The 144179-nt window shown below is 38.6% G+C and overlaps 4 protein-coding genes across 6 annotated transcripts; 1 reads left to right on the forward strand and 3 right to left on the reverse strand.

The window, feature by feature from the left end:
• Positions 1–5329: 5329 nt before the first annotated feature.
• Positions 5330–12778, reverse strand: MSMO1 (methylsterol monooxygenase 1). Of its 2 annotated transcripts, none has more exons than XM_032186724.1 (6): positions 12741–12778; positions 12008–12317; positions 10800–10948; positions 9751–9877; positions 7813–7967; positions 5330–6286 (listed from the first exon to the last, which is right to left on the reverse strand). In XM_032186724.1, the coding sequence occupies exons 2-6, from the start codon at positions 12260–12262 to the stop codon at positions 6082–6084; spliced, it is 891 nt and encodes a 296-aa protein (XP_032042615.1). In that variant the 5' UTR covers positions 12263–12317; positions 12741–12778; the 3' UTR covers positions 5330–6081. The 2 variants fall into 2 exon arrangements, with proteins under 2 accessions (XP_032042615.1, XP_032042614.1); XM_032186723.1 differs by having other exon boundaries at positions 12686–12749.
• Positions 12779–13482: 704 nt separating this feature from the next.
• KLHL2 (kelch like family member 2) lies at positions 13483–69722 on the reverse strand. Of its 2 annotated transcripts, XM_032186864.1 has the most exons (15): positions 69623–69722; positions 67290–67415; positions 62729–62835; positions 58152–58273; positions 36004–36166; positions 26009–26118; positions 24490–24606; positions 23377–23526; positions 22435–22552; positions 21624–21821; positions 20743–20844; positions 19693–19821; positions 15594–15734; positions 15277–15420; positions 13483–14602 (listed from the first exon to the last, which is right to left on the reverse strand). In XM_032186864.1, exons 1-15 carry the CDS (start codon positions 69643–69645, stop codon positions 14574–14576), a joined length of 1779 nt encoding a protein of 592 aa, XP_032042755.1. In that variant the 5' UTR covers positions 69646–69722; the 3' UTR covers positions 13483–14573. The 2 variants fall into 2 exon arrangements, with proteins under 2 accessions (XP_032042755.1, XP_032042756.1); XM_032186865.1 differs by lacking the exons at positions 62729–62835; positions 69623–69722 and having other exon boundaries at positions 67290–67344.
• Positions 69723–79954: 10232 nt separating this feature from the next.
• Positions 79955–96671, forward strand: TMEM192 (transmembrane protein 192). The gene is made up of 6 exons (XM_032187173.1): positions 79955–80009; positions 83311–83457; positions 87294–87558; positions 89414–89548; positions 93796–93898; positions 95602–96671. Exons 1-6 carry the CDS (start codon positions 79977–79979, stop codon positions 95723–95725), a joined length of 807 nt encoding a protein of 268 aa, XP_032043064.1. The 5' UTR covers positions 79955–79976; the 3' UTR covers positions 95726–96671.
• A 4124-nt stretch (positions 96672–100795) lies between these two features.
• Positions 100796–106008, reverse strand: APELA (apelin receptor early endogenous ligand). Its single transcript, XM_032187232.1, has 3 exons — positions 105595–106008; positions 105242–105354; positions 100796–102940 (listed from the first exon to the last, which is right to left on the reverse strand). Exons 1-2 carry the CDS (start codon positions 105668–105670, stop codon positions 105266–105268), a joined length of 165 nt encoding a protein of 54 aa, XP_032043123.1. The 5' UTR covers positions 105671–106008; the 3' UTR covers positions 100796–102940; positions 105242–105265.
• Between the last annotated feature and the right edge of the window lie 38171 nt (positions 106009–144179).

The raw sequence follows: 144179 nt of genomic DNA on the forward strand, positions 1-144179 counted from the left end.
TTTTATGAAATGTCATTTTGAGTTCACATGCAGAATTGAGTAGGAGGAATAAATTGATGTCTTCCACTCTATCCAACGTGTCCCCCCCACACACACATATTTTCCAGTTCAGAGACAATAAGCATCTTCACAGCCAATAGCCAAATTTATTTGTAGCGTGGAAAAAGGTTTTGCGCTTGCTTTAGTCTTAGAGGAATACTCTAACCACAAAGGCATTCCCAGGCTGTACTCATAACCAGGCTCCTGGGGCTGGCCTTGGTAAGTTACTAATACTCTTTAGAGCAGGGAACAGATCTCAAGGGCTCCCTGTCCAGAAAATCAGCAGATTTCAAATCAGTTTTACTTCTCCTTTATGTCTGTATATGACACTGAATAGTAGATTATATTTCATTAACAGATGCAGCCTAAATAATTTGGTAATGGTGAAAAAACTTCATTGCTATATATACATATATCTGTATATAGACATATCCATCCTTTCTTTTGGCTAAAACAAATTGGTGAATGTGATTCAGATTTTCAGGTATTTTTGACTTGCCTGAATAAGTTCTCTTCAGCAAATCATGACTCACCAGCAAGTATATAAATAAATGGTGTTAAAAATCTCCTCATGCTCACAGAGTTCTACTTACAAGACTTCAGCAACTGTGCTTTATTTCTGTGGCAATGTGCGAAGTCTGAGGCAATGATTTTATTTTCTAAACCCAAAATAGAACCCGAAAGCTGTGTACAGATTTTAAAATACACTAGGAATAGCAGAAATCCTAAAAACACCCTAAGATGGAGATCAGATGCTTACATTCTTAATAACAATGCTGTTAATAATGATTTTGTGGAAATACTCAGTATCTGGTTTATATTTGGACAGAAGTAAGAAGGTGCGTGAGGAAGACTCTTTTCTAGCATACAACAAAGTGAGTAGGATGCACATAACATGTAAGGGAGAAGCATGTTTGGAGTGAGACCGAATCACTAGCTGGTCTTTGATGAGTTCTTTCTTAGACGAGTTGCCTAATACTCAGTTATATCACATTCTGGATTCTTGGAAAAAGAAAGACTCATTAGAGTATTAACACTGAACAGCTATTCAGAAAGAACAGCTATAGGACATGTATGTCCTAAAAGATCAAGACAAATAACGAAAAGCTGCCAAGAGTTTCAATGGATCAAGACAATAATGATAGGAATAGAACAGTTCCAATCAATTTAAAAAAGGTTTCAGTCTTGATTACCAGGCAAATAGGTAGGGATAACTGAAGATGTAGAAGCTTTTATAAAACCTGTTTGGCAGCTGGCTGTACATACATATAGCTGACAGTGCTGGTCACTTGAAGGTATGCCTTCAAGGCAGCAGCTTTTATTACCAACCTCCAAATGTCTTCTACAACTCAGCTCTTCTATCTGCAAAACAGGGCTGAGAAATGGGACGTCATGGCTTCTGCAGTACTTTAAGAACAGGCTTAATACAAGGCAGGTCAACACAGATGTAAACACACATAAAAAGAATTTTTAAAAATCCAAATGTAGGAGCTACAGAGAAGGAATAAAATCACCTCCAAGTTATGTATTCCAAGACTGATGACTGACTCATTAACTGTCTCCACCTGTTAGGTGACTCACCCATTCTACTGAAACTCAGCCCTATCAGTTATTTAAGAGCTTACCATGCTTGCTGGGGCATGGAGTTGAACGCGCTATACGTGTAACAATTCTGGGCTGAGCCTTTTTATAAGCCACGACTTGAATTTCATACAAAACGGATCTGACACATACGTAGGGATACCTACACTACTGTCCAATTACTGCCCCATTTCGAATCACAGCAACAGCCTGCTTCTGGGATAATGCTAGGTTTTGACCACTGAAGTCCCGAGCTGTCTCTGATAGATCAGAGCTGTGCTGCCAAACACTCATACAGAGAACCTACCATGCAGCATCGTTTCAAGGGTACTCAGAACTGGCTGACAGCTTTGATTAAAAAAAAAAAAAAAAAAGTGGTGAGTCATTATCTAATGGAGTGTTCTTCCACAGGGACCAGAATTTCAAGTCTGGGGTCTAATTTATTCAGTGGTTACATAAATATGAATCAGAAATGGTGAAATTTACAGATGGCCAAGGTCAGCAGAACAGTGACTAAGGATACAGCAGTGCTGGAAAGTGATTTAAATTACCTGGTAAGTCAAGCCTATTTAAATGAGCAATATTTCAGCACAGCAATTAGCAAATTACACTTCAGAACAAGAGATACAAAACACAGTTAGAGCACCCTGGCAAATGGTATTGGTAGGAGCACACAGAGATCACAACAGATGGGTAACTCACCTGCATTTTCCAGCACAGCACTGTGGAATAGCTAATTTTATCTCTGAATGTTTCGACAGAAGCCCAGTGGTTGAGAGGAAGGATGCAATTATACCATCACGGTGGTATTAGTGAGAATTGAACCACCACCAGAACTGAGAGTCAAATTGGAAACAAGGTGTGGAAAACTCAGAGACAAAGCCACAGAAGAGAGGTGAGCAATAAGGGAAATGTCTTGCTGAGGACATGATGTAACTTGGTTAGTTAATGAGAATACAATTGAAAAGCAATTTGATAATTGTGTTCATCACCCTCGAGGACAGAAAATCAAGAGCCAATGGCAAGAAGTTGTCTCTTTCCTGGGCCTGCCAGTTACAGGCTTCAGTGGCTAAGGTTTACCAGTAGGCTAAAACTGACAGGGAGAGAGGCAGCACAAATGGGACACATATTTGGAGACAGTTATAATAGTAACTAATAACTATATTATATCTAATAACTATAATCTAATATCTAATAACTATAATAGTAACTAATAACTATAATAACAACTAATAACTATAGTTAGCAATAAATAGCTGTAGCCAACCTGGAGATTTCACTGATACCATTTTTCAATATAAATTAGTGTTGAAAATCTATAAATATATCACTATTTTCTTTTAAATCATCTTGATTTAAAAGTCAGTGGTCGTTAATTATAAACCAGGTGAGGAAAATAAAGTCTAACATTTACAAATATCGTACCTTATGGCAAGCTGTGCTGTAGCATAATGCAAGCTACCTTACTCCCATCAGCAGCAAACAGAGTTACTTCATTGTTGTGCAGTCCTAATCTTAACAGATCCTTCTCTCCAAGTATCCAAAAACCAAGCATTTACTTCTCATCACTCTCACAGAATTCAATTATTTATCACAGCTCGGAGGACGGTATGAGCTGTTACTTCTCACGGATAAGCCTTACTTAAACCAAGCTGGACTTCCAGGAAAAGATCAGGTTTTGAAAAATGTTGCTACCCTGCTTATTCTCCTTTGCTATCACTTTTAAGAGTTAAATCTGTCTCCTTGCTAAAGAGGATAAAGGAGACAACAGATTGTGTAAGGCTTTGTCAAGCCTTGTGAAGAGCCAAAAACTGTTCCCTGTATGTTGCTTCATTTTTTTTTTTTCCTACTGCACAAACTGTTAGTTTTCAGAACTGCACATACTAGTCTCCCACACTACATATGCAGGGGGAAAAAAAAAAATCAGCAAATTCTTATTAAATAAAGGCCTACACCCTCAAATATTTAATTACCTAACACCATTCTTGATAATGCACAGAAGATAAATAAGTTCATTTACTGGTGAGCATCATGTTCAGTACTAAATACAAGAAAGGTTCTGCATATGAAAAGGTGTGGTGCTAAAGGGAGAATGCAAGCCTATTTGAGTCCTGCAGCAAAACACACCCGTGGTTTTTGAGTGCAAATTCCTGTGTTGAGAGAGGTCCAGTAAGCACATTTTTTCCAAGTTGTTTTTTTTTTTTTAAACACAAGTTGCATAGTTCTCTAGGAATTCGTTAAAGAGAACCCAAGTAATCATATGCTTAAAATAATCCAAAACATAACCTATCTATGGGTATCAGAGAAAAATAGGAATCCCACTCACAAAAAAACAAAACAAACAAAACCAAGACATACACTGGCCAAACCTAAAGAGACTGTGTAAGTACTGTTACTGATGCTTTCATTACACTTGGAACTTTTTGAGGAATGTAATTTACAACTTCAGTTATCACAAAATTTTTACTGCTGTGATTGAGCTGTCCAACAGCTGATGAGACAAGCTTTTACAAGCAACTTTACCAGAGTATTTAAGCAACTGGCTAATAGTCATACATGGTGTGACAGCGTATGTACAGGCACAGACCAATGGGCTAAGAATCAATGAATAGATTCACGTACACAAGGAAAATCTGAAGCACTGAGAGCTCCTTGTATTTTTAGGGTAAGAGTTCAATACAGTAAGGCTAAGCATAGCTGCAGCTGCAGGATGAGAGTGGGAGTCGACAAAGGGGATAAAGGCAGTCTTTGAAACCAGATTAAAGAGGTTGCTTCCACCAAGGAGAGTTCAGGCTGGTAGTGCATATGGATTCAGGAAGTCTTAGGTCTGTGCTAAAAACTGAACAATACTGGGTTTTCAACTTTCACTCACCTGCCATGGCCAAGTATTTTTGCTTCCTTTCAGAAGAAAGGGGAGAAAGGGAGAACACCGTATCTCAGCAGGGACAAAGACAGAAGTAAAAGGTTGCATGTTTTTTAGTAAAAGGTTCCACAGAACAACACCCAGAAGAATAATCTGAACTACTCCTATACCTCAAGTATTATTTCAATCACTGTTTGAATGTCATTAATTTTTCTATTTTTTTGTTAGAAGCCTGATCTGATCTGCATTTCTATAGTTTTAACAAACTTCACAGGATTACAGAGGACTGTATGTGAAGCAGCATCAAGATTCAGGTGGTCTCGAGCATGGAAAAAAGCCTGCAAGCATCTCTGAAGAAATTATAGAGTAAATTAAATGACATTTGAAGTCTGAAAAGCATCTGACATTAAAATACAAAGTGCAAGATGTTTATAAGGCTTTAAACTCTTCTTAAATGCTTCCATGGTTGTTTCCTGTGCAACAGACATGTTTAGAGATTAGATTCAACAATATTAGAATACTGTTTCTATTACAACTTGAGTAGTAGATGTTAAGATATTGCTTTGTGAAAGCTATAGCTTAAGTTGAAAATGCACTTGTCCCAGAAGTTGTGGCTACACTGAATAGGTCCAAGTATTCAAGTCCCTCAAAACACAAACCAGCAGAACTTACAAGATGTTCTGTTTCCATTTCTTATTGCTGTCTCTGTGCAAGTTCCACCTGTAAACTACCTGTAGACTACGATAGAAATAATGCTTCCTTATTAGAGAGATCAACAAAGTAAAACACTATATCCTACATGTTCTTTGCCACAGTTTTGTATTAACATGAAAAGTATAATACACGTATCAAACCAAACCACATTTATTTCATCAGTCACAAGTGCAAATATAGCAACAAGTCAGTTCAGCAAATTACAACACAGAAAAGAATGTAATGTAAATGCTAAGTACACTGACAGAGCAACTTCCGAGAGCAGCAAAAACAGTTTGTTCAAATAAAAACTTCTATTCTCTTTATTTGTAATCTGAAAAAAACAGTAAGTCTACATCAGAAATGTCCGCTAACTCACGTTTTTATAGGTATTCTCGTATATACAGTTCGCATTATCCAGTGTGCAAACGGCCTGTCCAAGCTTCTTATTAACAGATGTTTTGGTTTAAAGCAAATTGGACCCAATATTTAAATAATATAGTGCTGATACCAGTAAATGTTCTATTTGATATTACAAATTTAAGTATCTATATTTTAAAAAATTAAGTTCAATTTTAGAGTACATGTACAGTTCTACCTGGAACCAAAGTGGCCAACGTTAAAGATAAAACTGAATAATTTTTGCAGAAAAAAAATGGACAGACATGAGTCATTTCAGTTTTTTTTGCATCTTCTTTAAATCTGTAGTTAAAATATATGCAGTACTTACATATAAAATAGAAAGCATTCCCATTAGGAAGATACTGCAGTTTAATTAGCTTTTTTTCCCTACCACTTAGTAGCCAAGGAACATGATTTCTGCTTAATACCCGATCACTATTTTGCTTTAAAGAAAAGCAAAAGTTGACTACCAGTATTAGCATCAGGATTTTTACACTGGATTTTTAGTTGGCCTTCTTCCTCATGAGCTGCTGCTTCTTCTCTTTTTCTTTATAGGCAATGTATTGAGAGTCTGTGCCAAAGAGTCTGTCCCACCACGTGAAGGTTGAAGCATAATTGCCAATAAAGTTCATGTGATGGAAATCATGAAAACGGGCCCCAGCATAGAAAGGCACCAAATGAAGAGGGTTCAGTGGAACATCATAGCCACTATGGAGGGGAGAAGGAAAAAAAAAAAAAAAAGCAATTATAGTAAGGATTTTTTCCAGATCTAAACTACATAATATAGACACCAGCTTGTCCTTTCTCTAATATCAAAGAACTTTCATTTTATAAAGTCCTAAAGCAATCACGTGAACACTAGCTCAACAGGAAAACAAAATCCCCTCTTCTCTTAGGCAAATGCTTCTGTTAACTATCCCACAACAGCTTTGGCACTCAGTGACCTTTTTAGCTCATCTTTCTAAGCAACACAAAAAATTTAACCAAGACACCTAGGAGATCAGAGTGACTGAATTCCTGCTGGCTTAGTGAATTTAACTGGCTCAAGAGTGATGTTAGGAAGGCAGAACAAGAATCAAAATCTTAGCGACAGCAAGCTATAAACACCAATCAGCTCATCTGCTCAACAGCAGCTCAAATCATGTACAGTTGTAGTATTCCTGCTCTTAATCATTTTCTGCTTACTGCAAGTTGTTCAAGTGTTTAAAAACTCAAAATACAGAATTAAAAGATTATTAAAACCAGAAGAGTTTAATTTACAGGGATTTCAGGTCTTGCTTAGGAGTAATGGAAAGCATCTTACTACCACCTAGTGGGGAGAGCACGAGGCAATCTGTTATAAACACCTCATACGGACAACAAACCTAATTGTCAAAGACTCATACTTTGCACAAATTACTTCAGTATGTCACAACATACACTTCTCACTCTATGAGTGAGAAAATCCTAAAATGGCAATGATTTGTACAGTGAGCCAGTTATTAGCTCATGTTCCACAAAAACACTTGACACAGCTTACAATACGACGCTATAAGCTTCATAATGTATTTACAAGGTCAAGTGTGATGCTAACATTTCAAAAGTGAACTCTTTCCTCTGGGACACAAAAAAGAAAAGGTCATTCATTTGCGGATTAACCCAACTAAGCCTTCTTGTGTTTGCATTACCATTTTGGAGCCAAATTTGAAATAAGTCAGTTTTACTACAGAAATAAGCAGTCTTACCCTTCACATCTACCATAAAGAAATAAATAAAAGGAGTTTTTTTGTTTTGCTTTGTTTTGTTGTTTTTTGTTTGTTTGTTTGTTTTGTGGTTTTATTTATTTATTTATTTATTTATTTTTACTTGTAAGATGGTCAGTTGTATAGCCTAAAGTTTCTCTCATCCAGAGACAAAGCACTAAAAATCTTTTGGCTGGAGCATCATGTTCTGTAATTGATTTCTGACATTCTAATATGCCTAAGATCAACCATACACCAAACATCTAGAACTAGACAGCCTGAGACACCTAGCTCCTGAAACCCTCCTCAGGATGATCTAACTAATGGTCTATAGTACTCTTTTAATCAACAAGATTTGCAGACAATGCTACCTCAAAAACAGTAGACCGTATAACTGTTCAGACTGTTATTCTGTGTACAATGCATAAAAGCATTTCAGTACAAAACAAACAGTAAAGCTTAAAAGAGACATGGGGAAAAGTAAAACTATTAAAAAAGCAATGAGGATTTCACCTGTGTACATCAATGGTTTCCATCAAGCGGCATATTACCCATGCCCAGAGAAGAATCACATGGTTGCAGAAAACAACAATTCCAATGAAGAAGCCAGTTCCGAGGATAAGCGTTTCCAGAGGATGTGCATATTCTGCTTGCATTCCAAAAGGAGACTACAAAACAATAACAGACAGTAAAACTGTCATCATCTTCCATTTTCCACACCCCCAAATCAGGATCACCACTCTGTGGTACTCTCCCCTCCCCATTACCCATCCCGCAGGACTCCAGAAGGAACAGCAGAATTATACTGTGGGAAAAGGAAATGGTCTGATTGAGCATGGGCCTTAACCCAAGTGTTCAGCTCCTTCCTTGTTGGCAAACCAGGAGAGCAGTATTCCAATGTAATGACTGTGATTCCAATGGTAGCAATTCCAACCACTTCACTATTACAGTCAAAAGCTTTTGTTTAGGCTTATCATGACCCCAGGCCGAAGAAAGAGTTATTTCAGGAATATTGAAGTGTTTGGCAAGCTCCCATCAGCTATGCTATGCATCCAGTCTTGGAAGCAGAACAAAGCAGAAGGAAGCCAAAATACTCTCAGCATCAGGATTCACTTGGAAAGGTATTTAAAATATAAAAATTATATTATATATATATATATATATATATATATATATATATATATATATATATAAAAATCTCTTTTAAATAAATTCCTATCATAGAAAATGTTATGAAATCTAAAAAACTTTTCTTATATATACAAACCAGTCATTCCTATATTTGGTTTACCAGGAAAGAAATTCCACAGAGAGTTTTCAGCAGCGGAACAGATATAGAAATATAATAATTAAAAAACAAAAAAAAAGTCAAACTTACACCTTCAACATTAGGTTATTGGAAGAAAAAAATAATAAAGTCCACAATGTGGCTTAAGGATGGTTTAGAAGTAATCAGCTTTTATTTATCAGGGAAAGTTTTTTAGTGAAACAGCCATTAGCCTACAGATCACTTCTGTGGGAACTGCTGGACACACAAGAACACCAGCCAGAAACTGCTCCTGCTAGAAACCTGAGGGGCTGCCAAGAGAGAGAGAACAGTAGCTGCTGCTGCAGACATACATACACGGATGTGTCTGCTTGCACAAATCCATACCGAGCTTCTTTATTATGAGCAACCCATACAAAGCGTCCCAGACACAGCAGCCTGCAATTTACCTCAGGCACAGTATAGCTGATATGCTGAAACACAGCTCTGGGCAAACAGCAGCACTGAGCCCAGTGGTCCAGAAACAGTGCCACCGAAACAGAGAGGTATTAACTACACCGTGTAAGCTCAGCACAGTGCCACCTCCAGTCAAGCACGGCTCATTACCTTGTGCTCACTGTCAGCTTCAATGCCGGTAAATGCAGAACCACCCAAATACCTCTGTGCTGGGAGCACTGTGTTCTCAATGCATCATCACACAACTAACCATACTGCTTCCAGAGCTACGATCCTCACCCAGATCAAGTGCGCTGCCCAGGTGATGCGGGAACCCAAACAGTGCAGGAGCAGTGTGTGTGGACAGCATTCTGAGGGTTGCTGCACCCTGGATGATGCCCAAGGGGTGGAGAACTGACAAACAAAGCCAGAAACCTACCATCTCCTCCTCCCCTAACAAACAGGCTTATAATAGGTTTTTAAAAGCTTGCTTTCCCCCAGCTCAACAGATAGGATTCAACTTCAGTAAGAACTGAGTGCACCCTATCGTTCTCATAAATGAAATAAAATCACAGGAGGTGATTTCAGAAACAAAATGGATGACTGTTTTGACAAAGAGCTCAGGAAAAGACATCAATCTCCCTGTCAGAAGGATGTAAAACCCTTAAGTCTGCAACATAAACCCTTTAAACAAACTGTATAAATCTGCATATACTAAAAACAATTTAAAAAAATCAAGGAATACGTACTACAAACTCATGATGAACCTTATGGATGTACTTGTATATTCTCTTGTGATGCAACAATCTGTGCAGGAAGTAGTGCCAGGCGTCCTCAATCACTGCACATCCGAAACACTGGGCAAGCAGAACGTACCTTCAAAAAATAGAGAGGTATTAGCTGATACATACTAGCAGAGAGGTATTAGCTGATACATACTAGCAGAGAGGTATTAGCTGATACATACTAGCAGAGAGGTATTAGCTGATACATACTAGCAGATGCACAGTCTTGAAACATGAAACAGTTTAAACACTAATAGGGGTAAGAAACATTTACGCATGTTACTGACTAACAGTGCATTGATGCTACCTTTTTATATAAAAATACACGTTAGTCCTCTCACCTATCAGCTCATCTGTTGGCATGCTGGAGCTAACATGCAGCATAGCAAGCTGCCATTTCACTATTACACACATGGTCGGTAACAAAACTCCATGGTGTGTAGGTAAGACCTAGATATAGAAACCATATTTTCTGTCTGGTGTAGACAGCTGATAACTCTAAAATGATTATAAAGAACTACTACAGGGGGGAAGGAGGGTATAACTTTTTTTTTCTTTTCTTAAGTATCGAAACAGTATAGGACAAAAAAAGAGGAATGTGGAACAGGTTCCCCGCCCTGGAAGATTACACTGCTGCTATGAAATAAAACAGCATGGGGGGAAAGAAACACTGAGGAGGAATCACTGAGAATCAAAAAATAAAAAAAAAAAAAAAAAAAGCTAGATTAAGAAGTCGAACATTTACACCAAGCCATTATAAACCTTTCTTTGCTTCCATAAACTCCCCCCTAATTTCCTTTCCTCTCCAAACACCAGAACAATTTGGGGCCACTTAAAAAAAAAAAAAAAAAATCTACTAAGCTGTACAGCAGATAAGCTTGTGGAGTGATTAGCAAACACAGTTTGTTAGCCAAAAAAGTTGTGTTATCATCATGAACTTTATCACATAGTATTTGTTAAATATATAACTGTACTCCCCACTCAGCATGAATATAAGTGAAATATCCACCTACCATCTAGGCATTTGTTCCCATTCATATGGAATGTTAAAATACTCTGTGAAGTAATAGGTGCCACAAATTAGGGGAAGTTGAATGAAGAAGTGATTGAAGAGGAGCGTTTTGAAACACTTCCACTGTTTTTCCCATGTTTCTGGTTTATCCTAAAACAGAAAACAATCGTTTGTGTTAGGCACCTTTAATGTGTATAGCTGAACTGCTGCAAAAATTACTTCAGAGGCAGTTTCATTTCACCTTAACAGGTGAGTAGCAGGTCCTTCATAACACAGATAATACAAATTACATGGGATTACATTCAGATTCAAAGGCTCTCATTTTTCTAAGCAAACTTTTTGTAAAAAGTGTCTATTACCAGAAGCTGTCTTTGCCAGTCACCTCAAATTATTTTTGTTAGTTCAATATTTGTAATTAGCTAGAACATTTCAGATTCAAAAATTTAACACAAATATACATTAACTTTTCTTCTTCACGCCACAGAACTTATTTCCATAGCTTAAAGAATACAAAGATGAGTTGAAGACAAAAGCTTGTGAAGAAATACCCTGACATGAAAAAAGAGTTTTTGCAGGGAGACCTTTTACCAAGTATCACAGTAATTTCAGGAACGGATATTATTTCCTCTCCAATTAATATTAAAAAGAACCTGGGGAAGACAATCACCTTTAGATGCCAGATGCGCCTTTGCTTCTCATTAATAAGCAAAACCCAATTAAGAGCGTGCAGTCTGTTCTAGACTTTCTCCATCATTAAAACATTTCCAAGTCACAAACATGCGCTCTGACATATTTCAAAAGGCACACTTGTTAGCAAATAAGCACAACACACAACTCCTTTAAAATTCTAAGTCTCATCTCTACCAACAGATATTACAATCCCACTGTACCTTCCCCTGTTGAATTTGCTTGGGGAAAATTTGACTGGGTTACCACACAGACTGACATACCCTGTTCTCTCTACACCACCACAATGGACAGGTCACCCTCCCTAAAAAATATAAAAATAAAAAAAAAAACTTTGCTTCTCCGAATCTCCTTATGTTCATCTCCTCACAAACAGTGCAATTTTTTGTCTCTCACTTCCAGGTTGCCCATAGTGATAGAGACAAACGTGTTCATACAAACTGGAAGCTAACTGCAGCCTATGCCCTACTTCACACACTCCACGAGAAATCAGGCAACGCGAAAACCACGGCCCTGCCTCACCTGTTGGATTTTATACTTCTGCATGTACGGTATAAACTGAAAGACAAATCCGGGCACGCAGAGCAAGAAGTACGAAGCCTCGTGAACTATGAGCGACCCCCAGGTGGCGATCTGGAACTTGGTGTAGTTGTCCAGCATGTAGTTCCACGCATTCTTGAAGGGCTGCTGCAGGGGGTTGTCGGGCAGGAAGGAGTCGATGTACTCCACCGCCAGGTAGGCAGAGTTGAGGATGTTCACGCTGTCGTTCGCTGCCATTGCTCAGGCACAGACCATCACCGTCGCCCTGCCCCCGCAGCTCTCGGCGAGCAACCTGCCAGTTTGGAGGGGAGAGGCGCAGAGAGCGGTGAACCCCAGGGCAAAGCATTACCCGTTGATTACGGGTTAATCAACCGGGGGTGAGCGCGGGGAGGGGAGGGCAGGTTTGGGAGGCGACTGCCCCTCAGATTTCGGGATCTGAGCAAGGATGAGGGACGATCGGCGTTGTCGTCGCCCACGATTAACCAAGCGCTGTACCACAGCGGCGAGGAGAGCTCCAGACCGGGCTCACAAATGCCGCTATTCCCGGTCACCCCAGGCCGCAGGCAGGGGGCTCCCTGACACCCACCCACCCCAGCCGGGTCCCCTCATGCGATGCCCGGCGCCCGGCCCCCTCCGCCGCCCGCCCGCGGCCCCGCTCACCCGCAGCGGGACTCGAACCCGCGTGCCTCGGCCCCGCAGCCCCCCGGCCCCTCACCTGGGCGCCGCCGGCAGCAATAACAAGCGCCGCGCCCGCCGGCTCCTCAAGCGCGCCCGCCCATTGGCCGCGGCGTAACCGCCGGCGCGGCGCCCATTGGCTGGCCGGCGGCAGCGGCGGAGAGTCAGGCGTGAGGAGGGCCGGGACGCGGCCGCCGAACGCGGGCAGCGATTGGCTGGAGGCGTGGAGTGAGGATAGTGAGACCGCGGCGCGCGGCCAATGAGGCGGGGGGGACGACGGGTGACGTCAACGACGTGATGGGGAGGAGACGGGGCCCGCTGCTGCGCAGAGGCGGGAGGGGCGGGGCGGGAGAGGCCACGCCCCCTTTTGGACAAGGCCACGCCCCCTGTGTAATGGCGCCTGGGGAGGCAGCGCCGGGGGAGGCTGAGGGGAGGCTGCGGGCACGGGCGGGGCTGGGAGCCGGCCCCGCGCCCCGCGGAGCAATGCAGGGGCGGAGGCTGCGCCACAGCCCCCGGGCGTAGGCGAGCAGCCGCTGGGCTCGTGCCTCAGCTGGCTCAGCCATCAGCCGGGTGGCACTGCGCACGTAGCGCCTCTTCCACAGGAGCTGACACGGGCCCGAAAGGGGCAAAACGTGGCAAAAACACAGCGTGCAGCACCAAGCAGCACCACACGCTAATGCCCCGCGATCCGCTCCGGTCACAGTGGTCTCCCCAGACCTCTCGTGGGGGAGAGCCGAGTGGTTGTGAGGCTCGTGGGGACAAAGAAAGCTTGAAGCAAAGTGTTGGCATTAGGAAACAAAATACAAATTTTTATTCGAAGAAAATATCTCGGATGTGACAATAACTTTGGTCATGGTAGAAGGAGGCCATCCAGGAACGAATCAAAGTCAGCTGCTCTGAAGAGCGTGGCCACATAACAGTATATGCAGATAGTAGGTAACAGAAGCTAAGGTTACACGCATAAATAGACCTTAGTACCATGCAAGTTTCAACTTAATTTCATACATTATAAATTTTCAGTTATTTTCATGCCAAATTGCCTTTTGCATAAAAAGTTAAGAAAAGTTACATTTAAAATGTGACCAAAATTGAACAGAAAAAAAAAATCATAAGTACGACAACATTTTATTAAAAAGATCTTGAAATTACACCTGTTCAAGAATCAATAAGCCATCTCTGATCTCCTTCAGTGGGAATTAGTAGTGTTAAGCATTGTTAAATATCAAAAAATACAACTCTGTTTTACAACATAGTACCGGCATATTCAAAGTACTCTGCCAAATTTTAAATAATAAAATCAGGTTTTGAAGAACTTCAATAGAAAGCAACTTATGCTCACACATACATATGCACGTATTATAATTATGTAACAAAAGGTTTATAAAAGGAAACAAGTTTACCCCATGCCAGCTTGAATTACTGAGGTGGGATTTGATACCTAGTATGAAGACTGACGGTTCATTTCTTTAAATACATTTATTAGTCTCTGGAAAAAATAAGACAAAAATTTACTTTCACCAGAATACACACCATTCTTCACCGACGATCTGTTTCTCAGTCATGACTGACACAAGTCAGTCCTTATGAAAGTGGCTTTTGTGTTTGAAGACCTTGCAATAAAAAAAAAAAAAAATGGTCCACTAGACTTCAGAAAATTCAATCAGCTCCTGTTCAACCGCAGAATAATCCTACGCATTGCTTCTACCTAGAGTAATCTTCATCATCCGTCATCTGTAATTGTAGACAGTCACGTCTTCCACTGTGACTCAAGGTGCAGCTACAAGTAGAGAAGTGCTTAGATACTCAGTCACTTCAAATACACTTGTTGAAGACTGCTTCTAGTGCATAATCAAGTTGAAAATCCCTTTACTGATCATAATGGTTTGTCAATAACTGTAACACCTAGAGTGAAGAAAAAATAAGACATAAATCTTTAGGTAGTATTTTCATTGGAAAAAAAAAAAAAAGTCAATTATATGCTGCAACTAGCATAGCATTGAAAAACAGCACATTGGCATCAAGTTTTCATATTTTCCATAATTTATCTGACAGCAAGTTGTCTGAATCAGTGCAGCATTTTTGAAAGTTTCTATGATTTGAAAAAAAAAAAAAAAAAAAAAAATCAGCCATTGCTCAACTCTACTTACACTTACAGTTAATATATCTTTTACATGAATAACTCATGTGAGAGACTGCAGTTATTAAAGATTCCTGAAACAACCCTCATTTTTCTAAATAGCAAATCCCCACACAGAACTTCAGAATTGGACTCCCACAGAGTAAGACACAGTTGCAAAGCTCTTGTTTTAAGAAAAAAACTGGTCACACTACATTCTTCTTTCTGACTCATCACTTACGTGCTAAATCCCTCTTGAATACAGTTTAATACCTTTTTCATTTTAGTGAATAGTTATTTGAATTCAAAATTCAAAGTGAACCAGCAGATTCTTCATACCCATTCTAGTATCTTAGATTTTATTTTAGACAGTAGTTGGTTTGAAGATTTTGCCAAATATCGCAGCTACTCTTCAACATATTGTAAAAAGCCCATTTAAAGAACAAAGATTGTACATTACCTGCATAGCTCCTTCCCGTGCTCATACAAGATGATACAACTGTCCATTTATCAGTTGTTGGATTATAATATTCCACTGTTGATAAATTACAGGAACCATCATCTCCTCCAACTACATACAAGAGACCATTTACAGCACAAACACCTAAAGAAGACAAGAAACCAATTGTGAAAATTAATATTTGGTTTGTTCCCTTCATTGAATCATATTTCTATGCTGTGACATCATCAAAGCAGCAGAAATCCATTTAAAGGAAAAGGAACGTGCCATTCACACCAAATTATACCACTGGTATTTGAAGTAGTTGTTGTGTATACCTGCATTCCTTCTGCACATGTTCATATCTGCAACCTGCTTCCATGTACTGGTGACAGGATCAAACACTTCCACGCTTTTTCTTACCAAAGGACCATCATGACCACCTACTGCATACAATAAGTTGTTTAACACACCAACACCTGTAAATAAACAGTAGGACTCAAAATTAACTGGAGTATGGTTTGACTGATACAAAGAAGAAACAACAAATACATCCTCTAACATAAATCCCTCATCCAACATCAGGAACTATTTCAGAAGACATTTGAGAGAGGAAACATTAAAGCAAAGGACAGCAACTAAAGCAAGACACTGATAAAAATGTCCTGCATGCCCAATACAGTTGTAGCATACAATGACCAGAGCTGTTCTGCAACACAACATTTAGAAAACTTTGGACAAATAAATAAATAAATAAACAAATGTGCAGGAAAATTAGGACTGTTGAAATTTAGGACTAATTAGAAGTGACAGTAAATGACACAGTATGCTCGGGCAGCATATGGCAATTTGACAATATGATAAAGCATAAGTGAATTTTTAGAAAATAAGAGCTATACACTATGGAGGATAAAAACTGAATGCATAGACATTAAACAATAGGATTGTTTCCACTGAACTGCTGGAATACCTTATAAACACATATGAAACATATGTCAGTATTTTGGCATTAGAACTTGTGAGGAATGGACCACAAAGAGAATTAAATATTGCTATTATGAAAGCACACTGAAAAGTACATGTCCATATTTAAGATTATGAAACTCAAAGCATGAGACACAGATTTGTTAATTAGTTCTTAGAGGGCTCCATGGAAAGGGCACAAGTTACAATGTCTATTAAAAAGGAAAGGAAACAGCAAATATGAATAAAAAAAGATCAGTTAAGACTTTCTGAGAAAAAAAAAAATACTGGGTTTAAAAAAAGTGTTCTGAGATCTTAAAGGCCAGGTGAAACATCTCTGAAAATATAACACTTAGACTGTGTTTACGGGCCATTCCTATATGGAAAGAGAAATGATTCCTGATGAAGTAAGAAAATTACGTTTTCTTACTAAAAGGAATGGTTTCAATAATTAGAAGAAAAGGGGAAGTGAACATGGAAGAATTAATTGGTACTACAAATCTGAAAAATAGCTTCTTAATATGACACTGATTTATAAATCACGCTATCTAAAGCTTCATCAGTGACATTCACTAGTGATATTTCCCTGTATCCATCCCAGTTAATTTAATTCCTCTGTGATTGCTATTATTTCTAGCTATCATGTCACAGAACAGTTTGACAGCTTTTCTTTCTCCCACTCTGATCTCACTTTATTCGACAGGATAATACAACATTCATCTTTTGTAGCATTAAACATTACAGAGATAGAAAGATAGCTTCGATTTTTAGTTTAAATGTGTGATGCGATATAGATCAAGTAGCTAAGTAAAAGAATGTGCTTCATTGTTATTTTTCCTCCCCATCTGTTTTTTGGGTTTTTGTATGTGTGTGTTTTTTTTTTTTTTCTTTTTTCCCTGTATAATTACTGGCCTTCCTATTTAGTGTATATAGTTTTCCTTCTGCTACATTGCCATTTTTTATTTAGCAGTTCCTTATTTTTAGTAACATTCTTCATTTCTTGGTTTCTTCATTCTCTCTTAATCCTACACCTGGGTTCCAAGTCCTACCTTATTTATTGCTCCTTCTGTCCGTACCTTCTTGTTGCTGTCTGAGTTCTGCTCTGTTCCTTTTCTTTCCTGTCCATTTTTTAGCCTTAGCTGTCTAATTCCTCCCAAATGGCCTATATCTGGATCTGAGGTTCCTCATCCCAGTGTGTTCCTATAAACAGACCTGTCCCCACACTGATCAACTGAGATGCAATTGGTACTAAAGAGTAACTTGGGGTTAACCTTTGAAGTTGCTTTTGAAAGAAGATGAAGCAGGAGGAACAGAAGAGATGGGTGTAAGTTCCTGGAGATGACCAGAGATCCATAGATTTAATGCAGGAAACAAAATTATCTTTAGCTGGTCCAACAGCAGGACTGCTGCCAGGTGAAACAGTCCTAGTGTTTTGAGATATCTGGTTGCTACAGCCAAGCTCCATCAACAGTCATGATTTTCACATTACCACCCCCTCCTCCCCCAAGTACAAATAAAATGTTCCATGTATTTAGCAGAGTGGCACTCTGAACATTGATTCTTTTCCTCAGTTATATGAATATGAAATAACTGACTAGATTTACCTTTTTCCTCTCTGTCTCTTTTTTAAACAGCAACAGAGCTGAGTAAACAACCAAGGTCCTGAACTGTAGGGCAAGTAAATGGGGGAGAGCAGCAGAAAGATCCCTGTAGTTATTGCATCTAAGGCACTACATTTTAGGCTTGTAGAATTAACATCAAAAAAAAACAAAGTCAAATATCTAGACCTTTTTTTTTCTTTTTTTTAAAGAGAGAGAAAACAGGGTTGCTGGCAAATTGCAAAATGAACCTTTGTCAGAACCAACCAACACTATTTGTCTTTACAATCATTCAAGTAATTTGCCCGTTTTATGTAAACATTTTCCTCAAAACTTGCCAATATTAGACAACTGCCTTACTGAAACCCTGGCTGTTTTTTAATCCAGCATTTATTAACAAGATAAACAAACTGAACTAGAAGTTTCAAAAGACAACCATGTTTTATTAAGATGCACTATATTGTGCTTCCTTTATTAATGGGATGTTTTGCATTTAAAAACAATCAAAATGTTAATTTTTAGCAATGAGACCTATCAGCTTGCTGATTTTGCAAGGATGTTAACTGAAATATCACCACCTAAGTATTTTCATTTTAGTAATGATGTTAATACTGTCATGTAAAACCTACTGAAATAATTTGGACTGACTTTAAACATTACTGCACAGATTAAAAACTATTCAGAGTTGATAAATAAAGAATAATGGGAGGCATTATTATAATGTAAAGCTGGGACAGCTATCAATCATGTACAGAGTGTACTGGAAGTTCCTCCAGTTTTATTTGTAGCAACATCTCTTTCAATTTTGAAGTACATTAACACAATCTGGTGATATTTGAAAGGTGTTGCTAAAAAGCACCACTGAGTACTTGGCAAAAAAAGCGATCTAAACAATTGAAAAAAATAAGTGTAGAAAAATATTACAATGCAACATGACTTGAAAAAGTTCATGTGAATGCATCTAGAGAAATAAATTCAGCAAGCTGAAAAAACCTGAAATACGAAAAGACAAATAGAGGACAGTGAACAGTAAATGCGACTTGAATCCCTAATAGATAATGAAAATGCTAACGTTGATTTGGAGCTCTGGAAACAACATTTCATTAAACAAGAGCAGAACATCACAGGCACTTTTGATGTCTCTGAAGAGAAATATGCATACTCATAATCCCAAGAGGGAAAAATATATAAAAATAAAGAAGGGATTTTTAAGATTATAAAGAAATAAATGGATATACCTTGGCTAAACGATAAGGAAGGATAACATGTAGTAGCCTATACATATCCAAAGGATGTAAACATCAGGTGATGAGAAGAATTACTGAAGATGAAACAAAGGGTACATAAGTGGAAGTAATAAGATGAAACCAGTAATACAAACTTAAGAATGAACAAGGACAAAATTTCCTGCAGTGAATCAGAATGCAAAACAAGTCCTCCAAGGAGATGGAAATCTAGTCACAATTCACATGTAAAGTCCACTACTAGAAAAATCAGACCTATACTGGCAAAGAGACATCTTTGAAGACATGATATTTTCTCATCCTGAACATCCAGATTTTGATAGTTCAGTATTTAGCAGATACTACATTGTTACAATCCATGCATGTTCATTTATAAGTTAACAACATCAGAAGGTATGGGAAGAAAAGGAATATTGAAAGAATGGGAAAGCAAGAAAAGATATCTACTATCAGCAAACTGAATCTTACTCTGTAGGAAGTTTTGTATTTATAACCTACAGTATATCAGCCATTTAAGGCTAGCACATTCCATTAAGCATCAGACTTTAGCTTACCTTTTACATTTTTAGATAAATTTTAAAACCACAAATCTGTTTCACTTTTACTATGATCACCGAGTCTTGTTCACCCACCTGCTCCACTCCGTCTAGTGCTCATTTCTGCAACATAGTTCCACTCATTTGTATTGGCATCATAGCATTCGACTGAACTAAGGCACTGACGTGATGCCCCATCGTAGCCCCCAACAGCATACAGTTTACCTAGAAGGGGAACCAACAGAAATCTGCAAATTTCTAACGCACACAGACTACTGTCACACATGCAGAGGGGAAATCATTGTTCTCTGAATTAGCTACTACTCAGTATTTGTCATCAATCAGTTATAGTGAGATTGTATTTTTGTTAGTTGTTTAGGATAGCACTCTATGGTTCTTGTCATTTTTAGGAGGCAAGAGGCAGCCTGTACCTTGCAAAAGCCAAGTGAGTCAAAAGATTTTGAATTGCCTAGCTGAAATGCAAAGGTACTTCTTTCTGTTTATAATTTAGTTGTTGTCCGAAGTCAAACTAATTCAAGTATGTCCAACATTGGAAGTTCACTGATAGGCTTCCTAGAAACGTCAAAAAATTTCCCATGAAAATTATCTGTACAGTTTGCATTTTCAGATGAGAAACAGCAGTGGTTCCTATGCAGTTAAAAAATACAACAGACCTAAAAATATTTCAGGACCTATTAGCCAGCCCATGCCTGCATTGTGCAAGTGATATCCAAGCTATTCACAACTAAGTTGCCCTTGAAAGTCAGCAGTTTTCGTGGCACTGTCCTTGACGTTGTTCTAGCATGTAACCAGCAAAGTCAGCCACAGATAACATAACTGACAACAGCACAGTGCTACATCACTATCAGGCTCTCTAGCTCTGCTGACATGCATACGTGGTTAGCACACTTTTTGTCAGTTGGCCTCTGACACACCTGACGCACAGTTCAAGCTCTGGAAAAAGATAAAGCACCTGTGCTAAAAGCTTGACAAAACAAAATAGAATGTTATGTATTTCTCCTACCATTTGAATGTCGAGGTTGAGTAGAAACCTAAATCTGAAGTACATTTTCTAAAATGGGGAAAGACAATAAGGTAAAGGATTGCATTTCTCTTCCTCCTTTTTAATGTAATTTGTCAACTTACCTCCAACAACACCTACTCCAACACTACTTCTTCTTGTGTTCATTGGAGCTACATGAAACCACTCATTAGTCTTTAAGTTGTAAACTTCGACTGACGATAAACCTATGAAAACAATATAACATTACTTGCTCCACAAATCTAGATGCAATGTACTGTCTACCTTCCAAAAAATTCATCATATCTGTAAATTCAAATTTTTTAGTTTTAAGAACTGTTAATTACTATGCAGAAGGCATAACATCTATCCTTTAGATAGTCAAATACAATCATACAGTCATCATAGTCCTGGTGTCTGAAAATGGGCAAATTAGTAAAAGCTTTTATGGTACTCTGAAAATATTCTCTCTTCTTTTTTTTTTCCTTTTTTTTTTTTTTTTTTTTAATTTTTTTTAACTAAGTCACAACGCTCTCTCATACATGCATATGCTCATCAGTAATAGTTATTAAGGAAAAGGGTCATCTCTGCACAAAGGTTTAGTGCATCTGTGTATGTACATCTTCCCACAGTTTAAAGAACACTGTTCATAATCCTGTTTACACCATGTGAAAACAGAGAATCATACTTCATATGCAAACAGGACAAAAAAGACCAGAAAATTTTTCTGCTCACATGTTGCTTGAGGTAGGAACTTGGACTACTGAAAGGGAACTTGCCGAAGATTCACCAGTCATGATGCCTGATGCCTGAAGTCTTAGATTGGAGAAAACAGCCCACTGTTCAGTACTGGGTGGAAGGATATGACAACTAAGGCATGTTCCACACCACAAGGTGCTAGGCTACCCTCATGCTTGGTTTTCTCACTGCTAAGAGTCATTCAAATTTGATACAATTATTTTAACAGTAATGAAAAGTAATAGGCAGCGTATGAAGGCCGAAATACCTGTACTCCCATCAAATCCTCCCACAGCATAAAGAAGTCCATTTAATACAGCTGCTCCCAGTGTGCTTCTCCTGTCTTGCATATTAGCAACACTTGTCCACTGGTCCTTCACCGGATCATAGGAATCTACTGTGCGAACTCTCAAAGAACCATTGAAACCACCAACAGCATAAACCATGCCTCCCATGTACACCATTCCTAGAGAAGGAGAATGGTGAGGACAGTTGAGCATTTTTTTCTTTTTGTCAATTATTTTATTCCATACTATCTTAATCTTGCAGGTACCTGACACGATTTACAGTACTCACTACACAGGCTTTTGACAGTGTCATAAAGCCACACTCCCTTCAGATTAAGTACTACAAGTTCAGGTGGTTTTTTTGTTACTAATGTCTCATACTCCTGAAAACCATGCTTGCAGAATTTCTTCTTGATTAGGTATCTCAGCTATTTTAAGATTTTCACATTTTTAATATCAGGTGGTCACTTCTTCACATTCTTCATCTAATTTAATAATAAGGTATTTTAATAATAAAATTGCTCATTATTATAACACATTGATATTTTAGTACTTTTATCCCCTGTATCTATGGCAGGTAAAGAAGCAGTTTACTATAGATTACAGACTGAAACACAAATTAAGATCAAGTTTACAAACCTGTATAGATCCAGACTAGCAAATCTGTAATTTTAATTTGCAGGATGATCACTGAAGTCAAAACTTAGCCCTTGTCAAATAAATATCTTAATTAATGTTCTAAAGAACATGGGATGCTTTATATTGACGCCTTAATTCTGAAGCATTATGTACCTGCTCTACATCTTCTGGAAGGCAACTCGGCCACCTGATGCCAGCGTTCTTCTTTAAAATCATAGCATTCGACACTGCGAATCGCCTTTGGTGCCTGTCCTCCAACTACCATCATCAACTGAAAGGGAGATGATATTTGTTAATTATTTCCATATGTATGAGAGCACCTGAAAGATCAGAAGTTTTAAAAAGGAAAGGATGGTTCTTCTAAATAAGCAAGTTGAGTCTTGCAAAGTAGGCAACTCATTTTCTATTTTTTATTTTTATACAAGCCATTTGAAATTATTGTGTCTAGAGGAAATATTTGAGGTAGGAAAGCAGGAAGCAAGTAGAGGCTAGACAGACCTCCCATGAATGACGCAGATTATGCTATATCTTCGCATCCTAGTATGACTGCAGATATGAGAATTCACTATCTATGATATTCAATGTGAATATGCATCACAATATGTGAAAATCCATCACAATGGATTTGTGAATCCATTGTATGAATGTGAAAATCCATCACAGAACAGCCTTCTTTGGTTCCGTTGAGGTAAATGTGTTAAATCTGCTGAATGAAGTCTCTTAGTCCATTATTATAGTTGCCATAATACTACAACAAAACTTCTTGATCACTAGAAAGAAGACATTTGTTTTCTTCTAAAACGAAGAAAAGATCATACTTGGCTAATGAAATGAAATGAAATGAAATAAAATAAAATAAAAAAATAAAATAATAAAATAAAATAAAATAAAATAAAATAAAATAAAATAAAATAAAATAAAATAAAATAAAATAAAATAAAATGCCACAACTCAGAAGCATCCATGATTTATTTTTTTTTTTAATGTTTTTGTGACAAATAATTCTGATATGGGAATTTTTACTGAAATAAGTGATGGTAATGCTGTCATCAAATCTGTTGAAGTAGAGTTTAAAGAAATAAGTAAGTGTCTTACTTTTGGAAGGCTAGCAGGCGTTCTCAATTTTGTTCGAGTGCTTTTCATCAATGCTCGTTGCTCAGTTGGCAGCAAGTGATACTTCATAGCTTCAATGAGGTAATCTTTACAAGCGCTGCTGTTCTTAACCAGTATTTCCTCTTCAACTCTCTGTTTGTTAATAGAAGTTTAACAAGGTCTGAGCATGTTAAGAAGTAAAACACAAATCACAATCTGAAGTGTAATAAAGCCTTTATCACAGGAACAAATACATATCACTGAATTTTTAGAATGTAGTTTAACCACATTTAAACATGATTTTATGTGATGACAATATGCAGTCAAGAAATCAGGAGATGTAGACTCTCTTAATTAGTATGTGGAAGAAACAGTGTTAGACAACAATGAGACTGCTCACAATCAGACATGTTTCATGACTTTTCAAATACAAGACTGTACGGAACACTTGCAGGTAGGAGTGGAGGAGAGATTTTAACAAACCACTCCACAACAAAAAAGTGGAAGAAATTCATATCACAAAGATAGATTTCTAAAACTAAACACCTACCAACCATTCGATGTTAATGGTGAGCTGATTTTTTTATCTTAAATATTTGATCTAACACCAAAATAGTCAAAATGATGTCACAGAACTTTAAAAATAAAAATAAGTAACAACCATTATATCTGAACCAGGTAAAGAAATGTTTACGCTGTCATTTAAGTCCTAACCAACTTAATAGATACAATTCTGAAATTTAAGTGTTGGATCAAACATCATGGTTGGACCAGATGATCCTGAATGTCTTTTCCAACCTTAATGATTCAATCCAATGATCATATTACAAATGAAATGTAACTTGACCTCAGCAAATTAGATCATCCAAATTACTAGTGTGCCATGACAAGGAGTCACCCGAACAAATTACATACATATGGCCTCCCCTGTTTGGCAATTCCCCGTTTGACTGTAAGAGTGCATGTGCACGCACATGTAGTGGTGGTTTCTTGTTTATTTTTACCATCAGTAACACAATACATTACACTGTTTAAATTTAAGAATATTCACCTGGCATTAAAAAAAATAAACAGAAATGTTCACATGCTCAAGAATCACTATTCCTTTTTGCTTACCTGAACTAAATATTCCCGGGAAAGCAAAGGCAGCCGAACGTGCTCCATCAGGCGTGCCATTAGCTCCTGCCTTACATCTTTGTCATGGTTTACCCATGCTATCACCGCTTCAAATACCTTCCAGAAAACAAACAAATGCGAGTCCCTTGACTTACAGATTCATGACTATGAAAATATCACCATGTCTTCAAAAATAGCTTTTACTTTACTACAATTCCTGATGTAATAAAAACAGCAGTTACAACTCCCGTTATTTGCATACTTATCCAATAAAAAGTTCTTAAGATGCATTAGGCAGTCTTTTTCTACACCACATCTCTAGTAGTGTTTCAAGGGTACTTGACAAAATGCACAAAACAAGTAACATATTAATACTGTAAATCCAATAAAAACTATGTAAATAAACGATAAAGCAGCAGAGATATTGTAACTCTCTTATTTTTCTTCCTGTCTTGGAGAATTGACATGCCACATCATCACCCAGATGACTGATCATCAAATCTTACCAGAAGAAGAGGTACCAAGCCTAGTTTCTCCTATATTGCACAACAGCTTATCATATGCTTGAGCATTAAAACTTTAATTATACTCCACAGAAGTAGCATTGCTTGTATCAGTCAGGCCCTTCAGAGTATTATGGGGACAGCAGTGTGACTTCACTAATTACAGGTTAAGCAGATCATTCTTAGATTCAGAGTTTCTCCAATGTATAAAGAAAAGAGTTCAGCATGAAACACCACCTAGCCATCAAATCAGTATTCAAACGTGCTTTTGAATACAGTTTAGGCTCATTTGAGCAGAGTCGGTACAGCTACATACTCCTTGGACAAAGGAAGACAGTGTATTTTTAATTTTAATATCTGGATTCAAAAGCTCAGAACAAATGCATCTACACAGAAAAATCATTAGAGGTTCAAGGATATCTGCTGGCCTCACTGAAGATGAGTTTCACAAATGAAATGATGAGATCTAGCTAAAGGCGAGCCAAGCCATATTCAAACTTAAGTTTGGCTATACCAAGCTACCTAGCCATCTCCTTCGCAACACATATTGTTCTGTTAATCTAAACAGCCCCATATATACAAGTGCCCATTTTTAATTCCTTTGTGGGACTGCTTACATGGAAGTTAGTAGAGTGCATATACTTGCTCTTCATACTACTAAGTTATTTATCCCTTGGTTTACCAAGGGATAAGTTGGTTAAACCTGTGACTTATATCATGTGTTCTCTGTTCTGCTGAAGCTGAGAGAGAACTTCCATTCAACTGAGCATCATTTTTTTTTTCACAGAACAGAGGATTATGTGATATAATACAGTTTTAGGATTTTTAATAGTGGAGATTAGTTTTCAGCATCAAACTGACAACACTTTGGGGAAATAAATCCTTTAAATAAGCACAATACATGCTTAATTTCACCAAGGAAACAAAGAATGCATCCAGTCTACAGAACCAGTAGGAACAAGCTCACTCTCTTATACAAAAGGATAAAAAGAATACTGTGGAACAGGTGCTCTTACCTTCTCTTCTGAGGCAATTGTAAGCTTGTCGCTAGATATCAAACTGCACACCTGCTCCACACCCAGATTGAGGTATTCTTCACTGAGTACAACATCAGAAAAGTGCTGTTCTGTTTGGAGGAAAAAGAAAAGTACTCTTAACATACAGCACTATGTGTATACAAGAATGAACATTACAGCAGTAGAGGAAAAAGAGGAAAACAATTCAATATGCATGCTGTCTTGTCACATTAAGATGCAATACCTTAATACATTTTATATAGGTTAAAGCTTGGTCTTGAACACAGCATTTATATTTAAATATAAACTCAGAAGTCCCTGCCAACCTCAGCCATTCTTGGATTCTGTGAAGGTACTTTAAGAATGCAGGATGCTTCCAGATCATGAAGTCGAATTTTTCAGGGTACAACAGCTTTTTTGAACTTTAGTAAAGTTTATGAGCATAAAAAGATAAATCTAATGCAGCATGGCAACTCCTGTCCTCTATCTAGTTCCGCATCCTGTTCCTTCAAACAAGCAACATAAATTGCTTCAGACAAAAGTCCAAGAACACATATGAGAAGTATATATGGTAAGACCTCCTCTCATAATAGTCTCCCTATAATCATGACAAATTAGAGATTGGTAGTCAGAATGATGGTATTTTACCTCACCTGCACTTCACTAAACAATGAGTTTCAGTGAGATGCAATCCAGCCCCCCTGAACCTTGTTAAATGCTTGACTTTAATACCTTTCTGCAGCAATAATCTCAGTTTCCTTCAACAAAAACCCACATGTAAACTTAATGCACAGTTTACCATTCATTAATCAGTCTTCAGTGAATATCACCGTGTTCTACTGCTGAACACAATGACAGGAAAAGCCACAACCTGTCTACTCAAAATCATTCATTATTCCTTTTATCCTTCACCTCTATTTTAATTAGATAGTCCTCGCCTTTTCTCTTTTCCATCAGCTTTTCCATTCATGAAGACATAATCCCCACAAGTCCCTCCAGTTCTGCAACATTCTCTTATCATGAGACAGGTAGTACTTTCTGCAGCATTTCAAGCAACGGGAGAGAAAGGATGAGGAGAAATACTATCGAGTTTTGTAACACTACCCTTACTTTTCTACCCCTTACCAATCTTTATGTCCAACTCTCTGTTTTTCAGATGACAAATTTGCAGTTCATTGAGCTGAAGTAGAATTTTCTGAGATACACTTACTGAAAGAAATATCTGCTGAATTTTACTATTTGCACATTGCAAATAGAAATTGAAAACTAATTTGCATAAATTAAGCTTTATCATAAACTCCAAATTTTACGTGATGGTCCCAAAAAACAGCATATCTGACTGAACTCGGAAGCTGAGTTAAGAGGCAAGCAAAAAAGGGAAGCAAAACACATCCAAATCTCAGAAGCTTTATTCATCTTCCCTTGAGAAAGGGAACACTGCATCATATCCAACAAGATATGGTTCATAAACTAGAAATGCGTGGATAACTTCATATATACAAAAGCCTTCTATTTTAAAAGAGGATTTAGATTTATGACATGCTCTAACAAACAGGAAGAGATCCACTCCCTAACAAAAAGAGGGAAAGTTGAGAATCTACATTTGTGGTATTACTTTTGTAAAGCTGAATTCTGTCTTCATGCTAGGAAGAGAACTGTAGGAGAAAATAAATAAATAAATAAATAAATAAGTACTTGAACAAAAACTAAGGGACTGTTTCAATGGATGCCAGTCTCTGTGCTTAAAGCATGAAATAAGGCATATGGCCAAGAGCTAAGAGATGAGAGGAGTGAAAAAAGGAGAAGCTAAAACAAACTACTCAGTCAATAGCTATAAGCTCAGGTTTTCAAGCAATACCTGGAAACAAATTCTCAGCTGAATGAAATTTAAAAAAAAAAAAAGGCGGGGGGGGTGAACAGGAGGGCAGACTGCAATATAAATTTTAGGCATCCAAAAAAAAAAAAAAAAAAAGAAGTGGGAGTGCAAATTGAAATCATTTGCCTCTTAAGAACCAGATTTCTTGTTGCCAAGGAGACCATCTTAACTGACTGATAGATAACCTTTTGGCAGAAGCCAATTGAAATTACAGCTAAATGGATTATTCAAAATAATAAGAAATGAAACAAGAACAAGGAAACTCAGAAACACCAATTAAATCTGCCAACAGCAATTTATCTAACACTGTTCAAGCACTGAAGAGGCTTTTTTTTATTTATTTATACATACATAAAAATAATGCTTATGAAATTCAAACCTTTCTACTTCCCTTTAACAAGAAGGATATCAACATCTTATTTTGACATAATATGATTTGGTACTAGGAGTCATAAAAAAACCTTTATTTATATTTTTTTCCTATAAATTCTGAGAGAAAAACAGTATTAGGGGTATGTTTTTGCCTTCTGGATTAGGATTTGTCTTATCTCATCTTATTGCTAAAATTCTGAAAGATTAGATAATCTGAGATAATAACATCAAACATAATGAAACTTATGACATGACTGAACATTTCATGTATCTAACCCCTGCAAAATCTCAAACTATGTATGTTTTTTATTTGTCACAATGTACTACTTCATGAACATCCCTTAGATAAGCAGACAGAACTATCTGGCTGGAACTTTTCATAAGAGAAAAATATCTTCCCCCCCCCAAAGAATTTTCCACATAGCGTGCAGCTTTGACAAATTCATGCTGGAATCCTGCCTGACTTCTTGCCACTTTACCCAGATATTGAAGCCAGCTGGCTTGCGAATCAGGCAGCCTGGTAACAAGCTGTCTTAGGAGCTGCAGGGTCTTGGCTTCCAAATTCCCACTTTCTGAGCAAGTACAATTCTAATTTTTTATCCTCAAAACTTAAATCTGCCTTAAAAAAAAAAATATCCCTTCCATTTTAGGAAGCTTCTAAAATATCTGTTCCAATAACATATGAAAACCAGATTTTCACATTTTCGCAACTGGTAGAAACAGTTTGTATCTGGATAGCTGACGATCTGTCCTCGTCTGACCTGTACCAGTAGGATGGGACTTCAGCTTCAGGGACATACTAAAAGGACAAAAAGGAAGTTCTTAAAAACACGAAAGGAGCTAGTAACAAAACGTTTGGAAATGCAATAAATGAAGGTATCTTGCAGAGCAAAGGAAGATAAAAGGAGCTATAAAAATACCACTTTTTGTTATTTTCCATCAGGGGTCTGGAGATGTGTATTCTACATACACACATCAGCAGTAAATGCTTGACCTACCTCTTCTGTCCAAAACATACATGGTCTGGTCTTGGTAGTACTACAGATATTGTCTGTCTTTGTATTTCTCAATCCCATAGGAAAGAATGCTGTATCTGAAGTTTGCACAGGACATTTCATACTACAAACGTTTGTGGATTAAATCACAAACACTACTTCTCTCATTTATATACCTACACTCAAACCTTACCTGGCTTAACTGCCTTTACTAAATGGAATAAACAGAGATACACAAGTCTCTATTAGGTTCCCTCAGATGAAAAACCTTTCAGAGAATCTTGGTGGTAAAAAATAAAAGCCTGTAACCTATCTTCTACTTTGTTTTATGACAATGGCCTTTCTCAATGTTTGTCTCTCTGTGTTGAAAACTGCTCCATTTATTTTCCATCAGCAATGGGCTTCAGCCATTTACTAATATCTTTTTGATGTGTTCCAGCAGTTGATGACACTCCAGAAAACTTTTTAATATTTTGTTCACTTCCAGAAATCTTCTCCCAAAGATCTTCCCAAAGAAGATGTGTTAGCACTACAAAAACACCTGTAATGTCCCAGAAACATAGAGAAAAAATTATCAGTTCAAAAAGAAGCTTTTTTTTTAAAAAACAGAGATGCAAAGTGTGGAACTCGGAACTGAGCCCTATGCTCACTTACAAGGACAATGATAATTTCTCAAGGAAATGAAACAAATAGTTTTTAAACTTGTTTTTTTTTGGGGGGGGGGAATTGAAACAATGACTAAAATGTCGTATTTTTGGCTTGGGACAAAAGGTCTTTGCTAACGGCATAACATAAGGCAGTGGTCAAGAGTGCCTTATAACCAGCCTTATAGCAGAGGGGTAGACACAAGCTCTGCCAACTTAACTGGCAGAAGCTAAATGCTGCAGAAGCCAATTTTAAAAAATCTGATTTCCTTGTCAATTTTATGCTTAAATAACTGCCTTTTAGAAGGCCATGAAATTCATAGCAGCCAAGGTAACCGAAGCATAGCAACAGACGTTGCTACTCAGAATAGAATTGTAAGAAAGATTCTGCTAAACATGTCCTTTAAATCTCATGAGTACAAATGTACACTAAAATAGTCTGCAGAAGGCGCACGTACTTCCCAAATCCAGTCAGGGCTCAAAGTTTTAGCCAGAGCACCAGAACACCAAATGCAGCATCCCACAGTTAAGTACAATATAGCAATCCGTGCTGGTGCTAAGGTTCCCTACCAAAGGTTTCTGTGACCTCTCAGCATGATGCTAAAAGCCAAGCAGCGCTGGTCACCAAGAGACACTTCTTCCACAGAGAATCCAACCTTTCCAAACCCAGTGCGTCTATGCAATTAATGAAATTACATTTATCAACTTCGCCTGCAACGAAAATGCATTTCAAGAGCTAAGTTCTGTGTGAGAGCTCTAGTGCTGTGGTGCTACAGACCACATTTGTAGAGCTTCACAGAGTTAAGTGAAATATATTCATAGGATTACTGGAAATCCACTTTATCTTTTCACAAGATTACAGAAGACCTCTTCTAGCTAAAAGCATAATGAAACATTACAAAAAATTGAATAGAACAGAAATATTTTTAGCATATACGATGACAATAAGCATTTCTTCTGCTTCAGAGTACCAGCTGGCTTGTGGGGCTGTCCCATTAGCCTTTCCAGTTTTATCCCTAAGTCTGGCATGACCTAGAGAGGTGTGGAGCTACATTTCCTCTCTCTCTTGTTAAAAATCATTTGAAAAGACATTGAGATTGACTCCAGTCCAAGATGGCATAGCCCTTTTAATTCTATTCTCTTGTAGCTCTCTTCCATTTTAACTGTGGATTAATCATGTTCTTCCCTTAAGATTTTCTATTTAGCATTTCTACTGCTTATGTTACTTATGAAATTCCTGGAATCAAACCACTTTCCCTGATTAAAAAGCTTTACCAATCTATCTTGAGGTTATAATTAACATTTTGACAACTGTAAAACACACCACAGACAATTCTTAATTTGTGAGCATGCCCTAAGACTACCTAAGATATATCACAGGCTAAAACTGAGAACAGATGCTTACTAACAGCATTCGTGCCACATTCTCTTAGTAGAAATCTTCGCAAAAGAAAGATCTCAGCTTGATCTATTGCCCACCTGTGGAAAAGGTGCAAGACCCAGAGTAGGACTGCACTAGGGAACGTCACCAGAAGAGCTGGCATCTCAGAAAGTTTAATTGTAACAGAAGTCAACTCGAAGAAATTGGCATGAAGTTCATACTATTTTCAGCTCTCTCAAGAGGCATCAGATACATATAAACGGCTCCCCTAAATTATGCAAATCCAGTAGTCTGCTACAGGAGGACCAACCCCACCACAGGACTATGAAGCTCCAATTTTAATGGAATTTGGGTTTCACTCCCACTGGAAGGAAGCTCCAGAGCATCTATAACTTATCTACGTTTGCATCAATTTGTTTTTATGCCATCATTGTCTATTAGCCGTGTCTAACTGCCTCTTTTTCCTAAATATAAAATAGCAAGTAAAACAAAGAGTGGAAGAAGTCAAAGAGCCAGGTGCTTTTCGTTTTCTATTTTCACTCTTCTTTCAATCGATCAGTCCCCTCTTCTGTATTTATTCTAGCTTCTGTAACCTGTAATCCTACAGTGTAGGCTCACAGGAGTTCAGCTGTCTATGACACAAGGTCTGATTCTGAAATGGCACAGCCACTTATCTTTGGCTTAGACTTCCAAGAAGAAAAGTCTTTAAGTTGTGAGAAAGAGCCTTGACAAAGTACACAGAGTTGCTCAAGAACAGAGGGAAAAAAAAGATGCTACATGTATGATGGCTATGATGGCATTTAGATGCTTGAGAATTCAAGAGGGAAAACATTAGCCTAAAAAGGGATACAACTGTTTGTTGATAATTGAGGGTTACAAGTTGTACGTAATTCCCGTACTCTCAAACATGTATAACAAGTATTGCACTCATGGTCTCGCCAATGTCTTAGGTTTTATATTTTTATACAGTGATCTACGTAAATATTAACTTCAACTACTAAATTGAACAAAGGTAATTTAAAAGAGAAGCAGTTTAGCAGTTGTTAAGGCATAGTCGGAGTAGAAGTTGGAACAAAAAAATAAAATAAAATTAAGCCACTGTTATATGAAACTGCATTCCCTGAAACATTAGCTATCTAAACTTTAGCTAATAAATGTAAGCCTGGATTCCTATTGCATAAAAGATCAAAAATATGACAGCCTTTTGCAGTTGATACGGTGTTACTCAAAGGCAGAAAAGATTTAATTAAAACCTTTTGCATAATAGTCTAAAACACAGTTATCACAGAAAGTACTGAGTTGCATCTACACTAGAACTTCTCTCCTAAGACATGCATCGCAAAATTTAGTCCTTTCAAAAGCAACCTGAATAGCTCTTGAATTGAGTTTTAAGGTTCTTTTGTATTTTTAATTGATATATAAATAATTTGAATACAATTTCACTGAGTTAAAATAATGAAATATTACCGAGCATGGCTGATTTGCATTCCTCAGTTTCACATTTAAGACAGCAACCAAGAATTCTCTCAATGGACACCTAATCATACTGCATTTATTTTTTCCTTAAATATCAATTCTTGATAGAGAAACTATAATCTTCTGAAAGTGAGGGCAAAAAAATCTATACTGGAAAACAGATTTTCTTGAAATTAAGGCAATTGTAAACATTCATCAAAATCATTCTTTTTATGAGGTCTAAAATTACTCATGACAATAAAAAGGCTATTATTTGGATCTGGACATCTGAATTAAGCACTTAGTACTCTATTCAAGGAAAATTGTCATTTTAAACTCTGTACTAAGTTGTTAATTTTGTTAATTTCTCATTGTATATTTCAGAAAAGCTATGAAAAGCAATATAGTCTTTTTTTTTTTTTTTTTTCTTCTCTGCAGCATTACCAGGATGATTTGTTGTTTTTTTTTTCCTTCTCCTTTCTGTACTGCTCTCATACTAAGTCTGACAGACTGCTAGGGATTAACGAAGGCAGGGCAGAAAGTGCCAGGCAATGAGGTATCTCACACCCTAACCATGCACAGTATATTATCTTAAGAGTAAGAACAGAAAGTGCATTGCTTTAAAATTCACCACACGGATACTGCAAAAACACAGTAGGAGTGGAGCTGGCAGCTCATGGTATGGACCAGCAGGACTCCAGGAATATGACTATAAAAAAGGAAACATATATGAGGAAAGTACTTTCTGGAGGAATCCAACAGAAATAGAAGATGGTTTTATTACAGAGGAAAGAGAAAGAAAGGTTAGTTCCAACCATAAAAGAAGTAGGAGAGAAATACAAGAGATACAAGTGGAGGTAGTGCTACTGAATTGGAAAAGGCAAGGGTGAGAGGTTGGAATTTTATCCGGAGGGGTGGGGAGAAGGAATACTGCAAAAGTAATACAATTATCTTAGCAGACAGAGAGGAAGTTGAGGCAGAGGTAGATTTGCATTGCAACAAATGAGAAATTTGACATAGTACAAATTTGGTGAGGAGGGAAGAAACAAAAAAAGGGAGTAAGTAACAGAGTAGTTGAGAGAAAATGGCAGGGGAGAGTTAAAGTTGTTAAGTTCACAAACCTGAATGACTAGGAGAACACTGAAGTCATCAGTGAGTGGAAGACAGGGGGAAGGGAAAGATATTTAGATGAAAAGCAATTCAATTTTGCTGAACCTGAAGTAGGAATGAAATATCCAAGAGACACTGAAAAGACAGGAAAAGATCTGTGACTGGACAGATAGAGGCATACCTGAGAACAACTCTCAACCTCTGACAATCCATGATTTCTGAGTTAGCAGCATATTCTAAAACAAATTTGTCCTATTCTTCGAATATTCACTCCTGTTGCTCTAATGAAAATATACTGCTTTGCTAGCTACTAAATTTTATCCCTATAAAAGGGTGTGTTTTTTTCACCATAAAAAGCTTCCATTAAAAATTAATTCTCCTGTGTAATGTCTTCAGTCTTTACTTAAACACCAAGACCCCAAGGCATTCTACAGTGCTACTTAAATTAAAAAAAAAAAAAAAAAAAAAAAAAAAAAAAAAAAAAAAAAAAAAACACTTAAAAAAATGTTAAAACTGTTATGCTAAAAATTCACTGCTTTGTGCAAAGCTTATACAATGGCTTTAAGGATTTGTTTGTGGGTTTTTTTTAGTAATCTACATTATGCAACCTTTACTGGTGTCATAAGCAGTTAAACAAGGGAATCCAGGTGGATTAGATTATGTTAACAATTACTGATTTGGTAATACTTTCTCTGTATTATCACTTTCCAACAGCAGAAGATGTATTTGGAAAGTAAAGGAAAAAAAATGATTTTAGTCTTCACAGAGTCATAGAAATGCAAGCTACAAAGCACTTCAAATCATCTAGATTTGCACACAGGTGTGATCTAGATCAAACTAAATCTGATGTTGGTCTAACCAGTTCTTTATAGCTTTCCAACAGCAGAGAGCTCATAACTTCCATAGACAGCTTGCCTGATCAATGTTACTTTTACAATAAGATTTTTCTTAATGTATGAAACTACTTTAAGAATACCTCACAAATGAAGCTTACTCATTCTCATCTCTTTACGTACTGGAAGATTTGTGTTCCTTCTCATACTCCTAGCCTTTTAGTTTCTTGACTGAATGGACCCTTTTCTCTCACAGTCTTTGTCATAGGTCAGTCTGTTTTCTTAATATGTTCTTGTTAGACTTCTTTGGATTCACTTCAGCTTGTTTGCATCTGTCTTAAAGGTTGGTTCAGCATTTTTCCACCTGAGGCCTCACCAGCATCAAGAAAAAGGGAATAATTATTCTCCCTTGTCCCTGCAACAACACTTCTGTTAGTTCACCAAAGAATCAGAATTGCTTTTTTATTAACAACGGCAAGCAAAATGAGAACTTAATTTTGAAAATGTGAAGACTTGACATGAGCTAGTCCTCTCACAGATATGACAAACAGCCTTTAAGATGACAATAGCAATGTACTTTTAGTAATAAAATTAAGAATCTAAGAACATTTTTCAGCAAAGAATGAGAATCAATGACAAGTGTTCTTCAAAAGCAAGTAGAAATTAGACTAATAAAACATTTTGTTGGTTGAGCTATATTATTACTTCAAAGACATACCTCTATCCACGTTGTGTCAAGACAGAAGAATAAGATTACAGGTACCCTTTATAGTAGGAAATTTGAAGTTTTGGGCTAAGTAAATAGGATTCTCAAAAGACAAATTACTCAGGACATAATATTGGTATGATATGTTTCTTGACAGCGTCTACTTAGCCAGTAGAGTACAGGGGCTACGGATAGCTTTCCCCCATGCCCTCATCTTCTTTCTTCCCCCATGTTCTTCCAACAGTCCTGAAAATCATAGATGGAACTTTGGTTCTTGGCAATTGTTTCTCTAGTGCCAGAATTTTAGTTCTTCTTTCCTGCTTTCTCCCCTAAACTATGGTGCAAAATTTTAAGCAGGCTGGATTATTTCTGGGTTACAAATTGCATGGTCCTAATAGGCCATGAAAATACTGCCCCTATGTGCAGTTACTATAACCATGTTTCAGCCAGCAGACTTTCCTTCTCTGACAGACATTCATATCAAATGCACTCTTCAGAAGATGCATACCTGGATGAAATTCAATTTCCTTTGGGCAAGTGTGGGTGGATTGGTATGGAATCCGCATGTGTGTGTAACCCCCCACACAGATATCGATCTAACTTCTATGACAATGATAACTTGCCTGCATATGTGTTGGCCTTGTTCAAGAGATCTGTGCACGCATGCATGTCAGCAAAAGCACGAATTCCCAAGCAGTTGACAGGATGAAGCTGGGATTCCAAAAATTCACAGCAAGTCCTTTTCACATCTTGCAGTTGCAAGAGACCAGCTGCTGGGAGCAGTACCTGAAAGAAGCGACAGGTGTTTAATATCTCAGTTCAGTTCTGACTTGATACAAGAGTATTGGTCAACATTAATAAAAATAAAATAAATAAATAAAACAAAGAGAGGAAAATTTCAGAATCACAAGACTCAAGAACTTAAAATCCAACACCAAAATTATTCACGTCTCTGCAAATGCCATTTAAGATTTAAAATCATAAACATCTCTGTCACCATGTTCACTGGAAAATCATTCTATAGATTACAATTCTCACACATCATGTAAACCCTCCACAGTATTTACTCACAAGTTCCCTAGTTACTCTTCCCAACACTCCTCATTTGCACCTCACCTTCAACCCTTCAACACTGGGAGGGTTCACTTTCTTAAAACCAAAGTTTTCTAGACCATGATAGTATACTTGTTTGCATGCAAGCACGGGACATTGTCCACATTATTTATTTATTTAGCATCAATAATAAGCATATTTATGCAACTGATTCTAACAGGGACTCAATTCAGTTTTCAAGGAAGTCCAAAGAATGACAATTCTGGGATTTAAAAGTCTGAATATATAAAACATTTCACAGCTCACTGAAAGTCCATACCAGCAAATAACTAGTGTAAATGGTATATTTGTCCTTTCAACTTTCAGAAAGAAAGTGAAAAAGGAAGGAAGAATTTCAAGAACAGTACAGCATGCATTTTATTTGACCAGTAAAATTTAAACATCAGGTTTATATGAAATATAAGTAAAATTTCCCAGTGCTAACTACATCTTTTTCTTCATAATGCTTTTATTTTTGGTGCCTTTGACAGTTACTTTAACGTTATTTCTATGTTAGAACATTCAAATATGAAATTAATGTTAGTTTGCATCTTCAGTGGATGACAACAGGAGAGATTTGAACCCAAGTCTTGCAATTTTTTCTTACACACAGAGAAAACATATACTATAGGGTTGCATCAATAATAAGCCAGCAAAATATACACCAAAGACAATGGCTGCACTACTCTTGTTAAGTATTACTTTTTTTAAACAATTACCTGGATAGAATTAAAAAGAGTCAGGCAAGAACAAAACTGGATGATCAGGAAGAGAGCTGGAAGAGCAGGGTAAAGTAAAAAAGACCTGTGTAACTCATACTAAATGCAAGTGGCAGAATATACATATAAATTATTGCTCTTGGGAACAAGTTTTAATTTTAGTAACTGTCTGCAGAATCAACTATTTGCCATCATCAAGGACTATATGATAATCTTGCAAAACTGAAATCTGTTTTAATATTTTTTGCCGTTCCTCTCCCTTCAGCCTGCCATACATGAAGCTTGCTTGAAAACCATCTTTCTGTTCCACAAAGTATTAACCCCTAACTTGAAGCAATAACCTGCTATAGCCAAATGTGTAAAACAGGGGAGATCAATGTAGACTGCAAAAAGGAAGAATATCTTTAATGAAGTTTGCTTCAGGTATCAACTATTAACAAAAGAAATTAAGGCAAAAAAATGTGACTGCACTGATACACCACCAGAGGGTGGTGAGGCCTTGCAGAGAGATCTGGACAAATCAAGAGAGCTCGGACAATACCGACAGTATGAAGTTTAAAAAGAGCAAGTGCTGGATTCTGTACCCAGGAAGGGACAGCCCTGGCTATAAGTACAGACTGGGGGATGAGAGGATGGAAAGCAGCCCTGAAGAGAGGGATCTGGGGATTTTGGTTGATAGCAAGTTGAATACGAGCCAGCAGTGTGCCCTGACAGGCAGGAGGGCCAGCTGTACCCTGGGGTACATCAGGCATGGCGCTGCTAGTGGGTCAAGGGAAGGAATTGTCCCACTCTGCTCCATGCTGGTGTGGCCTCATGCACTGTGTGCGGTTTTGAGTGCCACAACATCACATATAAAACTGTTAGAGAGTGCCAAAAGGAGGGCTACAAAGATAGTGAAAGGTCTTGGAGGGGAAGATGTATGAGGAGCAGCTGAGGTCCCTTTGTTTTTTCAGTCCAGAGCAGAGCAGGCTGAGGGGAGGCCTCATGGCAGCCTGCAGCTCCCTCACGAGGGGAGCGGAGGGGCAGGCGCTGAGCTCTGCTCTCTGGGGACAGTGACAAGACCCGAGGGAATGGCATGGAGCTGGGACAGGGAAGTGGTGGAGTCACCATCCCTGGAAGTCTTCAAAAGACGCTTAGATGTAGAGCTTAGGGATATGGTTTAGTGGAGGGCTGTTAGCGTTAGGTTGGAGGTTGGACTCGATGACCTTGAGGTCTCTTCCAACCTAGAAATTCTGTGAATCTGTGATTCTGTGAAATAACTCTGACATCAATTCCTGGCTGTGTAAGTGGATTTAGTAGAAAAATATATAGAATAATCAAATCAGTAAAAGAAATAGAAAGATGAAATTTGAGAATGTTATGCAGAAAATAATTTAGTATCTCTATGCATAGTCACACTGAAAAGCTTGCTTACTAATAAAAACAGGAAACAAATGCTACAAGAAAGTCTGTCTTAATTATGTGAAACTTAAGTCAGCCCTTAAATCATGGTAATTGAGTTTGTAAAGTTATAGATTTAAATACATTTTAGCTATCAGATGATGACATATTTTAGTCTATAAATACATGTATGTACATTCCACTAGTAAGAAGGGAAAGACAGACAAGGTGCATCAAATTCAGCCCCATTGAAATTATACATTGAGCTTTAGTTACTAGGCAACAAGAGCTGTGATAACATCCAGCTATTTCCTTTGGTACTACTGAACCCCTCAGCCTGTACAACCACCTGCATTTAAAACAGCTGCACTGCAGGTAGATTCACTCTGCTGAAGGCTACCAAGCTACCGGGGGGCAGGGGGGGAAACACTCCTCTACTCCTCTAAAACATACTAAAAATATATTAAAATTGCAGTATGGATTAAACTCAGCTGTTGCTCACTCTGAAGTAGTAGGTTATAGCTCAGCTTTATTTCCAAAAATAGCCAGTAGGGGGTACCCTAACTTTCCTGTAAAAGTCAAAAATACTTCAATATGCATACTGCTTCGTACTGCAAGAAACACAAGGGGAAAAAAATCCTTTCCAATGGCTTGTTCTATGAAAAAAAAAAATCTTGTCACAGTGGTTGCTTTTATAATCAGAATAACTGAATAGATTATTATTACAGATGGCAAATAAGAAATCATGTATTCTCTTCTTTGCATCAAAGTAGTAGTGATGAATCTTGGAATGACTGCTAGATTTTCTAGAGCATATCATTTAACCCTTATAAGCCTCTGATGACTTTCCTGATCATCTCCTGATTCTCCTTTCTGCAGAAAGGCTCCTGTTCCCAAGGCTATGTGTACGTGGCACTACAACCACTTTTCCAATTCCACTGAGATAACAAGGACTTTGACCAGGTAGTGTGTGGTATCCTGTGTATTCAAGAGAGATCCACGTAAGGCCCAAAACTTTGGTCCCTATTTTCACTGGAGTATTCAAGTACTTCAAAGTAACTCATCTATGTTATCAACCTGTTTTTGAGGCTGCTGCCCTCTCTTGTGGCCCTTCAGATACCTGCCAGGATTCTGATGAGGGCTGGAGTACACTGATGTTGCCTGCAGCAATTCTCCCTCATCTTTTTCCAGTTCACCCTCATGTGGCTGGATGTACTTACCTCATGTGACCAAAATACAAATCTATTGAGTTCTGAGATGAGGAGCAGCTCTTACAGGCAGGCATCCATCTAGTTATTTGTGACCTATCGATTCAAAAGGAACATATCTACAACAGTCTGGGAGATACAGCAGGGCTTGTGTGACTAGCCAACAAACCTCTACCATGGAAGAAGGCTCAGAGGAGATGGATAAGAGCAATGAGTTCAGCAAAGAATGCAAGGAATGACCGCCCAGTGCTGTTAAGCAAACTGAACTTATCTCAGCACAAGGTGGGGGTAACCTCTGTTTTCAGAGTACAGCTGTACCAGTAGGTCATCAAGTCATGTAAACAGCCTTCCTTGAGATAATTAGTAGAGAGCAATCCCTTTCCCAGCTAGACAGCCCGGCAAAGCAGAGGAAGTATACATGTAACTCATTCCAACTGTAATTATAAAAACTGCATAACCAAAAAAATAAAAGACCTCTGAAGAAAGCAATAGGCTCGAGCTGGCTTTAACCCCCGTATTCCTTCCTAGTGACTGGGGCAACCCGTCATGCTGTGCATGCGCATTAGGGAGACCAGTAATGGGAGTCACATTTGTACAGGGATCTAACTGTATACTGCAGTTGCTATATTGTACTTTTGTTCTGATTTCAGTATGCTGCTGTCTGTCTGCTAAATCAGTAGCACGATTAACCCCTCTCACATGGACTACCTTAAAGAACCTGGTCAGAGTACTGAGCTGTGACAGCCTTCCACACAGCTTTGGCGTGCCTCCACACCAGACAAGGGGGTTTCTCCTGCCTGAAAGCTGCTGGATGACTTATTACAGGCATCTCTTCACAGCATTTCCACTTCACGACATTCAGTGCTACGCTCCACTTCATGCAGCCCCCAGCTCCCAAAGTAACAAGCACAAGTTGGCACTGCTTTACGCAACAGGTGCCTTTAGTATCTGTCCTGCTAGGTGACAATGGAGGAACACTAGCTTACAGGAACAAGTCCAGAGGAAGGGGCCACCAAGACAACCAGGGGACTGGAGCATGTGGTATTACAAAGAGAGGCCACCAAGACGACCAGGGGACTGGAGCATGTGGTATTACAAAGAGAGGTTCTGAATTTGTTTAGCCATAAAGGAGAAGGTGGAGGGGGAGAGCTTATTACTGTCCAGAGCTGTTTAATGGAAGGGCAGAGAAAACAGAGCCAGGCTGTTCTTGAAGTTGCACAGCAATTGCACAAGAAGCAATACACGAGTGAGAAGTTATGGAAGTCTGATTAGAGAAAAGGAGTTAGGCTTTTTGTTTGTTAAGCCACAAGAGTGATTAAGCTCCAGGACAGGTCACCCCAACAAGCTGCAGAATTTCCATCCTTAGAGATACTCAAAATACAGTGGAAAGGTCCCTCTGCAATCTGCTTCAGCTGGACCAGCTTTATAAATAACAAAGTTCAATGCAAAGTGAAATTTAAATTGAATAAAGTTTTTGTTGTTGGTGGTTTTCCTCTCTCTGCTGGTTTAAATCAATTTGATACAATAATTGAGTAATTGGGCTTTTTTTTTTTTTTTTACCCAACCCATGCTCTTATCTTTGCATTCATCTTTCCAATAACAGATTATCCTGGCGTGCTGTGCTACCTGCAATAGAAAGATGCTTAAGACAAGATTTTTATCTTACTATTTTGAGATTTCCTGGAATTTCCTGGAGGTGTATTTCATGAATCCTTGCCTAAATTAAAACTGATACCTGACAATGATGCATTTAAAGAATATAATGCAGGTTTTGGGAACAAGATCGTATTCTTTTCACGGCATAAACAAAAAATTTCTCAGAACACTGTTTTGCACACAAATAAGCCAAAAAAAATCAAACCAGCTTATGACTAGAGAAATGAACAGTGTGCTGTTTAAAAAAGAAAGAAAATATTTTTATAACATGCAGAGGAAAAAACACATCAGTAACATTAGGAAAGAGAATAACCTAGGAAAGCAAATTTTGTGGGGGGTTGGACCCGATGATCTTTCAAGGTCCCTTCCAACCCCTACAGTTCTGTGTGATTCTGTGTGTGAAATGCCTGAGAATCCAATCACAATACAATGCAACATACAAACACTCAAGACAGAGAGTTATATCCTTGTTAATTATAGATATTCCGTATTTCCAGTTCTGACATTAAAATGAAATCAAAGGGCAGCAGTTATGTTAATACAAGTCATAAAACAAATCTTGAGGAGATACAGTAAAATGTAACATGTATTTCTAGGGGTTAAATACCTATTTCAGCTAACTAAATTCCTGAACTTCCTGTTTGTGCCATGGCACAAGGAAGAATGAAATTAAGAGATTGGTCAGAGATCATCAAAATTAGCTGATTATTATTATTATTCCTATCTCAATGCATCTGTAATATAATTTAAACTGTGGTTTGTAACAAATTAGTTAAATTTCTAGTGAAATAACTCTGTGCTGCATTGAAATTATGCTGCTTATGAGTATGTATATAAAACCACTAAAAGATACAAATATTTTAACACTTGCATCCGTGGGATAAAATGTAGAAGTTCCAATTTTAGGAAATTCAGCTCTGCTAGCATTTTTACAAGGACAAGATGTGCAAGTTAAATGTACTGTTCCAGTGTTAAAATACACACAAATCAGATGCTATACTGGATTTTAAAATGTCCATGAGCTGCAAGTTTAGAACATAATGCCATGCATCTTATAAAATATATCTTTAGAGTCTTTGAGTTTATAGGCTATTGTGCAGTGAAGACTTGGATGTGCAAATTTATCCTTTATCTTAATGAGCCCAATCCAATTAAAAATACAGGTGTGGGTGGCAGTTTTATAGCATCAGAGGAAGGAATCAGACTCTTAATTGAGATACAGTCCTGTTCCTTCACATTCCCTTAGTACTAGCTACATTATTGGCAGAGCACTTTCAGTTGAAAACAAGCAAACAATCAAGATAATGGCGTATTTTGAATGAACGAAATGATCTCTAAAAATACTAAGCAGCTCCTGACTTGGAAAGTAGTGTTAGAGATTAAAATGGAATGTAAAATAAAAGTAACTGCTTTACATACCTGCTATTTAACTAGCATCACTGTCTGTACTTAAGCATCCAAGACAGTTACAACCACATGCAGTTTACAGGAAGTATCTGATTTGCTCCAAAACTGACTTTAGAAGAGAAACCACTTGAGAAGATTAGTCTGAATTAAATACTAATTATTATTTAAAACATTTGTGGGGGGAGGCATTTTGTTTTGTTTTGTGGGGTTTTTTTGGTTTTTTTTTTTTTTTTTTTTTTTTTTTTTGAGGGGTGTGGAAGTTTGGGGATGGATCTGGGAGGATGTTCTGGGTTGCAAAGTGCAGACACGATTCACAAAGCAAACAAGGTGATGGAAGGGTCACTTTGATCAAGTAATGTACTATAATTAGTGGTGCCTATCTGATCTACAAGGGAGAATCATGCTGTCATGTTTGCCTTGAGGATTTTCCTGCATCACCTTTATCAGAACTGTGCCCAAACCACCACATAAAAACATATTTTGGCTTAAGTCTCAATGCAAGAGATAGTTATGATGGTTATTTTTGTTAACAGTGATGAGCTTAGTCTTTCATATCATCTTCTGTTAAAAGTTTCTCAAAATAGGGTAGCAATATTGTTCCACTTCAAGGGAAAAATTCTTGAACCTAAAATATTTTTAGTTAGAATTTCAGATTTTTCTTTCCCTCAGCCTCAGACCCCACTGACAGATACACTGCGCTTGGTTATAAAGAAAAGATCACTATGACAAACACTAAAAAAAATTCCCTAATTACATACATTTTCTTTTTACATTACAGGCAGACTGATTTGTAACACACAAGGCTTGTTCTCCTATCATAACTGAATATTTGCCAGCAACCTTGAAAGAGGAATCAAAACACCATTTCCAAACGCTAAAAAGCCTGGAAATAAACAGCAATGTAACTGGGATAGTAGATTATGAGCCTTTGCTTTCTCTATCTTCTCATTTTCTGGTACAGAAGATGTATCCATACCACTGATTTTTGTATTAATAGAAAACTAGGAAACTAAGACCAACAGAAATAGCACCAAGTAAAAATACTGTGCATGCATGGTGCTTATCTTTAGTACAAAAACTGAGACAAGAATAACATCTAATGTGCAATAAATGGCCCTTTCAGTAGATTCAAAAGATATTTGATTGCACTGAACTTTAAGCATTAGTTATATTTTTATATTTCGAGAACATCTTTTACTCATCATTTAGTTTCTTACAGCAGACTGTATTTATAATCTTCTAGAAATGTCACAAGGGAATACCTTCTCAAAAAGGAGTGTTTCAGTGACAAAATTCATAATCACTAATCTGGATGTTGTGCTTCTAAGATTCATGTATTTAGGGGACAGAATTCTCCAAGCAAATGACATCTCTAGCCTCCCATGCAAACTTTTTTTTTTTCTATATGAAGTTTTAATGCATGATTTTCATGATTTAAAGCATAATTAATTTCCAAAAACCCAAACATTTTCAAGAAAGTCTTTATTCCTGCCTCCACAGATTTCATCTTACATGTAGTAAGGCACTGTTGAACACACGTGCAAGTGAGAGAGGTCAAACATGCACTCTCTTCTGTAACTGGTTTCATTTACTCATAATAAGCACCTTGCATTTTGCATGGAGGTAAATGGGAACACATGCTTTCATTTGCATAGAACGCATTAAAGAATGAGCAATTGCCCTCTACTCTTCAAGTTGTCCAGGGCTGTCTTTCAAGTTTTGCAGCAGGTAGCTTTATTGTCATCATTGGAAATAGATACACAGGTGCCTATAGCAAAGGTCAGAGCTGAGATGAAAGAAGCTGCTTTCATTCAATGCAGCATAGAAGAACCTAACACAGCCTAGGAACATGATGATTTTGAAGATCATAGACACAGAGAAGTTGCACAAGCTGTTCTAAGAAAACAGTTTACATACAGAAGTTCTTATTCATTAATACCTAGTTAAAGGGCAACCACATTAGAGAGGCAGAATGAAGGCACCAAGTTCAAGAATCAGAAAACTTGTGATCTTGGTCCTGACTACTTCTGACCTACCTGGTTATCACATCTGTTTCCCTTCCACTCTGCAACACCCCTCACCTTTCTTCTTTTGGGCTACAGCAAACTTACAGATTGTTGCTATAATACTTGTTATAACAGAATCCCGATTCTAGCTGTCCATAAAACAAAGCTAAAATGTTTTTCAGGCTAACCTAAAACTTCACAATTTTGCAGCTAAATGGATGTTCAAATGATGGATAAAATTCCTGTCTTAAAAAGAAAAAGCAAGGTATCCCTCCCAAGTCTACTGCTTGAAAACATTATATATATATATATATTTATATATATATATATAAACTCTCTAAGTTTCCTTCTGCATGCTCTTCCATTTGCATGTTCTTCCCACCCTACTTAAGACATTTTTAGAACACTAACATCTTTCTGGTGCAGAAGCTGAGCACTTTCATTCAGTTCCAAGCCCAATCTTACATCATGTTAACACAGAAAATACAGGGATAACTATATATTAGACCAAACAATAGTCCATTCATCCCAGATAAACTACGAACATCCATCTTCATCCACCATCAGAGCAAGGTGCATGAAACCCCACAGGCTGAAGTAAATCAGCAACAACAAAGAACATTTCCTTGAAACATAAGGAATAGCTTGTTCTTGAAGCACAAGGATACATCTCATCTTTTAGAACATTTTAAAGCCAGTATTTCTTGTTAAAGCCAAACTTCACTTGAGAAAAAACGGCAGCATTCAGTGCTTCCAGGAAAATAAACATAAGTGCTTCAATGGGACAAGAGCCTGGTTTTCCAAATTTGTAAGAACACAGTAAGAGATTGTGGTGGTGACTACAGTTCTTGGTGGTGTGTCAGGCACACAGGCTTCTTTTAAGATGAGGGGAGGAAGAGAAGATAAAGAGGAACAAATCGCAAAAATTTGTCCTTGTAACAATTTTTGTCTACCCCTGCCAAAGCAGTCAGGGATCTCACCCAGTCTCAGCTGCACAGGAAGCGAGTTTGGCAGCTGCCTCAAGACAGAACCTGTTATGTACTCCCTGCCTTCCCTGATACGTGGCTAAACCCAATATTAACGGGGCTGGAAAGCAGCACCATGCTGCTTTCCATCATCACTTCCCATCCCTTCCTCCCTCTCCTCTTTTTCCTTCCGAGGAAAAATGGAAGAGGAAACCTAGGAGGAAGGAGCGTAGAGCAGGTGAACCCAATGCAGAAGCAGACCTGCTATGCTCTCACCTAATTACACAAGGAAACTTCACCAATGAAAACACCAGCTTTGAAATACTATCAAATGGTAACCCAAGGTCCACAGGTAAGGTACATTATTTCCAAACCGACCAGTAGAGCCAGAAAACCACACCGCTCACATTCTGCATCTTAAGCAGCTCCTCTCGTATGCATTTTGCAGCAACAGGCTCCATCCATTAACCACCCGTTGTTTAAGCATGCCAAGTAATAATACGTTAAGCACGTTAAATAACAACAACACGTATACACACAAATGCTTTTGTGCATTCCTTGCTAGGTATGCTAAAGAAAAACTTGTTGCCTTTCAGCATAAGTAAGTAACTCATCCTTTTACCATTAAAAAGGATGAAGTGGAATCTTTGAAACAGATTTTGGAGGAAAAATACTGAGTCGTCCTTTAGTCATCTCACAGTCACACTAAAAAAGGCCCGAATTCTCTTCCTCTCCTAAATGATAGCTTTTCCGTGCCTTTAACAGCTTTTTAAGCCTAATGTGTTATTTCTGTCATATGTCAGACCATCCAGCAAAACATTACAGGTGAGAACACTGATTTATACGATGCACACAAGCTGCTACACCACTTTGTAAGCTTCTTTTTAAAGCCACTATTTCACAACGAGCAGAAGCTTTTCTGAAGTGGCTAGAGTATGCTGGTCTATTCCGGGAAAAGTTGTCAATGTAGAACACAGCAACATGTAGAAGTAATTCAAACTTCTCTTTCCATGCATTACCTTACACCTTCCAACATTTAATTTGGTCTGCCATCATGCTAGTCCAACATCTAGCTGAGCTAGAAAGAAGTGAAATCTGTTTTTGTCTGGTCTTGGAATATCTTTAAACCAGTTTATCATCTGCATCTTTTGCCTCTCTTAAAAAACAATTAAAAATCTATCCTTCTGTGGACACAATACAACCATTTTGATACAGTAAAAACCTAGTATTTATTCCTATCTCCTCCTGTGCTCCCTAGGGATTTTTGATCTATTTATTGCTCATCACATGACAATTTAGGAGGGACTACAACTAACCTGACTTTCAGATGCCTTTGAAGCAGTTATTTCAGGACCAGTCAAAGAACTCAAACCTCACAGGAGGTTTATAGGAGCTATGCACAACTCGGAATTTGAAAACACACATAGTTTGAAATTCCTTCATGTTACCTGACATTAAGCAAAAAAACACCTTGTAGTCCCTCTAATACTCGGGATCACTAGTGGCATTGTACTGATTTACTAAGACATGAACTGAAACTGTAATGAATAGCCAGCTAGAAAATAAAACATTTCTATGCAATCTCAGCCACCTCACTTTAGAGATTTTTCCTTATGGGTATGGCAAGAATTTTTTTAGGTGTCTGTAAAATTATTTTTGTCCTAGTGACCTGATGTTCTTACTCATTTGCTTCATTCCCCACCTTCTGACCCATTCTCTCAACCTATCCTTGATCTGTAAGAGCATGCACCTTGCACAGTCCACTGGCATAACTGGGACTTTCTACCTTAATTAGTTCTTGGCACCTTGCTCATGCATGGCCCTGGCAGCCTACACACTTTCTAAATCACTCATTAAAGAAACAATATGCAGGAAATGAACAGCTGTTCTATTTAGAGCTGCAGTGCTGAGTAAAAGTGTTTTATTATTTTTATAATTTAAATAAAACATTCCTGTTTAAATCCCTCAGTAACTTCCCCTTCACCTCCCACAGGAATCAGAATCACATGCTTCTCAAAAACAGGATTACAGATCAGTATCTGCTCTATCATGTACTCCCTGTCTCAACCCCACTTCTGTCTCACCTCATCACCTCCTCCATGAGTTTCTGATTCATTCCTTGAATCCTACTTAGACCTTTCTGACAAAGCCAAGCTACAAGCCTCCTCATCTTCTCTGCCCAAAAATCTCTTTTCCAAATAAGCAGAAACAGGTGTTTTTTTTTCCCTGACCCTCAAAACACCTTCTGAAGAGAACAAAGATTTCAAGATAGGGAAACTCTGTGATTCAGCCAGTAAAATTGAAATAAGATTAAGATTTAAGATTCACCTTTATCTCTTGTGCTACATCTCAGTTCTGTTTGTCCCTTATGCGTTTCTTTTTCACAGCTACAAACTGTGATAAGACAGCTCTGATTTCCATCCAGGTTTCTCTTCATTCTTCTAAGGCTCATTCCCTTCTACCCACCCAATCTTCTTTATGAACAAAGTTCTGGGATCTCCCATTCAGCCAGATAATAGGAAAAAGAAAATGTTATAAAAAGATTCATTGGCTGGAGAATGCCAGCAAGATGTGAATAAAGCATTACTTAGAGAACAGAGAAATAGCAGAGGTATCTAGAGGAAATAAAGGTCAGAGATGTAAAAACATGAATATCTGAGGGAACAGCAGATGTCATACCAGTATAACACCTGCTTTTCCTGGTTCTCATGCTCCTGTCATCATTTATTTCTGTCTTAACCAAAGTTAAATCTGTACAGAAACAGCAGTTGCCTTCTCTACAAATTCCCTTTGCTCCTTCCCTCCTGGAACTTCAGCCTGTCATCCATAACTAATGAAACAAGGAGAGGGAACAGCAAAGAATGTTATCAATAAACGAAGAAGCAGGAATTATGAGCTGGGGGTGGGGGGGAGCACTTGTTGCACAAACTGGAATGTGGGAAGGTCTTCTCTAGGTCCAGCACCACAGTGCAGGAAGTGTTTGTTGCACAGTCGTGTACAGGAGACTTTGAGGGAATACAGTCCAACTGACGACAGAAGTGAGGAAAAGAAAGGGATCGAGGTGGTTTTGGAAAGAACAAATGAGACCCCCACTCATATGGGGCACGTAGGGAAAGCAAGGATCCTGGGCCAGGTACTAGATAGACCAAGTACCTTAGCACAGTTACTGGAGGGATGCACACACCTGTGAAGTTGTGTCCAAGGCTAGGGCTGCAGGCCTTGAGGCTCATGTGCCCAGGTGCCAGCACTTGGAAAGAGCCAGGATCCACCAGGGACAGCTACACTGAGTGTGTAAGCCAGCTGAGGGGTAAGGGTGCGTTTGTGTACACGTATATATGTGCCACTAACAGACCTTCACCCTTCATCAGCCAAAGTTCTCCGTGGGTGAAGCTTTTGGTGCTGCCCGTGCTCGTGTGAATGCAAAATATTTCTGCCTGCATTCATTTCTGCAGTTGGCCACGCAGTATAGAAGTATGTCTGTATCAAAAAGACATGCTCAGCCTCCCTGCTGAGGGAGGCTTGACCCTGGGGACATGGAGGTGCAGCAGCCTTACTACCAGATTCAGCAGGCCCCAATACCTTCCTATTGCGAAGTACACAGTGTGCTATCCATCCTCCCATCACGTCACCAAGGGGAAAAAAAAGGAAATGTTTTAGCGGGACATCAAACATTTATCAGCATGGTGTGTGGCTCTGGGGCATACCTTCAGCCAAACCAAACACACCAGTTTTGCACTCTTAGAAAATAAAAAAAAAAAAAAAAAAAAAAAAAAAAACATAGGAAGGAGAGTGACAATATGTATACTGCAGAATAGATAGGGTTTATATAATAAATGAATACTGTGCACGAGAAACCAGGCAGCTTCTACTCTACACATACATAATAGTTAAAACCACAAAAGATATGCTATGGGAAAAAAAAAATGTAGTCAAAACATACTATTCAGTACACATTTAAAAACTGACATAGAACAAAATATTAAGGTTCCCCACAAAGCTGTTTGCTCAGTATTTTACTCAGCACAAGACCACAGCTCTTTTATGCAGAGCTTACTCACTTAGAGCACAAATTAATGAAGCTTTTATTGGTAATAAGATACACCTGTAGAAAGATCACCATTCTCCTTTCCCTTCCCTCCTACACGCACTTTCTTGAAACATAGCCACATATGAGCAAGTGAAGAATGCATGGTAGGATTTTTTCACTGCAAAAATTAGCTCTTTTACTGCTGCCTAACTTGTGTTACAATACGTACAAACTCCAGAAATGTGCCTGTCCCTCCTCCAGCTAAGCCACATACTAGTTTTGCCTCCATATTATTAAAATCCTCAAAGCTTTTGTCACAAATACAAACAAAATGGGTCAAAAGAGGTAACCAGACAACTGCTTGAGGCATAACATCTAAAGTATGTATAAAAGCAAAATACAATGGTGCTGGTACACTTCCGAGACGGCCAAGACATTTAAAGAGGCATACTGTCAAGTCCAACATTAAATTCTTGCCCACTAAAATTTAAGGTTTCTATTAATAGATTTTGTAATGAAACTCATCACGTGGTTGGATCTAAATGCCTCTGTGCAGTGTAAGCTATCCCCTAATGTTATTAGAACTCTGCAGGCATAAAATAATAAAAATGAAAGTCTAGATTGTTACATAAAGAGAGGTTTCAATCCACTTCAAGATTAAGTGATTTTATAATTCAGTTTTAATCATGAAGTCATTAATTTTATAAAATATTTTAACTTGAACCACTTTGGTTACAACATTTTCTAAATTGCAAGAATTTCCAGAATTTAGTAGCAATACCATCACAGCCATGATAGTCAGAAAGACCAAAAGCCTGTTTATTTTTAAAGCTCTGTAAAATGATCCTATAAAGAATTCTATCTCTTCCTAAAGCTTCAATACTACTTGTGTCAAGTTCACCAACAAATAATATCTTTTGATACTCAATAGCTCTATTACATAAAACTCCATTTAAAAGAAAAATACTTTCAAGAATCAGTGGAGTTGCCTGCAACCACAAGAAAAAAAAAAAGGGGGGGAGCTTATTTATGGACAGAAAGCTCTAAGTCACCATTGAGGGAGTGTAAAAATGATGGTAAACTGAAATATCATGAGGAACAGCATAAAAAAGGTTTCAAGATCAAGTCAAGCCCAGCAAACACCCACTGGTGCAAGCTACGGAACCTGAGGGAGCTGAGGATCACAACTAGCTTTGCAATCCACTCAGAACCAAGCAGGATTGCAACCCATCACATCAAGGTTCAGTAGTTAGCACCTAGCCATTCATATTGCGTTGGTGGGATACAGGGGGAGGAGGGCTGGTTTCAAACATTTTACACAAATTATCACCTAAAAGATTGTTAAAGGAACACTAAAGATGTCTCATCATTCAAGAAGTTGAAAGAACCAGTCTAGATACCTTCTCCCTCTGTCCTTAAGATCTCAATATGTGCTGCTGTCCTTCAGCCTTCCCTTTTTCTTTCTTCCCAAAATGTTCTCCCAAGGGCAAAGCCCAAGAACTTGATGAAAGGAACAAGCAGTAAAGCTGGGTGACTCTGCACTCTAGGACACAACAGTCTTCAAATACCTGGGTGCTATTAAGAGAAATGTTTGGTATTGGCATTTCTGAAGTTTAGCCCTGATTCTAAGTTGATGGTCCAGTAGCTGAAGCAGTAGTTACAGACAACGGTGTTAATCGCACATATCTGACAGAGATATTTCATCTAAAAACAAAAATAACGCAACTCACAATTTAGTCAGAGCATTAACGCTTATGCTTGATGAGACGTGGTGTGCCTGCACCTCATTTATAAAAGCTGTATCTTGGAAAAAAATATCTCCTACCTACAGGAACTAACAGAAGAAGGGCCCAGGTATATGATTTAACACTTGGCCCTTCACGTTAGCTAAAATTTTCCACATGTACTTGCTGCAGGGGTGGGTTGCAACATTCAGGATGATTATCACATCTTTAACAGGTTAAAATATTAGAACAATATTTCATTTGTGCCAATTTGGGGCACCAGAGCACAGTACAAAAGACCACTTTTGTTTGGGTGGTGATGACAAGCCACACAGTGTGACAATTCCACATTTCATGTTATTTAACCATACATGGACGTAAAAAAACATTTTAGAGCAACTCTATCAATTGTCATCAGCCAAATCTGTCCAAAATGTTATGTTTACAGCACATTCAATATCACTTCAGAAAAATAAACCTATATGAACAGCTTGAAAAATGGCTGTATAGTCTTAATGAACATTTGGCCTAACAGTCTGTCTAAAAAACTGTGTGCTGAGAGTTACTGTCAAGTCAAATCCCCAGCATAGGAAACACCAATTGACAGATTTCAGCTCAAAAGATGTTGCCAATGATACTTTACATTACAGTCAGAGATATTTCTATAAAAAAAAAAAAAAAAATCTAATGTAACTACTGACAAAGAAATCAGTGTGATACTGCTTCACCTTTTCTGTTGCTATTTCAGGAGGGCATGAGAAACAGATTACTGTAAATGCACTCACTACATAAAATGTGTTCTTTACAAGGAAAAAAATCACTGTTTTATTCAATAGCAATAGTATTTTCTGACCAGTAACTTCATTCTCATTTACAAGCACGCCAAACTTAGCAACAAGCCTCTTCAGAAAAGCCCTGCTGGCTCAGAAAGATGCTCGTGTGGCCCAGGATGCTGCTTCCAACAGCAGCAGCTAAACAAGAGGAATACACAGCCACAGGTTTGGCTGTGCTCTGTTCTCATCACAAAACATTCAAGTGGCATTGCTAGAAATGCTTTGGAAGCTAAACCAAGATCAAAAAGTTGATCAAAAAGGTACTGTGGAGAGAGACGTGATGGCACTGTCTTAAAAGATACATCTACTTGTATTCAATTGATAAATAATATAGCCAAGACTTCGAGGGGAAGTCCAAGTATTGCCTGAAGAATAATTTCGAAATGCTGTCACCAAGTAATTGTGGTCACCAAACAGAGGCAAATTGAGGTAAACAGAAAGCCTTTATCAACAGCCAGCCTGCAAACCTAGGTGATACCAAATTTAACCTGTGGTACAACAGTTTTATTAAGTTACACGCATCTGTTAGAAGACTGACTGTTTCGAGCCAGGAAATTTGCTATCATTACCCACACTGTCATCACCAAGCCGCACTATCTAGTGTATAACACTCTATTTGAAAACCATTCAGAGATTGCTGTTAATTCAGGATAAGCTTATCTTCAGCAGTACCACATTTCAGTGGTGTGCCTGACTGGGGAGGTGTTGGACCTATATAAATTGTTGGTCTTGGTGACATTCAGAGTGTTAATCACGACCTGTAGGGATTCACTTACAGCATGATCATCAAGATCACAATAATTCCCCTCCTTGCCTTTCTTAGGCTCCTAAACCAACTGCAGCATTTTTTTCCAGGCAACTCTTTCATAGGCTCTCTAAAGGAGAACAGCCAAGTTCCTGTGGAAGCAGTTTCAGCATTCCCTTGGCTCAAAGCAGTTACCATCACACGCATTTATATATATATAACTATATGTATGGCAATATATTTAAAACAGAACCTACCTTATGATAAGATTGAATGAAAGCTTCACAGCATTCAGTTCGGTAGAATGAATATTTCTTTTATCTCTCCCACCCACTTACACAGCAGCAGGCACACTTCCAGGACACAGAATGCATGTCTCTGTTCAAGCACCTAAATGAACTCTCTCCTCTTACGATGCCCAGTCATGAGTTTGTAAAGGACAGGCAGCCTTCAGTTCTAGAAAGGAAAAGTTTACCTCACCTAAACTGGAAAATCTGCTACTTTCAAAAGAAAACTGAATATAACCCTTTGGAAGGTAATGGGCATCCATTCATCTAATATGGGAAATGAGATGCTCCTCAGTATTCAAAGGGTATAATTTAATGGCAGGCTTTAGAAACTCTTCAAAAACATTCAAAGTTGGGTATCTAAAACAACTCTAATTTCAAGAAACATGCAGCATGTGTTTTATGCTCTAACATCACAATGCTGCTAACTTACAAAAAGACTGCTAGTTTAATCACCAGTTTGTATACACGGTATCTCGTTTGAGGATAAAGCTTGGTAAGCATCAAAATATACCCAGAAGTATTTTGACTCTGAGCTCAAATACAGAGACAGTCCTGCTCTGAAGCCCACTGGAATTTCAACTATACTAATTTGATCGGTAAGCACCCAAAGACTAGCAAATACAAAGTAGAGTAACACGAGTCTTACAAACTCTCTTATATTAAATCATTTTATATTTTGTTGAAGGTAGAACCACAAACAGCTGCTGTTGTGTAACTGATGTGCCATAATTTGTTGAACTGGTAATCCCATTGTGATTACATTGCCCAGAGAAGCTGTGGATGCCCCATCCCTGGAGGTGCTCAAGGCTAGGCTAGATGGGGCTTTGTGCAGCCTGGTCTGGTGGGAGGGGTCCCTGCCCATAGCTGGGGATTGGAACTGGATGGGCTTCAAGGTCCCTTCCAACCCAAGCCATTCTACGATCCTGAGCCCCCTTTTGAATTAAAATCCAAAAAACTGGTGTATCTGTCCCTTAGTGGAAAGGGTACTGAAGGAGGGAATCCAAAACCATCAAAAAAAAACAGGTTTAAGGAAAAACACAATTTTGTGGGCCATTTGGATATTCTGGTAATACAGCAGTTTCAGAAGAAATGGTTAGTCCTGAAACAGAGATCATTTTTGCATGTCCAACCCACATAAAACTGTAGGTGATGCATCACAAACAGATCACTTCTAAATATAAAAATTTATTCTCAGTATTTTGACCCTGAGTTATCCTAATGTTCAGACGAACAAACAAGGAATGTAACACACTGCACAAAATTTTATTTTTGCCTTTCAGTCAGTACCCAGTAAAGATTAGGCACGGTAAAAGTAGTACTGTCCTTAGAGCACCTCAAGTGAAGTATGCTGGAAATTCTCATCACCATGCCCTAGGACACAATATGAAGGGACGCATGCCTTATGCTTCAGATGGCAATCTGTGCACAAGCAGTTGAGAGTTATAAAGGAAACATACATCTATACTGTGTGTTCATGTATTGGCAATATATATTATTCAGGAAGATGTAATATGCAGGAATTTCTTCTTATGTTCCTGCCCTGATATATTTGTGCTCGGCTTACCCTAGGTGTAAGGCTGACTAAAGACATGCTGAAATGCATAGTGTGGGAGAGTTACTCATGCATGAGCTTCTTATAGTAACTAACTCCCCCACGTTGTGCACTGCATGTAGTTAGTACCTATATGGGAATTGAAAAAATTTCATGTGCAAGAAAGTAGATTTGCCTTCTGAAAACATTAAGTTTTATGATCCCTTCTTAAAACATGAGTATGTGCTACAGCATCAGGTCTGACAGTTAATGCCATTTCTGGGAAAAAAAGGAGAACAGAGTTGAGTATGTAAGAAAATGTGACATAATAAGTAAAAATGACAGAAACACTGGTATAGCATTATGCTAAGTGAGTGCCATTACTGAGGAACGATAAAATAAGTAACTTTAAATGAAGGACAAATCCTAGAATAAAATGGAGAACATACATCTTCTTCATATACCAGCTGTCTAACTGTTGGGGGTGTGGGGAAAACTGATTGACACTGAACTAAGAACTGCAGAAAAGAACAACTGTTTTCTTCTACATTTAACTTATGTCGGAAATAATAACCAGTGCTGAGGGCCTCCTCCAGTTTGATGCAGTAAGTGAATGCATTTTTCTCCTCAGTCACTGATTACACCTGACTTTTCTAGGTCCTTCTTGCTCAAAAACATACAAGTGAGAACAAAACAGTGGGGAACAAAAAGAAGGGTTCTTACTTCGAACTTTGAAAGAAGCGTTAAGGGACAACTCTCCTGTTCATATCTAAATCAAGTAAGGTATTAATGAAAGAAGCTTCTCATTACTCGGCTGTTGACAAAGACCAGTGAGATTGGCTACCACTAAATATTCATAAATACACAGTGTAACTGTTTTAGTGCCAAATTCTGCTTAGCAATTCTGCATCACTTAGATGTGAAGTGTTCACACCCTTTTCAAACATCACCTATTAGAAATGAATTCAACACTAATTCTTACTACGTGTAACCCGAAAAGGCAGAGTAACACACTTGAAATCCCATGAAGGATATCAGAATGAGAATCATAAGCTGCTACCTCTAAGCTGAAGCCCCAGTCAAGCACATTAGCAAAAATACAAAGTGAGGCATGGCATCTTAGGCTATCATGGAACTATATTTTCAACAAAATAAATTCTGAACCAATACCTTCAAGCAATACATTTAGAAACAAAATTGAGCACTAAAGCATGTAACATGTTTATGGAGAGAATACAACTTCAAGTGAAGCCTGCGAGTCTGTGCTAGGATTCAAAGTTTTCAGAAATTCACAGTTTTCCCACCTTGACTTTCAAACTTGAGGAAAAAGACTTGCTTCAGTGTATTGGTGTTTTGCCATTGTGTTTGTTCCTGCCATAATGCAAATAAACAGTACATGCTAGCACTAATAAAACAAAGATGATGAAGGTGACACAGGAAGGAAAGTTTTACATTCATTACAATATTACAAGTATATTTGATACCAACATTAAAACGCAACTATATTGCCATAAATCCAAATTCACTTAAAAGCTTGACTGTCTTCCCAGTACTTAAGTAACCACAAACTTGTAATATCCCTCACCGCACCATATTATTTATTTTACCAACCTCAAAATCATTATTTATCTTCAAGGAGCAGATAATCTGGAGCTATGAAAATAAAAGCCATATCAGACTTATGAGTTTTAAACCAGGAGGTTTCTGGTCTTGAATGGGTCTTGTATGAGAAAGAAAGAGAATGCTGGCTTTTATTCCCCATGAACAAAGAAGAGCTATCATTGACAGTATCAGGTTAAACTGCCTCCTCCTAAGCAATACCTACAGCCAGAACACAGTAGGTTGCCTCTGAAATGCAGTGTGATGTTACACACCAGAAGTACCAGATTACGGCCATTAAGATGTGCCAGCAAGACAGAATATTCTGCTTTAAGGATAAAAAGCCAGCAAGATCAAGCCCAGAAGATCTACTCAGCAACCTCTGACACCTTTGGATCTCGCTCAGGGTAAAATAGGTTTGTACAAACACTGGATGGGCAAGACACAGCATAATTTCAGAAAGATTTTTCACTACATATAGCCATCATCAGATCAAAAGTAAACAGTTCTTTAAGAAGGTAACAAGTTAACCTTATGGTATGATCGAATACTTAGAAGGCTTAGGAGTAGGATATTTTGAGTTAGTAGTATGAAATCCCATTTCTATGTCTTCAGTCAAGCACAGGTATAACTAGCAGTGACTCCATCTGCTTCGGCAGCCAAGAAGCTATTTATTTCAGCCTAATGCCCACTAAAAAACAGTAATTTCAGAATGCACAATCACAACAGAAGTTTTCAATGGCAAATATAGCAACATTATTCATGCCCTGCAAGAGCAACAAAATGACTGCTAGCATTGAACAGAAGCAGAAACACGGGCATAGAAGCAACAAGAAAAACAGAAAAATTAAGTATGTCACCTGTTATGTAACTACTTTTAAACTTACCAAAAAATCTAAGCTGAATCTCAGAAGGTAGTGGAAGTAAAATCTACCTTGTCTTCAGGATCTGTGGTTAGAAAACATAAGCTCTGTTTTTCTAAGCTTATGTTTGTTCAATTCTAATTGAAGTTTTAGCTTTTGGCACAGCTGAATAGAAAAACTGATTAGCTCTACTTGTGTGGGATGGGCAAAAGCCTTCATGCTAGATATTGGTTGATTTAAAAAAATAATCAGAACAAGCTAAAAATTCCTGCATGACAGGCCATTGGCAAGGTACAGGATTGAGCAGGAAAGAATAATTTATTCTGAAGGCTAGCCAAAAAAAAATCTGACAAACGGAACACTAATTGGACTACATGTTTTACATTTAAGAACAAATCTACCTCTGTTTATGTAAATCACACTAAAGTATCAGAGAGAGGCTGGTACAGAGGTGGCTGACAGCATTAATTTTTAGGCTGAGTAGACCATCTATATTACTGTATTACATGAGGTTTGGTTGTTAAGCCCATTAAAGTCAACAGACTTCATTTATTTCAACGGTCTTTCAATGTGAACCAGAATTTAAACAGTACGACTTTACAGGCACAGGGTCTGAAAAACTTCTGGTTTGCAGAAGAGATTTCCCTCAGAGTTGAACCACACTGGCAAACTAAATGATTCTGTGGATTACACCTCTGTGGTTGTAGAAAATATACTCACTCTTACCTGCACGTTTTCTTCTGTAACTTGGATTTCAGCAGTGTAAATATAATCAATAAGCATCCTGAGGGTCCAACCATCAACTTCCTTTATTCGAACTCTCTTTGCTCGGCTTTCACTCATCTCACCTACAAATACAGTTTGGTAGTCAAACAAATTAGGTAGAAACACAGGTCAAATTTAATAGCTTAATAGTAATTACTCCTGCCTACAACAGAAATGCTTGTGTATCATCAGTTGTAACAATAAAGCAACTTTAAGAATTCAATTTTCCCTCCCTTCCTCTCTCCAAAGAGAAACGAAGTCTGCTGTTACCATCACGTGAATGCTACCTGGGTTAAGGCTTTTACTACTGCTAACCTATTTTTACCAGTATACAATATCAGTAAAATGTTGTTTTCAAACCTAAGTAAGACCCTTCGATTCAAACACATACAAAAACATTTTGCTGGCAAAGCAATCCATTATATACACTTGCTTTATTAACTTCTTAATTGAAGGAGCATACCAAATGCAGTCTGGGGTCATTTTACTTAAAAAAGAAAAATTCTATCCCCACAGAAAAATTAACATACGTACTTGGGTTGCCTACTTATTATTCCTTCTGCTATAGATCTGATTTAAGAATTAAAACTCAAACTAAGATAAAATGGAAAGCAAGGGAAAACTTGTTAGATCTTGTTTTGTGGAGGCTGACATGCTGGCTGTATGCCATTGCTGATCTTCATAGAAAGTCCTGCAAATAGCTTCCACCTTCTAAAATATGATGTTTCTCAAAATGCAACATTTTGTTTGCATCCAAAGTAATTGCCTAAGGATACATTTTGAAGAAAGGACTATACCTTCTCTGTGGGTACCAACCACACATCTGGGCATCTCAGACCTTTAACCCTTTATTGCACCAAATTGCACTGAGAAGTGAAATATGAACTATGCTGGTGACGTTGATAGATATACATAAACTCTCACTTTGGAAAAGTATATCCCTAACTCTGGATATATCCATTTGTTCTTCTACATTGGATAAGTTTTTATTTTTCTCCCCATAACATCTAGATAGAAGGGAATTGATGAGTGATTTAACCTACACAACCACAGAGCAGACAGTGGGGAAAAGAACCATAAGATGCTCATCACTGCTGATACTTCTTGAGGAAGTACACTCGTTTTCATTGTTTCTTACCCTATGTCCTCTAGGATCGATGACAGGCAGTGCACTTTACCCAGAGTATCACTAAGAAATCTGTTACTGTTATTCATGATGTTTTTTAAGCTCAAGGCTAAGGAATTTATTTTAAACCAACTAAAGTTGGTAGGCAGTGCAGAAGACCACCTACAGCAATGTACTACTATTTAATGTCAGCACCAGTTTCTAGCATTCTGGAAAGCCCTGATAATGAACCACAAGAAAAAGAGCAAAATCCAGCTCCTATAGACTTCTTCCACCCCCCTCTTCTGAAACATTTCCCTACACCTGTGAAAGATGATAGTAGCGTGTTCTTTGCAGGACCCTGAGTTCCAAGTTTAAACTTCTTTGACAAAGATTAAGCCTATTGATCTTCAGAGCATGCATGCAGCAAGTTATTTGTTATGCAAGCTGCTGTGGAGGTGGTCCCTTGGGAAAATCATGTATGTGGGAGAGCAGAGTTGGATATTCTGCAAGCACATTGGTTTTGTTTTCAGATTTTGTGTAAAGGTTTCTGAAACGATGGATAGGCATCTTCTCAGTTTAACAATACTACCCAGTACCTACAAGAAAAAAGGAGGCTTCTACTTTGCATGCTAAAAGGAGATGCAGTCTTACTACGATGCTGAGAATGAGTCCTCATGATCCAGACTTGGTTTGACAGACCATATGCAGAAAACCATCAACTCACTTCCTAGGCATTCTCAGTCTAGAATTCAGCCTTCTGAAGCACTTGTGTCACAGACAGCTGCTCCACAATACCCTCACAGAGTTGTTAGTGACATGGAAAGGACAGTGCTGGGCTGCTCCAACCTCCCAAACAGGAGCAGCAGAGCAATTGGGGAGCTCGAGTTACTAAAGGCTAACTAAAATCTAATATGGTTAGCTCACAACAGTAATGTAAGGAAGGTGTGGGGTTTTGTTTTGGTTTTGTTTGTTTGTTTTAGTTAAAAAAACAACAATTGTACATTTGGAGAACACAAACAAAAAGAGCAGGTAAGCGCCTAAGAATAGATAATTCTCTCTACACATAGGCTGTGGCAAAAACAGAAAATAAACTCAGGTCACCCACTGAAGTGCCCCTTCACTGATGTTTCATAATTCTTTCCTCTAATCATTTAGGCATATTTGATTCAGGATCACGATAAATATTTCTGAAGAATTTCACTGAAGAATTCACAAATAACTATTCCTGATAACATACACCTGGATGGTTAATTTTTCTTCCCCATTTGCCCTTACTTACAAGATAAGTGTTACTAACTTACTAAATTTTGTAACTTTAAAAGGCAGTAACTTTTTCTTCTGGATATTTAATTGGGTTAGTTCTATTAGAAGTGCAAACAGGGAAAAAAGAAGTCAGAGGTTTTGAGCGCAGTTAATGCTAAACCCTACGCTGAACAGCCATGAGTACCTAATGACTCAGAGAAAGATGGAAGTAACCTGCAAATATGTGCCTAAATATAAACTTCTAATTCCTAGTCAAGAACAAGTAACCCTGTAGCTGGTTAAGGGATCAAATGTACTTATTTGAACTTCCAGGTTACTGGATCAGAATACCTGAGAAGCGTGAATCGCAGAATTCACAGAGATAATTATCAGGATTATTTTTGTGAAGAACAGCTGAAATATACTGACAAGACACTTGGTCCTTGCTGAGAACAGCATGTAACGGTAGTATAAAATCTGTGGATAAGTTCTGAAGCCACACATGAACTCTATTTAAACTCCCACTGATGTGGTTCACCAACTATACAAACACTGCCCCAGATGCGTGGGTTAGAACGTCCCTACCCTTTCCTCAAGTGAGCATTCCCACCTCCCACTCCACAGGGGGTCAATGAAGACCTATGTCTGAAAACATAAAACAAGCAAAACTTCAAGAGGGAGTGAAGTAAGGGAAGAAACCATGATTTCAGTGATTCCGCTTGGAGAGAGGCCATGGACACTGCTGCGCTGGCAGCAGAAATGCACTCAGAAACAAGCAGAAATGTCTTAACCAGGCCGCTGTATGCCATGGAAAGCAGGAAACAAACCTGTACTATGAGTAAAGAATATTTTCAATGTGACAGTCAACAATAATTAATCTTTAATGCAGAACTAATTTAAGAGGCTTGTGTTTCTCCATTACTTGGGTGATGAACTGTAAATCTGTTTTCATTTTAAATTTAAAGAAATCAGTGAAGTTAAGAAGGAATGTGTTAGTCACCTGGAATATCTGTCACAACTATATACAAAAACTTGAAGAATGATTAGAAGAACAGCTACTTAAGTGGAAGCTTTGTGATGTTTTATACACAACTTGAAAGCGTTTCTTTCTGCTCGTAGTGACTCCTCTCCCAGCTTTGGTTGTTTCATAACATTTGTGTACAGAATCAAAACTATCCTGAACTCTATACTTATTCAGTTTCAGTAAAGTGCTTGCTAATAATCAGCTGTTTCCCCAGGACACAACAGTATTTCAAATTATATCAGTCTTCCAGTTACATACAATTAGGGTTATTAAAACTCCATTTTGCTTGCATACTAGCATGCCAAGAGTCACGTTTTTTTACTCCATTTGACCTGGTGCTCTGAAGTAATACATTGCAGAGAACTCTTTTAATTTCAAACAGGCAACATTAAGGACCAAACCAGCACAAGATTTGAGAAGGAATAGAGAAAACTTTCAAAATTAAATTTAACAAGCATTTAGTAGCATTCTGTCTTTGACTTCAAGTTTTACATGATCTCAATGTGATTTATAACCGTCACGGAATTAAACCCACAGTACAGGAATTCAGCTGTAGGGTACTATGAATCCAACTCTATTTTAGCTTAGCAAGCCTTCTGGCATTCCTATTGTAGCAACAACTCAATCAGCACGGAGCAAGCAGAGGCAGAATCAAGCCTGCACAGAAAAGTTGTGGCAATGATGCAGAGTACATCTGTCACAGAGAATTATCCTAAGTGGACTGAAACATGCACTCCAGCTACAGGCAGCCAAAGCCACAGAAAGCTTTCTTATCTACTAACAGCCTAGAATACTCATGAACTGAAGAACGCAGCAATGGTAGTTGTTAAAGGACATAATTTACTTCAGAATTCACATGAAAGTTGTTTTAATCTTCTTTTGTACAGGTAAAATGATTAGTCTTCAAGAGTATAACAACTCTACTATTTCCAGCTTACTTAAGTTACTCAAATTAGTTTAAATAAAGGACGCTTTAAAAATTATTTGCCATGCTACCAGAGGTTTAATTGCCACTATGTCCTCAGATTGCAAATAAATTCATAGAAAGTTTCTATTATCTTAACTAAAAATAAAATGAGATCCTAAAAGGCAAAAGTTATTTAATTTTGTGCATTATACAATTGGATTGGATTAAAACATAGTAAATATTGAAACATTTGGTACCTGTAAACATGGCATGGAAGTAGGGACTGCAGGCGGCTAGCACAACTCTATGCGCTGCAATTTCCATGTCTTCAGCTACTATCGTCACATCACACAGCAAGTTTTGACTATTTAGAAATATCAGAGAAAGTAATTTCACATATGCGAACCATAGTAGGAAAGCACAAAATAACACGATTTCTCCCTCCATGCCCTCAAAAAGAGGCAGGCAGACAATGTTGATGAAGCATTGTTTTTAGATGTGCTATAAAACCTCATGGCGATTACTCAATAGGATTACAGATGGTGCTTGGGTACACAGAACTTTACAAAAGCAAACAACTGAATTGTGATTTCTTCCAAAGATATTATGTTTTCTGCACTGAATAACAGAAATTCATATCAGCCCGATTTATAAGCCTTCTCCCTTGAAATCTGGGCTTCTTTGGATACCTGTAAACAATTTGACATACAAAAACTAAAAAATTGAGGTAAAAAATAAGACTTTACAGATAACACATACTCCAAACTTTAGTTTTGATGCCTATGTCACATTATACTGGAAGCTCATGCCTACTTAATTGTTCAAAATCAGTACCCAATCATCTCTATATTTACCGCTTTCCATGCATTTTTCAGACATAGTTCTTGTATACAATAGCAATTATTTTTTTACTCAACCTAGTTTAGAATGTATTGTGTTTAATTTCTTGTCTTGCCTGACTCTACCTCCATTACATCCATTTGCTTTCTTGTCCTTTACAATCACAATCTGCATCTCCTCTCTCTTCTGTTGCAATAAAGTAGTATCTCATTGAGAGCCGTTCCCAGCACAGATATTTCCAACACAGTTTACAACTATCGGATATACCTCTTCCAGTTAAATCCACCACCAAGTGTACTCTTCTTTATCTGATTTTCTTGATGGAATGACAAAAAACACCAAAAGCCTGAAACTCCCCAGCATCTAAACAGTCTAAGTCAAAGACACCTTTTCTTCCCTTCCTATTCCAGCAGTCTCTCACTACAAGTAGCATATAACTGACAAAACTCAGAGCTAGAGCAACAAGTAATCAAGGATGGGGGAGACAAGTACATTTTAACAGCTCATATTATTAGGGACAGGGTTAGAGCTGTGTGTCAGTCCAGCAGTCCTTATTCTCAGTACTTTTGAAAACAAAACTTTTTACCTTTCCTGAACATAAATCGCAACCAGAAGGCAGACTTTCTCGTGGTCTGCAATTACCACACAGAGTAGCAGCACAGATGGGGTGAGGAGTTGCATTTTTCCTCTTACAGAGAATTAGAGCTGTCAGCCAAACTGCTCAGATATTGACCTTGGTCCCAAGAAAACACCATAGCTACCCAGCCACTGCAACCATCCAATTTCTTTAAGCACAGCCTCAAGAAAGAAGGCCTAGTGCAGGTTACACACCAAAAATTCTGGCAGCCACAACTAGCCTTTGGGGTCATACAGTAAACCAAGCACCAGCTAAATATATATATTTTTTTTTTTCCTCTTTCAGCTCACAATGCCTACAGCAATCATCTAAGCCTCCTAAGTTTAGTGTGCAGTATGGTTATTATAAAAAAAAAAAAAAAAAAGTCATATAATGTAAGGTAATGGCCATATCCAGATGAACCAGAGGAGCTTGAGAGAAATCATTACATTTATTATACAAAAATTGACACTGAAAGCTACAAATAAGAGGTCATTAGTTACCAAAGCCAAATTACCAATTTTTTGAGATTCTTGCACTTATCCTGACAACAACAAGAAAAGGTTTTATCCTTAGCTGCACAGAAATACCCAAGCTATCTGTGAAGCCAGAAGCAACAGAATTACAACAGTGCAAAACTGCAGCCAGTTAACAACATTGTACAATATAGACAAAGCAACTTAGGGGTAGTCCAGATTCATCCCTAGCTTGGAACTGCATTAGATGAACATGCAATTAGGTGAACATGAACATTGCGTGAACGCTACTACAAGCTGGCAAGCAACATAAACCACTAAACAAAGAAACAAGCTATGAACTTAGTTCACGTGCTCCAGTGCAAGCATCCTGTGGCTCCAACACCAACTCAGCACATCCATTTCACCAGGACACACTAACTTATTTTAGAAAAGCTTTCCTTTTGAAGCAATATTATAACAAGTTTCTTGTATAGACTAACGAAACAATCATAGCTATGGTGCTACACCATAGATGAAAAGAGAAAATGATAAATGGAAAAAAATAAGAATAGATTTTAAAATAACTACTGTTTACTAACTTGCTGGTTATTCTGGTTTATATGGAGGAAGGTCGTTACAAACATCTTCAAAAGATTTTGTTCAAGTCTTGTTTGTAAGAATGAGAATTTAAATAAACATAGGCAAGGTCAGATACTATTGTCATAAAAGCAAGTTATAATGAAGAGCGAAGATAGACATTAGAGGTTAATTTCTTCGTGTGTCAAGAACTAATTAGCTATCCTAATGATCCCTCTGACTCAGTGCTGAGGTGATGGTGAGTAATGAAATGACAAAAATTACCAAGGACAAAATTATTCAAGTTTGTCAAAATTTGAAGGCACAGAAAAATCCTCTTAGGGGCAAATAGAACTGGGTAACTTGGCAGCAGCCAAAAAAAAAATAATAGGAACTCATCGACTTGAACATTCCAAACACAACACATTTCAGACACTTGAGCAGATGATTTGTTCACTAGTTATCTACTTTCTGGAGAGTACACCTCCAGCAAATACCTTCTTGTGCTACACTAATGAAAAGAACTGAGATAGAATCCACTATAAGTAGTCAACAAAATCAAAAATATCATTTACTTGATTAATGCAAGGTCTTCATTTAGAGCAACAAAGTCTGAAACATACCTAAAATATTTCAGCTGATTATTTCAAATTGAAATACATGCAAAAATTAATGTTTATAATCTCATCTAATTAGCACTTACCATTTTAAAAGCCATGCTAAGCTTAAACAGTAAACATCGCTGCATCAACTACCTTATTTAATAAGAACTACAGTTAAGGTTTGCATGGCACTGCTCCTGTTCAAACTTCAACTATTTATATATGTAGGAAAATTGCTCAAATTGCTTCTACTGCAATCCCAATTGAAGTAACCATGGAAATGAAAGTATATTCTGAAAATAATCCATGCCCTTCAACAATGCACTCTGCTGGAAGACCATGCATATTTTACTTGCAAGGCGACAAAATGCAGGTAACATTTCTCCCTGCTCAAATTGCCGTATGCTAAGATTCATTCTCAGAAATTGGTCTTCGTTTAAACTCTTACTCATCGTTAGGAAGTCAGGGGCCAGTGACTCTAGCTAGGCTCTATTGCGCTCCTCAGGACAGTGAATGTGGTTTCTGGGATCCTTGGAAAAGCCAAGAATGCCTAAGTAAGGTGAAGCAACAAACAACGGTGTTTCCAGCATAATTAGGCTGTAACATACTAGAAAAACAGCCTCTGCTTTTATCCCATTATCCTCAACTATGGAAGTCTTGGAGGTGGCTTCAAATCATTTATAGCCAATGTGTGATTTTCTCCAATCTTCCAGTACTGTCACAGATAGATAAATACATTGATCGTATCCCAGTATCTACCACAGTATTAAAGACTTACCCATACAGATCAAAGATCTGAAGATCAAAGGCAGTGGCACACTTTAATACGGTATCAGTTACTGCCGTTGTCTAAGGTGAAGCCTCTCCAACTGTTAATGTCATATGGGAAATAACAATCGGCTACAGGATTTTAACACCCTCTGCTATTGTCTATGCTGCAGAAACATTTTATTTATTTAATTTCTCTATTGTTGCTGTTAGCTATAAAGCTGAACTGTCGGTGATAGTTGTGAGTCCTAATTACCAGAGCTCAGTTGTGAGCTCTAATTACCAGCTGTCACAGTTTTCAACACCACCTCACCTACTCATATGTAGAAAATAAATCAATATGGGTGCTAAGAACAGCGTTAGCACCAGTCCTCCGGTTTTGCTGAAATTGATGGTGGTATCACTCATGGTCTTATAAAACTTATCAAGTGACTTCCAACATTTGACTTGGGAGTTCATAAATTGTTCCTATGGAAGCATGCAAAAGAAAGATACTTAAGCAAAGAAAGCCTACTGTCAGTTAGCTTTACATTGGTTAGACTGTGACCTACGTCTCTGGATTAGAAAATTTTAACATTTTTCTAGCTCGTAGACCTTTACAAAAGTCAACAACAGACATGAAGAGCCTTGGCCTCAATTCATAAAGTCACTTCAAATCTACCTGGGATCAGCTACTTAAAAGACAGGATCAGTAGGTGTAACTCCTTAAATACATCCTCTATGCATTTTTCAAGCCTCAGAAACCCAGTTCGATTAACCTACGAAAAGCAGAAACATACTGTACCCATTACAGCTATTATCATGTGACTATCATTTATCTGTCACTTCATTGTATATCTAATCTTCCCCATCAGCTACTCTTCTGAAATTGCTCATTCCATTTTTAGAACTTAATAAATGTAATTGAAACTAAAGCTGTATTACAGACTCCAGGCAGGTGTATACAGTGAAGTAATACCTTCTTAATTCATTCATAACTTTAAAAGCTTTCTTCATGTGCCACGGATTCACTGTAACAGGACAGTGAATTTCAGTGTTATCATCTTTCAGATCCAAGGGCTTCTGATGGCAAAGTTTGGTGCATCTGAAAGAAAAAAATAAAAAGTAAAAAGGTTAATACTTCTTTCTACACCCCCATATCATCACTCTGGTTTTGCCACCTTTATTTTTGGAAGGGAGTGAATGGGACTTGCAGCTCAGCTTATTCTTTACTCCAGGTAATTTTAGTTTCCCTTTTACCAGCAGCATATGGTAGGAGGAGAAGTAGGTAGAATTCCCTAGGAGCAACGAGTTGGTGACCAACACTAGCAAGTTTGACAGAGGCAGTCAGAGCTAACAATAAGCTGCATTACAGAAAACACAAACAATGCCCTAGAATAAAATATACTCTGAAACAAGGGGAGAAGCAGTAGCAGCTCTGCAACTACTAGCCTAGTGCCAGTACAGACGGATGGCAGAACACATCACCCATCACCTCAGTCTCTCAACACCTTCACCGCCTGCCAAAACAGAGCACAGCTCTGCCCTTCCACCAGGACCTCGCTTACAGGTTCATGCAGCTTCCAGGTCATCTCCTCTGACAGGAAGGCCACATGACGACTCCTTTAATTCTTTGGGCTTTCCCTAGCAGCAGCATGAAACATAAATGAAAGTGACAAAAATTGGTTGGTTTTGCTTATCCACTCAATCTACTGAAAAGCAAAAGTGACCAATCTTAGATTTTCTCACTCTCAAAAACCCACACAAAATAGCGAGAGAAAAACTGAGCAGTGTGAAGAATCATTAGCTCCATCCACAATGAACTCTTTATATGAGAAACGCCTCAGTTCTACAGGCAGTTCGTTCTGTAGCAAAATGGTTACGTATACCTCTCAGTCACTACCACTGTCTAAGCAGCAAGTGGATTCTTCAAGCCAAGCCAATGAGTTCTGCATTCACAACCACAACGCTACCTTTACCAGATAAATTTGATCATTGTTCTACTTGGAAAATCCTTAGCATCAGTGATGCATTCACCTATACTGACAGAACTCCATTCCTGAACCTCCAAACTAGAAATAAGCAAAATATACTGGGCGCTGAAGTCCCTTGGTAGGGCAACTGACCCTGGAACATCAGAGATCTGATGTGAAATAAAAACCCAACTTGTTCGCTTGCTTGGAGTAAGAATAGTCAAACTGAGCATACAGATAGGCTCCCAGAAACCCAACCTCCCTTCCACCATACCTAAAACTTTTTACTTGGGCACGTCTAAGGAAGCTTTACAGAAAACTTCACGGATAATTGATTTAAGATTTTCACTTGTACCCCTGTATGCGGTGCTCTGCAACAGCTTGTAAAGCAAAGTCGCGGGCTCTAATTCTCATCATCCCAAACCTAGCTACTAATTTTGGAGCAAAAGAGCACGAAAGCGCATCAGGCAGTAACAGACAGCTACCAAGTGAGGCCCATCTGCGGGGCTCCAGCTGGCAGTGGCTGCACTGCACCACGAGGCCGGTAAGAATTAAGTCTGAAGCTCATGGACGCGACAGGACTCGGGACTGCGAGGAGCCCAGCAGCAGGGAGCAGCTCTGCATCGCTCGGGAAAAAGAAATCAGGGGAGACGCTACAGCACGCACACACATGTTGCTGTGCGGAGCATCCATCCCATCTAACGCACTTCTTCAGGCAGAGCATTGACGGAATTCACCCCAAAACCGACAGGGAGGACGGGTGACATCAGGAGGCATCCACACCCCGCCGGCTGCCCGCGACCTGCTTTAATTAACGCAGCCAGACACCAAGCCCCCCGCGGCGGCGCCGAGCGAGCCGGGAGGGCCGGGGCCGTCCCCGCAGAGCCCTGCGACAGCCCCGGAGCCCTCCGCCCAGCCGGGGACGGGGCTTTAGGGGCGGCGGGGCCGGGGGCAGCGCCTCCACACCGGCACCCGGGGCCGGCGGCTGGCCCGGGGCAATGCGGCGGGGAGCGGGCAGGGGCGGGATGCGGTGCGCCGCTGCCTCCGAAGGGGAAAAAAGGGGGAAAAAAGGAAAACAAAAAAAAAAAAGAGAAAAAAAAAAAGAGAGAGAGAGAGAGAGAGAGAGAAATAAATGAAAGAAAAAAGAAAAAGGGGAGGGGAGGAAAAAAGGAAAAAAAAATAAAAAGGGGGGTAGGGGAGGGGTGAGGAAAGGGTGGAAGAAGGGGGGAAAAGGGAAAAAATAAAATCCGGCCGCTGCACGCCGTGAAGCTCCCGGGGCGCCGCGATGCCCGCAGCCTCCAGCCCCCTCCCCGCGCCCCCCGCCCCGTCCCGCACTCACACGGGCGGCAGCAGCATCTCCATGGCGGCTCGTCCCGGGCTGGCTGCGGCTGCGGCGGGCGGCCGCCAGCACCATGCCAGCCGCTGCCCGGCCCGGCCCCTGTCCCCGTTCCTGCTCCTGCCCCTGCCCCTGCCCCTGCCCCTGTCCCGGCACCGGGTGCGGCCGGCGGAGCCCCGCTGCCTGCGGCCCGCCGGGAGCCGCCGGCGCTGCCGCTTCCGGGGCCGCCACACGGCGCCTGCGTGCTACAGGGGGAGGAGGAGGAGGAGGAGGAAGGGCAGGAGGAGGGGCTGGTGGTGCCGGTCACTTGCCCTCAGTCCTGTGGAGGAGGTCGCTGCGCTTCAGCTTCTGTGAGGTGCTTCTCAGCCCTCAGGGGAAAGCTGCGTGCTGCCCCAGTGCTCCATTTCTGGCAGCGAGAGGAGCTTGAGGGCAGCGCGTTTCAAGCAAAGCAGAAAATGGCAGGTGCTTTCTGGGCGAAGGATGTTGCATGTGAATACCTGAAGTCTTCGCCAACGTGTCTAATGAAATCACGCTACTAAAACTAAACGCATTTTAATTTTTTTGCTTAATGTTTGCAAATCTCCAGTAATATTCCCCTCTAGGAAAAGGCAGCTTTAGTTTCCTCCTCAAGTTCTCTCAGTTGATGTTCAATTTGGGAACACTTCAGAAAATTTTGAATGGGGTTCCACTGGAGACTTTTCTAAATGAAATTATCACAGCGCCTGTTTTTTTTTATGAAGTCTGTGCTTCGCATCCGCTGAATTAGTCTGTTCTCAATAAACAATCAGGTTTCACTCTGGGTTGTACTGGAGAAGATGAGCTACTGGTTAAAGATTTCAAAGAAACACCAAAACCTGCTTGCGTGGCAGTCTGCCCCACAGGGACTGGCCTGCAAAAAAGCATTCTCAAATGAGGCTTTAAAAGTATTCCTCTCAGACTGCTCCACGGCGCATGGTATAGATGGTTGAGGTCTGAGTGCATCAGCAGGTCTGGCCGTGGTGGGTTGGGTAGTGCTGATCACTGTCACGTCATCTCTTCAGGATTCTTCATCGCAGGGTAAACTTGTGCACTGTTATTTCACGAGGCAAGTGTCCTGTGACCTATCTTACCAGTAATAGACTGCACTGTGGTGAAGGATCCCCATTAGACTATGAAGTCATTGTGAACTTCTCTGGAACCTAACGAGGAAACATTTCTGTACATTACTTGCACAAGCACATAGGCAACTACAGATTCTGCCACTTGTTAACACAGCAGAACTATTCAGTAGTATTCATTCTTAAGCGAACATAAAGCATTTCCAAACTGATTTTTGTCATCTTCTTGCAGAGTTCTTTGGCTTTTGAGCCAAATGTTTTATGTGAGCTGAAGTTACCTTTGATGCAGAACATCAAAAAGAAACAAAAATAGGACAGGGATCTATTTTTTCCTAAACTTTGTCTTTGTACTTCAGTAATCTTGAAAGGAATCATACACAGCTGTAACAGAAATGATAGTATCCAAAATACATTATGTGGTTATGGCAAAACAACTGAGATACCTAACCATGAGAAAAGACATTTGAATACAATATTTGGATTTTTATGGGATTACACCTGATCCAATCCCCCTTCTGCTCTGAAAAGAACTTTTAGAGAAAAAAAAATATATTAATAAAAAAATATATTTAAATATAAGCAGGAGTGTATGTGTAGTTTAGAAAGGAAATAATCTAAGTTTCTTGACTATCATAAAAACAGCTGCCATTTTTGTTTATGCAGCAGCAATTCAAATCACTGCATTTACTGAGAAAATTCACTGCTGTGGCTATGTCTGCCCCTGTAACAACAGTTGCACCCTTCCCACTTGTTTTACAGTACAATGCTAAGGAATGCTGCCAATGCTTAGTAATAACTGCACACTTCTTCAAATACATTGACACTGGAAGTGCTTTACTGATAAAGAAATACAGATGCTACACATCAGCAAAGTACATCCACTGAAAATGAAGCTATACTTACAAAGCTCTGCTTTCTAGCAAGATAGTTCCACAAGTTACAGACACCTACAAATGACAAGCAGTCTTGGTAAAAGTCGAAATATCTGCACATACATATGCCATCCTATCAGCATTTTTAAGGGATCACATGCCATGCTGGCATGGTCATGCTAGAAGAAATCTCTGTTAGGTTTAGTCACAGAGAACACTGAAATAAGCCCTTAGTAGTATTTTTAATTGACAAACCCAGGTTAAGAAGACCTTTTCCAAAAAGGGACTGTATATGTATGTAAGAACATTTTTAAGATATTAGAAGTCACAACTCCTAACAGTTTTGGCAGAATACTTGTGAGAAGATACATGATGGAAAATGCTACTAAGGCTGGGATTCATTTAGTGAAAAAGGAAGAGAAAAGAAAAGGGCTAGAACTGGCTTAAATACCTGTCTGAATTGCTTCTGTTGCAAACAGGGGAAAAAAAAAAAAAAAAAAAAAAAACACCACAGGCCCATCCTCACTTCCTTATCTGCTGGGTTGTTCACTACATTTGTATCTTACTGAATTTAGTTGTAGGTAATTTCTATATAAAAATTAAAATAAATTGTTTTTAATCCAAAAATCTTTCAGGGTACATATCTTTTTTCTTTTTTTTTTTCTTTTTTTTTCTTTTTTCCGTGTGCTTTTCACCTGCAGTAAGATTACCATCCTGCAGCAGAATTCTCTATAAGCAAGAGCCCTGAATCTATATAGATCCACCAGGATTTATGTGCAATTCGTGACAGGACTTGAGGTCAACACAGACATCACCCATTACCGCATTCTTTTGTCTAAGATCCTAGCACTAACATCGCCATTAAATAATCTTACTCTTACTCTAGTATAAGAGATGATTTTCCAGAAGAATGCAATATTTAACATTTCAGAGGAACACTGAAATAAAGACATGAATGCACTTGAGAAGTTTTACGCTGGAAAGTAATGTGAAAATGAAAAGCAAGAAAGTGCATGCAGCAGACAGAGCAAGGCACCAGATTGCAGAAGAATATGTATCGGAGAGTAGGCAGAGAGAGAAAAAGTAAAATGTGTCAGCTGGAAATGTGAAATAAGGAATAGCAAAGCAGCTGCTATCAAAAATAAACTGTACTGTGACCAGTCAGTTAAATATGATTAAATGTGGATAAAAATATTTAGTCTTTTCTCACATTATTCTTTCATGTAAGCAATTGCAGGAGCACCAAAAATGATGCATACTGAATGAAAACAGGTGAAGAATAATATTTATTCTGTAAAGTTCATGGATCTTATAACTATGATGAAAATTATTAACTACAAACTGGCTTTTCAGTTTTTAAAACCAGCCATGGTGTAATTCCCCAGAAGACTTGATATAACACATGTTCTAGTAAACACTCTTTAAGTACTCCAGCCCTAGTTTTGGAAAAGAGCAAACAGTAAGAAGCTTCTGAGTTCTACACAATGGAGAAGTTAGGCACTTGTGGTCAGTGCTGAACAGTACAGTGTTCTTGGTAAATTACATGTCCATTTCAGTGCCATGGGAAAAAGGAAGTCCTAGTTCAAGCAAGCATTACAAAAGAAATTAAGTGTAGGTCATTGCTTTGGATTGTATTAGTACTGCAGATTACTCAGGCCCAAATCTTGATGAGCAGGTCTGGGGCCCAGTGCTGCAAAGGTTTGTGTTTCACTTGCAATGTATCCCTGAGATGTCTATGAAAGAGGTGATCCAGCTCTTACTCTCATGCTTGTAGACTTGAGTTGCTTCATCTGCATTGGATAAGGCAATTGTATCTATATTCAGTGTGCTCGGTACACTGAAACACACCTAAAATTACTAGATTTCAGCTTGTGATCCCTTGGACATGATGCAAAGGTAGCAGTGGAAAACTACAGCAGGGATTTCACAGGGAAAGCTGAACCATTCCCATCTTCATCAGCCCATACGTGAGTCAGGCAGAGCTGATGCTCCACCCTTCAACACAGAGTTACACCTTACTGAAATAAATCCTATACAGTTTTTGTGAACAGACTACACACATATACACAGCACACACACACAAAAGGGATTTACAAGATCCAGTTCTCAGCAAATTGCTGTAGCGAGGTGGGGGTTGGCCTATTCTCCCACGTGCCTGGTGACAGGACGAGGGGGAATGGGTTTAAGTTGAGCCAGGGGAGTTTTAGGTTAGATGTTAGGAAGAACTTCTTCACTGAAAGGGTTGTGAGGCACTGGAACAGGCTGCCCAGGGAAGTGGTGGAGTCACCATCCCTGGAAGTCTTCAAAAGACGCTTAGATGTAGAGCTTAGGGATATGGTTTAGTGGAGGGCTGTTAGCGTTAGGTTGGAGGTTGGACTCGATGATCTTGAGGTCTCTTCCAACCTAGAAAATTCTGTGATTCTGTGATTCTGTATATCACGTGGATAAGCAGAACGGTCACAGTAGCCTGCCTTTTTGTTCTGAGAATTCATCCCAGTCAGGTGTTTTTTTATGATCGTTTTATTAAAAAAAAAAAAAAAAGAAAGAAAGAAAAGTGTAGAGTATTGCTATGTTTGTTCGCACTTGTTTAACATGTCAAAACATTATTTTATTGCAGAATGAAGCAAAAGTATTCTTCTACATAGATAATAGCCGTAAGGTATTGTACTTCACTTACCAGATGCAAGTCCATCAAAGTCAGCATACTTCTTTTCCATCATAATTATTCCCCACTGTAACAGCAGTGTTATAAGGTAGTCCTAACCAATTCAACCAACTGTTAGACAGAGAGAATTTCTGAGAAGAAAACAGGAACAGCGAATGAAATAAATTAAAATTACATTAAATCAATTGTTATACTGCCATCTAGTGCATACTGAATGTTCGCCTATACAGAGAAATGCTATTGATTTCATAGAAGCACAGAATATCCCAAGTTGGAAGAGACTCACAAGGGTCATTGAGTCAAACTGACTCCACACAGGATTACCTTATTACACCTTAAATCTGAGAGAGCTATCCTCCTGAGAGCTTCTTGAACTCCTGCAGGCTCGGTGCTGTGACCGCTGCCCTGGGGAGCCTGCTCCAGTGCCCGACCACCCCTCAAGTTCAATAGTTCATGGTACCTACGATTGGCCTATAGCAAAAGAAGAGTTAAACTCACCGATTTGAATGTAGTCATGCATATAGTGAGCTTACCTGAGAACAGTAATTGGGAGCAATTTGAACTGTGAAAAGTGACAGAGTACACTGAAAGAATAAATTTCAATATATACTGTTTCATATGCATATGAATAAGACTGGAGGAACGGTACCTGTGGAGGGGCATTCAGCAAATGAAAAACAGTGTAGATGGGGAAGGAGCAGGTGGGATATAGTTCACACATTGTACAAATTCTTTTGTTGTACAAAGAAACAATGAAATCAAAGGCATTGAAATGTTAAAAGATGAGCTCAGGGATTTTGCACAGACAGGTTGTTCATAGAAAGTGAAAACCGTATCATGCTGCTGTGCAGGAAATTGAGTAAACCATTGCTTCGAATAATCTTACTTTTGGTGTAAGAAAGACAAAGAGTGACTGAAAATTCATTGCAAAGATTTAAGGAAAGAGCTCAGGATCAGTACACTTAACTATGCAACATGTCTAGTAAAATTGGACTTGTATTACATTAAATAAAAAATGAAGGGGAAATTTAAGTCAAAGTATGAAAAGGTTTAGTTAAATAATTCTGGTACAAGCATATGCTCAGCCAATGAGTAGTGTTCCTGGAGTACAATTTTCAGCGGCATCAGGAAAAGTCTCTTGCCAATTTTTCTGTGCAAAAGAAGAACATTGTGATCCAGGCTAATGTACTGGAGGGAAAAATGGGTATCCTCAGAATCTAAAATATTCAAAAGACTACCTTTATCAGAATGCTAATATTTAGCCATACAGCCTAAAACTTTAGTTTATACAAGCTAGTTCCTGACAAGTTCATTTGATGATTTTCAGATAAAATATTTGGAAAGGTGGAAAAAAATGTGGAAAACAAAATCTGTTTTTCCTTGAAATTTCATCTCTATCTTTATTTTAATTTTATCAGCAGTTTTCTTGAGTCAAATTATCTCAGATATTCCTTGTTTCCAGGAAAATCCTAGACTCCATATAACCTAAACCCAAATATTTTCACAAATAGCTCTGCATTTCACTTTCCCTATATAGTTCAGGTAAACGCTTGTTGCACCCTGCAAATTAGGTGTTTGCTTAAGTCCTAAATCATTTAAAACAACTCACCTTAATTTAATAAGATACATTGTTGTACTCAGTTTCGAAGTTTCATTTATACTTCTTGCATATATTTCTAAAAAAAAATGTGAAATCAAAAGTTGTATACCTTCATTAACCTCAAGTTATTTCCTTTTGAATGCAGCTGGAAATTCAGTAGAATTTAAAAAAAAGGTAAGCAAGTATGTGCATTCTGTTCTTCGCAATTCTTTTATTTACTGCTACGCTATATCCTCTGTCTCATCTGCATCAAGCAGTCCAAATTCTCTTTCTACAGATTTAATAACTTTTCTCTACCTGTTTTCATCAGTCCTATCTCTGAACTCCTTCACTGACACACGGGACAATTTGCTAAATAATTTGTACTAATAAAATAGCAGAATTATGCAGTGGCCCCAGTAAGCCTCCAGCATTCAAATTTGTATACTAATTTATGAAAGATTAAAAGAGTTTTTATTAAAACTAGTGTTCAATAGCTTGTATTGAAAAGTCACAGAAATTTTTATAGTTTTTTTATTTATGAAGTCAAAGCTTCGTAGCAAGTGTCAATTTTTGATTAGATGATTATGCCATGTATACAGTCCACAAAAAGCTTCAATGAAATACAGTTTGCATTGTATGAAAAACAGAAACTACACACTGGGGAGAAGGGTTCCTTTTATGTGTATTCAGTGGTCCATTGTTTTTTTAATCTCCGTGGGATTTTAAAAATTTACAGACACTAGAAATAAAACAAGTACCTGTGAAGTGTCTGTAATTTGAGGTTAGAATATAGACCTCACTTACTGAGTATGACTGTCAGGACTGTCACAACCAATTCATGCAAATACTATTGTCCGTACTGTTATTTTTACAATTTCACTTCCCATTTCTATTTTTATTCAATCTAGAACGTTTCACAAGCCCATATTCTCAGAGCAGAGACTTTTTTACACTGAGCTGAATGCAGTTTAAGTACTAATTGCACCTGCAATATGAATAAGAAACAGTAATAATAATTACACCTCATAGCTTCATGTGAAAAGGTTGTGAGCTTACTCCTGTTTCCATTCATGCCAAATTTCAACTAAAACTGAAAGAAAAGTAGATGTTAGACCTCTTTGTGAGGATACAATTGAAAAAGCTAATCCCCAAATATTGTAATTATTACTGATATGAAAAAGGTTATGCCTAAGTATAGGATTTAATCCTAGGTGTCTAGTCTATGCTAGCTTTCCTTAAAAGCTGTCTGCAAATAAGGTTATCATAGTATGGCATTATTGGGCCATACCACATCTTTTTCCTTACCTGTAATATAAGAATGTGGCATATCTCAATCTGTTTAGACTCCCCAACAATGTATCTGCCCTCAGGAGGGGACTTCCAAGTCAGGTGCACGAAAATGACCATGTCTGCTGCACAGATAAAAAATGTAGTTTCTTGAGATGGTGTTTCCGAATGATTAATCAAGTCCCTGATTCTAGCCTTCGAAAAACTGTTCTAAATCACTTAATGCTTTTGATTAATATCTTTCCCCCATACTTTTTCACCTCATATATCATCCTTGCCAAATTCAGAATCCAACCTCTCCTCCCCCCCCCCAAAAAAAAAAAAAGAAAAAAACATATGTGCACGTAAGCAAGCAAGCAAAATGTGGGGAGATAAATGTGCCGTTGAATACTTTATTTGGTTGTAAATGAAAGCAATGGTAGCTAAGCAACACAAGATGATGTGTCACTACTTTTTATTTAAAATGAAACTTTTTTGATTTCTTCAAAAAAGTTTAATGATATTTTAATTAAAAAAAAACTCTACTCTGAAGTATTTTTTTAATATAGATGTATTTATAGTCAGAAAATATTCTAGCTGTTGTCATTAACCGGCACTCGCTACCTTCTTGGCTATGTGACTCGGTACAGTATGCCCGCCAGCATTTCTGTTTATTCCAGAACAGATATGTTAACCAGAGCACTGACAATGTTGTTCCTTGCACATCAACCAAAAGGTAAACACTTCATGCTTTTCAAGCTGAGCACAAGCTTAGCAGCATTATCCAAGGAAGATATATGCAAAGAATAGGGAGGCTCTGGCAGTCACACAAACCCTTGTAAAAATTGCACCATCAAGTTTCAGACTGATCTACTGAAATATACTTAAAGTAGGTGGTCGTTAGATCAGTTTAGATGTAGACCACACTGGACAAGCTAACTTCTTCTCAAGGCAGAACACCTTTATAAAAGTAACATCAGTTACTTGAACAGCAACCAGCGAATTGTGGCTTCACTTCAGTTTCACAGAAAAGGTCCCGTGACTGCTGATCAGTAGGATTTGTTTTCTTGAGAGGAAGGAAAAAAGAGGAAGCACAATAAGGAACACAAATAAAGAACATTCGGGTAGAGCAGGTGGCACTGAGCAGACATATCACAGGACCTGGTTTCTTACTGAAACCAGGTTACAGCTTTCACAGAATCACAGAATAGCTTGGGTTGGAAGGGACCTTACAGCTCATCCAATTCCAACACCCTGCTATGGGCAGGGACACCTTCCACCAGACCAGGTTGCCAAAAGCTCCAGCCAGCCAGGCCTTGAGCACCTCCACGGACATGGGGCATTCACACCTTCTCTGGGCAACCTGTTCTAGTGCCTCACCACTCTCAGAGTAAAGAATTTCTTCCTTATGTGTAATCTAAATCAACCCTCTTTTAGTTCAAAGCTATTCCCCCTTGTCCTATCACTACCCTGCCTGACCAAGAGTCTCTCCCCAGCTTTCCTGTAGGCCCCCTTTATGCACTGGAAAGTCTCCCCACGGCCTTTTCTTCTCCAGGCTGAACAACCTCAGCTCCCTCAGCCTGTCTTTGTCCAATGGCCTCCAATAAGCTCAAGGCTCAGGGATGGTCAAATAAAGCAAAGAGAAGGTTAAGAAACACGAGCAGATGAACAGAGCACAAGAGATAATAAACGCGCCACTTTGTAAACTCCTATCACTCACACACATGAATACTGCAGCCAGTTCTGATCCTTCGTTTCAGAAAGGATATAACTGAAAAAGGTCAGAGAAGCTAACAAAGGTTATCAAAAGCTGGGATAACCTCTGTATGAATAATAACTAAACAGTCCAGGAGTACTCAGCATACAAAAGGCTGGCACAGAGTAGTAAGACAGAGATCCATGAGATTAGTACAGATACCATGAGTGGCCATTGCCTTTCCGTGTGGAAGAACAAAGAATTATAAAATGAAATTAGCATTGGGCAGGTTTTAAAGAAAATATTTTTCTTCACAAGATTCACAACCATGCTAGAAACATCATTCACCAAGTCCTTATGCTAAAGCACAGTCTGTAGGGGCAACTGGGCAAATCCACTGAAGAGAAATCCACTAGAAAAAAATTAAGAGGATCCCCTCCTCGGGAAGTCCCTGTAACACAAGCATTCTGCACAGCAAGCCGTGCTGCATTTATTCCCATGCCTTCTTCTGGACACCTGCTGTTTTTCACTCTTATGGACAAGAAGGGTACAGGAACAAACTGCAGGGCTGGACTCTGCCTCTGTGGGACCACTCTCACTAACATCCCAGATTCTGTTCTCTGCAAATTCCCTTCTCATCAGCCACATCCACCCTGAGGGAAGAGGAACTGCTCCGACAGGGGAAAAGCATGTCCTGCACTTGCAGTGCCACCAGCCTTTCCCTTCCTACAGTGCCACCAGGGCACGGGGGGCACCACCTCTGGGCCTGCTCTCATTAATCACAGAACCATTAAGGCTGGAAAAGCCCTCCAAGATCATCTGGTCCAACCGTTCCCCTAGCACAACTCCCCTGGCACAACTTGAGGTCACTCCCTCTAGTCCTATGTGAGAAGAGACCGATCCCCAGCTCCCCACACCTTCCTTTCAGGTAGCTGCAGAGAGCAATAAGGTCTACCCTGAGCCTCCTCTTCCCCAGTCTAAACAACCCCACTTCCCTCAGCCGCTCCCCATGTGACTTGTGCCCCCGTCCCTTCACCGGCTTTTAGCCCGGCATGGGACGACGGGGGCCGGGCCCGGGACACTGCGGCTCCTCCCCGGGGCGTGCCGGGGGCCGGGCCCTGCGCCCAGGCGCGGGGCGCTGCTTAAAGGCGGCGGGGCGAGGCGGGGTGGGGCGCCGAGATGGCGGCCAGGCGGCAGTCGGAGCTGGACAACGTGAGTGCGGGGCGGCTGGGGGGCACCGCCAGTGCGCAGCGGCGGCTGTCGCTGGGGGCGAGCGCTGCGCGGGTTCCCCCTTCTTCTCCCTCCCCCTCTTTGTTTATTTTTGCCTTCAGCCAGCGCTTCGGGCCTCCTCTTCCTCCCCGCTTTGGTCGGGGGGCGGCAGTTGCCGGCTGGGAAGCAGGAGCCCCCCGCCGAGCAGCGGGGGCACGGAGCCGCGGCGGGGTGCGGGCGGCTGCTGGGAGCGGGGCGGCTCCTCCCAGCCCCGGGCAGCCGCCTGCAGCCTGTCCCCGCTGCCTGGGTATGCCGGGTGGGGCTTCGGCTCAGCCCGGTGAGGCTGGTGCTCGCTCTAATTCGGGCGCTTCCTGGGTTTTTTGAAGGGGAGGAAATGCTCACACGCTGCTCCCGTCCTCCCCGCGCTGCCCGGAGGTCATGCTGCCGAGTGCTTCCTCACGGTGGCCCCGTTTCGGTGGGTGGGAGCTGGGACCGGCTCACACGAGCTCTGATGGAGCTCCTAAAGCTCCGCCACTGTGTTTTGGAAACGAGGAGTTCACCTGCCCCCGGCAGGCAGAGGATGTTGTCCCACCGAAGGACGCTCCCTGCCTGCTGGGGGAGTGTGCTGTTAGCTCCCCTGGGTGCTCAGGAGGAATGAGGCTGCATGGCCTGGCCACTGGAGTGCCTGTCCTGTGGCTTGCTTTCAGGCTTTAAAATTACACGTGGAGATGCAGCCCAGAGCTTTCTTGTACTCCTACTTCTCAGTTTTATATTAGTAACAAGAAAAGAGCAATAGCATTTATAAATGCTTAGGTCTGCAGTGTAAGGCCATCTTACCAGGTGGGTGTTCCAGCAAGGGTTGCTCATGGTCGAAGGCTGGGTAATCAGGAGGCTGAGATGGGTGAGGAGAAGCCTGGTTGCTCACCTTCAGTTGTGGGAGTGTGGCACGCGCTGTACTAAAATAAAACTGACTGCTGGCTGAGATAATGCTGGGTGGCTATCTCCTTTGTTGCAGGCAGCTGTCCATAGGTGAAACAACACCAGGGAGCCAGTCTGGGCTGTTGTGGTTAATGTGAAGTGTGAACCTACATAATGCAGTGAGTCAGGAATTGACTGGTAGGTTGGGCTCAGAGTTAAAGTAAATGGGGTTACATCAGGCTTGTTGCTAGTGGGGTCCCCCAAGGCTCTATTTTAGGGCCAGTTCTTGGCAATGTTTTTGTAAGTGATCTGACACAGGAGCCAAAGGCACACTGAGTTTGCAGATGACACTAAACTGGGAGGAGCTCTTAAATCCCTCAATGGTAGAGAGGCATTGCAGAGAAGTCTCTACAAATTAGAGTACTGAGAAATCACTAGCACTGTGAAATTCAACAAGAGCAAGTGGCAGATTCCCCACCTGGTATGGGGTAATTGTGGCTACATGTACAGACTGGGGGACAAGAGGCTGGAGAGCAGCCCCACAGAAAGGGTTTGAGGGAAGGGATTGTCCCACTCTGTGCTGCTGTGGCCTCACCTTGAGTACTGTGTGCAGGTTTGGGCACCACAGTATAAGAAGGACATAAATGTACTGGAGAATGTTCAAAAGAGGGCTGTGAGGATAGTGAAAGGTCTGGAGGGGAAGATATATGAGGAACAGCTGAGGTCCTTTGGTGTCTTCAGAGCAGGCTGAGGGGAAGCCTTATGGCGGCCTGCAGCTTCCTCAGGAGGGGAGCGGAGGGGCAGGCGCTGAGCTCTGCTCTCTGGGGACAGTGACAGGACCCAAGGGAATGACATGGAGCTGGGTCAGGCTGGGTGTTCGGGAAAGACTCTTCACTGAGAGGGTGGTCAGGTATGGGGACAGGCTTGTCAGGATGTGGTCATGGTACCAAGCCTGCCCAGCCCAGTTGAGGAAGTGCTTGGACAATGTTCTCAGACATATGATCTGATTTTTTTGAGTGGTTCTTTGGGGAATTTGAGTCCATCAAGTTGGACTCTGATCTTTGTGAGTGTCTTCCAACCTGAGTTATTCTGTTTTCTGTTTTATCTATTTTAACAACTCATCTCTCTTCTCATTCTAGTATCAAGGAGAATATGCTCATTTTTCTTGATAAACTACTGTCTATCATGGCAATGAGGACTCCTCAATTTAACTGATATCCCAATGGACTCTGACATGTCTTTCTGAATACTGGGATCTCTGGAGTGGGGTGGGTAGAGGGGCTTGCAGCAGAAAGCAAGGTTCTGTAGTGTCCTCAATGACTGGATTCTGGCTGTTGATCATCTCTGAATGTCTGTGCTATAATGCCATCACAAGCAGGTGTTACTCTGTTCTGTGTACTTCATTCTGGGCTGTAGTTACTATCACTTCAGAGAAGAGTAGTCAAAACTTGATCCGGAATCTTGAGTGGTTTATCTGTTAAATCAAACAAGTTATAGCACGGGAGATGACAATGCTAAGAGGGGAAACCTGAGCAGTTTGAGTTGCTGGCAAGCTTGTCATTTGTTCAGCATGCCTGTGCACAGTCAGCTTCAGATGTACTGAGTGAGTTCTAGCCTGGAATGGACAGAGATTGCACTGGGGCAAGTTTCTTGTCCATGAGAGACGACCTTCTCTCTGCTCAAGCTTAACTATAGCTTTAAAAAAAAGGTACTACAGGAAAATTACATAGCTGAGACATGTAAGCTGAATGTGGAGGAAAAGAAAGCCACAAATACGCAGCACCAATGTGACAAGTAAAGGCCGCATGTGCTATACTGAAAGCAGCATCTTGTCCAGCCCCTAGTGGCATCTTCCATCTAAATGGCTTTTTCTTTCCTGGATTCAACTTGAACTATTGCTGAGATGTACTGAGTGTCAGTGGCTGGCTGTCTTCAAATTGAGATTACATCTGTTGCTGGTACACTGCATTTGTCCTTGTTGTTCCCTCAAACTTGTCTGGACAAAGACAAGAATAACAGACTTGTGAAGTACCTGTATAAGATAAATGAAATGGGCTTTAACTGTCATTTCTTCGACCTTCTCATGTGAATGTACTATATTTGTGGCCTCGCTTGAGAATGATGCTGAAATATTTTTAATGTTTTAAAGGCTAAACCCCCTCAAGACCGAGGGCAATGCTGGGAGATATGTTGGTGTCAGATTCCTCAGGGATTGAATAGCTACCACAGAAAGATGTGAAGAGTTTGCTTAGAACATAAGAGCATATCTCTTGAAATACTGATCTTGTTTGCTTTTCAAAGATGGACTTGCTAACAAGAAATTTCTGTAAATTTATAATTATTTTAGAACTTACCTGTTTTTACTTCTTCCCTCTCTCTGTTCCAGGGGTCCTTGGAAATAACACAGAGTTTAGAAGATGATCCTCTTCTGGACGCACCTCTTACTTTGTCTCATACACTGCATTCACAACTGAGGCCAAGATTTCATGCTATCCCAGCAGTTTTCCTTGCCAATTTTTTGTTGCTAATACATGTAAGTTAAATAGCCATGGCTTTCTTATGAAGACGTACTCTTTATTCTGAATTGTTACTCTTCATGTGGACAGAATTCTTCCAAGACTTTAATAGGCTTTTCTTCCCAACCAAGCAAAACCTTCCAGTGAATTTTGATAATGTGTATGCTACATGATACTTGATGAATTTTAATTCCAATTTGTTTGTCAGCGCTAACATACTGCAGCATATCTTTTTAGAAAGAAAAGCCTTTTAAATAATGGCTGTTCTATGCTGTTGGAAATGTACTTTTAAAATACTATTGATTCATAAGTGCTTAAGACTAGATATAGACAGCTAAGATCAGGTTTATGCCACTGCCTTTTGGAGGATGAACTTAATTTCACAGGGAAGACTTAAGGTATTTCTTTACATGGTAACCAAGCAAGTCAAGCTGGAGTTGCTCCAGGGTTTTTAGGTGGTAATGAATAAAGGATAAAGGAATCCATGTTATTTCCTGCCCTGACTGACCTTTGGAGGCTAAAGTGGAAGAGCACAAAGCAAAATCTTATATCTAACAGCATGAAGGTGATGCTGAGGCTGGTAGACAAATAGAGACTCCTGCACAGTGGTGAGTTTATCCTTCAAAAGCTGTAGATGTGTATTACTGCTTATGAGCATATAGAAACTAAATGTGAAGAAGAGCAGGTAGAGAGCTCAAGCCATAAGAGCTAACTGAAATGGTACTTGCATAGCATAATGCCACTAATGTAGACATAAAGATGGTCCATACATAAAGCCAGGGTACTCAAGATGTGATTTTTTGTTTTTTTCATAATTGAAAGTATGCTATGCTCAGTACTCTGCAAAATGTTCTCTGCTATAACTTCAAGTTCATCTCAGCCTCTGAGGTTTCTTTAGGCAGCTGTGTAAAGCCATTCAAACAATATGCCCTGGCCTCTTAACTTAAGATGTAAAAATCTCCTGTCTGCCAAGCAGTCTTAGGAAAGGCCACTACTGCAGTTCTGCTGAACAGACTGCAAAACCTTCCAATGGAAACTGAGTATCCAGCCATATTTACTTTGCCTACCAGGGCATCACTCTGGTATCCATCCCTCTTCACTTCTCGTTATGAAGGTAGACACTGCTACTGGTGGTAGAGCAGTAACTTTCCACTGAACCTTGGGACTGCTGATGTATACTGACATAACTGATGTAGCCAAACATCAGTCACTCTGACCCTAGAAAAATGCTGCCTCTTCTGTACCCATCACTACTTTCTCTCTCTGCAAGTAGAGAGAAGTAAAGGCAGGGTGAAGAGTCCTGTCAACATGTCATCTTCTAGATGAAGTCTTGCTGCTATTTCTGAACCTGACAAAGTAGCAAGCTGGTCCTTGGAGCAAAATGAAAATAACTTTTTCTGTTGGTGCAATACAGGAATATGAAATTGCTGTATGAAATTACACCCTTGAAATGGTGCTGTTTCTTGCTGAAAAGAAGCATGTTGATGGATGGAGAAAACAAGCTTATGGGATTTTTTTTCCTTCCCCTGTGCTTCTGTGTAAGTGTATAAACTGTGGAATATGAAGAATGTTAGGTTAGCTTCCAACAGATGGCCAACTCAAGCAGCAGGTATCCTGGAGAAGGTAACTCCAGGATATGAGTATGTATGAGGAAGAGTTGTAATGCATCTCTAATTCATTTTTTCCTTCTCCCTTCTGTGCCAAGAAATTGACTTATGCAGCAAATGGCTCCTTCAGTGCAGTTGCTTAGTTACATTAAATTCTGGAGTATCCTTATGCTGGTGTGTGGATGGGCTGGGTGTTTGAGTGGCTTTTGCCAAGCCTTGCTTTTCTTGACTTCTGGTTCCTGCCAAGAGACTCTGCAGAACAGTGTAACATACACAGGCTAGAAATAATTCCTTTGTATTAACACCCTGTTTTTCTTCTGCTTATGTACATGCATAAAGCTGAGCTTCTTGAATACTACTTTCTAAGAATATTTTTCTGTATATGAAATTTCTCTGACCAGTGGTGAAAAACCTGTTGTTGGACTACCCTGGAATGTAAGCAGGTTGTCATCAATAAATGCCACTTGTAAAGCAAGTTGTCAACTTCCTCATATGTGCATTGCCATAGTAGATTAATAAAGCTGCTAACTGTATCACTAAACTTAATATAGCCATTTGCTGTACTGACATACATCCCTGATGCTGGGGGGGAGTTGAACTAGATGTGTTGCTGTTGTAAAATGGCAAATCTAACAGTAAATGGTATGATTTAAGTGAGTTAGCTGAGTTATCCTTAGCTGTGTAAGAAAAGGGAATGGCTAAATCATACCTTAAATTTTACATTGGTAACCATCCTCCTATTTCATTTCCCAGTTGCGTTACTTATCCCATTTCCAAGGAAACTTTCTGAATTTAAAGTGTTTGAAGTAATATCCTTATGGATAATATAGGCTCTTTACTTTCCTTTTCTTTCCTTTTCTTTCACCTTTACCCTACCCATCCTCTATGATATGGTGTTGCTTTTATGAACTAATGATTGTGTGCAAATTGTTCCCTCCCCTTTCTTGCCTCCTTAGCCTCTCCATCACTTACTGCATTCACCACTCAAGCAAACTAAGGGCAATTCACATCAGTAGTGATGTAATGGTTCTAAAAGATCACTTTCTGTGAACTTCTAAAGGTGCTTGGGAAATGACAAAATAGCAAAATGAGTTCAAGGGAGTAGGAAAGGAGTGTGGGTTCTTGAATATCCATGGAGTTGAATACAGATAAACTCATGAAACAAAGAAGCTTTGAAAATAACATATTCCTTCATCTTCAGTCCTGTTCTTGATGAGGTATAGTGTACAGAACCTTGGAAGCTCATTTTAAGCTAAGAGTATTAGGGGTATTAAAGCTTTGTAGGTGTAAGTAAAGTGGTCTTTGCTGTATATAGAAGCTTTCAATTTTCTTGTGTTGATTTTTTTTTTCAGTTTTAATGTACTCCTTATTGACAATGAAACAGTATGGGAAAGTGCCATATTGTTCAGTGAAAGAAAACGATGGATGTCATTTTCTATGACGAAACATTCTGCAAGGATCTAAAAAAAATCAATAAAACTGTCCCTGTGTGCTTACAGATACCTGCAGCTAATCTGCACTAAATATTGCCTTCTAGTTGGCCAAAGGATTGCATATGCTGCTCTTAAGTGCTGAAGCTGGAAGCTTGCTAAAAAGTCTAGAAGACAAGAAAAGTTGTAATGTCACTAGCCTGGTCATTCTGATATATATAAATTGAGCAAAATGGTAAAATCTGGTAGTAGTGATTCTTCAGTGTATTTACTAGCTCACAGAGGTATCTACCTGGTGTTGATGACTTGCACTGTAAGGTAGAATGTTTGTTTCACTTTAATGTTAACCTAGAGCTTCTCAAATGGATTTATGCAACTTAATCTTGACTTAACAAAATGTTTAACTCCCTCTGTTTTTGGAGAAAGAAGTGTAGATGTCCAGTAAGATATGAGACAGTCCTAGAGAGCAGTAACAACTACAAATGAGCAAGGTGAAAAACTTTTGAGTACATCAATTTCCCCTTAAAGGAAAAGACCCAATAAAAAGTGTCCAGGAATCGAATTAACTTACTTTGAAAGGGTTACTTATATAGCAGTATAATCAATTTGGAGGAAATGCTGAGAACAGTTTTCAACTTCGTTCAACTCTGCTCACACTCAATCATGAGTGTTACTAGAGTGATATGTAGTCATTGTGGTAAGAGCATCTAATGTTTCTAACTTTAATAAAATCAATTCAGAAAGTCATGCACAATTACATAAGTCTCTTTTTATAGTCAGATGTTGACTAGAGTTTTTTCTTCCTTTCTCTTCCAGGTTGCTTTTGTTGTTCTAGCGTTTTTAGCAGCTATGTTTTGTTCTTACCCCAATCCAAACCAGGATAAGTGCCCTGGAAACTATACTCACCCACTTAAAGTGCAGACTGTCATAATCATTGCAAAAGTAATTCTGTGGATTCTGCATGTGTTTTTTGAGCGATATATCCACCACCACCACAGTAAAGTCAGAAGCAGAGGTTACTTCTCAATATATCGATCAACAAGAAATCTAAAAAGGCTTCCGCTTGTGATACACTCTACAGGTAAAGTCAACTTGTTTTAATGTTCTTTTGCAAAGCCTTAAGTTTTGATATGAGGAAAACAGAACAGTTATTTAATATATCTTGAGAAATTGTTAAAAACCTGTCTATGAGCATTTGTAAATGCTATTTCAGTCAGATGGGCTTTCTGAAGGACAGAACGAGGACTGTTCTGTCCTGCCAGATGCGTGTTGTAAAGAACATAAGTGCCCAAAAGTGTGAGGCTGAGTAAGCCATCTAGTGATTTGTAGTTTTCAGCCACAAAATACTCAGCCAGCAAGGTCTCTGGCTGCTAGTGATGGCAGTTTGCATACTGATTTATCTAGTTGGGTAAGTGGCAAGACTGCTAATCTGTTAATCCTTCTGAGGAGTGTACTTTGCTTTTCAAGCTGTGTTTTAAGTAGAAATGGGTGGATCACATGTTGCTCAACATCTGTCTCAAACTAGTCAAACAATTTCCTAATCTTCAACAGGGCTCTAACATTTCACTGTACTTCCTACTACTTTTTTCTGTTCGAATAGTGTGTGATGTATGGTAGTGTTTTATCTCCATATATTCCATGCTATACTGCTGGCCAGTGAAGTTGAAAGATATTTCAGCAATTAGCTGTTCTTGTGTCTCCAAAAAAAAAAAAACTGCAATAAATTGAAGTGTCTGCCTAATTTGAGGGGCTTTTTCACATGTAAGTGGTAGGGGAAAAGGAAAGAATGGTCTTTCACAGTATGTTTGTCTCTTATCTGTAAATCTGAATAACTAGAGTAAACTTTTCACCTGCCTTGATAAACTGCGGTACTACTGCTCTAGCTTTCTTTCCACCCAGTCACTAAAAGATCATCTAGTCACCTTGAGTGCAAAACTTCAGGCTATGGCCACTAGGTAGAGCTCTGAAGATAAAAGATGTTTTTGGAGCACTGAAAAGATCAGGCTACAGCAGGCTTAAGGATGTTTCAAAACAGTAAAAGGACTGTTGTACCTGCTGAAATCTGGATTGTTAAACTCAAATGCCCTGCTTCCTATCCTAGGTTGAGTCTGTGTCTCTTCTGTACCAGCTGTGGGCAAGTGTAAAAGTTCAGGTGTGATCAGATCTATGTTTTGAACTTCTTATGTAAATCACTTTTAGATCAGAAGCTGTTGAGCATTATTACTGTGAACTTCCTGCTGTGCTAACTGCTGCTGCTATCACTTCCATCCTGACAGTTCAGTTACCTAATGTAGTACAAAAGAACTTGAGTTCCCTAAACACTTCAATGCTCTTAATAAATGTAATGCTTTATCCAGACTGGTTATAGCATTTCTATGGGGGAGGGAGGGGGAACCTTTTTATATTCTGCATTATATGTATGCTGCACTGTATGAGAAGAGGGGCTTTAAAGAATTCAGAACAATTGTTAAGTCTATAGCTAAATGCTTATCATCCTTGACTAATTGTATGCAGTTTAAATTTCTTTAACCTGGCACTGTTAAAGTAATAGCCAGACAACTGGAAGCCTGTGCAGATATCTCCTTGTATAAGGAAGGGGTTAGCAGTTGTAGTTTCTTTTTTTCGGCTTCATATTTAAATACACTGAAGGAAAACACTACTCTTTTTGAATTATGACTGGTTACCTTCTAGGAATTGAGGGAAAAAATATAATCTTGAAGCAATTTTGAGGATGGATAGTAGCTACAAGGTTAGGAACTGTTTAAGTGAACACATATTGTCTATTAGGTGTGCCTAGTCCATTTCTTCACCATTCTTTTAACTTGGAAAAATCAATAAGAACTCATTCTATACCATTACAGTCAAATGCTGAAAGAAAACTTCATTTTGTTGCCAGCAATTGTGATCTTGTATCAAATATAACACTTGTTTTCTAGGTAATGCAGCCCTGCTTTTGATTCTGTCAACCCAGCATTCCTTTCCTGATCACAGTAAAGTGTACCTGTATCTTATCTTGGGAGTCCTCGGTGTGGAGCTGATTAGTTCACTGACCTGCTTGGTAATTTACACAGGTGAGATGAGTTTTGCCTTATTGAGTGAGGAGTGCTATAATGGCTACTGAGCTCTTTTGTTTGCCCTCAGAGTAGTGCAGCTGGGGGTACTACAGGATGTTTAACTGCAACTATAAATACAACATGATTTTGTACCTGTAGAGGAACCAAGGCAAATTCAAAACAAATGTGTAGGTTGTCAGGCTTGGTGTGGTTTTGTGGTGGTGTTAACAAAAGCTCTGTTAGTTTAAAGCTGTTGATCCAGTTAAGTGGCAATAAAAACAATTGTTGCAAGAGAGATCTGTGAGCAGGATTGTTAGTTTGGGAGTGTGTCCTCAAATGCATTTGTTGTGAGCTGTGAAGCAGTGAGAGATGGCTTTATCAGATCTAGGATTTACAGGTGGAACTCACAGGATTGATAGTATGGTGTGCCTTCAACTACAGACTTCTAATTCTATATTACCTTCTATTACCTTCTTTTCCTCTTGATATGGTCTTACCTCAGAAGCTGCAGTTTCTCTGTCATTAAGAGTGAAGAATTCCCTCTGTTTTTAAAATATAGTGGCTCTTAAAATATTTGCTAATGCTAAAATACAACACTGCATAAAACTGATGCACTGCTTTGTGCTGTCCCTGTCTTGTAAGGCTGTCTGGTTTTAGGTTTGGTGTAAAGCTTAGCAAGACTTGATAAGCTTCCTTCTATCAAACTACAGTAGTAGTACTATGTAAAATGCTAGTTGATAAGTGTTTTAAACAAATGGTTTTCTAATCTCATTTTAAAAGCTACATGGGTTTATGGGTCATGGGAGCTTAAATAGAAATAGCTGCATTGAAAACACTGGAGAAGGTACATAACAGTGAAAATGGAGTTATCTCTTTTTTTCTTCAAAAAACAAAGTGCGTACTGCAATGTGTCTGACAGGACATTCTGGGTCTTGAGTTGAATGGTTTGTTTTCCTGCTTCTGAGGTGCTGCTTTTTACTTACAGCTACAAACCAAGGGGATGACAGTTTAGTTTAAATAGCCTCAGTAGCACTGGTTTCTCCAGTGGAAGGAAAAAAGATGAGCAAAACTTTGCTCCTGACTTTTAATCAAATAGTAGGAAGGTAGAAATACCTGGAAACACCACCTTCAGGACTGCATGCAGCTTAAAGGAAAAATATTTCTACAGTCATCAGTGTTTGTCATAATCTGACTTCTTTCTGACTTCTTTGTGGTTCTGTTATATACAGATTTAGAATAGTTTTTTTTTGTAGAGAAGTTTTGATGTGTTCTTACTGATGCGGTTGATGCAAATACTGCCAAATGGCTTGGTCATCTGGGACATAAAACTAGTCTTGACTCTTCCTGGCACAATATTGAAGTCAAAACTCAGCAAGAAGTATGGCTGCAGCTCTAGACTACATATCTCTTCCATAAGAGTGGAGAGGCCTGAAGGCATGTAGTCGTGTGAGGCTTTGCTCATTTAGATGGGCAAAAGAAGAATGAAGAGAGCAGTGAGGAAACATGAGCACAGCTATCCTAGAGAGCTATTCCAAGAATGCTGGAAATCGTCCTGCCTTAGCATAAGCATACTTACTTTGCTGGGAAACTCCAAGTAGAGATAAGCTACAAAACTTCAATGGAACTTCAGGAACTCCAGTGAGAAACAGTATTTCTTACCAAGGCCTGTTGTAGTTCAGAGGTATATTATGTGTCTCTTATGTTATTAAAATAGAGTAAGTCAAGGTCAAATTCCTTGTAAGTAGGTCTGAGACCAGAGTTTCTAAGAGCTCTCAAATGACCTGTCACGAGGTGGGTTATCTCCTCTAGCTTGTACTACCAGTGCTTGTAAAATCCATTACCAACTTATACCAGGAAGATGCAGGGTGTGATGTTGTTTTCCAGAGCGATGAGCTGAAGGAGGCTTGAACCAAGGCAAAGGAGGGACAGAGCTGCAGCACAAGCAGGGAGCGAACTGTCCCTTCTGGCAACAGCTACCTTCCTTCCTTAGCAGCCCCAGAAGAATAGTCTATGCATCATTCTCTAAAGCTTGATTGCTGTACAAAGCAAAGGTTATCTTATATAACTAGAGGTTAAGTTATATAAACAAATTTATGTAACTTGCCTCAAAATGGGGAAAACTTCTCTAATCAAACTAGATCGCCTGTTTTAGTGGGTGGTATGACTTGTTTTCCATCCCAACACATGTTGAGGTAAGCTAATGGACTGCCTGCATGTCTCTTGCAGGCTGCAATGGTTGTTATTAGTGTTTTGGCTTTAACCTTTTAGGCATCAAGCTAAAACTCTCCTAATGTACACAAAAGTATTCAGTTTTTCGAAGACTGTTGTAACTGATGCACTTCTACCTCTCAGAGCAGCCTGTGACAGGAAAAGTGAAGCCTCCTTTGTAGGATATTTAAGGACAGTCCCCTGCTGTGTTGGAGTGCCTCTCTAAGGCAAGCACTTAGCAGATACCACTTACTGTTAAGATGGTATCACTAATGTAACTCTGCAGCTCAAGGAGCAACCCTGGGGATATTAAGGTGACTCCACTATGAACTCATAATAATCAACCCTTTTTTGTGTTGGTATATTGCTGAGTTTTTTCTCTTCTGTGGATTCATTTTTTCTTTACTAGTGAGGTGTAAACAGTTACCTGTAGAATCTTATAATGACTTCATTTTGTTAAAGTATTACTATATTCAATGTCTAACAAATGAAAGTTGCATGGAATACCTGACTGTGAATTGTATAAATCACAAAAGAGCTCCAACAAGCGAGAAGTCTCTAGAATTACAATGGCCTGTGAAATATAACTGCCATTCTTAAAACATCCTCAGTCAGCAGTGTGTGCCCACATAAATGCAGGATCCAGAGGTGAGGGATCAAATCTACATGGAATTGCTAGGATTATCCTATAACAGACTTGACATACATAAGTCCTTCAAGTGAGGTAAATGTGCCTGGAATGAAGTATGATATAGATAGCTCTAAATATCAATGTAATATCTTAAGTTCCTGATAAGGCAGAGTTGAATGTTCAAAGGTTTACTAAATATGTATTTAATGACTTCCCTGCATATTTCTAATATCACTTTAATAAAAGACTAACATTCCCACAAATAAAGTATGTTGGAAATTCCTCATCTATTCCTTTGTGGTTTTATTTGTCGAGGAATACAGTCAAAGAAATAACTAACCTTTGAGCCCAACTTGTAGCTAACCTCTGGAGGGTCTTAGCATTGTTTTAGGAGGGTGGCCTATAGTAAAGCCTGTAATATTATTGATGTGTAAGGACAGCCTTTCTCTGCTGTAGCGTGGATTTCTCATGGAGACAGACTGTTTTTTGTTTTTTTTTTTTTTTTAGTGCTATTAGGGGCACTTGTGAAGCTATACATCGAACTATGTAGTTGAAAATATGTAATCTGGATCTCTGTGGTACATTCCCTTCCTTAATCAGGAGCCGATACTGAATAACTTAAAATATTTCCAGCTTCCTTCCACAAATAATGCAGAGGGTTCCTGCAGCTTCTCCTGTCCCCTTTGTGCATCTGTTAAATTTAGTCTTAAATTTTATTCACAGATGCTGAGGAGTGACTTGGTTTTGATAACCTCAACATTGTGAGGCTCACAATATGAAACTGATCAAAGAGCCACTCTGTTTCAAATACTTAATAGATTTCTGTACCAAGTCTGCCCTAGTTTTAGAGCATGCAGACAAGCTGCGGCTTCATTGCAGGTAGTCTAGTTAAAATAATATTTATGAGAGCTCAAAATAGAAGTTCTGACCCAGATATGGTATAAAAACTTTCTACTATTTTTATTGCACATTGCTTGATTTGTGACCTGAATTTGGAGATCAAATCTGAAGTTCCCTCTCAGAGGAAGGTAGGTTTTTTTTTTTCCTTCCCTTAGGTGATGCACAGTACTTTACAAGCTAAGCGGCATGTTCAGGTTTACCTATTCAGGTCTTCACTCAGTCTTTTGAGTGGCAGGACTGAAAAAAAGGTGTGTGCGGGGGTGGAAGTAAAAAAAAACAAACAAAAAAAAAAAAAAAACCACTGATTTGTAATCCCAGCTATACCAGAGAACGAGTAGAGATTAGGTTCTGCTTTTACTTCCACTTCTCCCTAATCCCATGACTGTCTAATTGGCTTTCCATCTCCTATTCTAAGGTGAGCATATGTTCATCTGTTACGGATTTGTTTTTAACTTGAAGCCTGGTGATAAAACTTTTTGGTGGTGGTAGTTTTCTAATACTTTATGAAACTCTTTTTTTTTTGCAGTGAAAATAAGCAACTTCAATCGTGCAAAGCCAAGACCTGACATAATTGAAGAAGAAAAGATGTATGCTTACCCTAGTCACATTACTTCCGAAGTTGGATTCAGGTAAGACTTCACTGTATTAATTTTGCAATGCATTCAACTATGGTATGTAGTCAACACTGACTAGTGTAATTTTATTACTGCATGTAGAAATACTTGTATAGCTTTCAATTTGTCAACCAAAACAGATAAGTGAAGCTTCTTCAGAAACTTCTTTGAGGCAAGAAAATAAATTGTGGGCAGTTGATAGATGAAGAAGGAAACTTCGCAGTTCTGTCCTGTGTCAGCAGTTAAACATGAAATTCTAGCAAGGGATTTGGAATATATTTCTAGTTTGCAAAGTAATTATTATTGTGGTTGAGTCACTTGGGAGAAAGATGGTGAATGCATTAGCCACACTCACAAGTACTGAGACCGTCCTTTGTGTACTTCCTCGTGGCTTGAATGTCTTTCAGTTGCCCAAATGAGACAGATAATGACAACAAAGTCAGCAAAGTAAACTTGGATTTCTATATTTGCATTTATTTTGAAGCTTCCTAATCAAACATGACTTTTGTATGCCTCAGTGAAAAATAGAAGTGCAGAATTCTAGGGATGCTGATATTTCAACACTTCCCCAGGTGTTGCAAACAGGCTGTACATGCTCTTAAGGAACTTGGAATTAAACATCCAGGATACAGGAAGGATTTTGAGTTGTGTTGGTATTTTGATACAATGTCTGACTTGCATATTGATATCAACATCATGGTGAATGCATGGGGGACCTCATTCCTTTTTCATTCAGCTTTTCCCCTGAGAAATCCTCAAGTGCCCAGAAAACAACTTTGCAACAATGATCAGCTGAGGAAAAGACTCTGATCTCCTGATTAAAGAGTGCAAACTTCCTGTGAGAACTGATTGCAAAATAGTTATTTTAATTCAGGTCTATACAACTCTGACTCTCTTCCCCTGGAGAGTTAAGGTCTATTGAAAAGTGAATCCTGTCAGCCCTTCGGTTGACCTTGAATGCTTTTTTAATACTATGACCTCCATCACCTAAGCTACTGACCAGGAGCTGTTCTGGTGCTTTAAGTTGGTAATGCAGGTTACTAGTTAGGATTGCAAGTTTTGTCAAAGACTTTTTTTCCCAGCTTGACCACAGTAGGTTTTTAATTCAACTTAAGTCTTTTTCCACTTAAGTTGTTATTGAGTACTTCATAAGAACTATGATTAAGGGCAGTGTTACTCCATAAAGTGCTGCAAGGCTGGGGAGCAACTTCCTAAGTTCTGGGATGCTCACCTGTGTGCTAAGAGCAGACTTCCAAGTCAGTCAGCAGCAAATGGTGAGTGAGGGAAGGCAGGAGTATTTGCCAAAACTTCAGCACTTGTTCTTTCTGTTCTAAGTTTCTAATGTCAGGTTTGACAATTCTATACTTCATAAACAGAAGAGGTGGCATGGCTTTCTTAGTGAGCTAGACTACATGCTATAATTGTACTAACCTAAGTTGGTTAAAATGAGTAAGCAGCCTTATTTTTCCTCTGCCTTGCAGGAAATATGTTAATATTACTTATGCAAACATGTTATTAAACTTAGCCAAATCTTTTTCTCACTTATCCAAAAACAAGGTTAGATGGATTGCTTCTTCCCTGAGAAGCAGTCAAGATTAACAGGAATAAAACTGAAGAGAGCAGCTTGTTACAGTATTGGTTAACTGGCAGTGACCTTTCACCTATCAGAAAGCTACTATCTCTTACTGAAACCTGTATTTACTATTTTGTTCTTTAAGGGAAAATTCAAGTTTAGAAGAGATAGTTGAGAAGCAAGGAGATGTAATAGAGTATCTTCAGCGACACAACGCACTACTCAGCAAGAGACTACTGGCGCTAACATCTCAGCAAATAAAAAGTTAAACATTTGGAAAACTGCTGTTGGAGCACAAGAGGGAATATGAGGCAATGCAATATCCAAACTGTTTCATACAGATGAGTCTTCAGTCATCTTTCACACTTCTATTTTGAAGTTAAACTGGAAGCATGAGCTCTGCGTATGCTGTAAGCCTGTTACAGTGGGATATTCTGGCTTTCACATCAGTTCTGAAAAAGATCTGGAGCTTAAAGGATTTTTAAATCCTAATAGGTTACAGTTGCACTTGATGTAATGGTTTAACTTCTTTCAGTTGTTGCTATTTTGCCCTGCTGTAATCTTGAAGTACTCTATTTCTAGAATACAAACTTGTTCTCAAGGAGAAGGTAACTTTGCAGAGGATGTCTACATGGTTTGGAGTACTGAAGTTGGGGACAAGACATGTTCTTTTTGCTGAATTCCATTACTTCCAGTGTTAGAATTGGTATACTTCATTCTGTACAAAATAGGTATTTGCTTTCTAGATCTGCCCCCTTTTCTCCTCTGCCAAGAAAAGGCATGAATTGTTGCTCATGCCAGCAGTGAAACTTGGCATCCTGTTAAGAAAAACAAAGGCACTGAGTGCCCTAAAATGGTATATTTCACATGTGGTACAAAATAAGGTTATGATAAGCAATCTGAGCAGATGTTCAGAATGTTGGCTTTAAATCCCCCAAGAGGTGTCTTAAGGGCTGCTGACATTCTTTTTACTGAGATTCTGTGTCAGCAAAGACTAAACAGATTCTTGTTCCGTCTTCTCTGCCTACCGATCTAACACAAATACTTGAAGCAAGCTCTCAGTGACCTGGTAAGCAATTTGTGTTGAGTGGAGTCTTAAGTTAGTTCCTGTACAAGATGCTATCAGAATTGCACTTAGACTTGCTCTACATTGTGATTCTTCAAAAATGACAGCATCTTAATGAAAATGCTGCAGTGTGTATGTGGGTGGTTTAAAAAAAAAAAAGTCTTCTGGAAGTTGGAGAAACAAGAATCTGCAGATCTACTAGCATGGATTTATTGGGAAGGGTGGTAAAAGAACCATTCTCTTCCAGGTACTACCTTGTCTACCAATGTAGACTAAGCATTATTTTAGAAGCCAATATCTATGGGAAGACAGGGTAATCACTGGTGAAAACTCAGAAGAATGTTTTCATGGGAAGTGGTCTTGTGGTTGAATGGGAGTGGGAGGGAAGACAATCTTTCTATTTTGGTACTGGGGCACAACTTCAGAAATAATTGTTCAGTGTGTAACAAATATGGAGGTTGATGCAAAATTGGGGATTTTGCTGCTATCCAACACTAAACTGTTCCCCTTAATTGTTGTTGTTTTTCGTTTTTGAAAATAAAACCAGGATTTTATAATAACCATGTGAGGGATACAAATGTCTTTGGTTTTAGAACTCAGGTTTTGATATGTTTGTGTGTAATGATTTATGTAACTTCTATGAAAAGCAGTGAAATGTGAAGTTCATGCACAATAAATGCAACTAAGGAAAAGTGTGAAATCTGTCATTATTAAAATCCTATTTTCAAGACCCTGGAATACTATTCTGAACAATTGTAAGTTGCAGAGACAAAAGCACTTTAATGTGGAGCTCTAAATGAATCAAGGCTGAGATGTCTGAACCTGATTTGTATATTACTTCCCCTCTTTCTTGAGGGCAGGGAGGCTATCAATAGGATATAAAGAGTTCTAAGAAAAGCTGAGAAACCAGTAAGCCTGATGTCTGCATGCCACTGAAGTGAATGAGAACTTGAGAAAGAATCAGGGGACACAGGTCAGCATACCTTACAGAAAAGGGAAATCCTGCTTTACAAAAAGCCATTACCTTCTATAAGGTAAATTAAGCTCAGGGAGTGGCAGTGATAATATGCTTGGATTTCTAAAAGAAACACTGGGGGGAAGGTAAGGACAAGAATAATGTTTGAAGGAAAAGAGTGAAATAAACTAGTGACTAATAAAATGATGGATGAAAATACAGACAGCTCTCTAAATTTTCCTATACATTTAGGATGACAAGTGAGCAACTGTTTTAAATTGTGCAATGACTTTGAGATCCTGATAGTTTGTTTTTATTCTTTTAAGATGCTGTGGAGCAGATCATCTTGAGAGCCATCGCACAGCACACACAGGAATATAGGACAATGAAGTGATCAAAAACCTCCATGGGCTCATGAAGGACAGGTCCTGCCCAACTAGCTTCGTCTGCTGTGACAAGATGACCTACTTAGTGGATAAGGGAGAAACTGTAGATGTTGTCTACTTGGATTTTGGTTAAGTGTTTGACACAGTCTCTTGACACCATCTCCCATGGCATTCTCCTGGAGAAGCTGGCTGCTAGACAAGGGTATGGTTGGGTGGGCTGTGAGAGTCCTAGTGAGTGGAATTCAATCCAGTTAGTGGCTGGTCACCCGTAGTGTTCCTCAGGGCTCAGTATTGGGCCCAGTTCTGTTTAGCATTTTTCTTTATCATTGATCTGGACGAGGGGATTGGTGTCCTCTGCAAGCAGCCTGAGGATGCACTCAAGTTGGTGGGATTGGTGGTCGGCCTGAGGGTAGGAAGGCTCTTGGGGAGGGATTGGGGTAGGCTGGGCTGATGGGCTGCATCCACTTGTTTGACATTCAGTAAGGTAGGTGCCAGGTCCTGGCTGGAAAGCTGCCAGCAAAACGGGACCAGCAGAAAGGGGCTGGTCAACAGCCAGATGAATGTGAACCCACAGTGTGGCCAAGGCCCAGTGGTAACCTGGCCTGTATCAAAAGTATTATGGTCAGCAGGATGAGGGAAGTGATTGTTCCTCTGTACTTGGCTCTAGTGCAGCAGCTGAGGGGATGGGGGCTGCAGTGAGGAGGACATCAGTCACTTGTCAGTAGGACAGCAGGGATGTGGTGGAGTCACCATCTCAGGAGGGGTGTGGAGGTGGCACTGGCGGACGTGGTTTATTGATGGGACCTGGCAGGTCAGGGTGGTGCTGGGTGACCCTGAGGACCCTTCGCCACCCCATGGCAGCTAAGCCCCTGTCTGCAGCCAGAGACTGAGGGGCACCTCCTGCCCTGGTGCCAGGGCTGCCACGGGGCACACCGGGTGTTATAGGCACTGCTAGGCTGCAGCGCCTGCGGGTGGCCAGGGGCCTGCTGGATACTGAGGTGGCAAATGCCAGCTCACTGCTGCACTGGGGCACAGGTGGTTATCCCCATGGCTTTGCAGGAAAGCCACCTGTAGGTTTGGGAGGCTTGAGAAGTATTTCCTACTGCCCAGCATAAGGTTCAGGGCTGCCCCAAAATGGTCACATCATGGGAGTTTTAAAAATCTCTGAATGGGATGCTGGTGTGGGCTAAGTACCTTGTATACGTCAAAGAGACGTGGCGAGGATCTCTTGTGAATGCGTCGTATGCAAGGTAAAGGCTCTCAGCGTTTGTGTTTTCTCAGTAGCTCATTGTGGAAATTACTCTGGGCAAACACCTCCCTGTATCTCACCTCACAAAGGAAATCACTGACTCCAAAAAACTTCGGAATTTTCATCTTTTAAGGCTCTGTTCAAATATACAGCAAGCAGGCTTACCCTATGGAAAGTCACTGTTTATCAAAAAAAAGGAAAGTGGTGTCAAGGCACAAAGGCATGTGGGTAGACAACGATCTGACCTTGAGATGGCTTGAGACATAAAAAAGCATCATCAGCACTGGAATTTGTTAGGCTTTTAGGCATCATTACTAACTAAAGACAGGCTGCGATCTTTGTGCTGCTGGAGTTGTTTCCCACTTTGCATAAATATTTTGCTAGCTGATGGCTAGCAAGAAAGATAAAGGCCATCTACAGCAGTAAGAGATCAGTATGCTAATTGCAGTTGTCTGATGGTATTCAGACACTTGGAACTTACTTACCATGCTAATGCTTCTCCCGATTGACATTGATACAAATCTTGCGTGACCCTTAACAAAATATGGCTTTGTGTGTCCAGATATGGAGGTATTTATAGCATATGTATGTGGCGTAAGGGAAATATTTCCAGTCTTTATTCTTCTATAATTTCCTTTTTTCCATTCTGGAAAGGGAAGAGGTGAATTGTTTATTATCCTTTGGGAACACACTAATCTGCTGTTTCTCACAACAGGCTTACATTTACCTCCATTTCCTGTTGACCTGCTGTTACATCATTTTACTTTTTATGGTAAAATAGCCAATATAATGTAAAGATTTAATGAAATTGAGTTTCAAATAAAATTCTAATTTTTCCCATGTAACTGCAAAACAAGGAATTAGTTCCAAGTTTCAGAAACTCGCATTTGGCTTTGTGAGTTTGAGGGCAAAACATAACTTCTGATCAGGTCTTTTGATCGTTAGATTACATCCATGTGAACCTCAGTTCTGACTTTCAACAGTGATTTGCACTCAAATTTCTTTTAAACATACACCCACACATGCACGCAGAGAATCCAATCAGTTCAGCTGTTGTAGCACCGTGTCTACATACTGCATGTTTATACATCTAATCACCCTGTTATGCAAAGCTGTTTTTACCAGATTAAGCTTATGTTGCACAAATCAAATGCAAAAATTTCAACAAAGTCAAGGGCAAATCCAACTCAGCTGAAAACGAGGTCCTGTGAAGCCCTGCTCCCACCGAGGTTAATGACAACACAATAATGTGCAACACAATAATGTGGCAGCACCACTTGCCACTTAATTCTACTGTGCAAGACATGTAGCACTTGGAAATTTATTTATAGTTTCTGACCTGTAAAGGAAGAAATCACTGCTACGCTTTAGACTAATTCTGGACTCTCTTTTTGTCCTGAAATAAGGTCCTTTACTTTAATTAGTGAGGTTTCAAGACCCAGCACTTTGAACTAATTAAAAATCTTGCTTATTTTAGACATAGAGACAATGCAGTCTGGATTCTACTGTAATCTCATGGTATTGTGTCACGTCATTACATTAAACAATAGTTATTTTAAATTAAGTTGTTTTTATATGGCTTTTATCAGAATTCAGTACTTCTAGAAAGATAGAAAATGTGAGAAAAATGCTTACACGAATAAGTACTATTTATCAGAAATTGAGTAAGAAAAGGTTTTTACACACTGATCCCATATGAATTTACAGTGAAACTAGACAAACTTTCAATTTTCTTTAAAAGCATCACCTTTGACATCTTAAGAATGTTGTAGTTTATTTAAAATGATACATCATTATTTGAAGTGCATATTTTTTTACAAAATATACAATTAATTATCTGGTTTATAAACATATCTATCAAATATCACCATCAATGTCTGTTTCAAAGAAAATGTTATCAGGATGTCTAAAAAGAACAGGCATTTAAGATAATTTTGTAGGGACTGACATCGAGCTTCTTAGGATACTTTGTTACTTGTTTTATTTATTTTTATATTTGTAAAGGTACATGCATATATAACCCTCTGATAGATACTTTTTTATGACTTCATCAAAGTTAATTGAATGATTATCCTTATATAAAAAATCCAGTGCCACACTATATCCATATACTCATTTTTAAGACATAACTGTTAAATAGTTACTTTCGAGATTTCTTGCTTTTCCATAGTCTTTGCCTTTATTTCTAACCAGAGATAGCCGTGGATACAAATGAATGCTAAGTTAAACAGCTAATTTTGATTTTCCAAAACTCCAGAAGAGGGTGATTATAAACTTTTTTTTTTTAAATATAAGAGAAATTTGAAACTCTGTCATGTTTTGCACGTTTGAATCTGATTATGGTTTCAAATTCTTAGAGATGAAGAGTTACATGTGGACACTCGTAAAGTTTCAGCTACCTGATTTTCAAGATTGCTGGAACTTTCACTTATTAGAAATTGTTTTATGAGACAGAACTCTAATACTGAATTTAAATCATTACACTGCTCATTTTCACTCATCTTTATAACAATTCCCTCTATTTACAAAACTTTTGACATTTAAAGACACAAAAAAATCTGGGTATGACTTTGTTTTGCTTTATATGTAGTTTGCAATTTCTGATTATATTAAAAGTTGTCGAGTTTATCTTTAAAAACAAAAAGAAAAATAAAAGCTAAGTGTATTCTTGACCTTCCTTACTGAAAAGAACAGCCTGTTTTTCTGCTTTAAGTTCTCATTCATTGTAGTGTTATGTTCCAAGTGTTCCATTCATTTTAATTACAGGAATAACGTACTACAGAACACTGGGGTTGACCAGACAAAGGTTTCTTTTCAATGGTCTATTTTTATGCTCTATTTATAAAACTGTCATGGGTATTTTAGGAAAACTACTACAAAGCATATAGATCTACATTAACTGAATTTTCAAATCTGTTTTAGCTCTCTGGTCTGACGGACCAGTTTAAGAAAACAAATGATAGGCTTTGCAGTAACAGCTCATTAGACAGAAGGATGGGCTTGACCTTAAGGCCTGACATGGGAGATTTGAGTTATCAGTTTTGCAATAGGTTTTGCATGACCCCTGGCTAATCTCTTATCTCAGTGTGCCTCAATTCTCTACCTACAGAATGAGGGATAATACCCCCTTTACTTTCTAACTCTTCACTGGGGTATCGCTTGCTATACGTGAAGCTGGTAGGACCAGAAGCATGGTGCTGACTTTGATACTATTACAGTAGCACATACTACATTACTATTACGACAAATCCATAAAGATGAAAATGTAGGTGTTAAAACATATATATATTTATCATTAATATATGAAATTATTAACTGAAAATGGACTTTCACAGTTCTTTGCTTAAGTCTTGATATCACACTAAATATTGCCTTGCATGCACAGTCAACAGCATGTCTGAATTCTCTCAGTCTTAACAGCACAGACCATGAAGAACCCCCCTTGGACAAAGCCTTCTCAACATCATGGGAAATCCATTTCAGGTATCAGATGTTTGATTTGGTCTTTAACTTCCACGGATCATTATGAGATTCAAAGAATTTGTATGAAATGTTTCAACCAGGTAGATTCCATGTACATCTTCCCATCACCATTTCTCCCTCCCCCCACTTCTGTGATGTGAGTCATGGGTCTTTGTTCCAGGTCTTGCAGAATGTGGCATACAGGACTGTTGAAAATGTTCATTTCAGATGGACTGCCTCAAAACAGGATTGTTGTGGCTGTATCAGGTCAGCTGTTGTTGAGTTGTACTTACAACTAACTTCTCTAATCAGTTTAGTTGTTGCAGCTTCCACCTTCAAAACACTGAAAAGCCCATTATGAAATTACTGGGGAAAAAAAAAAAAAGAAAGAGAAAGAAATAGCTATTTATGAGAGATTTAGTAATCCAATATCTTATTCGAAATACAATATATTATTTATGAAATACATAGCTGAAATCTGAGGAAATTCCTCTTAACTGGGAAACTTAAGCCAAAAGATTTTATTTTTTTTCCATCTGTTTGTCCTAATTTTTCTGTATGTAAATGATGAATAATCAAGTTCAATGGCTTCATCACTTCAAATGTTGTGATAAAGAGAGGCTGCTACGTTCATCCCAGTTTCCAACTACCTGTTGAAATTCAGGATTAAGGGTCCATCCTGTTTGCATCTGCAAATAGCTTTATCCATATGTACAACTCCATTGAGATCAATAAGATTACTTGAGTGAGTCGAGTTACCCAGGCATGTAAATATTTGCTGAATTAGGACTAAAACTGGAAGGGAATGTAAACGTAGATGGTAAATCCTACTTAAGATAAAGGAGCTGAGCACCCACAATGCTGACTGGAGTTAACAGAGTTAGTTCAGGTGCCTGTCACCCCCTACTCCCCAGTCAAGCTTTAGGGATTTTTAAACAATTTTATAAAACAGAATTCTCTTTAACTAAATGCCTACAAAGTATATTATGTATTAATAACTACACTGTTCTGCTTCATCTTTGACTTTTGTTACAAGCAATCAGCTCCCTACGTAAAAGAAGACAACTATGAAAATAGCTTTTAGATTGATATTCTCTTGGGAAAACAAATCCAGTGTAAATGCATATGTATCATGCAACTAATGCGGTCTCAAACAAAGTGCATTATATAACGTTTCAGAGAACATTAGAAAAAGTGTAAGTGTTCTCCAGGCAGACAATCCCCAAACTACTGACAGTTGAACTGCAAGAAGGGAGGTTAAATTACTCTTTTTAGAAACTGAAGCAAGCCATTCAGAAGTCATTCAAGAAATCCCTGAACCTAAATTCCACTGTCCCTGTCATTCAGCTCATTTAGTTTCTGCATGCCAAGTGAATTGATCTGATTATCCGTCTTTTTAGATTTATATTTAAATTGATGAGGGAATCTCATTTAATCTGCCTCTTGTTGAAATTAACAAGTGATGAGAGAGGGCATTCAGTAGTAAAGCATCCTCCTTGCACATCCCTCTCTACTTGTAGTTCTGCCATTGAGTCTGCAGCAAGACTGAGTGAGATTAAACCTAAGATAAGGTAAACTTTCCTGGGTCTCTGAAATTTGTCAGTTTAACATCCCATATGTACTTTCCATGTGTTTATAGGACAACACTATACAGTGCAATGGTATCTTTATGAATGGTTTATGAATGGGGAGGGCTACAGCCTCTTTAAGCGAGGCAGTTTCTGCATTGACAGAGATTCTTGGTGTTAGCATTGTTAAAAGTTTGACTTTGGTCTTCTTTTCACTGTTAACTGCTTAGTAAATCGAAACATCTTGGCTCCACAGAGCACAGGTTGTGCCATCATTTATGATGCTCTCGAGCCTGGGGCTACATTATTTTGATATAGAAGGAGTTTAGAAGATGCAAAACTATTGACTGCATGTTTTATTCATCCTTAAATTGCAAGAGCGCCTCGGTTTCCTTTTGATGCCTTGCCTATTTGCATATGCTACCTGTGTGCTTCTACAGGCACTTACTATTTGAATGTATATGCCCTCATCAGCTATAAAGCATTAATGTTTTGCACTTGTATAGCCTTTCAACCGAGGATCTCAAAGCCTTTCACTGACGAGAATTACAGTCCCCTTTGAAGTGGGTAAGTGCCACTACCTTCATGTTACTGACAGCACTCACTGGCTAGAAAGCCCAGCCGCCTCCTGCTCCAGCCAGGGCTCTGCGCCTCCCTGGGGGCCGTTACGCCTCAGTTTACCTCACAGGCGCCAGTGCTCGCCCTGCGCCTCCCTCCGGCTCGCCCTGTGCCTCCCTGAGGGCTGTTTTGCCTCAGTTTACCTCACAGACCCGTGCTTGGTGCTGGGCGCAGGGCTTGTGAGGCCACGTCCCTGGCAGGGTTGGGCTCCCGCCAGCGGCTCTGGGCGAAGCGCACGTACCCCGCGCCTCGCCAAAGCCCTATTTTCGGCACAAATCCCTCGAGCCCGGGGACCAGACGAAACCAAGCCTGTGGTTTGGTTAGTATAAACGCGCCCTAAAGCGTCTGGAAACGTAGGTGCAATTAGCAAACGCGCTTACTCTGCCGAGCGCTGGCCGCAACCCACACGGCTTTTCCACAGAAGTGCCGCGCGGGGGCCGGTGCCTGCGCCCGGCCGTGCTAGCGACCACACACGCCTTACCTTGCCCGGGCTCGGCCGGGGGGCTCAGGGGAAGGGCACCCGGGAGTGCAGCGGCATGCAGCGCCGGTGGGAGCAGCCGTGCCGGTGGAGCTTCCTGCGCAGGGCCAGGTTGGCTGCGGGAGAAGGAGGCAGAGAGAGTCAGGGAGTCCCCGGTTGCAAAAGGGGCGCCCCGTCCCGTCCCGTCCCCCCGGCCGGGACCCGCTCCCTCGCAGCCCCCTTATCGCCCCGGCTGCTTTCGGGGTGCCGGGCTCCGGGAGCGGGTTAGCGGCACCTGCCTCCCCGGCCGGCCGGCAGAAGGACGTGGGGGGACCGAGGGGAAGAGGAGCGAGAAGGCGCGCCGAGGGGCTGCTTACCTGGCCTCTGGCCGGCGGCGGGCAGGAGGCTGGCCAGCAGCAGGACGACGAGGCACAGCAGCTTCTGGAGCCTCATCCCCGCGGCCCCTGGTACCGAGGGGTGCCGGGCAGCAGAGGGCAGGGAGAGCAGCGCCCTGGGTCCGGCCGTCTCACATAGCGCGGGGCAGCCCGCTCCCCAGCCGGGTTAATGGCCACACGGGACGGCCGGTGCCTCCCTCTGCCTTGCCTTGCCTCCCTCCTCTTCTTTTTTTTCCTTTTTTTTTTTTTTTTTTTTTTTTTTTTTCCCTGTCACTCCCCCTTATTTTCCATAAGCAAACAATGCGGGGATGAAAAGCCCGTGTAAACAGCAGCTCCCGTCAATGCGTTCGGGGCAAGGAGCCTCCCGAACAATGCGCCCGCTCCCCTTTAAATTCAACCCAGCCACGGAAAAAAAAAAAATAAAAAAAATATGCAAAACGAGACCCGCTCTGCCCTCCCCCATTTGCAACTGTTTAAACTTCGCATTGCCCATGCTGGCCCCACATGCAGAAAGCCCCGGTGGGGGCAGGAAGCGGCCCCCGGGGCCCCCCGACCCTGACGGGCGTCCCCGGCTTGGGCAGGGCCGGGCTGAGCCCCGCCGCCCTCAAGTAGCTGCGAAGCGGCGCCTATTCTGGGTGGAATTGCTCGCAGTTAAGGCTAATGGGGGCCCTTTGTGCCAGCAAGCGTTTCTAAAGGCTCAGAATATTCTGGAATTAATTTGTGAGCTTGGGGGGGTCGGTGTTTTTTTTTTGTTTTTCACAGAGTGGGGTAAAAGGGGGAGGGGGAATTGCTGCCGTGTGACAGGCACAACAAAGTGACGTTGGGGGAAGCTTAGGTAGGACTTAAGGTGTACAGAACCCCGCCTGTACCTTGCGGTATGTTTTTAGGAGATGATAGGGACAGCTAACTTCAACTTTCACAGCCTGCGCTGACAAGAGGTGCTGTGAGAAGATGCCGGTGCAGGTACGCACCCTGAGGGGATGGACGTGAGGAGATGGACAAAACCTCACAAACAGTATTACAGAAGCGACGGGTTTGAAGTCTGGTGAATTACTGGCATCAGTGACAAATTGACCGATCCCGTTCTTTTTTAGTTTGTTTCTTTTTTTTTCAACCTGAAGGTTTCTTGGGAGCGTACACCACCCAGTGATGTTACAAATGAGAATTTGTGCCTTAGGGGACCAGGATCGTGGTCCGAAATAGACAGGATAGAGTAAGCTTCTGCACATATGAACTGCTGTTGTTAGTAGAAAAGTATCATCTGAAGTGGTTTAAAGTTCTAAAGAATTAAATATCTACTTTTTAATTCATGTACCCCAGTATTTTGTCCCCATTACAGGTTTTCCCATTTTCTTTAAAAGCCTGTTTAACTCGATAGCAAATTCTACTCCCTCCTCTTCCAGAGTTTTACATCATTACAGGGTTGCTTGATGTGTCTAGGTAAAGTATGTGAGTATGGACTAAAAGACAACTTGCAACTTTAATTCATAGAGCAAATAGTTACTAGATGTTATTTTGAACTTCTGTAATCATTTAAAATTGTATTTAAAATGATTGCTGAGGAAGAGTACCAAGGGAGATCCTTTTCTTATTGATCACATTGGTCTGTCATAAACAGCACGTGTTGCCCAGTGTTCATTCAAGTTGGTATGTTGTCTGTCCAATCTCTGGCTTTTATACCAAACTTCTAATTAATATTTATGCTTTGATTTCTTTGCTGAAGTCAGAGTCCTGTGGTGCCAGTGACAGATTTGTCCTAAAGTATGTTTGTGTCTCAAATACGAAGGTGATGGAGAGGGAACTGAGACAGTGGAGAAGCAGTGTGTTTGGGTCACCCAGCGAGTTTGTGACAGTCGGAGTTGCATCCTCAATATCCTAAACCTCACTCCACTGGGCTGCTGTTAGGGACACATCACCACAAATTAGGACATGCTGACCACCTCTTTCATACGGCCCTGTAAATGATGATGACTTCCAATCACCATTGAGCTATATTAGATTCAGACTCATAACCTTAAAGTGAAAGGTAGTAAAGACTTCAAAGTGATAGGGACTCTGTAAATAGTTAAAATGGTAAAAAGAATGCATAGACCATTGCCAGTCCCTCAGGCTGTCTAGGCCTCTTCTACACCTGTGTTTGTCGAAGTTTACAGACATTCTGAGGAGACAGCATTTACAAGGATTTGAATAAAATATGATACTTATGTGCAATATTTATTTATTTATTTTTAACCTTAGTTTAGTATGATGTATTCATTCTGCAGCTACTCTGTGCAAAAGCTTACAGAGATTTATTTGAATAATAAAGTCCAAGTCACTATAGCATGTGCATCACAGGCTCCTTGTAATTCTGATGTAAGTTAGAAGTGGTTTTTGGATGCTTACCCGCTGAAGCAATTTCTAAAATGTATTATAGCCTCACTTTAGAATTAGTTGTTCTTTTGGTTTCCTTCAGGTACTTACTTTAATATTGCATACTACAACTTGAAATTAGGCAAAGGACAACCAGACGATATGTAGTAATGTATTATTTCAGCCTTTTTTTGCTCTGTGTTTTTGTTGTTGTTGTTTTCTGTATCTGTGTTGTTGTTGATGGGTTTTGTTTGTTTTGTTTTGTTTAATTGGCTTAAGAGGAAAGGCAATGTAAAGTACAAAGGAAATCTGGAGGTCTGTATATAGTGCTTCATGAATTGGAACAGGTAGTTCTTTGAGCCAAAAGCTGCCCTTCTCTTCTGTAATCTGAATGAAACACGTGAAAAGGATGATGATTTAATCAGGATAGGATTAAATATAGGATTTATAAGCTATATTGCTGCTATTTTTCCAGATGGCACTGTATTCCCTCCCTGCACTTTGGTAGGATCAAAATAGTCAAACTGTCAGATTGCTTCCAGAAAGTGAAAAACACAGGCAGTACTTAACAGAAATTATTTCAAAAGTTACAACAAGATTTTGGACATGAAATTTTTTCCTTTCCTGGACATCAAATATTAATGAGAAGCAGGACATAGGGCATTGTCTTTTAGTTAAGACTGTATGACACATTTCAGTAACTCATATTCAGTGTCTTATCACTTCACAGGGTATATACATTGTTCTACATGACATTTTCCATACAGTTACAGCCTATTTATTAATTTTGGGGAAAAAATCATTTGATATCATGCACCATTTCTAAGAATAAGATTGGGAGAAATAAAAGAAAAGTTAAAGTATCTAATTATCAGGTTATCTTGTCAAATATAAAAATGTATTTGGTGATAACTTAAGCGAGAGCTAGTGATGTTATGTTTTGAAGTCAAATTTTGTGGTGGAAATGGAAAGCGATGGAGCATAGATACTTTTTTACAGAAAGATGCCTTCTTTTGAAGACAGATGGTGTATATGACAAAAGTTATATTGAAAGATGAAATAGTGGGCAGGAGCTGGAAAATTGATAGGCAAAGATGTATGATAACAGGAGAAAAAGATAATTGGGTACTCCCTTGTAAGGACTAAGGGAGCATTCCCAATTGGACTGGTAGTTGAACTCCATTTTTGAATCCTACCTTTCCTTTTAAGGCTGGCACATAACTACATACTCCAGTGAAAGATAAGGTGTCTTGCTAATCTTTGAGAACAGCTTTTGAGTATTATCAGGATAAAATGTTAAATAAAGCTTATCAGGAATTAATTGTTATATACGGTAATGCTGGTTTCAGTCTCACTATCTCAGTTTTTCTGCTTGGAATAACATATCTTTCTATCGTAAAGATGCAATAAAAATACAACAATCATTGTAAATCTCTATTGTGCTTGCAGTGCTGCGCAAAGACATGAAGAATGCTCAGCAGATTGATGATAAAAATGAAAACTCTTATTTATTTTGACTTAGAACTGTAAGATAAGATTTAATGTCAGAGTTTCTAATCAAATTTTCTACCTTTGTATTCCCCAGATTCATCTATCCTGCTGATCCTGAGGAATTATTCCACTAACAGACAAGATCAGGATAGAACACCGACTTCAGAACTACTTGGTAATCCAAATTATTAAGTCTAGTGACAAATGTCATTAGGCTAAATTCTAGAGTTTTCTTAGTTCCTTTATATTATGTTGTGAGATAGTATATGAGCTATGCAACAAATAAAAGAAAAAAAATAACAGGAGTTGCTGTTTGAGGGGAAAAAAAAAGTTGGCAAAAAAAAAATGCTCAAAGGGATAAATTTTGAAATGTTGCTTAAGTATTTCTAATGCTTTTTTTTTTTTTTTTTTTTTTTTTTTCTCCACCATGAATGTCATTGGGTTTATTATCTCATGGTTTTATTGGGTCTATGTGCTAGCCACTGATATAGAGGATAGTTGGTATGTGGTTTTTTTTTCAGACCAGGGTGTAGAATCAGAAGCCACACATAGTGTTTGCCTCCTTCCTTGACTGTAATTGTGAAGACTACTTTTTCTAGACAAAACTCATCAGCTTGAGAATTATGATTTCATGAGAATATGATGCACTTTCTGTCATGATTTTAACCTGTGCTTGGAAACTAAATCCCACTCAAAAATTAAAACTCATTCATTCTCTTTTGCATTTTATGCTTTTTCTTGGGGGGGGGGGGAACAACAACAACAAACAGTTTCCCTGACTTTTTGTGCTCAGCTGCATTTCCTGCTTGAAGGGTGCCAGTGCTCCGGAAGGAGATGGTGTGTGAGCTGTTCATCAAGCAGAAGGAATGCTTACCAGTTGGGGCCGTAACCCGACACTGGAGACAGATGTGCTCAAGGAAAGGAAATGGGGGATGGCTCAGATTAGGTTAAACCAGTTTCTCTTTTTTGAGAGAGGTTTTCCACATAAATTGCAGAGATGCATAATTTAGAATGTACCTTTTCTTTAATTTTAAACTGGAAAGAAAATTTGTTTTGTCCATGACCTTCTGGGTTTTCCTTCAGTACAATTAAAAGAATAGAATTAAAAGAATAATAATAAAAAAGAAGAACATCCTCTGGTAGATTTCAGTCATCCTCACTTCTATTGTGTATCGAGGATCTATTTAATTTAATACAATGAAAGTAATACCAGCCATGCACCTGAATACTCATGAAGTCCCTCCCAGACAAATAATGCTTTTATCAATTACATATGGAGATGTATTGGTGGGTTTCCTTTTTTTTTTTTTTTTTTTTTTTTCTTTAAAAAACATGTATATATATGAGCTTGAAGTTAAATTTATTTTTCAGTTGCTTTCCAGGCTTAGCAAACAAATTTGATTCTAAGATTCATCTCAGAAATATATATATATACATTTAACAGGAAAGCGAACAGGCAAACTTTCAGGAAGCAGTGCCTCTGATCCAACCTAGAGTGACCACATGTTCTGTTTCAGCCCTGAGCAGCAACTGATCAGTCAGGTTCTTTTCTGGCATGAGTCATAATTTCAGATCTTTTTTTTTTTTAACTTAAGGAGACATTTATGTTGCCTTAAATTAACGATATTCAAGAAAAAATGCAATGCTTGTACAGCACAAGTTTCTGTAATTAATTTTTATTTGCCATTTTACATTCAAATATGTAACTGCCTTACTTATTTGGACCCTTCATGCCCTAGGATTCAGCAGGGGAAGTCTTTAAAAAGCTATTTTTCATGTTATAATGAAAACTCTCATAACTGATCATGTAAATAAGCAGAACAAGGTTACCTTTCTGCTACAGCTTCTAACATATGCATTTAGGAAGGAGAGGCGCTTATTACAGAATTTAATACACGTTAGGGATTATATTTGCTATGAAAATTTCAGAAAAGAAACGTAGATATATTCTTTTCCCAAACTCGTAAGTTTTAGAGGTTCACATGCGATTGGAAAATAATGATTTTTATCAAAATGTATCCATTTACTTCTACAGATTTCGGTAAGTTTTTCAGAGAGAAAGATTTAATTTCCTGGAGATAGTTTTCTTCATAATTGATCTTCTGTTTTGAATCTGGGCAGCCAGTAGCCAGATACTTTAACGTGAATTTTTATGATGATTAGATGAGTAACTGCTTGAGAGAGAATTTCAAATGACTCTCCAGCTCTTCGCACATTTATACTTCTGACTTTGGATAGTAAATTTCCTTGCAGTTTCAGTAGAATTTTTCCGCGTTGCCTGCAATTTATCATTAGGGATATGGTGTCACATAAAGCTGCTCTGCAGGAAGAAAAAGCTCATCTTCTCATAAGGGGGTCTGCTGTGGTGTTTTACTATTCTGTATAGTTGTCTTTGTTAATCTCCTATTAACCCTCTGCAACCCTAGTCACTGCCGTGGGGAAATGTGCACTTTATGCATGAGTTTTCCCACGAGGGTTTGGACCTTTCTAGTGTAATCCTTTGAACTTTGCCTCCTGGAAAAAAGATTGCAGCTCTGTCTTGCCCTTCAGCACCAGCTAGACTGTGGTCTTTTTATAATTTTCCTGTCTGATTTGTTTCTTTATCTGCTGTGGTCAGAAAGGTTAGCCTTCCTCTTGCTCACACAACTGGTAAGAAGTGCAAAGGCAGAGAAGGTATGTATGATTTTCTGCTTTTCCAACCTTCGTGCAAGCTGAGAAGCAGGAATTCCAAGCTTATATCCAAATAAAAAACATCAACAAATGGAAAAGAACAAAGGCAAAAAAGTCAAAAGCTTTTGTTTAGGAAAATATTTAATTCCTATGTTGTTTGTCCCTTGACTGCTCTGTAGGAAATGATAATATTTTCCAGTTGCATAGTACATAGCTGTATTTATTTCAGTGTTTTGCAGTACTTGGTTTTAATTAGGATACTAGCACTTATGTGGTAATTAGCCTCAGGTATTTTTTTTAGCTGTTATAGGTATTGTACACTTCTAATAACAGGTTTTCCAAGGGACAAGTTTTATGCTTACTTGTGAAACTTGTCTATACCAGCATTTATTTATTTTTAATTACATACACTGTATAATTCATTTAGTGTACAGTAGTAACACAGTCTGCCCAACTGAAAAGACTGCTCCAAAGAAGCTGTCAGTACTTAAACTGTTGCACTTAAACTGTTGCACTAGCCAGATGACCTCTTTGATCAGTGCTTGCCATGGATCTTGCACACTAATAATCCTACCATTTCTCCCCTTGCACTGATACGGAAGTGGGAAATTTTAAGGAAAAAGCCTACTACAAGACAGAGCATTGTAACCTGTTACCCCCTTCTAATCCCATAAAGTGATTACTGGCTGTACAACACCTATAGCTCTACCAAATAAGGTCGAGTCAGTTTTTTAATGGGTGAGTGTTATCTCTACCAATGGAAAGACCTAAGACTGAATTAGCAGGGATGATGTAGTAGAAATGTTTGTAATGCTTGGCATTAGGTTCGGGGTACAATGTAAGAATATCCCATAGAAGTTGAAGCAGATATGTTTCAACAATGTCTGGCAATATTTTTGGAGGTTATTTTGCAAGTTTTGAAAAGTGATGATGATTTGTACAGTTTTTACTTCTGCAATATTGGTATGTATTAAATAATAATAATACTTTATGTGAATAAAAGGTGCAGAACAAAGCTGCAAGTAAATTGAGTTGATCTTAGTGTTCACTACAAGGATTCTTGCATTAAGCACTCAAAGGAGATCTTGAGATTCCAGGCTCACCAAAATTCTGTAATCAACTCTGTGTTCACTCAGAAATAGATGAATCCAGGAAACAAAACGGCAGGGGAAAAAAAAAAAAAAAAAAAGAAACACAACACAAACAAAACCAAACCTCAGACAAAACATGTACTTCGTGGAAAAGAGGTTACGTTAGGTTATATGCATAACTTAGGCTACTGTCAGGAAGTGCAGTTCATGAGGTGCATTGCATCACAGCACTCAGTAAACTCAGTTGAATTTGGCAATGTTTTTATTTGCGTTTGAGTCTAGTAAATACTTTCAGCCTGCAATTTTCTACAAAATAGCCATCAAAATCTCTGTTAACAGAGACCATGAGAAACTCTTTCTTATAATATCTGTTATTCTCTAAAGCCTATTTTACAAAAGGAGATGGTGTCCTTTCCCTTTCTAACTTGTTCCTTGCTGTGCCCTTTGAATCCTTTAAAAACACATAGGTGATGTTAGTATGGATACAGGGGTGAAGATACTAATGCATCAGATCTGCAGAATCTGCTTCTTTTTGAATAATTCTTCATTTAGGAGGTAATTGCTTCTGTGTGCTTGTGTGTCTAGTTCTTCCTAATTTGGGGACCAGTGATGGTAATATGCATATTCAGTACTTGATTGATAGTTTAGGTAGTAGCATTGGCATTACATTTCAGATTGGATATAATGAGTCGTAAGAGTATGTAGCAGGATGAATATATCCTAGCAAAGATGTTAGTTGATCAATTTCAGCTTTTTTCCTTCAAGCTGATACAAATATATATATGTATACAGGGCCAAGGAGTAATTAACAATTTCCTCAAATTTCATTACTATGTAAGCTTGTCTAAAAAATCTTTAATTTCTCTTAGCTTTGATTAGTGGACCGATTGATACTGTTGTGTTGCTCAATTGTAAGAGGTTGTGTAAGACAGTTGTATTTGTTTTTGTTTTTTTTTTGTTTGTTTGTTTTTATACACTTAGTTTCTCACAAAAAATAAACTTGATGGAAATGCTCATGAAAATAGCTATGTATTATTTAAGTGCTTTGAAGAAGAGCTGTACACTGAAAAAGTGGAAAGTAATTGTAGAAGTATGTCCCACTGAGGTTTAACTTTTAGTGCACCTTTGAAAGCTGGCCTTCACATTTGGGTGCTATTTTGCATATATATGCATATTTAAGGTACTTCTTGCCTTTTTATTTTTTCTTCAGTGAACCACTAAGGTAAGGAGTGGATAGGTAGCAGTGGGCTTACAGGATATAATGTGATTTGCACCTTTGTAGTTAAGATAATAAATTGGCTTAACAGTTTTCCATCATGATACATGCTGGGAGGAAAAATACCAACATGACCGTCATAGCTCAAGCACGTATTACAGCTGATAGGTAGTAAAGCACAGTTTTACTTTCTGCAGTGAGCAAATTAAATAGGGAAAGCAGTAAGACTCCTCTGGCTAGCTCAGAGCCCTTCCATGTTCAGCGGGCGTGAAGGTTGCTGCACAATGTTCTGGCTGCCACAGCTGCCTGGGGCTGCTTTAGCCCTTGCCTTACTTAGTTTTAGGTTAAACTGTCTTCAGAAGTCTCTAGGGAGCTGCCATTGCAACAGACAGGATTAATGGGATGCAGGAATCCAGGCTTGTTTCTGTCAAGGAAGTTGAGTGGGCAGGGAAGTGGCAGAGGCAGCTAGCAGTAGTTAGGCCATTTCTGCACTGTGTGCCTCTCCAGCTGCCTCACAGTGGCTTAGTAACTTTCCCTCTCCCCTGTTCCCTCTTGTGTTGTCGCACTGCTACAAGGCTGCCATGGCAAAGATTCACTGAATGTACTATTACACAACATCATCCTTACAAAGCCATCTTTTGAAGAATTTTGACCCTGGGTTCAATATGGCTGCAATCACTTGCAGTATTTGTTTCCCTTTTATAGTTTTTGTAACGAAAGAAAGAAACCCCAAGTGTTTGCACTTCTGTCTCATATTCTAGATGGAGATTGCATTCACAGACTTGTTCCTTATCTTCAGAAGATTTCAGTGATTTCCAGCGCTGACGGCCCGGGGAGCTCTCAGCACTCTGATACTGCAGAGGTTGAGAGCTGCCAGTCTGCACTTCATAGATGGAGCCTTGGAGGCGCTGGGCTTTATTTGTTTGTGCTTCACTGCCTGTGACACTGGCAAGTGCCTCTTGGTGTCCCAACTGTTTGAGAGGAGGTGGCCAGAGTTGTGGGCCACCACTGGCCAGGCCTTTCTTGCAGCCTTTTTCTAGTTGATTTCACACTCAGGAGCAGTCAAGATGGGAAATGCCAGCTGGATTAAATGTTTTTATGCCAGCAGCATCTTGGTTCTGCAGTCTTTCTGGAGGAGCCCACTGACTTCCCATCATGGAGGTGCGCTTTTCACACCATGTGGGAAGAATACTGTAGCCTGAAGATCGGGAGCAGCTGAGAACAGGTTACAAGCTCCACAGGTTGTTCTGGCAGACAGAAAACGGCCTGTAGATTGTAGCCTGGACAACCGGAAGGCTCTATTTCAACTGGAGACCACAGTTCAGAACAGATTTACAGAATGAGCTTCGGTGGTGCTCTTCACAAGACTGTGATCACTGCAGTGCTTTACCTATACCAGGTTCAGGTGTGTGAGCTCAAGTAACCGCAGCTTTGTAGCTGTCAGGAGGAAATAGCCATGCTCCTGCGTATTTGCTCAAGTCCTCTGATGCGTTTATGATCTGTGCTTAGGGCCGTGCTGCCATGGTGACAGAGAAGCCCTTCCTGAGCTAGCTGATTTAAGACCATCATTGAATTGGCACTAACTTCATCCTGATTAAACAACATGAAATGCTGTGTATTTAGAGAGTTAAATAAATTATATGAGGGCTTTATACACATGTGTTAATGTAAGTACATTCTACTTGAAGATCACCAGCCACGGCTTTTATTCTTCTGAATTGTCTATTGACCATCACCAGCATGTAGCAGAATAATTAGTCCATGTCCATTCATATATGATAATTCATAGAGTTTCTATATGAATTATCTGACTAACATCAGGTTTTCATGACTTTAAACACAACACTAGATGTATCAAATCTGTTTTACAATGCAAACAGAAATCAACTGCAGTCATCTTTCAAAGGCACAAACCAAACATGCCATTCTTTGTCACAGTTTTTAAAGAATAGTGTGCATTTACTAGGACTTCCTATTTTAATCCCAACAGCCAGAAACTCATTTTATGGCTTTATTAACAAAGGTAATACTGTAGAATTTCCTCAGTATGCATCAGGTATAACTGACTTGTTAAAGTCATGTTTATACTGCAGAAATACTTCTTTCACTTCGGCTTGTCATAAAAGATCTAAGAGGAACCCAAATAGAAGGTTGAGGCTTATTAGATTCTAAAATAAGCTTCAGTGACTTAGAGTGTCAAACTTGCAGAAAAGTGACTACACTTTTATGTAGAATTTTCCTACAGGTTGTACAGATTGTGAGCAGAATTTAGCAGCTTACTGCTAGCTGGTTGAAATACATTATTTTCAGTGTTCGTTACACTTGTTACACATTAACTAACAGTGTGCTAACAGCTAAGTAAATGTTTGGCAACTGATTAAGAACTTAAAATGAGGTTGTAACATACCAAGAGGTTTTGAGGGCTTACAATTCCTGTGTGTCTCAGTGAGTATTGTAGCTACTAAGCATTCTTCACAGCTTGTAGGCTCTGATGCAGCAGTGCACTTGAATGTATGCCTATCTTTAGCCAATAATCAGATCTATCAGCTCCACTAAGGCTTAAAATCAACTCCATTTGCTTAAAATTATGTGAAGGAATGAAAACTTTGCTGGGCCAAAGTGTCATGGAATAACTAAGGAGGTGTTCAGAAAGTTTTAGTGTGACCAGCTGGAAGACTGTTGAAAACATCTGTATCCAGCATGCTAAGCTGCTGCTCTTTAGTTTAAGGGATCAGCAACAGCAACTGATTTCCTCTATGAAAAGTGTATTCTGTTTGATTGCCACTCATGAGAAGTTCATAAATACATTTGATGTACTCGTGTTTTGTCCTTACCTAGATAAATGCATACATCACGTCAATCACATCCTTATGGTTGAGGTAATGCGTACAGAACCAGGAAAGTGATGCTGTTAGGCCAATAGGCATATTTGTTACCATGGCAAGTTTAATTAAAAGTCACTTATTCCCCCGCCCCAGCCTGATAATTCAGGGGGGATAGTTTATATTCACCTCGCATTGTCTCTAGTAGTTTGGGTATAATTTGGATCAATGGATTGATGGCATAGCAGTAGCCACTAACTGAAGTGGCACGGTAAGTAGAAATGTGTAGAAGAAAATAATTACTTTCTTCAGTGAGATAGGGAAAATATCTTCTGATGTATTTCATTGTAAGTACGGAAGAAGATCTCAAAGTCTTTGCATTTTACTCTGAAAAATTGATGACCAATACTTAATGTTGATCAAATTGTAAAAAAAAAAATATGAAAATGTGAGTTATTTGGACATTCCTATGAGGTCCCTCTCCTTGTGAGTGATAGATGCCCCTAATTAATACTGGTATAAAACCTGGAAAAGGAAAAGTATTTTCTTGAGTCTTAGCTGAAATACTGTTGGTTTATTCAGAGTTTCACTATCTCATTGGTTATCAAACAGGAAATCCTGACTTTGCTTTGCTGCCCCTGAAAGGCAGTCTTATCAACCAGCCATTCTTTACATTTGGCTCACCTAAGGTTCTTCCACTTGTAGTATCTCACAAAGCGATTAGCTCTGAAAGAAGCAGGTGGAGCCAGCCTGTGTTTAGCACTCTTAAACATGGTTGGATATTTTATTTGTGTGAAGACAGAAAAGATTAATCTCAACTCACAGGGGCTGATAAAAAGTGGCCTGGTTTCCAGTTTGCTCAGGATTCCACTTACAGAAAATACAATCCCCGCACAGAAGGGACCTTGCCTTCAGTTATGTCAGAACAGTGTTTAGCAATGCTATCAGCTTTATCAGAATGGTAGTGATACTACTAGGCATACAAAACTCAGTTCAAGAATTAAACATCTTCAACTGCAATGACTTTGGAAACGTGCTGTTTGTTTTTATTTTTTTTGAGTGTTTTGTTGGTTTGTTTTTGTGAAGAAAAAAAGAATTGTCTTCAGTGAAGGGTTCTTTTTTATAGATTTTGTTAGAAATCATCTTTCAGTGAAGACACAGAAGAGTAGAAAAAATTAAAATCTCCTTTGACTTAAAAATACTGCTTACCAACAAAATAGTTTAAAAGAAAACACCCAGCTACCATTTCTTATAACTAATTTCTCCCAGGTTCAACATGCCATATTGACAGCTGTGATGTACTGCAGCTTTGAAGGACCAAGATGTGGCTAAATTCTCGTAATAATTTGGTTGGGGGGTTATTAGGTGTATTTTGATATTTTTTACTTGATTGTAGCTATGATTCATATATAAAGGCCAGCAGAAACAGAAATAAATCAAATGACCATATTGATTTGTATGATACATATGATGAAATAGATCATATAAACTTTTATTCACTGATTGCTGTACAGCTATCCCCATCTTTGAAGGAAGATTTGGAAACATTTGGAGAATTGTGATTTTTAACAATAAATGCCTGTTTTATTTGATGCTTCTAAATTTAAAAGAATCTTACTTCTCTAAGATGACATAGCTGTTTACCCATTAACTGGGCAGCTAAGATCCAGTTCACGACAAATTCTCACAGCAAAATTGCTCATTTGACTTCTTTTTTTTTTTTTCTTCTTCTTGATTTTTGCCCTATGTAGCCTTAACCTCGTGGATGTATGTGGGTTACAGAATGAATTTGCTTCTGCTTTCAGTTTATCCTGTGCATGTTTCTAGGCGATGAAAAGAGATCTTTTGAAAATTTCTTGCTCCTTTCTTTTTTGTTAAGCGATCAAATGCACACCCCAATGCTGACAGAATGCTTTTGTGTCCCTGGCGTGGACACAGAATTTATACAGCCTTATAAATCTTGGCTTTATGGGACTATGTGTCTTACAAACTAGATGAAGAGTGTTCCTTTTGCATTGGGTTTGTTAATGCTGAAGAACAATGATATTGTCTTCCTCTAATCTCTTGTCTACCCTTTGGTAAAAAAGATTTAATAGATTAATCACATGCATACCAAATATCTTCACTTTCAAAGTCAGTGCAAGCTGACACCTGTATTGTCTTGAATTAAAAATAAGACAGTGTTTCAGAGAAAAGAAATAAGGGGGAAAAGCTTGGTAGCATAACTTATAAAGAAAGTTGTATTGTGTTTAACAGTAAACTTTGAAAGGTCTTGGCAGTGTTTATGTTTGTAAATGTCAGAGGAGTTATAGACAGTTATCCTTAAGGTAAATATATATATAGACAGTTACATTTTCTAAAAACATTTAAGAGCTTTTTGGAAACATTTCTGTTTGTTTATTTTTGATTTTGTATCAAGGGGAGCCTAAATTTCTAATACTTTGATTTTTTTGTCTTCCCAAAATTGGATATAGTTTTCAAATTTTGATTTTACCCAGATCAATTTAGGTCATCCTCATTGGAGAAAAAGTTTATCCAAATCAAAATATACTTGTTCTCTATTTTGGGGAAGAACTAGAAGAACTGGGGCATCCACTTGCTTTAGCTCTAGATAAAAACTTTATTCATCTAGAATTAACTTTGTCTGACAAACTGGGGGATCCCAGCATTGCATATGGAAGAGAGCAGCCCAGTTAATCAAGGACAACTCTTTTCTATTCAATACATGTCACCTTATTTGTAAAAAAAAAAATAGATTTAACGTTAGTGTTTGGCAGAAATTGACGTCTGAACACCTAACCATCAAGACACATAGTAAAAGACCTTTCTAGTATTCTTTATTGAATCATCCACAAACTGCCAGAGGTGAGCTACCTGGCACATCCCCTCAACCCCCAGCTCAAAACTTGAAAAAAAAAAAAAAAAAAAAAAAAAAAAAAAGTGTATGCTATTACTGTGTAAATTGAAGGTTAGGAAAAAATAAAAACATTAAACCAAACAACAAAACATGTAAAAGAAGCAAGGCTTTTATTAGAATCAAACAAACAGACAAAAATCAACAACAACAATAACAAAAATAGCCAAGGAAGTGTTGGAAGTGTTTAAGTTCAATCTGTCAATAAATCTTTCATGAATATTTATTTAAAAATAGGTATTTGTTTTCATTTTTTAGTCACATTTAAAAAATAAGCTTGCTACAATACTGTTTTGGTTTTGATTGCTCTCACACCTGGAGAATGTGTTAATTTGCTGTGGTCCTCATTTATACACAGGAGTTGTGCTGACAATTCATCTACATCCTGCTGTAAATTGGCACTACTCCTTTATATAACAATAACAGATGATTTAATGTTTTCTCATAGCAGCTTAAGGCTGATTGGCTACTACTTGATGTAATTTCATATACTTTGCTTTTCATTAGGCTTTGGTTTTGTCCCATTTGCTAGCCCTTGGCTATGCAAACTCAGAAATTGTCTCTTTAGGAGAGGTACCAGTTGTCACAGCAACCATGCTTACTAACATAGCAGTGGTCCATCTAGTCACGCAGTCATCAGAAGTTAATCCTAGCTCAGGAAGAAGCAGGAAAGAAGCAATCAATTTATATTAGCTGTACAGGCACCACAATGCCCGTGGATCAGTGCCTCTTGCTGTAGGCACTGTACGGAACCAAAGCTGGAGCCACCCTAAAACCCACTGTGTAAGTACAGCCTTATTGTGGCTGGGGGTGGTCTTAAGACAACATTTAGAGGGAGAGTTTCTCTCTTTATTTTTATATATATTATACGTGTGTTTATTTATTTATTTATTTATTTATTTATTATATTAACCCATTCTTTGAGAAAAATAGATGAGTTTTCAGGCACATCAGCCCTACTTCAGGTCTACAATAGAAATCAAAATGTTCAGTATTAGGAATGCAGTAGAAATATTGGTTTTATAGCACATTAAAATTTCCCCATACATTTTATGATCATCTAATGGTTTTGGATTTTGGTCTCTGTCCCACAAGAACTAATAATCTTCAACTCTCTCCTGTTACCAATAACCTTTTTTTATACTTATTCCAACTTTTTTATTCTCTGATTGTCTAATTCATTGACATGATTAAGATAAGTTTAAAGGAAATTATTCCCAGTCTGACTTCTGATTCAAACATGCCATAAAGCTGTCTGTTTTTCCCATATATATATATTAGCCTAATAAAAGGTATCATTCTTGCCTAAATCCTAATCTTTTTATATGGGAAGTGTAAGAAACTGGAGACAGATGATAAAACAATATCAGGAGGTTTAAAGGACAGTGACTACTTGTCTGTGTTTTTTTTTTTTTTTTTTTTTTTTTTCCCCTGTCAATTTTCAACCTTCTCAATGTGTTTTGGGTGAAAAATGCAACAAAACTACAAAACTAGATTCTGTGTTTTGCCAGTGAAAGTTTGTTTTAAATAGCATGAGTTATAGCTCTCAAAGCACCAACAGTTTGTTTGGCATTTTCTAAAACAAATGTAAACAAAAACATAGACAGTGATTTCTGTATCATTAGTCCTGTTAAGTAACTACAGTGCCTTAAAATGGTGCATTACAAAATAGAGCACCTGCATTCATGACTATCAGGGCACATTTGCTGTGGTGTAGCAATTATGTAAGCCCTATCAAAGACAGATGAAGAGATTTTTATTTTATAATAAAAATAATTTGGATCAAGAGCTCTTGACAAGGTCACAATTCCTGTTTTTATTAAGCAGCCCCTTTATTTATATATTTTATATAAATATAGTATATTTATATTAAAAAAAATATGTATTATTTATAGGCTTTTACTGCTGAATCTTGCAGTACAGCTCCTAGGTTTACTCGTAAGATTCACTGTTCATCTGTAAGTAAATGAGATCACACAGAGGCAGCTGTAAGGACCAGGATGGGTGGCTGCAGCCATGGCACACAGGACTGACTGCCCAGACATCTTGTCCTTCATGCTGGTCCTTCTTCAGGAGCTACTTAAGCACCTTGAGCTAGAAATGCCCTCAGGAAAAGAGGTAGGGGAATTCAAGCTTCCCTGGCTTCCAGACCACGGAATCCTCAGTTAAATAGATAAGGGCTTTTCCTAATCTACCATCACTATCTCTGTCTGATGTCTTCCATTTTACTGTTTTGTTTTGTTTTGGTACCCCCCCCCCCCCCCCCCATAAGGCTTTCTCCCCTGCCTCCTTCATTGTCCTCAGGAGTTGTCTGTTTTGCTAGCTCTTTCTGAACAGCTAATGCCAGCTCAACTTTTTACCCTGCATCATCCTGTGATGCATAGGGCATCACTCCGTGGTTCATATCCTGAAAGCAGTATAGCTTGGGTTATACTGGCTCTGCTTTCAAGTGAATAAACATTACCACTCAGCCATGCAGACATGACCTCACTGCTTTTAGTTCAAGAGCTTGCTTGATCATACCTGGGCTGGATACTTCTGTGTGGTGCTCCACAGTGCAAGGCAAACTTACTTTTAGCTGCAGAGATCATGTTCTATCCTTCAGCCTTTTCTCAGCTGCTGTCACTTAGATTCATTCCCCCCGAATGTCATCGTAAAGAACACTGTTACCCTTCTAATGTGGCTGCAGCTTTATCAGCAGAGAAATATTTTCTACTGACTTTGCTGTTTCTCTATACTGTAAGGTAGCTATTTTGATAAAAAGAGACATGATCAATCAAAATGAAATGTAGTGGTAAAGTTTGGGCTAGATGTTGGTAAATTTTAGCAGTATCTGCTGAACAACTTTCTAAGCAACTCTTGTAAGGTTATGTCTAAGTATCTGAGATAATCAAAATTATGGCAAAAACGACTGTATAAAGCAGCCTTGTAGTCATTGTCCATGCCAATAAACAAAATGCTTTCTCCAGAACTATTTTTCAAGTAGGATGTAAATTTGTGTCTGTTCCCTGAGCAGTTCTGTGTGTTTGGTTGTATATTTTAAGTTTTAGCTGGTTTTGATACCCTTTAAGCATAAGAATCTTACTTGATCATGGCTGTCTGATAGGACAAAAATTGTGAGAGCATCGTTACCATTGTCTGGACTTCAGGTTACCAAGACCGGAATGCATACAATTCCATCTCTTCTGTATTTCATGTGATTGGAGCCTAAAATGTTCTGGATGCTTTTGTTCCTAGTCCACACAACTCACATCAGTCTGTTGGTCAGTACAAAAGAGGAGTGGAAGCTTGACATCATAGGGATAGATATAAAATCCATATTTCTCCAGTCAAGTAGTTTCAAATCTTTTCATATAAGGTTGAGGAGTCCAAAGAATCCTTATCAGTGACCCAATGAAAGAAGAACAGCCCTAATGTCTGTCTGAAGTCCATTATACAGAACTAAAATGACTGAAATACTTTAAGGAGATGAAAAATATCAAAAAAATTGTCATTCACTTTGTTGCAAGATGAGCAAAGGAAAGTAAAATATCATCTAGTAATGGTGTATTAGAAGGCCTAGAATGCTGGTGACAGTTTTTTCTTGGTGCATTAATCAGCATGCAAACAAATCAAAGTATCAAGTGAATATAAACTTCACAATAATTTGTTGTTTCTTATTACATGTGAATATGAAAGGTGAAATTCACCAGAAGTGTTGACATAGGAGTAATTGCATTAAGTTAAAAGATGTGTTGGTAGCCTCATAATTTTCTCTAATTGTATTTAGTGAGGACTTCCAGCTCATTGCCTTAAAGGTGGTCTGAAAAGTAGATTTTAGGAACAACTATTGAAAATTATGGTCTGCACCAGCAGTAAAACTGAGTTAAATGAAACAGTTTTGTTTTTTATTTTATTTTTTTTTTTAATTTTTCCTTTCTGCTAATTGTATTTTAAATGCACCATACATTATATATTTAAAAAGGAAGCTGTCAGATACAGGCTGCCCTAGATAGAAATGTTCATATAGAAAAGGCCTGAAAACAAATACAAACAATTATTTCATACATACTTCATTTCTATTACGCTATTCGGAATATGGTTAGGTGTAGCTCTTAGCTTCCATGTTAGAGTATCTGTAGCTGGCAGATTTTAAACATGTAGCAAGAGTGTCCTGAATGGTCCTGTGAGTAAAAAAGTCATCACAACGGTCATTACTGGTAAATTATTTGTTTTAATAAAGCAGCTGCACAGCTCAAATTACTTGTCAAATTGTTATATTTGTAATGCTGGGGACCAAAGGGAGTTAGCTACGTTTTTATGTTTTTCAAAATCCTTAGTATCAAGCTGTCCAATACTATAATTCATTTTGATTTTTGTATTCTATTCTTATAAAACACTGTGATTTCTAACCATAACTTAGAGCATGAGAAGAAGTCACTGTTGTGTGAAATTGAAAATTTCCACAAATGGTGAAGTTGGCACTCAGTGCAGAGAGGAGATACAATGGACAAGGTGTTTGATATCAAAAGCATTGCAAAAGCTTTCAGTGTTGCCTGAAAGGCTGTGTAGATTCGGAACGAGAGTCTTAAATGTTCATATTAGTATAACAGGTTCTTCTGAGTGAGGCTTTAGATCCTAAGCATCCATGTGGCAAAAAAGTGAGTGAACAATTTATTGCAAATAACATATCACTAATGCTGGGATTTTTTCTGTGGTTGCTAATACTTTTGTTATTTGACCAAGGGACTTTAAAGAACATGCTTTATTTGCTTGAAAATTCTCAAGTATTTTATTTATGTATGGAAACAGGATTAAATTCAGCCGGTTATGCTATGGTTACAGGTTGGAGCAACAAATTGTGCTGGCAAGTTGTTGGACGAGCCTTACTGCTCTTGTGAAAAACCAATTGTCTGTTTGACAGTTCGTGAAGAATTTTCATCTTGACTGGGAAGCAGTTGTTTTACTCATATGAAATGAGTAAGATGACAACAGAAAAATCTAAAGCTGATCCGTATTACCCTACAGCAGTATTTTTATAAAAGATATAAAAGGGAAATGAAGTATTTTTGTCTTAGAAAGGCTTACATTTCACCTTGGAAGCTGAAGAGTCTTCTGATAGATACCTCTTGAACTTTTCTCTCACATAAGTTAAGCCTTTGTCAAGTCACCTTCACACCTGCCAGCTCCTAAAAGTTTATTTCATGAGAAGGTCATGAGTGGTCAGCTTGTCTGTTTAATTCATATTGATAAATTCCAATCTCCACTGACCCTCCCTAAGCAAAGACCTTGATATGCAGAACCTTTCAGCCATGCAATGCAATAGCTGCTGCTATCTGCATGATAAAAGAGATTGTTTTCCAGACCTCACAGGTTTCATACTGGATGAGGATAACCTCATCACAACATGTGATTAGATAAAACTTCTCCTTTGAGAATGCTTTTTAGTGAATAGTGCCTAACTCCATCTCCTACTGTGCAAACTGAGTGATAAGGTTAGTAGAAATTGTCTGCCATAGCAAAGCATGTATTAAACTGTATAGTTATATACGGATAGTTTGTCTGGCACGGAAACAACTTGGCACTGAACAACCTGCACTCACACTGCCAAGTTCACCATCCAAACCAGAATGGCTGCACCAAGGCTGCAGTCTCAGACTCATGCCACTTTCCATAAAACGCCTGGATATTGTTGGGGAATAATAGCACAGGCCAGAAGTGTGACAGAGTCCATGCTAACAGGATAATGATATAGGGCAGTTCCTGTTCAATTTACTACTATCCTTGTTTGGACAGTGCTCTCAGATATGTGGCCTGGTATTTGGGTGGTCCTGTGGGGAGCCAGGAGACGGACTTCATGATGCTTGGGGGTCCCTTCCAGCTGAGGATATTCTGTGATTCTATGATGTAGCCCACTTGTTGTTGTTAAATAGCTTCCATGTTCCCCTGTTAGGGAACTTTGTGACCATAGATTATTAATATTAATAATTAATATTAAAAAACAAAAACAACCACTAGTGTTCCTAGGTTTTAATGTTTTGAATGCAACAAATGAAGTGCAGCAACAACAACAACAACAAAAAACCCCAAGCCCATAGACAACAACACACCAGAAAATTCCTATCAATCATGAACATTTAACATTAAAAGTTAAAGTTTTGAGGTCTGTTGTCACCAGCATATGCTGGCTTGTCTTGTAGACCTCTCAGTCTATGTGTCTGGCCTGCATGTAATATAATATTCTCTGAGATGTTCAGTTTTTTTTTTGTTTGTTTTGTTTTTGTTCTAAGGCAATTTCTGGTAGCTCTGAGTGAGGGGTGATAGTCTCTGTGAACTGCAATGTGGCTTTTGACAAACTCAGAAAAGAAAAAATGAATTTGGGCCACCTTAGAGCTTCAGTGAGCTGTGAGTTGAATGATACTGTTATGTCTTCTTGAGTGTATTGGCATCTTGAAATGGTGGCTCAGATGCCTCTTAACATCTTCGTTTAAGCGTATGGTGTGTAATTTACCTGAAGGGAAGAATGTAAGTAGAACTGGCATTCTAGTATAAGCCATGTTCACGTGTTCTGGAATACATGGACATAAAAAGAAGTTGGAGTCTAGTAGTGGTCTTCTGTAACACAGGAAGCTCATTTTTTTCACCTTGCAGCATGCAAGCAAATGAAAAGATGTTGGGAATGCTGAAAAATGAGGGACAGAAACATTAGATGAACATACACAATATGTTCAACACAAAAGTGCAGAATTTATACCTACGTACATCATATTAACAGGACAATTTGGCCATATCCCCAGAATGAATTCCACACTCCTGTGTTCACCATTCAGGGGCTGAAGGAGAAATAAATAAATCACTGTAATCTCAAAATTCTTTATCATTATTATTATTACTATATTTTAATATTTATTAATATTCTATTTTGTAATGAAATATAAGTTTTTGTTTGTTTGTTTTTAATTTCAGCTTTTCATATGCCCCACACAGCTGTCCTATAAAGCAGAAAATTTATTAGTGCATTGGAAGAGATTGCTGAATAAAATCCAACTTCATTTGATTTCGATGATGAATAAATCCAACTTCATTGGATTTCTAGTATACAGAAGACAAATATTCATAGGACACAGGTTGACAACGAAGTCCATTAGTCTGCTAATGCAAAGGACACAAACCTAAGAAATTGTTGGTGGACTTGAACAATCCCATTATGTAGGCTGGTATTACTGAGCAGGAGCTTATTAGGTGTTTCTTCAATTCAGTAATAAAAAATACAAAGCATAAACAGAAAGTCGTGTTGCTGAAGAGTGCTTGGTATTGTCAACTCTTTTTATTTGTTAGTGAGGTTCAGAAAAGGCAAAAAAAAGTTTTAACTATTTATATAACCATCAAGGCTTTTTGCCAAAACCTTAATCAAAACAAACAAACAAACAACAACAAAGAAAAAAAACCAACAAAACAACAACAACAACAACAAAACAGCTTTCCATTAAATTATGTTAGTATTGTATGAAAGTTTTATTATATCAGGATCCTAAATTTACTGCCAGTAGAAAGAGGTGAATCTGGAGAGGGTGATAATAGACAGAACAACAACAACAGATAGATGTACAAATTGTGCAATTCATTTGCATTTGCTTCTGTGCATTTGCTTTTTTTCCTCAATAAGGGAAAAGATGCTTTTTAGATGCTTTTTAGCATCTTTTAGCATCTTTTTAGCATCTTTTCCTATGAACAGCCCAGGCTGGATGAAATATGTAGGTAAATGGCAGTGTGGCACTGTTCCATGCTAACATGCAGATGTAGAGGAATAAGCTCTGTAGTTTCATACCCGTACAACAACACTTTACATTCTAAAAGTTACGTCTAACCTCACTTCCTGGGCCAGATGGAGAACTTGTCTGCAGTAATCTGCAGGTCTCATCCTACCTGTTTGCTCAGGGATGTTTTGTGAAAAAACATGAAGGAATGAAGGGCAGGGCCGGTGTGTGTCTATCTTTTATATTTTTGTTGAGTCATTTCACTACGTGGACACATGATGGCTTTTGAACATCCCTAAGGTGAAAGACTCCACAACCTGCAAATCTGTCTGTGTAGCCTGTACCCTCACCATCAAAAAGCCCCAGTGAGGATCCTGGCTTAGTGAAATATTCTAATCTCTCTTTACTCCCCATATTCATATAAATTACCTGTTTCTGAGTCCCTTCTTTAGGAAATACCTTTCTTATCAACTTTCCCTCCCTCTCCTTCTCTTCCCTTCTTTTCCCTCCCCTCTACTACTTCTTCCTGTTAAAGATACTAGCTCTATTTCCATTCAGATATGCACTGATACACATCTAGACTCTTGAGTGATTCTTCTCAACTTGCCTTTAGCTTTGAAATCTTCTATTTCTGTAGAAAAGCTTGAGTTACCAAAAACTCAACTAATTCTTCCAGCTGTTCCATTAGTCCTATAAAGATCTACTTTCTACCTGTATATGTTGTCTGAAACAGTGGCAACCATTGCCTGGCACAGCTCCCAAAACAGAACTGGTACAGGTATTGTTCCGTCAAATGCACTGTCAAAAATGGAAATCCATGTTAAACACTGTAGATATCGATACTGTAATTTTGAATCTAAATCAGAAGGTGTTTCAGTAACCAGTGAAGACCAGAATATTTTCCTGGTTTTGGAGCTGTCAGAATTACTGAGTTAATATTCGACTGTGTCCTTAGCAAGAAGGGCAGTCAGACATGAACTTGCTTTAAACAAGTAAGTGAGAAGTTTTGGTAATAAACTGATGTGTGAATATCAGTATTGGTACAACTTATCTGTTTCTGATATATAAGCACTGTGAGGTGTAAGTATGCCCGTGTGATAGTATGCTATTCAGGACTGCTTCAGACCTTTGCTCTCCTACGTGCCCTCTCTCTTCTCTTGTTCCTGTTAAACTTTTCCTAGCTCCGTGTAGTTTCTCTCTAAGCTTCAGTACAACCTACTCAGTCTGTCCTGACCTGAGTAATGTTCCTGAGTAATGTTGTGAAATAATAAATAAGCCCAACATTCCTCTTCAGCCTATTGTCATTCTTGCCCTTCCCCAGCTGTCCAATTTCTGCTGAAAATAACATTTTTTCTCTGCCTTCAACACTCCTATCTCCTTGCATTATGTATTAATCATCTTTATTATCAGCTTATGTAGTGCTGTAAAAACTGTTCCCACTGAAGTTAAATGCTATTTGTTCTTTTTTCTATTTTCTATTTTATGTTTTATTTTTTATTTTATTTATTTGTTTAGTTTGTGGAAAAATGCAACTTTCTGCAAGTTTAAATGAAGCTCAGTTTCCAGGTGTGTCTTACCACCCACATTACACTGCTGAGTTCTTTTGCCAGAGAGGACCACAGAACCCTGTAATAATGCATATTAAGGAGGATCTTTGCTCTGGAGCTTTCTGTGGGTTGTTTTTTTTTTTTTTTGCTCCCTCACTACTACATGTTATAATACTAACGAGAGTGTCAGGCAGCATATGTTGCTGACGCAGTGGCAGCAGGGCAGACCCCTTTGCTTCATTCAGTGGTGCTGGCAGGCCACCAGCATGCTCCCTCAGGAGCTGCAGGGCAGGGAAGTCAAACCTGAGCTGGATGAACGCTGGAATTCACTGAAGCGCCTCAGTTCCAGGAGCTAAAAGATAGAGCTGCTTTATTAAGAAAGGGTGACTTCAAGAATACTCCATCAAATAAATCAAAAGGGTTGAAGTCAGCTTGCTACTGGAATTCGTTGGGTGCCTTGTCTTTGGGAGGTGGAAGTCTCTGCTGCCTAGCAAGAGCCTCTGAAAAGAGGAAAATCTAAGGTGAAAAGCTCTGACAAGAATTAATTAAGAAATATTTTTAGTCTAATTTTGAGCCGGGCCTGGTGGTTTTTGCTCAGTTCTGCTTTGTTATGTTCTGTTTAGGATCCTTTAGGATCCTTTGGGAAGGGGAAGGAATTTGGTAGGGCTTAGCTGTAGTGGCAGGCTGTCACAGCAGCCGGTTATGCTGGAGGTAACTGGTAACCACCGACTGGCTCTGGGGAAGGGCAGGTGAGGGGAGTAGGAGCACAGCGGGCCACAGAAGGTGTTGTAAAGGTTGGCTTACCACAGGCGGTTGCTTCAAGGTCCCTGGCCAATTAAAAACAAATGTGAGCAGTGGAGGAGTGTTATTTATAAATAAACATAGTCACATTAATCTGTGAAACTGCTCAACTTCAAGGCCATGCACATCAGGATAAGCTTACGGGATCAAGGGCAGCATTGTTCTTTGTCCTGTTTTTCGGTTACTGCTTGGTTGGGAGCTATTACATTCTCATCACTGAGGCCGACAAAGACGGTTGAGGCAAAACATTACATACTTTTTTTTTTATTTTATTTTTTTATGGAGTACTGCAATTTTGAGACCTCTTAGATTCCTTCATATCATATTGTTAATAATTCACAGAAGCTAGGAGTGTGTTTAGTGCTTTGTGAATATATATGGAGACAATATTTTGCCCTGAAATTCTTGGTCTGTCAAAATTAAGAGTTACAGTTCAACATACTCAGAAGTTGGTTTGATGTCTTAAAAGCAAACCTTAAAATCTCATTACATCACAAATCAATGCCTGTTTGAGCTGAATGGCTGGAACTGGAGGTAGTTCAGAACAACCTTTTGTCCTTAGCCAGAAGAAGGTCAGAACTTGCCTGAAAGTAAAATGAATACATCTTCAGAAATACCTCAGCATGCCAGGAGTGCTGAATTGCTCAGGCTCTGACCTTTTTTTCACTGTAGGCAATCCACATGATACCAGTTTCTGGAAACTGCTGTTATATTATGGCTTTTTAATGTGATTGCATTTTATTTCTGTTTCACAACTCACTGAAGTTTGGGATTTTTTTAATGGCCACCAGTTCAGGCAATAGGACAGTCGCAGATGAAAGACAAGGACTCTTCAAAAAGAAGTGGGAAAAGCGTTTCACCAAAAGTTAACCACTCAAAATCGAAGACTGGTAGAAATCACCATGATTTCAGTCATGAGGATGCAGCACTGTTATCACAGCTTGGGAGCTGCCCAGCTCGAGTGGAGCTATCATTGCTCTCAGACTTCAATGCAGTTGCCATCATGGTAGGACTGGCTGCTGAAGAGCGATCAGTTCAAGCACATGCTTAACTGCTTTGCTGTGTGAGAACTTTTGGTCTGAATCTGCAGAGAACTAGTTGAGAAATGCCATTTAATTTCCACTGCCCTTCTTCTGTCCTCCCCCACTTACCAAATGTAGGAGAGATATTTTGGAGGAAGAAGAAAAGCATAGTAAGATAAGAGAGGCTGTGAATGCAAGACATAAAAAATTAACCCTTTGATGAAATGAGATAACTAAAAGCACCTACAGATACATTTGTGCCAAAAACAGGAGGAAGCCTAATCTTCTGAAAAAAAAAAAAAAGAGCAGAGAATTTGATGAGCACTAGAGAACAAAGGGATGTCATACCTCCTTCAAGCACCAAGCTTGCTGTGCTATGAATGAGTGCAGTGGGACTTTCCTAAGCATGCAGAATATATTCATCAATAGCTTCTTAATAATAATAAAAAAAAAATGTCATATCTTTCTCAGTTTCTCTCTCTCTTTTTTTTTTTTTTTTTTTGTAGTATTTTTTTTTCTCACTAGAATTTCCATGTTTTTAGTGTTGCTGAACTTGTGTTCTTGAACTTGCCGAGCTTGGATTTTGTTCATATGACAAAAAGGGAAGCTATTTTGTTTGCTACTTGTGCTTTCTTCAGTGCTGATGGTGCTGGTAATAACGGCACCACTGTCAAGAAACTGTTATGCCTGGCTGAGACTAGTGAAAAGCAAACCAAAGAGGCATAACATTTTCCTATTGCATGTGTTTATGAACAACTGTTTAGCTAAAAGTGGCAGTACAAAAGCTCTCATTGAAGACTTACTTTAGAAAAAATCTAAGAACCTGGGGAGACAGCATAAGAGCCAAATCGGAAAGGAAAAGAAGGCTTAAGCATGTAAGTGTCATTTAAGTGATGTAATGAAGAGGGGTACTTCTTGTCCTAACCAATTAAAAGAAATCCATTGTAATAGGTTCCTTAGTACAAGTTAGTGATTAGTGACTGATAAAAAGGATAGACAAGTAAAAATCCTTCTGTGTCCTTGCTGTATTTCCTTTCTCTTTATTATCTTCTAAACTTTGTATCCTTTTCTTCCTTTCCTAATCCCTCTATCCATAATTATTTTTATATTTCTGTTTTATACTTCTTTTTTTTTTGCCTCATGTTGTGTCTCCAGTTCTCATCCTCCTTCCAGAGTCTATTTCTCTAATCACACACTCGTTTTCTTACTGTTTGCCATAACTCAGTTTGCAAATGCCGAGGCCCCATTGGCTACGCTGATGGTAGCTTATACGATCTACTATATACTACTCTTATACTATCTCCAGTAGCTCAGCTTCAGGGTCTTGAAAAGAGAATTAGAAACAAATATCAGAGTTTGTGCCAGTGTTGGCATTTAGCTATGCAGATATTTCAATTTAATTCAGTGTTCATTCTTCAAGGTCATGTGCTATCATTCAACAATGAGCAGTGTTATAATTATTGTGGAGGGAAGTTTGAAGAATGCTGAGGAGGAGCTAACTTTTGATAGTTTTGTTTTGAAGTTAGGTCAGTCCCTGACTTTTTGCCTTTAAATCTTCACCAAAAAGTACTCAAACTCAAAAATAAGCTTAAATGAAACAACTGCTGACTGAATGGTAGCTACTTAAATATTAGCAAATTTTGTTGAAAACCATAAATAAAACAGATGTAATTTGTAACAGTTTGAGACATCTTAATAAACACAATATTGAAGGATATAACAACTGTATGGCTCATGACTTTTTCATATATAAAAATACATTATTTTACATTGTCTTGCACTATCAGTCTGGATTTTTAGAAAGAAGACATAGTATTAACCTATGCTATCATTCAAGCTATACTTAATAATAAACTGATATATACTTAAACTAAACTGATAAAGCTTGCTTACAGTACTTAAAAGAACGGAAAAAAAAAATCCATACTTTTTACTACAGTGTTCTAATAAAATACAATGACAAAAATGGAGTAGTAATGAAAGGCTGAGAAAATTATCCAAAAATTCATTAGGGTTATTCTAATGTAAGATAAATATTTTTACTAAATACATAAAACAGCAAAACCCACTCTATCAGCTCCAGAAATATTAGAAATATTACTAAATGTTAAATGCAATGCATCCTTGTTGATTGCTTCCTCTATGCAGAGTAGGGAGTCAGTATGTTTTCCTCCAAAAGAATAGTATTTTTATTATCTACATTTAGACAATGGAAAACTAATGACATAGGAACTATGACTAATAATATAAAATGCCTGCTGAAGCCTCAGAAGTGCAATAAATTCATAGGAGTGTTCACCACCATGTGTGCAGTGATTGCACATTGCAGAAGATGGACTTTCAATTCAGAACATTTATTAGCTCAGGTTTTAAACATTAATCAGGCATAGTTGAGAAGGTGTTTCTGCGGATTTTTGTGTTATCATTGACATTAACACGATCATTCAATCTGAGATCTTTCTTCAGTAGTAGTCTTAATACCAAGCACAGAATGTTGGGTTTGAAAATTGCCTTTTTACTTTGCTCCTAGTCTTCAATAATAAGGCAGAAAATATGACAAAAATGGTTGCTTTGTCCTACTTCATAATATCTACTCTCATGTTTTCTTCTCTTTCCAGCTACTGCAGAACAAGTTAATTGCTAAAGTCACCATCCTATCCCCTGTGGAACTAAATTTTTGTGCTACCTTTTAGGCTGTTTTCTAAAAGCTTAATTAAACTGTCAGTTGATGCTGAATATACCAGTGGTGTTTCAAACTGAAGCCTGAGATTCTGTTGTCATCTGAGCATTACAAAGCTTTCTGTTTTTTTTTTTTTTTTTTTTTTTTTTTTTTTTTGCTATTCTGCTTTTTATATGTGGTATTTGAACTGCTAGTTCCATTCTTGTTGATTAATAGGGTGTAAATAGTGTCTGAAAAAAAGAGAGTTCAAAACTTGTGATAAAAGCCTTTATGCTGCTTGTAACACATGCACGCAAACCTTAGGTATTTACTCTTCACACTGTAGCCTTCTCTACAAGTCCCAGGAACCCAACAAAAGGCCCAGCTGAATAAATGCAGAGGAGAAAATCAAACTTAGGTTCATATATAATGTCATAAAAAGATAATACTACATTAGACATAATGTTTTCTCTTAGATTCTGTCACAAAATAGGTTTATTGCATGTCAAACCATTCACAGTCATTCTCAAAACTTTAAAAAGCTTGCATCCATACTTTCTATGTACTATAGCTGTGGTGGTTAAACTTTGTAGGGTGCAGACAGGAGGGAGGTAGCCTGCCTGCTTTGTGGTTTATTATGAGTTCTTACATGGCTTAATAAATTGATAAAGTAAAATAATAATAGTAGTTAAAAAAAAAAAAAGAAAAAAGAATTATTGGGTACCCAAAAACATCTATTCATATCACAGCCTTTTTGTGAATACAAAAATAATTTTGTAAATATATTTTCCTTACCTTCACAGTCCTTGAAATCAGACACCAGAATGCTGTGTTGTTAGCATTGCACTTTTTTATTTTTAGAGCTGAGGAAATAACATCATAAAATTTGTATCTGTATTATTGCCATTCAATTCTGCTAATCTGTCTTAACAGGTCTATAAATAACACCATTCTGTTTCCCTTTAAAATTGAAAAAAAAAAAAAAAAAAAAAAGAACAAATTGAAAAAGAGTGAGGGAAAGTGTGCAAATATCTTCTCCCTGGGCCTTGACCTCCTCCATCTATCATACCAGAGCAGGTAGATAAGGGAGGTGCATATGAAAGCAACCATTCTAAGTGACTATATGGTAAATCAACTTGTAGATCAAGCCTTGACTGGTGCTGATATGAACAGAGATCACAGGTGAACTGTGTGCTACAGGTCCTTAATTTTCTCATCTTCCCAGGGTATCTAGAGACAGGCAAGATGAAAATCTTCCACAGCGTAGTCCTGTCTGCATGAGCAGTTATTCAGACCCCTATCACCAGCCAGTATGCAGTTGAGTTACTCTTCTGTAGTGTTCTCAAGTCATAGTATTTCACTCCAAATAATCCTTTTCTTGAGAAAAAGCACAGAGGCATAGACCCAATGGTTGAAGCACTACATTTTTATCGATGATAATTTCAGCTATTATTTTATGCAAGTGTAAATTGTTAACAGTCTATGCTATTTCCATATTTTCCATTGTAATGGATAGTTAAATGGTACATCTCATAAAAGAAAGATAAATTATTAAGATGGCAAGGACATTTCTTTGACACAAAGCTAAAAACTTTCTGTACTTTTTTTTTTTTTTTTTTGTGCAATATTATAACAGTATGACCTTTACTAAAGTCATCATCCTATTATAAAAATGAACAAACACAGATAGAAATAAAGACAATTTCTTACCAACAAACCTTTTCACCCAGAAAAAAAAGTCAGTTTTGCATGCTTTTATACAAAAAAAAACAAAAACAAAACAAACAAACAAACAAACAAAAATTTAACCCAGTTGAAGTAAGTGATCATACCTTTTAATCTAATAAATGACTTTGTATTAGAGAACTCATGAAGAAGACAATGGATAGTTGAAAAAATTAGGAAATTTGCATCAGTAGTCTTAAAATCTAAATCCACAATATTTGCCCGAAAGGAATATGCAAGTAAAGTTTTAGTCTTTCAGTGTGACTTCTTCCAGGCCTAATCTGAGTTTGATTCTGTAGTGTCAGAGTATGCAAGACAGAGTAGAACATCAAATTTTTGGGCCAAGTATTTTGGCTTAAATTTAATAAAGCATACAAGCGTATTAAACTTCAACCATTTGCATAGCTACACTAAGTATACGTTCATGAAATCACAGTGTCCAGCTGTTGAACTTGAGTTTTGTATCAGGAGTGCACTTCTGAAGCAAACATTCCAATCATTCCCATTTCTTGTGGTTTACTTCATGTCATGAGGCAGCATCAGAAATTGTAAAGTGGATTCTTTTTGGACTGATTATGAACTGAATACAGATGATGAAGTCAATGGGCATTCAACACACAGGAACTGGTAAGAGCCAGCCTTTGTAAACACTCCTGAAACACTCCAGTTGTGTGGATGCTGTGTTCTCAACACCAACTGTTTTGCCCTACAAGAATTCTGTTGGACTGCAGTACTTGCTACTGTAGGTACATCTTGAGTTTGTCTTTTGAGTTAGAACTTAGTCTTAAGTCTTACTCTCAGCCTGGTTCTCTGTATTTCAGGAGGACATTTTCCTTTCTAGTTCAGGGCATGTCAAGAATGACCCTCAGAGAAATTTGGAAAGTAGCAAAGAGTCAAGGTACATTATAGAAAGCGATAAGCAAAACCCAACAGGAGTGAATTTTTCTTCTTCATTAACATAGTTGCATGGTAGTGTGTGTGTTATCCTGGAATGGGAAGGCATGTTGTAACAGAATCTAAAGCACAGGTTTGGAAGCAGAACCGGAAAGGTCATGGTACAGAAGTTAATATTTCTATCAAATCCTAATATTGCTTGAGGTTTCAAAAAATAGTCTATTAAGGGATTATTTGAAACAGCTAACGAAATCTGATACTGACATGTTTTAAGAACTTTGTTAATAACTAATTTTGCCCTTATGAAAGACATTACATACCTTAAATGTTCTCCACAATAGTGCCATAAAAAGTAGGTGAGACTTGTAATATGGACCCTTTTAAGTAACTACAACATACGTTTTAGTGGATTTTCACTCCTGATTTTGATCCTTCAAAAATGAGGAATACATGGTGTTCCTTGGAAACTTCTTCTCTTAATTAAGTATTTCATTTTAAAAAAAGATATGTTTTATCACCAGTTTAAAACTTACTGATTTTCCATTGCTAATTTTGCATCTTAGATGATGTATTTATACAGAATATTTACTTTATAATATTTACTTTATAATTGGTCTGCTTTTACAACCTCAAAAAGTGCAGTGTGTAAGGTTAGAGACAATGACAGTGTCAATATAGGTGTCTGTGAGTGTGTGTGTGGACTTGGTGTTGAATGGCTTCAATATCACTGTACTTCATGAGGATTATTAGCAAATGAACGAGAATACATCCTTAATTCTTTCATTTTAAATGTAGGTGAATTTTTATGTTTTTAATATTACCTTTCTTTAGAATATATAAATATGTACTTCCATGAACTTTCATCTGCAAATTACATTTGTACTTACATAGTAAGTACAAGGTTTAGATGTAAGCCATAAGCCAAAGAACACTGTATAGCTAACCCTCCCATACCCAATAACACACTCAGACTAGTGTCTGAGTTTGTTTCTTAGCTGAATTAGAAAAATACACTATTTATGTCTAACCTTTTTCTGTTTTGTGACTTTTTCTTTCTTCTATGTTGTATTACAGTGTCATCCTTGAAGATACTGTTGGTGGAATTAATCGCTTCTCCATATACCAGAGCACTGACATCCTGAATTTGTTACATCAAAGGATATTGACTGAGAAGACAAATAATTAAATGACCCGTAACACAGGTAAATGATACTCTTGGGATCAAAGGAATCCCCTATGAATACTGTGTGCTGCTCTGTTCTGCCAGTCCTAGAAAGCGTCATTTGGTTGCAGTGGTTGTAGCAAGGTAGCTTTTGTCAATCCTTCAAAGTGAGGCTTTTCTAAACAGGATCTTCCTGTTTGTTTTTCTTGTTTGCTAATTGATCATAAAATACAAAGATGAATCTTAAGACTTGGTCACACATTGATTCATATAACATGTCTGCTTGCAGGCTAGGCTTCTGAACCACTTTCAAATGAAAGAGAAGACTAGTAGTCTGTTTTGGAAATGGGTAGAGATGGCTGACTAAGAACTGGCGGGTGCAAGACAATACTTTGCAAAAGATATTACCTTTAAATCTTTAAATAAAGATCTTATTTTACTGCCAATGTTAGTATTTTACATTTTGTAAGCTTTGAATGAGGTTGGATATTTCATTGTTGTAAAGGTCTACAGGAGTATTAGAAAACAAATAATATCTGTACTGTGAAGCAGTCATGCTACAGCTTCTCTTATTATGATGGATAAGAGCTGCTCTCCTCCAGTAAAATAATTTGAAATATATGTATGTATGTGTGTGTGTGATATAATATTTAGAAGAACAATAAGTTAGAGGTATTCAATTTGTCTAGAAGCTGATGGCTGGATCACCAGCTAGTAAAAATTTGCATAATGTTATTGAGAATCAGAAATATTACAGAATAACTCACTACTAAGAATCAAAACCTGAATATGTTGCAAGATAAATATAAATATTTCCATTCCAAAGGAAGCAGAAGTCTATAGAAGTCTATTCACTTCACTTTAAGAATAAAAAAATAAATAAATAATAATCTCACATGGATTTGAACCTCTAGGTTACTATATACAAATCCTGTACTGCTGCAATGGTAATCCGGCATGATTAGTCCTTTATGCAGTTTTATGTAAAATAATTGTTCACACATTATTCTTCTTCTTCCTATTTTTTATTATTTCACTCAAGTTCATAGCACAGATTCAAAATTTTGGTAAGGTGCTTTCCATTACTTTTTAAAATTAACTTTTTTTTTTTAAAATTAAAGCAAAATGGTGCTTTGCTTACTCTGAATAACCTGCTAAAGCTTTGCAAGGAGAACAACAGTCAGCAGGAACTACAAATACCAATCAGTGCAAAAATAGGATGTTCTTTGGGTAGAACTAAGAAGCAATAGCCACTAAGTCTCAAAATAAGAAAATAATTACTTCACCTGTACAGTAGTGTCTTTACTGGAAAGGATTACTTCCCCTTTGGTGTTACCCTTCTGGGAATTTTTAATAAAAAATGAATTAACTTCAGTCCTGAGGATATAGCCATTAGACAGACTCAGCAAGTTACTCCTGAAATTACAGTTCCTCTTCCCTAACTTGTGCTGTGAGCAGGAATGGGCTATTAAGTTTAAGTTGTCCTCTAACTAACAGTATTTTTTTTTCCTTAGTTTGATAGAACCACATTTACATTATAGGAAAGATTCATCTAATCCAAGGATCTTTACTTGTGCTCTCTACAGCTGGAAAACTTTACCATAGAAGCAATAGTACCAGGACTGGCAGGGAAGGAGAATACTCAAGAAGAACAGAAATTACATGCAGGAGATTTACAGCTATTCAGGGTGAAAGATGCTGTGTTGTCTTCTTACAGAACATCCTAAAATGTGAGTAGAACAATAACTCTGAATTGTGGATAATACTAGAACAGTGCACAGAATTTTAATCTGGTATAACTACATGTCATTAGTAAAAGGCCTTCCTCGTTACTGTGTGTGCATGGTTGCTTCCTGTCTCTTACTGGTTAGGTGAGTAATTAGGTGATGATTGTATGATACCTTCAATGCTCCAGTGGTTTTTACAACTGCAGACCATTAAAATTCGTTTTGTTGTAATTGGGCAATAATGTAAGAAGCAATTTTACCTCTGTACCTTAGTAGTTGCCAACATTTCTCTGAAAGACAGTCTTTGCCCATACAGGAAGGTTAAACTGATATGCTATGAAACATTTTCAAAGTAATACAACTCCCATGCAGATATTCTTACTTCATAGTAGTTTCTCCACAGTTCAGTTTAAACATGTTTGCAGTCAAATTCTTAATTAAGAAAGATCTGAAGTATATGATGATCAGTTCAGAGGATCTCTTTGTGTGGAAATTTCTTTGCTGTTATTTGTAGTTGGTTTTTGTGTTAAAAGAGCCCACAAGGCAAAATCGAAATTAATCTTTACGTAATAGCAGCTTCTGCTTGCTGTAGCAACTTCAGGAGTATGAAGAACAGAGTACTTTATCACACTTCTTTTTAGGGGGTAGGAGGGATTTCAGGGCAACATTTTACTCTCTATACCATGCTTAGATAATATCCAATCCTGGTGCACTCTCCCCTTTATAAATCTTTATAAAGCTGTTCCTCACTGAGCATATAAGGTGCAACACAGGAATTGAAAATGAAAACAGGAATTTCTCACTTGCTGTGAATATACTTTTTTAATTATTATTATTTTTATTTTTTTATTCCATAATTTAATTACTAAGTATGACATTTTTAATACACTTTTTGTGCTGGGAGGTTGGTCCCATATATCTTGTATTAGTCAAAGGACTGGAAAACTCACTGTAGTTTAGAATGTATGTAGAAACCTGGACTGTAATTCATGACAAGAACTGAAAGTGTGTGTTTGACTTGGATCTTCGAAGACACAATTCTGAGTTCTTAAGTGCTCTTTTATGTTTGTGTCAATGCTGAATGTTTTTTCCCCAGATATATATCAATAAACACATGAGTTATTTTGAATGAGAAAACTGGGTGAGGAACAGCAGTTTCTTTTTTAATCAAAATAAGTGCTTTGCAGGTTAAATAGCTTCAAACCAATGTTTTGAATAAACAATTAAATTAATTAAAAACCAAGGAAACTCCATTTGCTGTTACTTTCAAATAAAAAGTGCCAAAATCTGGATCCGCATCAGGTTCATTCATTCCAGAATGACTTGTACACAACTCATGAAATCACAAATGTCTAATCACAAATGTCTGTTTTCTCTTAAAAAGACACACAAAGAATAAAGTGATTATTTCATATATGTTCTTTCTTTATTGTAGTAAGTTATTAAAATAGTAGACCTTTATAATGTCACTCACCTGTTTTGTGAGTGCTTTATTTACTATATTATATGTTATACAACTTCTCTGAACACATACTTAAAAAATAGTTCAATGTGTAAAAACAAGGCAGGATATCTTTTCAGCAAACACTCTATATTTTGATATTTTAAAAATTAATTTCTCCTTTTATTTTATTTCACCTGTTTGACGGTGTTTTCAATACCAGTAACATTTACTGAGCCCTTGGGACATTAATGAAGTGGGAAAAAAAAAAAATGATAAACTTGTTGTAGCAATAATGTGTGTATTGGAGGAGACAGTTTGTAGTCCCCAGGCCATTTAAAATACCATGCAACATTTTTTTTTTTTGCATTGAAAAGACTTCCTAGAATAAAATGAAGTGTTTTATTATTTAAACTGTTGATTAAGATACGGACAGATTTTATAACATTCTTCTACCATTCATCTTCAGTCAAATAACTTCATATCAGGGATTTTACCATGCTTTTTCCTTCTCTTTCCTTCCGATCATCTTTTTTTTAGAGAAAAATTTTGAATCTCCTTACAGAAAGACATAAGTATCATTTAATTTATCCACATGCCCATACTAGGAGAACAGAAGACAGCAACATTCCTTTTTTTTTTTTTTTTTTTTCCTGAAAGTGATTTCACTGTAAGAAGGTAACTGGTGACAGTAATAGCAATTTCTTGTAATTCAGCTTGAGCAAGCCTGGGTATCAGTAAAGAGTGTGAAGTACTACTAATAAAAAAGTGGAATGTGTGAGTACAACCTGAGTAAGAAGAAAGATCTATGAGCCACTTCCCATGAGAGGCAGTGACTCCCAGTGAGGTCCTGCAAATACCACAGACATTTCCCTGTGCAAGATCAAACTGGACTCTAACTTCTGAATTATGTTTTTCTTTACGTTCAGAGTGAAAGGGGTACCAGTGGCTGAGATGCCTTTTTCTTCCCCAGACATAACTGATCACTTTCTAACACAGTGAGAAGAGGGAACTGGGATGCAGCTTGCCATGAGACACTGCTTTCAAGTTATCTTGCCTTTGTGTATTTCTGACCAAGGCCACTAGAAATGTATTCCTGGAATTGACTACCATTACCAAAAAGCAGTTATAATTTAGGCAGTGGTTTTCATAGTGAATTGATTTGTTTGGGGAAAACCATTTTTGTGTTAGCACAAGCTGAATACTTATCCAACCTTGGGATGACAAATGAAGTTGTGACAAAACATTACATTATCCTTCCAGCAAATGGATCTAGCATTGTTTTGGTCATGGATTAATATGCAACCTGATTATTTTTTCTAAATTACTGGTTAATATCAAATGAGGGGAGGGAGGGGAAGTGTAACAGTTTCACCTATACAATTGGTCTAGAAGGAGAGAGAGAATTTAATTTTGAAAGATTAAGTAAATTGTAATTCTTGAGATTTTACCTTTCTGTCACTCCCACAGTTTCATGATCCCTGTTGGTGGAGAGGACAAGTAGGGGAGGCAGGAGACAGCAGGAAAGTAGCTAGGGATGAAGTGTGGCAGTGTCACTGGAGAAGGTAGGGAGCTCAGCATGCAGTGAGATTTGGAACTCTCTGCCATAGGTAGGGAGAATGTTGCATACTGACTTGCATACAGACTTGCATAATTGCTAAATATCTTAGGAGGAGGCCAGGGAAAGGAATGCCTGGTATGAAAAAAACAAGAATTGTTTGGCCCTATTTCAATCCTCCATTCCGTGTACTAGCAGAAGACCAAGTATATGGATTCTGGTGATTTGGGGAAACTGTTGAGAGGTTCTGAAAGGAACTTAGCCCCTTTTCTAGGGGAAAAAAAAAAAAGTGTGATATGGGATCAAACAAATTTGGAGTTAGTGTTAGCTATCTGACAGAATAAGGCATTCTCCTTACTACCCTGAAAAACACTGACAGTCTGAAAATGATGCATCATAATTAAGCTGCTCTACAACTGCCATGTTAAGATTTGCTGTACAACAAGGTCAATTTCTTGATATTTTTACTCATCACTGTGGTGGGAAACTAAGCAAGTTCTCCTTCCCTGTGTATATTAAAACTTACAGCCCAACCAGAGCTCCTCATGAACTACTTTGTGCTTCCCCTTGCTTCTTTTTACTTATGCACAGAAGCAGCAGTGCTGGTGTAATACTCGTGCTTGAGACCTACAGGAAATGGATGGGATCCCAAAACTGCAGAAATGTTTTGTCTCTGTGAAGAAATGGAGGACTTAGTATCAAGATTGAGTTAGGCACCTTTCAAAAGCAGCAAATCAATCAACCTAATTTTCTTAAGACATCTTGTTAGCTTTCTAAATATCTGGGGTCAAAAACAGTATATGAACATAGATGCAATTATAGTGGTTAACTTAAAAATATTTGCCTGGTACTTTTCAGTCAGCTTTAGCAGCTTGCTTATTAATGTTAATGTAAATTAAATAACTACTACAATAGTGCTATACAGTCTTGTAGAAATGGTATCTTTTGATGTTCAGTTGACTTAACAGATAGAAGAGTAAACACACTGATCTTAAATATACTTTATACATGACTGAAAATCAGGGAAGAAACCAAACATAACTTCTGAATCTAGTTTCTCCCCTTAGTATGTAGAGCAGATGTGCTTTGTTAAAAAAAAAAAAGCCTTGGAAGTTTTATTAAGGCCATGAAGTGTGGTTGTAAAAAGGTGCTGAAACAGCTTCATGGGTCATGGTTCATTAACTCTAATTGTCACGTCTGGATTCCATCTGATGGGTGATCAGGTCCTTCCTTTCTCACATCCTTTTTCTCACTGTCTTCAGGTGACCAGCTTCCAAAGCTACCTCTTTCAGAGGTATGTCCAGCAGTGGACCTGGGTAATAGTTCTTTTTCTAAATCACTTCAGTCATACTTGTACGCGCCTTTTTCTTGTTGGATTTAATCTTTTTCTTGTATCCTTCCTGTGTGGAGCATTCCTCTGGAGAGAACAGGATCATCATTAATGAAAAGCATTTTAGATTTAGAGAGATAGTTAGATTGTTACCTAAAAATTTTCCTACTTGACAAGACTTGCACACATACATTAAAAATAGAAAATGTAAAAGCCTTATCAAGCACCAAGTTCCTTCAGATTTCAGGCTTGATATGAGGGAGCGAAGAAGCAATGTTTTAAATACCACCCACATAAGACAAACACATAATTTATAGTATGTGGCCATCTGTGTGCTTCCCAAGTTCCTGTTTCTTTATTAGAATTAACTGTGTGCCAGAAGCAGAACATTAACTCTACAGGCAGTGGA

The sequence above is a fragment of the Aythya fuligula genome, chromosome 4, assembly GCF_009819795.1.
Source record: "Aythya fuligula isolate bAytFul2 chromosome 4, bAytFul2.pri, whole genome shotgun sequence".
Lineage (NCBI taxonomy): Eukaryota > Metazoa > Chordata > Aves > Anseriformes > Anatidae > Aythya > Aythya fuligula.

What these genes read in the sequence shown, in the direction of transcription:
- MSMO1 (XM_032186724.1), bottom strand. Translation starts at nt 12,262, where the DNA reads ATGGCAGCGAACGACAGCGTGAACATCCTCAACTCTGCCTACCTGGCG. An exon ending in AGAAGTATAAAATCCAACAG is followed by an intron (nt 10,949 to 12,007) that starts GTGAGGCAGGGC and finishes TTTCTGTTTTAG; the next exon opens with GATAAACCAGAAACATGGGA. An exon ending in AGGTTCATCATGAGTTTGTA is followed by an intron (nt 7,968 to 9,750) that starts GTACGTATTCCT and finishes ATTGTTTTGTAG; the next exon opens with TCTCCTTTTGGAATGCAAGC.
- KLHL2 (XM_032186864.1), bottom strand. Translation starts at nt 69,645, where the DNA reads ATGGAGATGCTGCTGCCGCCCGT. An exon ending in CTTCCATGCCATGTTTACAG is followed by an intron (nt 58,274 to 62,728) that starts GTACCAAATGTT and finishes CTGTATTTGTAG; the next exon opens with GTGAGATGAGTGAAAGCCGA. An exon ending in CACGGGAAGGAGCTATGCAG is followed by an intron (nt 14,603 to 15,276) that starts GTAATGTACAAT and finishes TCTTCACTCTAG; the next exon opens with GTGTTACAGTTATTGACAAA.
- TMEM192 (XM_032187173.1), top strand. Translation starts at nt 79,977, where the DNA reads ATGGCGGCCAGGCGGCAGTCGGAGCTGGACAAC. An exon ending in ATTTTTTGTTGCTAATACAT is followed by an intron (nt 83,458 to 87,293) that starts GTAAGTTAAATA and finishes TTTCTCTTCCAG; the next exon opens with GTTGCTTTTGTTGTTCTAGC. An exon ending in GCTTGTGATACACTCTACAG is followed by an intron (nt 87,559 to 89,413) that starts GTAAAGTCAACT and finishes CTTGTTTTCTAG; the next exon opens with GTAATGCAGCCCTGCTTTTG.
- APELA (XM_032187232.1), bottom strand. Translation starts at nt 105,670, where the DNA reads ATGAGGCTCCAGAAGCTGCTGTGCCTCGTCGTCCTGCTGCTGGCCAGC. An exon ending in CGCCGCCGGCCAGAGGCCAG is followed by an intron (nt 105,355 to 105,594) that starts GTAAGCAGCCCC and finishes CTTCTCCCGCAG; the next exon opens with CCAACCTGGCCCTGCGCAGG.